The sequence below is a fragment of the Hylobates moloch genome, unplaced genomic scaffold (assembly GCF_009828535.3).
Source record: "Hylobates moloch isolate HMO894 unplaced genomic scaffold, HMol_V3 SCAFFOLD_6, whole genome shotgun sequence".
Lineage (NCBI taxonomy): Eukaryota > Metazoa > Chordata > Mammalia > Primates > Hylobatidae > Hylobates > Hylobates moloch.
In genome coordinates, this window is record NW_026652281.1 from 118,681,486 (window position 1) to 118,825,128 (window position 143,643).

Here is a 143,643-nt window from a genome sequence, read left to right on the forward strand (position 1 = left end):
ATCGACAGAGTCCCTGTCCTTGACGAGGTAGATATTAGAAGGGAAAAGAGTCCCAGGGAAAAGAGTCCCAAGAAAAAGGAATTACACATACAAGGGCAGAGGCAAGAGAGGCCAAGTATATCACAGGAGCATAGAGAGCTCAGAGTGCAAGAGGCAAGAGATGAAAGATGGGCAGGAGATGAAAGACAAGGCAGGAGCAAAAGACAGCCCCAGGCCATGCTAGGGTGTTTGGGGCTTGTCCAGGGCCATGTGTAATGGTCAGATTTGCATGCTTGAAAGGCCACTCTCAAATATTCATTGGCACCATGGCAAATGAAAAGTCACATGTGGGAGTCTCTGTCCCACATTCCCCACTATCAAGCTGATCCGAAGGCAGGAGAGGGTGTATCTAGGCTGCATGTCTGAAAGGCTGAGACTGAGTGTGTCTGTCACTGATTGAATGTGGGAGCGACTGAATATGTGTGCCAGCCTCATGCCTCTTCATGCCATTATTGGTGGTGTTGACCTTATTGAGCATCAATAACAATAGTCCTTCACATGGGCCTGGTGCCTGTGTCCATTTGAGTTTCCTAAGAGATATCTCCAGGAAGCAGAGCCAGGATTCCTACTCCCATTTTACAGATAATGATGCTACTAATAATAGTTGACATATTGAGTGTTTACTGTATGAAGGCTCTGTGTGCATGCTACCTCATGGAACACACACTGCAATCACTCCCATTTTACAGATGAGTCATTTGAGGGCACTTACAAGCTTGCAAGGCACTTACATGCTAGTAAGTAGCAAAACTGGGACTAGAACCCATTTCTCCCTACCTTCTGCCCTTGTCCCAGGAAATCTTAGCCTCTCCTCCCTCCTTTCATCTTTCTCCTTTGAATTGCAAAGCTGCCCAAATAAACAATAGCCTGGTACTGCTGAAACAGCCCCATCTCCTGAGCTCAAATTGTAAACTTTGCCTCTTCATACCCATACCCCTCCACCCCGGCTCAGCCCAGCTTTGAGGGCAGTGCCCCTGAAATCCTGGGCATCTGACACCTGAGTGCTGTAGGCCCCAGCCCACAGCAAGCACTGGCACTCCCCTAAATCTTTCCAGAGCCAAGACCCCTCCCGCCGCCATCTCAGAGCCTCACTTGGTCAGAGCGGCCAGGGGAGGCAGGATCGATGTGCAGAGAACTCAGTAATAATCCCAGCGCAGGCAGCCAGGCTGCTGTATGAAGAAAGATTAAAAACTCATCGGGTTGAGATGAGGAAATAATTCAGCTGCTTGGCCACAGTGGGAACGCCTAGGGCTGCAGGTGCTAGCTGGAGTACATGTGAAGGGGTGGCCGGGACCCAGATGACAGCGGCTTTTGGCCTTGGGAATCTGCACTCCCCCACTTCGTTCCACCCCCAGAGCCACCTTCCTTTGCTGCCTGCCTTGAAGCCAAGGCTGACAAATCCCAGTCCCCCAGGGAGCAGTGAGCGGGAGGCAGGCTGGGGGAAACCGAGAGAGCACAGTTGCTGCCTAGCTCCACACCCTGGTTTATTTCCTCCGCAGCACTGAAATTATTTTGCTCATTTATTTGTTTACTTGTATGCTCTTTCCTCACCTAGACTATAAGCCCCGCGAGGCCAGGAACCTGTTCACCTGTGTACTGCAGTACCTCCAGCCCCCAGCCTACAAGAGGGACTTCTTAAGAACTGTTGAGTAAATGAATGCATGGATTGGAATCCTGGCTCTTGCTGTATGACCTCGCTGTGCTTCCGTTCTCTTAGCTGTAAAATGGGCACAGTAGTGGCTTCCAAAGGAGATCTCAGCCCAGCGCCAGGCTTCTAGGAAGCGCTCAATTGAGGATTTTGTTACACTGACGTCAAAAGAAAATGGAAACCGTGTCTGCCGCGTGAGGCGCCATCAGGGGGCGCCCTTGTGCAAGGCGCTCGGCATGCTGCGCCTTCCGCAGGCTCCCGGGTGAGCGCATCCAAGGCCGCCCCCACTCCCCGCCCCCACCTTTGGGAGGCTTATCTCCTCCCCTCTCCGTCCCGTTCACACGCCCACCCTCACTCCGCGCGCGTCCCCGCTCCGGGGAGCGTCTCCGCAGCCCCGTGCCCACCCTTCCCCACCGCCAGGCCCAGACTCCTTCCGCCCACGCGGCCCCATATGCTGGAAAGAGCCTCCCACTCCCCATCTGTCAAGCCACTTCCTTGTCCCCATTCCCGGCTTCGCCGCTGTCCCCTCCTCCAGGAAGCCGGTCCTGATTGAGGGGCGGAGGACTGCCAGCCTCGCCGGTCAACCGCCCAGTATCCCCGTTCCCCCAACCACAGGGCTTTGGGAAAATGCCTGCTGCCCTGGGCAGATGACCCCCAGTGCTGAGCTCTGAGCCTCGAGTCAGGGTTTGCGAACAGATGCGAGAACTCTCTGTGCGCTTCAGACCTGTGGGGAGACCCTGCCGAGGAGAGGAGTGGGAGGGCCTGCGTGGAAGGACCCCTTGTGTCAGGGCCGGCTGGCTGGGGTTGGGGAGCGGGCTTCGGGGCATTGCCGGCTGTTCGCCTGGGGGACGCAGGGCTTGGGGAGCGCGGTACAGACAAACACAGGCTGCTTTTCTCGCCCGAAAGACCGGTTTCATTTCGCAGATTGATTATTGCTGCGTGCGTGCGTGCGTGCGTGTGTGTGTGTGTGTGTGTGGGCGTTGTTAGTTTTTTAAAAATGTAACTTGCTTGTCTAATGAATGTTTGATTGCACCTACATCCGGAGGGTGTTTTAATGAAAGGTGAAGGCTCCTGGAGGGAAACAAATAAATAAAGGATCGCTACCCATCCCTCGGCACCCGCTCCCCCGGCAACTCTCCATCCACAGCTATCTTCTGAGGCCCATGCCCTCGCGGAAGAATTCTGTTCCTGTTTGAATGTTCCCATGTAAATGATGCTGCTCTCCCAGGGAAATCACACCCTTCAATCGGTCAATCTCAGGGCTTTTATTAAGGGTGTGAAGGGGAGATGAATGGGGAGAGGGAACTCTGGGGGAGCGGAGAGAGGAGCGAGGAGGCCTCCTTTCCCGCCGCAGGCTGGACTGGGTTTTGCTCGCTTGGTGAGTGCACACCCACTCTGCGCCAGGCTTTGTGCTGAGATCCGTGGACACGGAGAAGGCAGGCACAGGGTAATGCCAGTGCTATCAGTTCAATTCGGCAATTATTTGTTCAGCATCCCAGTACCACATTGTGACCCTGGGGGATTCGCTGAACCTCAGAGAGCCTCAGTTTTCTCATCTGTAAAATGGAGACTATAATCATATTTATCTCATTATGTGTTGGGGGGATTAAATGAGAGAGTGCATGGCACACAGTAAGCACTCAGGGAATGCTAGCTGTTATTATCTGTTATTATCTACTATGTAGGTAGTAGTGTGGCTATGGGAAGGCAGAGTGGTGTGGAGCACAGACCTAGGAGATTATTAGAGGGTGGATTTAAAAGTGCATCCCTCTTAGAGGTAGAATGTCTACTTTTAGGCTCTGTCCCATTGATCAGTCAACTGATAATTACTGACTGCCAGCATACCAGCCACTGTTCTTCACTTTGTGGATACAGCTATGAGACAGGTAAATCTGGTCTCTGCACAGAGAGCTCATGTCTAGTAAGGGAGACCTTACTAGGTCCATAAACAGCCTGGCCACAGGGTGGACAGAGCCGTAACAAAACAAGCCCAGGCAACTGTGGGAGCACAGACGAGGGGTACTTCACCCGACTTGGCTTCCCAGAGGAGGGCAATTTAACCAGACAAAGATCGAGGGTGAGGAATGTGTGAGGGATGGGAGGAAAAATATTCTAAGCCCAGGGAATTGCCTGTTGGGAGGGCACAGAGATTAAGAGAGTGAAGTCATGAGTGATTGGAGAACTGAAATTTCCATCTCCCATGATGGTTAAAGAAACAGCTTTGGAATCAAATGCCTGGCTTCAAATTCTGGGTCTGCTATGTGCTAGCTGTGTGACCTTGATCAAATTATTTCATCTCTCTGTGCCTCAGTTTTCTCTTCCATAAAATGGGTCTATTAATAATAAGGGGTTAATAATAATATCCATTTCATTGGATTGTTGTGGAGAATGGATGAGATGGCATTTGTAAAATGCTTAGCCCAGACCTGGCATGAGGTTAACATTCAGTAACTGTTAAATAGTATTATTCTTCACTGTTACTGAAGATAAAGCCATGGTGTGGGGAGGGTGAGAGGTGAGTAGGAGGCTCAGATCATGAAGGACCTTATAATCCATGGTAAGGGGTTTGTACAAACCTAAGAACAATGGGGAATTGATGGAGTGACAAAATCATATTTGCAGTCATCCCTGGCATCCTTCCTGACTCCTTTCTTTCACACCCCACATGCAGTTCATCAGCAAACATTGTCAGCTCTACCTTTGTAACTCATTCAGCATCAAACCACTTCTTACCACTTCCATAGACACTACCCTGGTCCGAGCTATTATCATCTCTTCCCTGTGTTACTGCAATGGCTTCCTAACTAGTCTTCCCACTTCTACCCTTGTACCCTAACTGTTTGTTCTTCACACAGCAGGTAGAGAGGTCCTGTTAAAATGTAAGCCAATTAAAATGATTGTGTCATGCCTCTGCTCAACCCCTCCACTGGTGCAGCATCTCACTCAGGGTCAAAGCCAAAGTCTTTACAATGGCCTATAGACCCTGCAAGGTGTGGCCTTCTGCCAGATCTCTCCCTCTTCTCGTACTCCTCCAGCCTTACTGGTCTCTGTGCACTTTCTCAAACATGAACTTGCCAAGTGCCATCCCACCTCAGGATTTTACACTTGCTGTTCCATCTGCCTGGAATAACTCCAGGCATCAGCAAGCCTCACTCCCTCACTTCTTTCAGATGTCTGCTCAATGAGGGCTTTTCTCCCTACCTTATATAATAACAAGCCTATATCCTGCCACAGTACTCCCTGACTCCCTCCTCTGCATTCTTTCTTTCCATAGCAATGATCACTATCTAATACTATACATTTACTTGACTACTTATTATTGATCCTTCGCCTCCCAATGGAATATAAGCCCCACGAGGGCAATAGTTTTATTCTTTGCTGTACCCCCAGCATCTTGAACAGTGCCTGGCACAGAATAGGCTCTCAATAACTATTTGTTCAGTGAATGAATGTGTATGCATCAGAAAAAGACCACTGTGATGCAATGTTTATTGCAGAGGCCAGGAGGGAGACTTTTGCAATCTTCCAGAGCAGGGATGATGTCATCACATGTGGGCCAAGGTGGTAGAACTGGAGAGGAGTGAGTGGTCTGGAGAGAAATTTCGGTTTCATCTGCAGGGTGGGGGCTGTAAAAGAAAGGAGGAGGTGAAGAATGATAGAGATGCCCAAGTTTTTGGCTTAGACATCTTGGTGGACAGTGGTGCCAATTATTGAGATGGTGAAAGGGGAACAGGCTGAGGTGAGGAGTTATTGATGTGAGCATCTCTGAGCCTTGGTTGCTTTATCTGTGGAATGCCGAAGATGACCTCTGCCCTGCCCACTTTCTGGGGTGGTTATAGAGACAGAGAGAGGTAAAAGAAATGGGATCCCTTTGTATGAGTGCGCGGTGGGTTCCCAGATGTAAAGCAAAATTATTATTATTATTATTACTATTAAAGTCAACTCGGGGAGAACTGACAGAGAGGTAAAATGAGAACTTGCAGCAGAATCTAATCAAATGCCAGCCTGGGTGGAAGCAAATGCCAGGAAGCACGATTTAGTCGATATATGCAGTGGGTGGTCAGGAAGGGGAGAGAACAATGTGACCTAAGCTGTCAGAGGCCATGTGGAGGTGGGAGGGGGTACTCAGCTGGATTCTGGAGTGAGAGAGGGGGAACCAGAGCAAAGGTTGGGGTTTGGTCAGAGGTTCACAAGCAGAGAAGCCACGGGGTAGCTTGGGGATCTGGTGGTAGGCAGAGAACCCTGGGCACAGGATGAATGATGGTCACCACCACAGACTTCCTTTTCCTATCTCCACCTACCAAATGAGAAAACAATGGTAATTCTCAGCTGGTAATTCAATCCGGGAGAATGGGCAGAAACTATCAGAGCATGGCCAGTGGGGATGTGCCTCTGCTGTGTCATCCAGCCAGTTTTGCTCATGCCCATACTTGGTGCTGAGTAGAATGGGAAATACAGAAATTCACTCTCTGATGGTCATCAGGCACCTACTAAGTGCCGAGGAGTCACTGCGAACTTGTAGACTTAGTTCCTGCCCTCTGAGAGTTCAGGGTCGAGTAGGGAGACAAGCATTCAATAAATACTTTGCAGAAGCCATGAGGTAGGTACTGTTATCCTCGTTTTGCAGATGAGAGGCTCACAGATGTTAAGGTCACCCTGCTGGAAAGTGGTAGAACCGAGATTTGAACCAGGTAGTTTGTCTCTAAAACTGTAACCCCTGATGACACTGCCCATGGTCAGAGAGTCTGTGACCCTTGGCTTATACGTGGCAGGGACAGACTTGTACTATTCTGTCACCAGAGCCCTGGAGGGGTCAACAGAAAGAACTTGGGAAACTGGAGGGAACTAAAGGAGCCCCATAGAGTGAAAACAGATCTTAGAGGCCCACTTGCAGACATGGCTATTTATTTTTTTACAAATATTTATTTCATTTCTTCTATATTCCAGGTACTGTGTGAGATAGTGATAGGTAGAAGATTCATTTATTGATTCACTCAACAACTATTGGGCACCTACTATGTGCCAGACACTATGCTAAGCTGTGGGGGTATAAGAGAAACCAAACAGACAAAACCCTTGCCCTCATTGAGCTTATGATCTAATGGGAAGACAGAAAATAAACAAGATAAATAAGTTTAAATATATATGTAGTATGATAGATAGTGATAAGTGCTAAGAAGGATAAAAAAGGAGTTATGTGAAGTTGAAATTTTAGACAAGGTAGCCAAGGAAGGCCTCAGTGACATGAGGTGAGAAGGGCAGGCAAGGCTCAGGGCATGTAAGTCATTGCTGGTCCTTGTAAAAAATACATAGCTTTATATTTTAAAAAATCTAAAATGCTATGGGAGGCCAGCAGAATTTTTCCCTTTTGTTTTTGTGTGCCTGATTTTATGTAGGAGTTCCCTGAGATCAGTGCTCATGGAAGAGGGGCAGGAGGTAGGAATGGGCAGAGGGAGAAGATGAGCACAGGCCTGGCAGTGGCCTTGGCCGGCTGGATGAGGAACTCCAGTGCTGGACGCGCCTCTTCCAGAGCTGTCCTGAGTTGGGCTGATGGCTCATCCTTCATCTCCCCCAACAGTCAGTGCTTCGGTGTAGAGACCCACGCAAGTGACATGACCTTGGATGAGGCAGTTCTTTGCAGCTGATGCAATCCTGGAGGGGCTGAGAGCTGGAGGCTGTTTCCCAACAGCACGCCAGTACCAGTGGCAACAAGCCCTTCTCTGAACAGGGACCTGGGCGGCGTTCATACTGTCCATCCCGTGTATCCAGGCCTTTCTTTTTTGGCCCATAATAGTGTTTATTCAGTGGAAGTTTTTAACCACAAATGATATAATCCGATTCAAATATAATTTTTTAAAACAATCACTCCAGTTTCTGTGTGTGGAGAATAGACTGGAGTGGGGGCAGGGTGAGGTGGAGAGACCAGTTTGAGGCTGAGGCGTGTGGAAGTCCCAACAGGAGCCCCTGGGAAGCAGAGGAAGGACAGGCTCCTTAAGGCTCGGTTGGGCCCTGGGCCTGTGCCCGGTGACCCTTCTCCCACGCCAGAATAGCAAACACAGCGACCAGTCCGCACCTTTAACCTGGGTGCAGTCCCAAGGTCATCCTGCATCTGGAGCCACAGAGGTGCTGGTGGTGGAAGATTAAGTCCCCAGAAGGTCAAGTGAGCTTGTGGCCAGGCATAAGTTCCTTTAGAGTCAGGAACCTCAGCTCTGTGGACCCCTGTTTCCCAGCATCTGCATTTCCCCCTTCTTTCCCCTTTTTTCTTCCCTCTGTTTGGTTGATACATTTCCTTTAAAAAATCTTACCTTATCTCAGCAGAACTGAGAGGAAAGGAGGCGTGCCTGCACCGGTGAAGGCTGGCTGGCACACTGTTTCCCCACTCCCCACCCCATCCCCCGGGCCAAGCATGGGGGTGTTGGGAACCTGTCCCAGCCAAGAGGAGGAGCAGATGGGCAAATCAGGAAAGAGAAGTTAAGGCCACTGAACCTCCTGCCTGGAGTGGACCTGTCCTTCAGGAAAGGGGTTGAGGGATGGGAGGGCTGGAAGTTTCCTTGGGCAGCCATTGGCAAGATGACAGGGTTGATCTGGTTTCTGGTTTCTGCTCAGATGCATGATGCGTAGTCCCTAGCCTGGGAAAGTCCTAGCTAACAGAGAGACCCAGGCATCAACTTTTCTACCCTCACCAAATGGACAAGCAAGCTGCTTGTTTCACCCCCAGTAGTACCAGCCAAAGTCAAAGCTGTGTAGGGTGGAAAAGATCCCTCCAAAGAAACTGGGCCCAGTGCAGGACCTGGTGCATTTGTGAGCTCTTGCACTTGCTGTTTATTCTGGGAACATTTTCCCCAGCTCCTGCATGGCTGGCTTGCTCGCCTTCGTTCACGTATCAGTTCAAATCTCAGGCCCTCTGGCCACTCTGTCTAAAATAGTCCTCCCACTCCCTCCCTATCACCTCACCTGTTTGGTTTTGTCTCCCTAATAAGCACATATCACCATCTGAAATGATATCTTTTAGTGGCTTATTTGTTGTATGCTTCCTCGGGCCAGACTGTAAGCTCTGTGAGGCCAGGCCCCTTGCCTGTCTTGTTCATCTCTGTATCTTCAATGTCTAAAATAGTGCCTGGTAGGCACTTACTACATTGTAAAATGAAGGAATTAAGTGTCATCTTCTCCCTCATCCCTCAAAACGTCAAGGATAAAATCAACCCTGTGAGCATATAAATGGCCATAGAGGGACAGTCCCTCCAAAGAGGTTGGGCACAACCCTAAGATCCCAGGCCCATGAACCCAGAGTGGGAGTGTGTGTGTGCACGCACACGTGTGCGTGTAGTGTGCGTGCATGTTTTGTGTGTATGTGTGTTGTGCATGTTGTGTGTGTTTGTTGATGAGAAGAGAGAAAACCATTCACTCCAAGCTGAGTTTCCTGCTGCACTAAATACAGGGACTCCCAAAGTCTGATCAAAGGCCAGCTTCTTTTAGGGAGCGGGAAAGGAACAGGGGAAGGAGAGAGGGCTTCTGAAAGTGACCGCTAGGGTTCTGCAGGCCTTTGCAAGGCCTTAGGCTGTCAGCTGGGGGTGCCCACCCAAGTATGACCACATCATCCCCACGATTTCCAGACCCTCTGAACCCTGGCTGCCCCTCCTCCCAGAAAAGTGTCAGTGTGAAGAGGGGGAATTTGCTCTATCAAGTGTGACCCAGGGTTGGTGATGAATACCAGAGATGGTAGGATCAGCTAGAATAACATGTCACACGGTGGGCTGCGTTCAGGAATGCTGGATTGGGTAACTGGCAAATTGAAAGGCTGCTTCATACTATAATGGTTAAAGAAAAAGGGAATTATCTCATGCCTTTCTTTTCGTCTATCAAGGTGTCAGCATATGCTAATTACCTGGCAGAGGCTTCAACGAGAAGAGGAAGAACAACTATTATATTTCTGAGGAAAGATTTATCTTGCGTTATTGGCGCCAGTTGGAGAAGGAGGTGGGGGTGGTAGGGGGTCAGAGAGGCAAAGTGAGAACTGTTTTTTGACTTGAATGGAATAGAAAATGCCTTTGAACTGAGGTTTTTCTCCTAAGATTAGAAATAATAAGGCTTGTTGGGAGAGGCTTTGCTCTGAGCCTGTGGGCAGAAGAGGGGGCAGCATGGGTGGAGGACTCTAGCATCCTAGGAGGTTGTGGGGAGGGGTCAGGCTGGGCAGTCGACTGGGCAGGGCACGTAGAACTCCTCCACTCATCCATGGATTGCATTAAGGGGGCTGTATAGGATGGGTGTTCAGAAGCACAGGCTTAGAGTCAGGCAACCCTGGGTTTTGAATCCTGGCCCCACTACCTCCTAGCTGTGGTCTATGGCACATTGCTCCATGTTTCAGAGCCTCAGTTTCCTCATCTGTGGGGAAAATAATACCTACTTTATATTGGTTACTGTCTTAGCTAAATGGGATCATGTGAAAGAGATGTTCAGTGTAGCTCCATAAGCAAGAGCACCGGTGGATATTATTACTCAGCATATGTTTTCTGAACACCTACTGCAGTTCAAGCACTAGGCAAACAGGTTAATAAGTCAGATAGGGCTCTGCCCTCCAGGAACTTATCACAAAATGGAGGGCCTGTATCTCCTTTGGTTCCCTCAGCGATCCCTGAAAGTGAAGAAAAGGGGTACAGGGAATAGGGAAGGGCCCTCAAGCTTTACAGGAGGCTGTGCTTCCCCCATTATAATGATAATAACAGTGAACTGGATGCTTGATACACATGAACTCGAAGTGGAGATTTGGTGGGTAAGTGTTGGAGGCCAAAGGATCACCCCAGGAAGGAGCTTGGAGGTGTCAGAGCTTAAGAGGACTGAGTTTGCAAGAGACAGGTGAGGGGCTGGTCAGGATCCAAGCTGTGGAGACCAACACTGGGGGTCTAGTACCTCCAAGGGGGTCTGTCCTCAGGAATGGAAGGTCCTTGGGCCAGATGAACTGACTCCCATGAGTTGACCCCAATGCCAATGTCAAATTTCAGTTGTCCCAGGCCCCTCCATTCAGGATCAGCAGCTGTGAGCGAGTGAACTGGAGAGGCAGCCTGGCATGGTGGCAAGTGTGCAGCCTACGGTGCAGAGATATTAGTTCAAATCCTATTTCTCATACTTATCAAATGGTGGACTTGGGTCAGTTCCTAACCTCTCTGTGCCTCTGTTAAATACAGATAATGAGCTCTAACTGTAGGGTTGTTGGGCGGACTAAAAACAAGGCATTCGAAGCACCTGGCGCACAGTGGCTGTTCCCAAATGGTAGAGGTGATTACTAAAATTGGCCATCCTTGCCAACTGTGTCTGATTCACTGCTGGCCCCAACCCCTGCGGCCTGGAGAGGCATTTACCGCTCTGGGGATGGCAGAGGAAGGAATGGGGGTGGCACCAGGTGGGTTGTGTGGCAGGCAGAGACTTTGAGCAGGTAATGGCTGTCACAGACCAGCAAATCACAGGTGTCTCGGGAACAACAGGAGTTACGCTCAGACTCCAAAGAACAAACACGCGGCATAAGACATTTTGCCAGAGCAAAGCTGTTTTGATCGTTCCCGGATGTGACATGTATCGCATGAGGAAAGAGAGCCTCTTGCACTGAGGCTGCCTAATTGACAGCCGGCGGCTCCAAGCAGAGTGGCACTGGGCAAGGTGAGGATGAGGGTAGAGCAACCCTCCTCATACTGCTAGCCTCTCCACCACCGCAGGCAAGGCTTCATAGCAGAGGCACTCTTGCCTGTGGGGTGAGGGAGGCTCACTATTCCCAACACCTCCAGATCCAGTCCTGGCCTCCACCTCTCCAGCCCCAGCCTGCATCACTCCTGGAACCCAGGCTCTGTGCCAGTCTAATTGAACTTCAAAACTTTGCCAAATGCGCCAGGCTCTGTCTGGCCTCCAGGCCTTTGCATATGCTGTTCTCTCTGCCTTGGATTCGCCTCCCACCCACCTGGCTAGTAATGGCAAATGCCTACTTAATAACAAAAATAAAAGCAGCTTACATTTATTGAGCACTTACTCTGGGTTAAGTGCTTACCCAATTTTATCTTATTTAATCCTCACAACAACCTACAAGGTAAAAATACTGATAGTTGGCATGCAGTAGATCCCTAGTATTGGCCAGCCACTGTTCCAAGTGCTTTCTTTTTTTTTTTTTGAGACGGAGTCTCGCTCTGTCGCCCAGGCTGGAGTGCAGTGGCGCAATCTCGGCTCACTGCAAGCTCAGCCTCCTGGGTTCATGCCATTCTCCTGCCTCAGCCTCCTGAGTAGCTGGGACTACAGGCGCCCGCCACCACGCCCGGCTAATTTTTTGTATTTTTAGTAGAGATGGCGGTTTCACCGTGTTAGCCAGGGTGGTCTCGATCTCCTGACCTCATGATCCACCCGCCTTGGCCTCCCAAAGTGCTGGGATTACAGGTGTGAGCCACTGCACCCGGCCTCCAAGTGCTTTCTATGTATTAACTCATTTATCTCCCAACCTTATGGGGTTGTTATTATTATTATTATTATTTGAGAGGGAGTTTTGCTCTTGTTGCCCAGGCTGAGTGCAATGGTGCGATCTCGGCTCACCGCAACCTCTGCCTCCCGGGTTCAAGCGATTCTCCTGCCTCAGCCTCCCACGTAGCTGGGATTATAGACACGCGCCACCACGCCGGGCTAATTTTTGTATTTTTAGTAGGACGAGGTTTCACCATGTTGGCCAAGCTGGTCTCAAACTCCTGACCTCAGGTGATCCACCTGCCTTGGCCTCCCAAAGTGCCGGGATTATAGGCATGAGCCATGGCGCCCAGCCTAAGTTGCTATTACTTTGCTTATTTTACACATGAGGAAACTGAGGCACAAAGAGGTCAAGGAACTTGTCCAAGGTCACGAGCTTGAAGTGGCAGAGCCCAGGTTCCAGCTCAGGTTACCTGACTCCAGACCTGGAATTCATAACTGCTGCACCATCTGCCTCTGTATATCCTTTAGAATTCAGCCCAGGGGCCACCTCTCCCCCAGTGGCCTTCTCTTTTCCCTGATTGGGTCAGGAGCTTCCAGCCGTCATCTTGTGAAGTCTGCTTGTCTGTCCCCTAGGCTGGAAATTCCCAACAGCAGGGACTGTCTGCCTGGTTCAGCACTATATCCTCAAAGTCTAGTACAGTGCCTGGCACCTAGCAGGGGCTCCACATAGGCTGAAAGCCTGCAAGAATCCTGCTGGAGCACATTCCCGCCCTAGCTTTTTTTCGATCACAAGGTGTAAAAGATATATACCATCATATGTGGTAACTGGGGTCGAAAAAATTCAATCACATAAAATCTGGGTTTTGATTTTTGTATAGTTAGTGAGAAGCAATGCTTTTTTTAAATTATACTCTAAGTTTTAGGGTACATGTGCACAACATGCAGTTTGTTACATATGTATACATGTGCCATGTTGGTGTGCTGCACCCATTAACTCGTCATTTAACATTAGGTATATCGCCTAATGCTATCCCTCCCCCCACCTGAAGCAATGCTTTTTCATCCATCTGAATTGGCACATAAAGCCAAGACAGTAAGGCATGCTGTACACCACTGACCCTATGCTGAACTGAGGAAATTCCAGATAATCACAGGGCATTCACTTTCTGACACTCCCATTCCCTTCGGAGAAATGGAACTGGCTGTAGGACAGGAGCTCTTTGCAGCCCTTGCTCATGCTGTATTAAATTTGTGTTTCCTGTGGGGAGCATTAGGAAGAGCATTGCCACACCCGCTTTGTGCCCAATCTTGGCCACATGCTCCGAAGGTCAAGGAGCCAACAGAATAGCTGAGAGTCAGAGGGGCCTGGAGAGCATGAGGGGCTCTCGTCTCACTCCACACAGAGTTTCTGTTCTTAAGCCATCATAACACTGTTGCCTGAGCAAACTCTTTCACCACGTGTTTACCTTCCCACTGCCAAGGGTTACTCTTATTGACTAATTCTTTTTGAGATGATGCAGAGATAACAAGCTCTGCCTTGGGAGGGGCTGTGAAAGAAATGAAAGAGATGGACAGCTCAGAGGAGAGTAAGAGTCCCGAGGGCGGGCAGGTCCAGGCAGGCTCCTTGGAGGAGGTGGCATTTGGTCTGGCCTCTGCGCCCTGCTGGCCTTTCCCCTGTGGTTATAGAGAACACAGAAATGCCATGTGAGCCTCAGCCTAGATTTCCCTTTGAGCCAATGACAATTTGGGGAGAGGTTATGACAGCCTCCAGGAGATGAGAAGTGAGTCCTTATCACTGAACCACTACCCCCTTAGGTGTGCAGCCTGCCCAACCCTAGCTGAGAGGTGTGGGAGCCTTACTTTCCTCACCAATAAAATGTAGATAATGATAATACCTTCCTCCCAGGCCTGTGGTGAAGATCAAATGAGAGAATGCAGGGAAAAGCGTCTTATATGCTATAAAAGGCTCTGACAAATGCTCATTATTTCTTCCTATTCTTCTCCTGGAATTCATCGAACACTTTATAGGCCCTGGAGGTATTTTTTTGACTCCATTCTGCATGGCTTTCTCTGGCCCACAATTCTCCTGTCTTCTCCTGCTGTACTTTAAGGGCGGCAGGATAGTGCAGTGGTTAAGGAGGGAAGAGCAGGCTGGCCTGGGTTTGAATCCTGGCTCCTCCTTTTCCTAGAGGAATGCATGACTCAGGGCAAGCCACACCACCTTTCAGAGCTCCCTTGGCTCTCGCCTGTTTATCCTGTTTAAAATGGGTATAAAAATTGAACTTAACTCATAGATTGATGTGAGGACTAAATGAGATATTTTGTGAACAGTTCTTAATACTGTGCCTGCTGAGTGCTTAATAAATGTCTGCTGTGTTGTTTTTTATTCTCTCTGGTAGGTAGAATTCTACCATTTTTGAGTAGTAGGACCACTGAAAAGAGACCTCAGGCACAATTTTTACAGGCTTCCTTGTCTCCACACTCAGGAAGCAGGTAGATCAAGAAGCAGATTAGGTGCTCATTCATGCAGCAAGCGGTTTTTGAGTGCCTACTCTGTGCCAGGTACTCCTAGAGGAATAGGATGATGAAATTACAGTCCCCATCACTGGGGAGCCATGCTGCAGTGGGGAAGATGTTTATTGATTCACTCACTCACTCTCATTCACTCATTCATTCATTCGGTCAATTATCACCCATTTACCAGGGTCTCCACATGCAGGTTCTGTGCTAGGCTCTGAAGCACAGAGCTGGGAACAGGGCAGGGAGCCTACTGCAAAGGTCGGGCTGGAGTCCCTTGAGGCCTCAACCTCTTTCTGGTGTGTCTTCCCACTTCCTGTCACTTGGCCTCAGTCTCTCCATCTGAACATCAAGGGGTCACTTGAGCTGGTCTCCAAGCTCCTGGCCCACACCAACATTCCAGATTTCTCAGCTAGGATGGACAAATGCTGAGTGACACCCCCATCCCTGCTCCCAGCCCACACACTCACTTGAAGCGCGGGCATCGATCGGCTTGGAGCTCATTAGTGGCCGCGCAGCCGTTGCTGCATGTCACAGGCTCTTAAAGTCTCCATTACCAAGGCCCCTTGCTCCTGTGTATTTTTAGCCCGCATCAGGAGGAGACGGCTGGCGTCACCTGCAGTTATACATGTCAGGTTCAGCAGTTTCGACAACTTCTCAGGCCTCTGGGCACCTGGAGGTGGGGGCCCCCAGATCTGCTCCTGGAAGAGAAGCTGGTGGGAGGTGTGAGGGCCAGGGGTGGGACCAGGTGTCCTCTCTCCTGCAATCCCCCAGTCCCTTCTTGTGGGATACTGCCTCCCAGGTATGACAGAGCACAGGGACCCCCACACTTTCCTGGCTATTCTGGGACCTAGGAGGATAAACAGCTCTCTCGATGACACTGGACTGAGAGCAGGTAATGCCAACTTGAGAACAAAACCCAGGCCACTTGGACATCCCCAAGGATCAGCCACCGTCTCTGGCTGCAGACAGGTAGAGCAAAACACACAGAAGCCACCCAGCAGCGTGTTGATATCCAATACTGTGAGAGCAGGTTTCTTCTGCCTGCAGGAGACAGAGCAAGCTCGTGCAGCCAGCCCAGCTTGCAAGAGCCTGTGTTCCTTTGGCATTGATAAGAACTGTAGCTCACAGGCCTCAGAATGTGGGAGAAAGAATGTGTTCCCTGGTGAGAGACACCAGGAAGGATGAGGCAGGCCACAGCTTGCCTGGGAGAGGTAGGAGGTGCAACGTGGAGGGGGATGGGGGGGAATCCTAACGTGGTGAGAGGGGAAGTCCTCAGTCCTGAGATGGAAATGGGGCTGTTCCCATATTGGGAGCACCAAAGCCTGGACTTCCGGGAAGAATAAAAGCCTCAGTCAAGGACATAATTCAAATTTCTCTATTCTCGACAGCCGTATACCCTAAGACTTGCTAATAAAATAATAGTAGTGAACAATTATTAGTCTGTTACTCCGAGCCAGTTACTTAGTGTGCTAAGTGAGGTCCTTATATTTCCTGATCATCTTACCGATTCTTCACCTTAAGGGAGGAACTATTTTATTCTTCTTCTCATCTTATAGATGAGGACAGTGAAGCTCAGAGAGGCTAAGAAACTCACCCAAAGTCACACAGCTGGAAAGTGCGAAACATATGCAGAATTTCAATCTAGAGTCCAGGCTCGTCCTACACCGTGTATGTAGCCTTCAGATGCCAAGGGAAGAAATGAGATAAGTTCTCACTCAACGGTGACATTTTACTGATGTTGCAGCAGGAAGAACATCATTTTGGAAGGTTCTGTGTCTATGCCAGATGTGGTTCTGACAAATCCCTCTTTTCCTCTGGGCCTCAATGAGGAGATAGACTGAGGTGTGGATGGATCAAAACCATATTATACATCTGTTCTGAGCTCCCATCTGAATCTGAAAAAATGTTAAATAATAATAATAATAGCAAACATTCCTGGAATATTTACTGTGTGCCAAGCATATTATATGTGTTGCTTTATTTAATCTTCATACCTCCCCTGTGAAGTATTATCCTTAAACAGATGAGGGAATGAAGTTCAGAAGGGCTGAGCAATCTGCCTAAAGCCACACAGCTAACAACGAGGTGAGGCTGGAATTAGAAATGTGGCTTGCTCTGTCTTAACCACTTCCCTTTTCTGCCTTCTGAGGGTTCAGTCCTGGGACACCTAAATGTTTTGAGAAGGAGGAGCTTCAGGTGTCTTCTGTCAGAGCTGGAGGGAGGCCAGGGGCGGAGCCTATGTGATCTGCTGGAAGCACTCAGTTTTCTGTTATTTAGGTGAGAGTAGCGGCTTCCTTATTTTCAGGCTCAGGACACTGGCCTCCCTTTACACCACCCTATTCCATGCCATCTGTTATTGACACCCCACTTACCTTAAGGTGCTGAGAGCTTCCCAAATACAGAATAGCTCCTGAAGGAGGAGGAGGGGGAGAACCTGCAACACTTTTGCTCCTCCCAGAGGGGCCTGGAGGAGCAATGAGAGCGACACCTGACCCAGGGACCTGGGGGTTTCCGAGCTTTGCCACCATCTATAAATTCAGCAGATACTTACTGTCTGCCTATTCGGTGTCAGGCACCTTTCCAGGGCAGGGCTGCCATACACAGTTGCATGCTGCACAACCTTCTGGAGGTGCCAATCATATCGTAGACACCGTACATGACATGACTGGGTGCTGGGGATGTCATGGTAAGCAAGACCAACCTGGCCCCTGGTCTCACAGAGGATGGAGTCCCACAGAGGCCTCAGTCAGGCAAGGCAGGAATGACCTTACAGTATGGCCAGGGTGGTGATGAGGGAGGAACAGGGGCTGTTGGGACTTGCAGGAAAGGCCCCAAGACTATATTTGTTAAGTCAAAGAAGGCTTCCTGGAAGAAGTGATGTCTCAACTAAGGCCTGAAGGATACATAGAAGCAGCCTGCTTAAGGGGGAGTGTTCCAGGCAGGAGAAGCATGAGCAATTAATTATAATCCAAGGTAATACAGGCTGTAACATCAACATGAACACAGAGCTGTGGAGCCTTTATTCAGTCCATCAGTCATTTACTCATTAAGGAGATGGGGAATAGTTATGCCTGGGAGCTGGAAAAGTTTCACCCAGGAGATAACCCTTGAACTGGGCCTTGAAGGATAAGTAAGGGTTTTCTGGGTTTAGAGGGGCAGAAGAAGGGGGAGAGAAGCATCTGAGGAGACAAAACCACATGAGCAAATGCATGCGGTTGGAGGTTTTAAGCATGTTGCCTGACAAAGCAGAGGTTTAGGATACCTTTCCCAGGCTACCCTTGGTAGCTCTTTGTCTCTCAAACCTAACCTTGATATTTATTATTCACTTTTAACATGACCTCTTCCGTTAATAAGGGTTCAGATAGGAATGTTGGATGTATGCATGCATGAGTGCAGGAATCAGTGGATGAGTGGAAAGATTAATAAATGTATGAATGAGGGAATATATGAAAGAATGAATAATAATACTTAACATTTTATACGTGCTTTCTATGTGTCAGGCATTGTTCTAAGTTTTTTTTATTTATTAAATCATTAAATCCTCACAACCCTAGGAGGTAGGTTTTGTTATTATATGCATTTTACAAATGGGAAAAGTAAGGCATGCAAAGTTAAGTAATGCACACAGTGCCACACAGCTAGGAGGTAGAGTGCGGGGGCAAGGGTTTGAACAGAGGCAGTTTGGCTCCAGAGGATGCTACAGCCTGGGTCCCAGGAACACATGCTAGGAGTTGGGCAGTTCCTCATTTATCCAGATAACTCCTCTCTCAATCCATAATGGTTTCTTGGCTAAGCCTCCTCCAGAAATGTGCTGCTTCCTTGGAGCAGACCTGGGTCCAGGCAGCCAGAGTCTGTCTGGGCACTGCCCTGGCTGGTGGGAACACACAATACCTGCAGCCCTCGCAGGGCAGCTGCAATGTGTTGAGGATGTGTTGCTCCTCCCCAGAAAAGGCTGGGCGAGAAAGTAGGGCCTTTAGCTTGCACAGTGGAGAGCACCCTTGCTCTGGGAGTGCCTCTCCGATCACTGAACAAGAAGCTTGAAGTTTGCCTTTCAGTTGATTGTATTAGCATTTCGGAAGAATCCCCCTTCCTGGGAAGTGTATTAACGATTCACTCTGGCTGGTCTCTCACCCAGGGCAGCCTCTTCGTGAAGTGCCACAGATTTCCTAGAAATCCTCTGAGACATTTTGACATTCTGATTGTCACTGCCAACGTGGGCTGCGAAGGAATTAATTGACACAGATGAAACCCTCAATTTCCAAGGGCTGTGTAATAAAATAAAGGTTATTGTATCATTGCAGATTCCACCACTAATGAAAAAGGGCTAAAGACCATAATGACAATATGGCATGCTTAGTGAGTAGGGACTCACTTTGATTTTCACAGGCAACCATTCTGAACTTTAGGGAATAATAAGGATGATAGTTATTATTTATTGAGAATTTATGATATGTTAGGTACTTTACTACATGATCTATCTATATATTTTGTATTCCAACTCTATGAACGAGATGTTATTTTCATCTCCATTTTACGGGTGAATAAACTGAGGCAGGGAGAGGTACAGTAAACATGGCTACTAAGTTGGAGAGTAGAAATAGACAACCTTATGGCTGAAAGACATTCTATTTTCTTGAGGATGAAGGATGATTGAAATACCTGGGCAGGCAGGGTTAAGATATCGCTAAGCATAAGGAATTCTGGCTGGTAGAGTATTATAAGTGTCTGTACACACTTTCTAGACACTGAGAGAACACCACTGCCTTTCTCTGAGACCGCAGGAATCCCATCCATCCATCTACCCATTCATCCATACAAAAGAGATCCACCCATTCATCATCCACCCACCCATAGATCCATTAATCTGCCCATCAATCCACTCATCCATTTATCTATCATCCACCCATCCATTCATGCATCCATTCAGTTAGTCATATATTCATGTATTCACTTATTTATTCAATTCAGGGATGTCTCTGACTACCCCCTCCTCAGCTTCTGTCATGGAGGTAGGTGCCCCCCTTTCCTATAAATGCCTGCTATGACAGATGTAGCAGGTGGAGGAAAAGCAGCAGGAGAACAAGGTGCTGGGAGATACAGTACCACCTCCATAATTTGTAAAGAGTTCCTTTAACTTTCTCATCCCTAGTCTCCATATATGTAAAATGGGAATAATATTTGCAGGCTGTTGTGAATTTAAAGCAGGCAAATGTGTGATATGTTTTGGAAATATAAAAGTTCTGCATAAATTTATGTCTCTATCATCATTATCATCACTAGTGCAGTCTGTACTCAAATCTATGACTCCCCTAAGTTTGAGAAGTCAGCATCTGTAAAAGGAACAATTTCTGATTTTGTTTTAAAGAAATTCTTTAAAATTTATAAACATGAAATTCAGTAAAATAAAATTACTTTAAATCATGCAATTGTGCAGTTTTATAATACTCAGATCTATTTATTCCATGTTCTCTTGAGGCTACAGGAAGTATTGGAGATTAGGAGTTGGAAAGGGACTTGGTAAAAAGGGATACTTGATCATGAAACATCAGTCCTGTAATTCCTGGCTTAATGGATAGAGCTCTCCAGAATAATATTATATATCAGGAAGACTGTTTAAAGCTTATTTCTTGTTGGTTATAAGAATAGGTGAGGGAAGGCCGGGCGCAGTGGCTCATGCCTGTAATCCCAGCACTTTGGGAGGCCGAGGTGGGCAGATCACAAGGTCAGGAGATCGAGACCATCCTGGAGAACATGGTGAAAGCCCGTCTCTGCTAAAAATACAAAAAAAATAGCCGGGTGTGGTGGTGGGCGCCGTAGTCCCAGCTACTCGGGAGGCTGAGGCAGGAGAATGGCATGAACCCAGGGGGCAGAGCTTGCAGTGAGCAGACATTGTGCCACTGCACTCCAGCCTGGGCGACAGAGCGAGACTCCATCTCAAAAAAAAAAAAAAAAAAAGAATAGGTGAGGGAAGACTGTAAGGAAATATGTGCCTGAAAATCCAGGAAAAGATGTATAATCAGGCTACAAGATGAGCAGGAACTGCTATAAATATAGGCTATATAGACGCAGTGTATCAGTCAGTGTGGGTTACATTATGTTGCAGTAACAAACAGTCCCCAAATCTCTGAGGCCTATGACAAATGTTTACTTCTCCCCTGTATTACATGTCTGTCATGGGTCAGCTGCAGCTCTGCTCCCCTGCTTTCTTGACTCTGGAGTCCAGGCCAGTAGAGGAGCACACTGATTCTTAAAGCTTTCCCTCATATTTTATTGGCCAAAGCAAATCGCATGGCAGGCCTGTCATCAATGGGAAGTATGTTCCACTTTCAGAAAGGGCACCCAAGGGAGGAACAGCAAATATTTTGACCAATAACACAACTTTCCATATACATTGTAACTGAACTAGGTTATTTGAACCTCGGAGTGGCTTAAAGGAAGGACCTTTGGAGGAAGAGGTGGTAGCTCAATTAATTTAACCTCTCTCTGTGTCTGCCTCTTCTCCTCTCACCACCCATTTTCTATGTATTGTGGCTTCTGCTTTTGTGTCCTCTTTTTTTTTTTTTTTTTTTTTTTGAGGTGAGGTCTTACTCTGTTGTCCAGGCTGGGGTGCAGTGGTGTGATCTTAGCTCACTACAATCTCTGCCTCTTGTGCTCAAATGCTCCTCCCTCCTCACCCTCCTGAGTAGCTGGGACTACAGGAATGTGCCATCACACCCAACTAATTTCTTTTTTTTTTTTGGAGGCTAGAGTCTTACTCTGTCACCTAGGCTGGAGTGCAATGGCGTGATCTCGGCTCACTCAACCTCTGCCTTCCATGTTCAAGTGATTCTCCTGCCTCAGTTTCCCAAGTAGCTGGGATTACAGGTGTGAGCTACCACACCTGACTAATTTTTTGTATTTTTAGTAGAGATGGGGTTTTGCGATGTTGGCCAGTCTGGTCTCGAACTCCTGGCCTCACGTGATCTGCCTGCCCTGGCCTCCCAAAGTGCTGGGATTACAGGCATGAACCACCGCACCTGGCCTGCTTTTCCATCTTGAGATTCCCGTTTCCTCATGACTCTGGCTTCCCCTTATGGTCCTTTTGTCCTCTTTCTCCCTTATGACCTTTTATCTTCCGATTTTGCCATTAATTAGCCAGAATTCTTTGGTGTCAATTGCTAGAAACCCAATTCAAAGTAGTTTAAGCAAAAGGGAAAAGAAGAAAATTTTTGGCTCATATATGAAAAATCAAAGGTAGAGCTGGCCCTCAGCATGGCTAGGTCTCTGGGCCTTGATAATATTCTTGCCATCTCTCATCTCTTCTTTCCACTGTGTTAACTCCATCTTTGGGCAGACTTTCCCATCTTGTTGATGGGATGGTTGCTATGGCAGAGGCCCCTGGTTGCCTGACAACAGCTGTTCTCCTTTTCTTCCAATGTGGTAGAATATTTTAGTTGGCAAGATGGCCTTTCTTGCAATTAGTTGTGCTTTAGTTCTAAATTCTGGCTAATCATACATGAGCAAAAATGATGTGTGTAGCTTTTGGGCTGTTCCCCTAAAAGAAATAGTTGTGCTTCCCCTTCCTTTTTATTGCCTTCTGGCTGGCGGAAATGTGGTCATGGTGGTGATAAGTGCCACCCCCTAGAGGGGGCAGAGCAAAAAAATAGAAGGAGCTTTGGATTCTGAGAACTTTTGTGGAGCAGAACTACTATATCTACTTGAGCTTTTATATGAGAAAGAATAAAATTTTAATCTTGCTTTAGCCCTGTTATTTGGGCCTCTTTGTTACAGTAGCTTGATCAATATCTTAATTAATTTACTTCCCCATCCTGAGCCCATCATTGTGGTGAGGGGATAAAATCTACTGACTGGGTCAGGCCTAGGAATTAGGGTCTTATTTCAGAATCTGGGGTGAGACTACCTCACTTAAATCTTAGGTGAAACTATCTCATCTAAACTCTAAGACTGTACCCCAAGGAGTATTGGGGTGCTATCACCAGAAAAACATGTGAAATGAGTGCTAGGCAGGCAAAAACAACACATGTCTATCACACCCTGTCAACTCCTCATTCTTCTTATGCTTGCCTGCTTAGATTCCCTACAAAGACATTAGATTGGCCCAATTCATCTATTTCTGCTCACCAGGCCACAACTTATCTTCAGGTGCCAGGTAATGGCCCAATCAGCTGTGGCTATGGAGATGGGTCACCTGTGGCTACCTGTTTGGTAGCCGTGGTGGACAGAGTAGACAGCATAATTCATGTGTCTTCAGAGCCCTCTGTCCACTTGCTGTGGTGGGTCGGGTTCATGTTGAGGCCTGGGAGTAATTCAGGAAGTGGACTAGTGTTTTAGTCTGTTTAGGCGGCCATAACAAAATGCCATAAGCTGGGTGGCTTATAAACAACAGAAACTTATTCCTCACAATTCTGGAGGCTGGGAAGTCCAAGATCAAGGCACCAACAGATTCAGTGTCTGGTGAGCGTTTACTTTGTGGTTCATAGAATGGTGCCTTGTCACTAGTCCTCACATGGTGGAAGTGGCAAAGCAGCTCTCTAGGGCCTCCTTTTTCATTTCTTGTGTGTGTGCTTTTTTTAAGAGATAGGGTGTATAAGGCCATTATCTCATTGCCATAAAGAAATACCTGAGACTGGGTAATTTATAAAGAGAAGAGTTTAATTGGCTCATGGTTCTGCAGACCTTACAGGAAGCATGATGCTGGCATCTGCTCAGCCTCTGGGAAGGCCTCAGGAAACTTACAATCATGGCAGAAGGTGAAGGAGGAATAGGCACTTCACATGGCCAGAGCAGGAGCAACAGTTGGGTTTGGAAGTGCCACACCCTTTTAAGCAACAGATCTCATGAGAACTCACTCACTGTCATGAGAAGAGTACCAAGGGAATGGTGCTAAACCATTCATGAGAAATCTACCCCTATGCTCCAATCACCTCCCACCAGGTCCTACCTCCAACACTGGGGATTGCAATTCAACATGAAATTTGGGTGGGGACACATCACCAAACCACATAATTCCACCCCTGTCCCTTCCCAAATCTCATATCTTTCTCATGTTTCAAAATACAATCATGCCTTCCCCAAAGTTTTAACTCATTCCACCATTAACTCAAAAGTCCAAAGTCCAAAGTCTCATCTGAGACAAGGCAAGTCCCTTCTACCTATGAGCCTGTAAAATCAAAAACAGTTTAGTTACTTCCAAGACACAATGGAAGTACAAGCATTGAATAAACACTTCCATTTCAAAAGGAAGAAATCAGCCAAAAGAAAGGGGCTACAGGCCCCATGCAAGTCTGAAACCCAGCAGGGCAGTCATTAAATCTTAAAGCTTCAAAATAGTCTCCTTTGACTCCATATCTTACATCCAAGGCATACTGGTGTTAGAAGTGGGCTCCTAAGGTCTTGGGCAGCTCTGCCCCTGTGGCTTTGCAGGGTTCAGCCCCCAAGGCTGCTCTCACAGGCTGGCCTTGAGTACCCGTGGCTTTTCCAGGTGCAGGGTGCAAGCTGTCAGTGGATTTACCATTCTGGGGTTTGGAGGATGGTGGCTCTCTTTTCACAGTTCCATTAGGCAGTGCCCTAGTGGGGACTCTGTGTGTGGGTTCCAATGCCTCATTTCCCCTCCACACTGCTCTAGCAGAAGTTCTCCATGAGGTCCCTGCAGCAAGCTTCTGCCTGGGCACCCAAGCTTTCTCATACATCCTCTGAAATCTAGGTGGAGGTTTCCAAGCCTCAACTCTTGCACTCTGTGCACCTGCAGGCTTAACACCACGTGGAAGCTGCCAAAGCTTAAGGCCTGCACCCTCTGGAGCTGCAGACAAACTGTATTTGGGCCCCTTGGAGCAGAGGTTGGACCTGAGTAGCCAGTGTCCTGAGGCTGTGCAGGGGAGTGGGGTTCCTGAGCCTTGCCCATGAAACCACTCTTCCCTCCTAGACCTCAGGGCCTGTGATGGGACAAGCTGCCAGGAAGGTCTCTGAAATGCCTTCAAGGCCTTTCCCCCATTGTCTTGGCTATTAGCTCTTGGCTTGTGTGTGTTTGTGTGTGTGTGTGTGTATGTGTGTGTGTTTGTGTGTGCTATCTCTCTAGCAAGTGGTTGCTCCACAGCCTCCTTGAATTCCTCTCTCAAAAACAAACAAACAAACCAAAAAAAAAAAAAAAAAAAACCTTTTCTTTCTCTGTCACATGGCCAGGCTGCAAATTTTCCAAACTTTTATGCTCTGCTTCCCTTTTAAATATAAGTTCCAAGTTCAAGTCTTTCCTTTATTCCCACATCTAAGCATAGACTGTTAGAAGCAGCCATGCCACTTGTTGAACACTTTGCTGCTTAGAAATTTCTTTCTTGGCTGGTCGCAGTGGCTTACGCCTATAATCACAGCACTTTGGGAGGCTAAGGTGGGCAGATTACCTGAGGTTGGGAGTTCAAGACCAGCCTGACCAACATGGAGAAACCCCGTCTCTACTAAAAATACAAAATTAGCTGGATGTGGTGGCACATGCCTGTAATCCCAGGTACTTGGGAGGCTGAGGCAAGAGAATTGCTTGAACCTGGGAGGCGGAGGTTTCAGTGAGCCTCACACCATTGCACTCCAGCCTGGGCAGCAAGAGTGAAACTCGGTCTCAAAAAAAACAAAAAAAAAAAAAAAAAGAAAAGGAAGAAAGAAAGAAATTTCTCCAGATACCCTAGGTCATCACGTCCTCTCTCTCTCTCTCTGTCTCTTTTTGAGGCATGGTCTGGCTCTGTTGCCTAGGCTGGAATTCAGTAGTGTGATCCCAGCTCACTATAGCCTCCACCTTCCAGGCTCAGGTGATCCTCCCACCTCAGACTCCTGAGGAGCTGGGACTATAGGCACAAGCCACCATGCCCAGCTAATTTTTTTATTTTTTGTAAAAATCGGGTTTTTTCATGTTGCCCAGGCTGGTCTTGAACTCCTGAGCTCAAGCAATCCACCCACCTCCGCTTCCCAAAACACTGGGATTATAGGCGTGAGCCATCAGGCCCAGCCCCCAGGTCGTCACACTCAAGTTCAAACTTCCACATATCCTTAGGGCATGGACACAGTCCAGCCAAGCTCTTTGCTAAGTCATAACATGCTTGACCTTTGCTCCAGTTCCCAGTAAGTTTCTCATTTCCATCTGAGACCTTGTCAGCTTGGCCTTCATTGTTCATATCACTATCAGCATTTTGGTCACAACCATTTAACCAGTCTCTAAGAAGTTCTAAACTTTCCCTCATCTTCCTGTCTTCTCCTGTAGGGCTCCAAACTCTTCCAACCTCTGCCTGTTACCCAGTTCCAAAGTTACCTCCACATTTTTTTTTTTTTTTTTGAGACAGAGTCTCACTCTGTTGCCCAGGCTGGAATGCAGAGGTGCAATCTCAATTCACTGCAACCTCTTGTGCCTCAGCCTCCCAAGAAGCTGGGACTACAGGCATGCACCACCATGCCCAGCTAATTTTTGTATTTTTAGTAGAGACAGTTTCACCATGTTGGCCAGGCTGGTCTCAATGTACTGACCTCAAGTGAGCTGCCTACTTTGGCCTCCCAAAGTTCTGGGATTCAGGCTGCTTCCACATTTTCAGGTATCTTTGTAGCAATGCCCCACTCCTCAGTACCAATTTTCCGTATTAGGCCATTCTTGCATTGCTGTAAAGAAATACTTGAGACTGATAATTTTTTCTTTTCTTTTCTTTTCTTTTTTTTTTTTTGAGACAGAGTCTCACTCTTGTCACCTAGGCTGGAGTGCAATGGTGTGATTTCGGCTCACTGCAACCTCCACCTCCTGGGTTCAGGCAATTCTCCTGCCTCAGCCTCCCAAGTAGCTGGGATTACAGGTGCCCGCCATCTCACCTGGCTAATTTTTTTTTTTTTTTTTTTTTTGTATTTTTAGTAGAGACGGGGTTTCACCATGTTGGCCAGGCTGGTCTTGAACTCCTGACCTCAGGTGATGAGACTGGATAATTAATAAAGAAAAGAGGTTTAATTGGCTCATGGTTCTGCAGGCTGTACAGGAAGCATGATGCTGGAATTTTCTCAACCTCTAGGGGAGCCTCAGGAAACTTACAGTCATGGCAGAAGGTAAAGGGGGAGCAGGCATATCATATGGCCAGAGCAAAAGCAAGAGAGAAAGAGGCAGGGAGGTGCCAATACACTTTTAAACAACCAGATCTCATGAGAACTCACTATCATGAGAATAGCACCAAGAAGGGGATGGTGCTAAATCATTCATGAGAAATACACCCCCATGATCCAATCAGCTCCTACCAGCCCCCACTTCCAATACTGGTGATTACAATTCAACATGAGATTTGGGGTGGGGACCCATATCCAAACTATATCATGGGGTCTTGCTATGTTGCCCAGGCTGATCTTGAATTCCTGGGCTCAAGCAATCCTCCTGCCTCAGCCTCCCCAAGTGCTGGTATTATAGGTATGAGCCACTGTGCCTGGCCAAGAGGACTCTTTTATAAGGGCACTAATCCACATGATCTAATCACCCCCAAAGGCCCTACTTCTAATACCATCACATTGGTGATTAGGTATTCCACTTATAAATAGACCATATTTAGACCATAGCAACTGGGCTCTCCAGCCATGGAAAATGGATTAGGGAAAATATGAGAACTGGCTAAGGGTATCTGTATGCTCTCAGCCCCAGTCTCCAACAGTTGGTCTCTGCCCATGACCATCTGTGTAAAATGACACAAGGATCCTACCTGGGTCATCTTCACTGTGCCAAAGGCAAGACAAGTTCTTTAAATTTACTGCAAACGCTCATTGGGGATGGACCAGCGTGCTTGTTAACTCCAAACACCAATAAATGCTGATAAATAATGCTATTAAAAATGTGTTATTGCTCTGACACTTTGTTATAACATCTTTCCTCTTACATTTTCCCCATGTAACATTTACTTTAAAAGGCCCCAGCCAAAAGCCGAACACCAATAAAACTGCACCAAGTCTCCCAGAACATCTTCATTCATGAAACAGTCAAAGACTCAGCTTCAGGGAGAAGCCACTGAGATAGTCCACTGTTTTGTAAACTTTGAAAAATCTGTAGCTCCTGTAATTGAGGCCTAACTGCACATTGCATTTGAAATTTTGAAGCTTCAATTGCTTAAAAATATTGTAACTGCTTCTCAAACAGGAAAATTGCATTTAGATTTCCCTCTGTGTTTAACCTCAGACTGGCAAGAGATAGTCTTCAAATTTCCCCAGCAAATGAAAATCACTTTAGGATTGAGATTGCATATGGATAGCTCCTGCCACGAGAAAAAGAAATCTCCAGGAACAAATACAGTCATACCTTCTGTGCTGAGCCCATAACGTGGAGAAATAGATGATCATTTTGTCCTATAATCCACAGCATGAGGGATTTGGGACAGAGACAAGGAAAGACATTCTTGACTATGAGGTTCAGCCACATCTGAACTGTTACTAAGGGAAATTGCAGTGTCCTGCACTCAATTTTCTTAGAGCCAGCCTCCTGTAAAATTGTTCCATTCCTTTGGCACTTTCCATGTCAAAATTCCCATCTTCCCCGTGGAGGCTGTGGTGCTTTCAAACTATCTCTTCTCAGTCAATCTTATAATTCATTCAAACTAAGGTGTGATTGTTTGCATTTTAAAGGGATCCAATGGGAAGAGGGCAGTGCTTTACTCAAAGGAATTAGTCAACATTGGTAAAATTATAGGCAATGACAGACGGTCTATTAGATGGAGTGTTGAACAGTGGTCTACTTATAAGAGTGGTTTTACCTCTGATAAATGCATCCACTTTCCTCCCTCCCTCCCTCCCTCCCTTCCTCCCCCCTACTTCCTCCCCTCCCCCCCTTCCTCCCGCTCTCCCTTCCTTTCATCTATTCAACAAACTTCTCTGGGGTGCCTGCTCTATTCCATTCTTTATATTCAGTGTCGAAGTCTTGGAACAGGAACTTCCCACAACAAAGGGAACTGAGCCCAAGAAATAATAATCATAATCATAGAACTACAATAACCATTCATTGAGTGGGTGCTTACTACATGCTGGGAACTATGCTAGGCGCTTTTTCTGGATAGCATTTAATCTTCACAACAACCCAGTGAGGTAGATAGTATTACTCCCTTTTCACAGACAAGAAAATAGAGGCACCATTTTTGGTCCAAGGTCTCACATATTAAGGTGTGGTACTGGGATATCAACACAGGCAGTCTGATTTCAGAGCTTTCTGTTCCAAGCGAGATTAGCTTAAAATAAGCATATAGGGCAGGCTTTGACGGGGCAAAGTACTTAAGGTGCTCTGGCCTACCTGAGGAGTTGTTTTAAGGGGCCGCAAGAAAAGCCAGCCTCTTGCTGAGTGTATAGGAGGCTCAGGTGAGGGGAGCCCCAGAGGGTCGCCCCACTCTTGCACCCTCTCCCCCACATCATCCCCTCCCACTACTAGCAGACAGCAGAAGCCAGCAGCCTGGCTGCGCCCCAGGCCTGGCTCTGGTCAGGAAGAGGGGATCTTTTGTGAGTTTCTGGCCTGGTCTCCATTAACACCAATTAGTGTTTCTGCCCGCTTGGAGCTGCAGGGCCGACAGGCTTCTGTGATCCTGGTGGCTGGAGGTTCTGGCCTAGAAATGCTCAGGATGTAGGACAGAAGTCAGAGAGTCTGAGGGGAGGGACATTGTCATTGAATGGAGAGGAAATGGGATTTCACAGAGGCTCCCTGGGGCCCAGCAGCCTGGAGGACAGGGCTCTCTGGGGCCAAAGAGGAAGAAGAGAAAAAGACATCTAGGACTGCCTCCACCCCACCCCCGCATATCCCACTGTGTCTTGGCTTGGAAATTGGGGACTGGTTGTTGAGAGAGGAGGAGAAGTTCAAGAGTGGGCTCTGACATTCCTGGGCTTGTGCACCACTCTAGGACGAGTTCTAGGAGCTTGGCTATCTAGAGTTGTGGGTGCCTTACTTCACCTTAAAGCAAGCCCAGAAAATTGGCCTCTGATTCCTCGGTAATCTAGGATTTGTGGCTGGCCATGGGTAAGCTTGAATAAATGGTATCAAGTTAACAGACTGAGTCCTTAGGAAGAGCTGGGAAGGGGACTGCCAGGAAAGCCTTGTCACTCCTTTATGAGGCTGTCTTTGGCCTTCCGGATGGATGAGGGTGAGAGATCCCTGAATCCCTGTGGCCTGGGGAATGGCCCATGTCCACCTGCCCTAGATCTTTCTTGTCTGCGTGTTCCCTTACTTCTCCTCCCTTATCCTCTGGCCCCCTTCATGTTGTCCCCTCCATCTGTCCTTTTTGTCCAGTTGTGGGCTTCTTCTTGTCCTTCCCTCTCCATTGAGCCTACTTGGCTGGCCAGCCCTCCAGCAGGGCTGATCATCCGTTTTCACATTTCCAGTGCTCACTTGGGCTGGACCACTCACCTTGCTCCTGCTTCTTGCAGGACGGCTGTCTCCCGTGTTGTCTGAAGAGCCAATAGCTACAGATGTCCAGGAGCTGGTGAATATCCCCCTTTGCCTGGCTCCAGCTCCACCTGGTTGCCCAGAACTTCTTCAGGGACTCACCCAGGTGCCCCAGGGTTTTCCAGAACCCCATCACTATAGATTCAAGAACATCACTTCACCTTTCAAACACAGAACTTACTGCCTACCTCTCCCCTATTCGCTACTGGGGCCTTTCTGAGCAGTGCATGAAGGGACAGGGAGGTGGTGTCCACAGTAGGAAGGCCCCAGGCCCAAGCCAAATTTTCTCTTTTTGAACCTCTGGCCCCTCTTCTCTTCTTTGCAGTCTCCACTCGCTTCTTGGGAGCTTCTCCAAGTTCCCATGGCAACCACTACTTCCTGGCCCCAAATCCCTAGGACACGGACAATTTCAAGGTCAGACAGAGGCCTGAAGGGTGATAGAGGCCTTATATTGGCTTCCCAGGCCTCAGGCTCAGCCCTTCTCTGTTGCTACAGGATTCCTAAACCTAGATGACAAATGATCATTTCTTTCTGTATTGAAAAAAAGAAACTCACCATCTCCAAAGCCTCTCTTATGAGAGGCAGGTACTGCTGCCCCCGCTTCCTTTCTAAGCCTCTTCTCTCTACTTCTTGGCCTTATCTGATCTTGGGCTAAAGCCCCAGGATACACCCCAGTCAGAAAGAGGCTCAGGCCCAGTCGGTCAGGGCATGCTATGGCCATGAAACAGATACCTCATCAGCTTTCACTACGTTTCCTACTTCCGGTCTCCTGGGCTGTGGGAGGCATGGGAGAGGGGCAGGGGACATTACTGTGCTCTGTGGCAGGACTTGAGAAAGGTGCTTAGATGCCCATATACTAAGGCGTTCTTCTGCAGCCTGGACAAACTGTGAGGTTTTCCTGTCTGCCTTTTGAGTTGACATCCAGGATGTCCTGGGCTCTGACTGCACATCAGCCACTAATATTAATGCAGATGGAATCGGAGCATTTAGACAAATACATAAAGCTCCCATTTCCTGAATAGTTAGTGAGAGTCACTCAAGCATCATAACCTTGATGGAGAGAGCTACAATTATCCCCATTTTACAGATGAGGAAATGCAGGCTCAGAGTGGTTGAGTACTTGCCCAAGAACAAACAGCAAGAACGGCGTGGAGCTGGGATTTGAATCCAAATATCCAGAGCTCCTGCTCTTAAATGTTGCAAAATACTTCATAGGCAGGACTCTCGTCACTTCCCCCAGCTCATCTCAGTGCTTTAGCTGGGCATTGTCACAACTGGGGCTCTGAGGCCAGAGAGCTAGAGTCATCAGAGGCCAGAAGCTCTAAGGCCTTTCTCAAGGGACCTGCTAGTGTCAGGGCTCTGGGGCTGGGAAGGAGCTTTGAGAGGCTTTCTCTCCACCTGATGGCCACCCATACCCACCCTGTCATTGGGGGCTGACAGGAGCTGCTTTGCCAACAAAGGTGTCCCTGAAGCTTTCTGCGAGCTTGTCACATACCTCTCCCAGGCAGGGAGTCACTGGGCTTGACTCTGCCTTTCTAGCAGCTGCTGCTGCCACTCAGGGCTTCCTGGGGAGGAGGAGTCCTGCCAGGGCCCGCCTCATGCTCCCACAGCTTGAGATACAGAGTCAGCATGTTCCTGCCTTCCCCCCAGCCCTTTGAAGCTGGAGTCACTAAGCTTTGTAGAAATAGCTCTCCACACCTAGCAGGAAGAGCCTGGACTACCCGGTGTTGTGACAAGCTGGAGAACCTCCAACTGGCACTGGGGCCGTCTGTCATCTAGAGCTCCCTTCCTTACACAGCTGCTAGCATGGGTTCCTTCCATCAGACTTATCCCATGAACTGGCCCCTGGGCCTTTGCTGTACATGTTGATTTCATGCCTCTCCTTTTCTCTCCCCTTCTCCCCTCTCTCTTCTCTCTGTTTGTCCAAATCCTGCCCACACAGGAAGGCTGAGCTCCACTCTCACCTCCCCCAGGGAGCCTCCCTGGACTACTCCAGCCTACAACAAGAGCTCCTTCCTCTGAGCCTTCACAGCTCACAGAATATAACTAAATTCTATGGTATCTCTCATCATATATTAGTCTTGTTTTTCCAATTAGTCCATCAGTCCCTTGAGGGCAGGAGACCACAGGTGACCCCTTTTTGCCTCTCCCAGTGCACTTAGAGAAGGGTTGGGCTTTCTTGGAACTCATCCATGACTTGTTGGCTAATTGGAATCTGCTGAACTGTATTCAGGGCCTGGCATGTGTGTGTACACTGTATATAGATTTCATGTGTCTGTGTGTACCCTTGATTTACATGTTTGCACACATATGTAAGGTATCTGTGCTCACGCATGTGAATTATGGTTCATGTATGGCACTATGTGAATAAATGGTTTAATTAATTCAACAGGCATTTATTGAGATCCTGTCACAGCTGGGCACTGTGCCAGGTGCTGAGGATATAATGGTGAGTAAGAAATGGACTGCCCTAGCCCCTCAGAGCTGGGAAGAGAGACCATTAAAGAAGTGATAATAATAAGTGAGCTAAGTGCCATGATGGGGGAGCACATGCCAGAGGCCCTGACTTTAACCAGTCTAGGGAGACAGATCAGGGAAGAACTCATGGAGAAAGAAAAGTTGGCTAAGACTTAGTCTGTTGAGGGTTAAATTGTGTCCCACCCCCTCCAAAATATATTCAAGTCCTAACTCCCAGTACCTGTCAATGTGACCTTATATAGAAATAGGGTCTTTGCAGATGTCATCAAGTTAAGATGACGTCATACTGGATTAGTGTGCACCCTAATTGAAAGACTCTGGTGTCCTTCTAAGAAGAGGGAACACAGACACAGACACAGGAAGAATGCTATGTGACCACAGAGGCAAGATTGGGGTGATGTGTATACAAACCAAGGATTGCAGCCACCGGAAGCTCTTGAGGGCGGGAGACCACAGTTGACTGCTTTTTGCCCCTCCTAGTGCACTCAGACAAGGGTAAGAACCTTTCTGGCACTCAGAGAGAGACATTGACATGATTTTCTCTCTGAGCCTCCAGGAAGTAACCAATCCTGCTGACACCTTGATTTCAGACTTCTGGCCTCCAGAAGTGTGAGAGAATAAATTTCTGCTGTTTTAAAGCCACCCAGTCTGTAGTAATTTTTATGGCAACCCCAGGTACCTCATATAGAAGCTTACTAAGAATCCACCATGTGAGGAAAAGAAGGGAAGAATGATTCCATCATAGGGAACAGATTACACAAAGGCGAGGGGGAGTTAGAGGCCATGGCAGAAAGAAATGAAAAGTTTAGTGGGGTTGGAATATTCCCTAGGAGGTGGGAATGGGGGGTTACATTTTAGAGCATGTATGTGTGTCCATATGGTTTGCATGACTGTGATTATATGTATGTGAAGTTTATATATGCATGTGCTTTTCGGAGTTTTGCATGTTTCGGCCTGTTTTTATGATTCATGTGTTTCTGTATGCTCTTGCATGATTTGTGTGTGTGTCCTGACCTGTGAGCATGTGCGCCTTGCATGTCAGTGCATGTATGTGCACAGTCTACAGGTGTGTGCATTGAACCCAAAGAAGTTGGTCTGTGGTTGGTCATAGGAAGATTTGAAGCCAGGCAGAGCCCTGTTTCCTCATCTATGTGGTTGGTGCTCACTGTAAATGGCAAGAACTTGGTCAGACTGTGCAGTGACTCAGGTAGACACCAGGAGCTCAGAGCTCATCTGTCTTGGTTCAAGAAGATCAAAGCAGAGTGCATGATGCCTTGACTGCATTGGTTAGCAAGAGGCATGTGTGGTACAGAACCACTGAGTCCTCATGTTTGACAGCTGGAGGTGGCCTTGGAGATGGTTCTGATTCCTCTTGCACCTCAGCCCAGCCCCACTGGCACTACTCCTGGGGAGTGCCCAAACTCAGTGCATCTTCCCAGAGAACATCTTCTTGGTAGAGCCCCACTCCCTGGGCAAGTTTTACAGTGGAGGGCAGGAATCAGGAAGGACACCCCTGTCCCAGGCCCTCCTGATGGGATGTGCAAAGGGTTGGGTACGTATGCATCTTTTTTTCTGATGAGATCACAGCCAGATAGCCCGTGACCCAAGAAATCTAAGAACCACTTCTCTAGTCTAGGCTGACATTGAGAGTTTGAGTGTGTGCATGATATGTGCAGGTGTGTGCAAGCATGCGGAACTCCCAACCTGTTTTCTCTCTGAGAATATGGTTGGATCAGGATGTCAAGTGCAGCCCCGGGCTCTACCAGCTGCTGTGTGGTCAGATTGCAGGGGCTGTCCTTGACAAGACTGGCAGAACAGACAGAGCCAGTGTTAAGGACAAAAAGGGAGGGGCAGAGGCTGCAGCTTTGTAGGGAGGGCTGGCTTATAACCTGAAGGAGCTCATCGAGATCAGCTCCCTGATCATCCCCATCCCTTATATGGCTCACATTCAGGATGAAGCCTTGGAGGTGGAGCCAGGGTGGATGTGTGGGCAGGGATGGGACCATAGGGTGCACAAGGAGCATTGCGAAGTTCCTGTGTAACAGGAATTGAGGCTGTTCAGGACCTTGGTCAGTACCCCTGGGTTCCCGCAGCACCAGTTTCTCTGCCTGTTTCCAGCCTGCCCTATTGCAATGCCTCTGGCTATGTTGGAGATGTGGAGTACAGTGAACCTACATATAAAATTCAGGATATAGTTGAGGACCTTGTCAGGGCTACAGGAATTTTTGAGAGACTGGATGTGAAGAAGGAGGGTCTCTCACATGGAAGACTCAGTGAGGGGATACTGAGCCCCAAAAGAATGAAAAGAGAGGATCTTCCAGAGGTCAGGGTGGGCGGTGGTGGGGGGGAGGATTGATGTGGGAGCCCTTGGCTTCAGACTCATCCAGTGGGAAGGAAGAGGAAGAGCATCCTCGTGAGGAAGGGGAGGAAGAGTCCCCAGCTCGGATTGCGTTTCTCTTTCCTCTTATCTCAGGCACTGGGATGAGCCAGCCTGGGCCTTACTACCCTTGCCCAACCAAACTCTCTCCCGCTGTGGGCTCCCCAAACATTCCAGGATCAGAGGCTTCCCTGAGGCTATTCTCTGAGACTTGTCCCATGTCCCTTCCTCCTGCTGTCCCACTCCCTTCCTTGTCTGGCACCATCACAGCCCTGCCCTTTGCACCCCTGTCTTAACTGGTAGGACTTTGCTGCTGCCACCCTCTGGCTCCCAGACATGATGGCTCTTTTCCTTCCAAAGAACTTTTTACAAGCAATTAATTAACCTCATCAGATCCTTTCTGTGGGTCCCAGTGCTGGGAGGGAGGCAGGAGAAGTGCTTTGTCCCCTGAGGCCTGTTAAGTGGATATGTGGCTACCTAGGCAGCTGCTGGGAGGATTCTATCTCAGGCAGCCACCTCTTCCTCACTTTGGAGCCAGCAGTGTGGGCCCAGGTCCTGGGAGAAGTGAGGGTCACCCTGTCTGCTCTCAGTCCTGGCTTAGTCTCCAAACTGCCTTCCTTATTGGCTCCCTCCAGCTTCCCTTTTCTCCTAGTTCTCCCCCAGGCAACTTCTGGGATCAAAGGTTGCATGCAAACTACAGGGAAGGATTGCAGGTAAGTGTAAAAGAACATGACCCCAGGTAGCAGTGATAACCTTTCCCCTGCATGCTGGGCCTGCCATTTTGGTGTAGCAAATGGCATGGAAATACAGGGAAATGCATAGCGTCTGCATGCAAATGGGCCCAGACATCCTGGCCACTTCCCTGGCAGCATGCAGCCCCTTGGTGTACCCATGCAGGGGATCTCCGGCGACCCTGAGGAGTGGTTCCTCAAATGCTCGGGCACTGGCAAGGGGAACACTGGGCCTACCTCAGCTGGTCCTGATGCCTGTGGATGAGACCTCTTCCTTCCACTCTGAGATCCCAGCTAGGCCCTGGGGTGTACTTAGTGTGTGACAGCTGGTGAGAGGCTGGGGCTCAGAGGAAAGGCAGAGGGAAGAGAGACAAAGTGGGGCATTGATTGTGCAGCTATAGATATTGGGCTCTGAGCTAGACACACATGTTAACTCACGTTCTTCTGACACCCCAAGAAGTTCTTAAAGAATCTGAGGTTTAATGAAATGCAGCAACTGGCTCAAGATCTCACATTGAGTAACTTGTGAAGCCAGAACTAGACCAAGATTTTTAATATCTGAGCAAAATTAAAATGTAAATCAGATAGTGCCATCCTCTGCCCAAATCACTCTCATGGCTTCCTAGTGCTTTTAGCAAGAAATTCTCTTCCTTTCCATGGCCAGCAAGACCATGCCCCTCTCCTCCACCTCATTTCTCACTCTGCCCCAGCCACTAGGCCTTTTTATGTTCCTCTAGCACATGTGCTCATTCTCTTCTTAAAGCTCTTGCACTTGCTGATCTGCCTGTTTGGAATCCTTTTCCTCCAAATCTTTACAGAATGGCTTATTCTCATTCTTCAGGTCAAACTCCACCTCCCAGAAGGCCTTCCCTGACTGCCCAGGCAATAGCAGCCTCCCTCCTTCCCTCTCTACCCCTTCTTCCCAATTTATTTTCTTCACAGTACTTAACAGCATCCGAAGTTATTTATCTGTTCACTTGTTCATTATCTGTTTTGCCCACTAGAACATGAGCTCCTTCAGGGTACGAATTGTGTCTCTTTGGTTCACCATTGTATTCCCAGGGCCTGGTGCTTAATAAGTGCTCAATAAAAGTTTGATGAATGAATGACTTAGAAAAGCTTCACTAGGCCCCAAGGGGGCAGTGAGAGGAAGGAGGACAGGCTGGGTACAGCAGTCAGCTGCTGGGCTGCAGACCACATTGAGGCCTGATCACTGAGGCTCTGGGGTTCATTGGAGACAGTCCATCTGTCCAGCTGTCATTCTGATCATGAGGTGGCCTGGCCTCCCTTCCAGCACAGGGAACATGTGTGAACACATTTCCTCAGACTTCGAGTGAAGCCAAGTGAAAGGGACAAGGCTGCCTGGTGTTCCTGGACCAGAGATGTATGCCTTTGGGCTCCCTACATGTTCCCAGCCTTTCTTTATTTTGGGTGAGGTTTGCTGTGGCTCTGGAGCCCACCCTGCCTGCCCCCAGGGTTGCAGCAGGCATTGCCTGGCAGGGAGAGACTGCTGCTCAAAGAACCCGATCTTTTGCATTCACTGACATTCTTGGATTTGGCATTTACAACCTCAGGGCTCTATTCCGAGGAGGCCTTTTGCATTTGATGTAAATATTATGGTGATGAGAGGTGACACTGAGAATACCCTGTAGGAAATGTAAATCCACCCCCACCAGGCTGGGAGCCTCTCCCCACTGCTGCTTTGGGTTGTTATTCAGGGGACTGATTCCTTCCAATTCTTGAGTTAACCCAGAAGAGCCCCCTTCACCTGAAGGCAGCAGGGTCTAGGAGTAGTACATTAGTTATTTCTCCAATTTGCAGAGGCACATTCATCCATCAATGTGGGATGCAGTGGCAGGGCCAAATGGCGCTGCAGCCATTCATTAAGGGGAGGGATGTCTCCTACAAGAGGAGGCTTGGGCAGTTAGCTCTGGAGGGGTGGGGTTGGGGGATCAAAGCTAGTAATGGGCACTGTATTCCCAGAAGTCAGCTACTCTCCCAGCTACTTCCTCATTGACTCCCAGTTTCTACTTGTCTCCCAACAGAGTTTAGCCCTGGATCTGTGTGTCTCTCTAAGCACTGGGGACCACTTTCAGCTGCAGTGCCCCTTGGTGCCACAATTTTACTCTCTTCCCAAACTCCTAGAGAAATGATGTTTATAATCCCCACTGGCAATCACCGTGGGGTGCTGGGACTGGAGCAGCTGTGCCGAGATGGTTTGCAGGATCAAGGAAAGAGGTAGCATCTTTACAATAGTATCTCTTTGATACATGTGTGGCTGGGGACAAGTGAATGAATCTCTCTGAGCTTTGGTTTCTATATCCTTCAAATAGGGAAGATAATACCTACGTCATATATGAGGATTACATTGGGTTATGTGGGTGCATGTAAGGGGCCGAACACAGGACTTGACATGCAGTGACTGCTCAAGAAGTAGGGGCAGGTTTTTTGTTGTTGTTGTTGTTGTTGTTTTGTTTTGTTTTGAGATGGAGTCTCGCTGTGTCACCAGGGTGGAGTGCAGTGGTATGATCTCGGCTCACTGCACCTCCTAGGTTCAAGCGATTCTCCTGCCTCAGCCTCCTGAGTAGCTGGGACTACAGGCGTGCACCATCATGCCTAGCTAATTTTTGTATTTTTAGTAGAGATGGGGTTTAACCATGTTGGCCAGGATGGTCTCGATCTCTTGACCTTCTGATCTGCCTGCCTCGGCCTCCCAAAGTGCTGGGATTATAGGCATGAGCCACCGAGCCTGGCTGACATAGGGGCAGTTATTATTAGGTACAGAGGGCTTGTGAGCCATAATGCAGACCAAGGGCCAGATGCTGGCTTGCAAGCCCAGAATTTACAGCTTTTTTCCCTAGCTGTGCCATGAACATAATATCTACAGTGACCAGTCATTCAATCAATATGCATTGACAATTTGGATAATTATTATCATCAGTAAGCTGGTATAGTATAGAGCTCAGATTCTGGAGTCAGAGAAACACAGTTCAACTCTTAGCTTGGCTACTAAATATTGGACTTTTTCTTTCTTTTTTTTTTTTTTTTAGACAGTGTCTCACTCTGTCACTCAGGGTGGAGTGGTAAGCAGCACAATCACAGGTCACTGCAGCCTCGACTTCTCCAGCTCAGGTGATCTTCCTAGCTCAGCCTCCTGAATAGCTAGGACCACAGGCACATGCCACCATACCCAGCTAATTTTTTGTGTTTTTTGTTTTGTTGTTTTGTTTGTGTTTGTGTTTGTTTTTTGTAGAGATGGGGTCTTGCCATGTTGCCCAGTCTGGTTTTGAACTCTTGGACTCAAGCAATCCACCCCCTTCGGTCTCCCAAATTGTTGGGATTTCAGGTGTGAGCTACCATGCTCAGGCACTGGACTTTGTTTAAAGTTTTGATTTCTCCATCTCTAAGAAGGAAGTGATAATAGAACCCATGTCAGATGTTGTGAAGATTAAATGGGATAGTGTTTGGCATATAGTTGGTTCTTCATGAATGTTACAACAAAACATTTTATGAGGCTGGGTGCAGTGGCTCACACCTGTAATCCCAGCACTTTGGGAGGCTGAGGTGGGCAGATCACCTGAGGTCAGGAGTTTGAGATCAGCCTGACCAACATAGTGAAACCCTGTCTGTACTAAAAATACAAATTAGCCGGGCGTGGTAGTGCATGCCCGTAATCCCAGCTACTTGGGAGGCTGAGGCAGGAGAATCACTTGAACCTAGGAGGAGGAGGTAGCAGTGAGCCGAGATCGCACCATTGCACTCCAGCCTGGGCAACAAGAACGAAACTGTGTCTCAAAAACAAACAAACAAAAAACAAAAAAAAATTGTGAGGTGTAACAAGAGATTCTGGATTTGAAATAAAAGATCTGGGTTTGGCCAGGCGCGGTGGCTCACACCTGTAATCCCACCACTTTGGGAGGCCAAGGCAGGCGGATCATGAGGTCAGGAAATTGAGACCATCCTGGCTAACATGGTGAAACCCTGTCTCTACTAAAAATACAAAAAAATTAGCTGGGCGTGGTGGCGGGTGCCTGTAGTCCTGGCTACTGGGGAGGCTGAGACAGGAGAATGGCATGAACCTGGGAGGCGGAGCTTGCAGTGAGCCGAGATCGCGCCACTGCACTCCAGCCTGGGCAACAGAGCAAGACTCCTTCTCAAAAACAAAAGAAAAAAAAAAGGAAAAAAAAGATCTGGGTTCAAACTACTTCCATCACCTATTTATTTACTGTGCCATCTTGGGCAAATCACTTCACCTCTATTTTCCAATCTACAGATAGGGTGCAATGTCACCTAGTTTCAGATTGCCATGAAGAAAACTTAACATTTGGCATGGAGAGGAAGCTCACTATTTATGTAATAAATGAACAAATGAATGAGGTAGAAAGATTTTAGGATCTGGATTCAGAGAACTTGCATTGGCATCCCAGGTTTATTGTTTACTTTCTGTGTGTAATGGAGGACAAGTGACTTCACCTCTCTGAACCTTGGGTCCTCTCAGTATAAAACAGGACTATATCTATCCCCAGTATTATTGTAGAATTAAATTAGACAGTTAATATTAAAATACCTTGTAAACCACAGGGTACTGTGCTCGCTCTAGTTTAATATTACTTTGTGCAGAGCCCTGGGCAAGGAGCTATGAGGGCTCCAAAGATATGCAAAGTCCTTGCTCCTAGCCCTAGAGGAGCTATGATAGACTTGGGGAAGGAAGGCATGAAATGGGGGGCAGAGCTACACAGAGATTTCCACCCATTCATTGATTGCACACATATTTACAGAGTGCCTTCCAAACACTAGGCATGAAAGGTCTCCTGGAGGTGTTAGGTTAGGCCAGATGGAGGGGCCTTGAATGCCAAGGTAAGGCCTTTGGATTGACTGTTCCATCGGTAGAGGTTTCGGAAAGTTCATAGGTCATCTATGCTCCTGTGTTCGCTTGTGAACCAGGCCTCTGGCTTGCTGAGTCACTTCCCTCAGTCACTCTCTGAGGGCCAAATGTGCACAGTCCATTGTAAGGAGAGCATTTAAATTAGCCATTCAGTGAGTGGCCCCTCCTCAAAGGTCAGTGGCCTATCTGGCCACCACAGCTGGCGGCCACAAAAGACCTGCTGAGAATCCTGCCGAGAATCCAATCTAATGGAGCGGTAAAGGCTCAAGCCACTCTTCCTGGGAGGGGGAGGGGGAGTTGCAAGGTGATTTTGCTGCTGTCACAATCTCCCTTTAGACACAGCCTGTCCTCGAGGGCAAAAATAGCAGCTTTAAAGGCAGGAGAGTTTTGTGACATCATCCCCAGGTTCAGCCAGCAAACCTCACTCCAGCCAGTAGATCTTGTTTGCCACTTGGAGATTTACACCAAGGTCCTAAGGGACAACTTTGGTGGCCCTGGGGCTCCTTCCAGCCCCCTGGCCCCAGTTCTGCACCCTGCCTATGAACCAGAGTCCCCACCCCCACCCAACTGTTTACACACCAGGTGAAGAGGAGCGCACTCACTAGTGCACTGTGGCTGGACTCATGCCTACCTCCATCTCCCTAGGGCTGAGTGCTATAGGCCTGCAGGGCCTGCAGCCTCTCTGGGCTAGGAGCACACAGGCTGAGCTGAAGAGGCTGAGGATGGCACCCAGCCTGGAGGCTGAATTGAGGGGAAGACATTCTGCAGTCTCTGGGAGGTGGGAGGGAGGGAGGGTGGTTTGCAGAGAGAATAAAGAAGTTCATGCACAACTCTGGGTGTATGTGTGTACTGCATGTGTGTGTGCCTGTCCTGCAGCAGAAGATGGCAGGCAGGAATGGGGACTCCACAGCCTCCACTGATTAGAGAGGTTTTGAAATTGATAAATTACTTTGTATTGGGGCAAAATGATTTGACTAGGTTTCAAATGTCTCAGAGAAGGGAAGCTTCTCTTGGGCCAAGTATTGATTGCATTTAATAGAGCTGGGACTTTCTCACTTAAAAACAACAAAATAAACATCTAAGAGAAGGCACCAAAACACATATGCTCTCTCTCTCTCTCTCTCTCTTTCTCTCTCTTTCCTTCCTTCTTTCCCTTCTCTCTAAGGACAAGAAGGGATCCAGAGACCCACTCAAGGCTGGGGTGGGGGCGGGGGCAGTGCTGATGTCAGAGCCATGGAGTTCCTTTGGGGCAGATTGATGGTGGGGGCTCAGGAGAACAGGGAGCCTTGGGTTGGTCCCATTCTTCACAGATTGATTTTGCCAAACAGCAACTGTCGGAGCCTTTGATAAATCACTAACCCAGTGATGAATGCCCTGAGGCTGGGTGGGGTAGGGGGAAGGATGCTGGTCTGGGAGGCAGCCCAAGGAGGGAGAGGGGCAAGGATGGAGGGCTGAGGGCAGCAGGAGCCAGCTGAGCAAAAGTGAGTCCTAGAAATCCTGTGAGATACCCCTGGCTAGCTTACCCTGGGCTCATCTCTCAACAGGATTTAACCATAATCATTGACTCAACAGTGCTTCAAATTTCATTTTCAGCCTGTCTCTCGTCTGTCTCTTGCTGTCTGTCTCACTGTCTGCCTCTTTATCTGGCTTCCAAATGGACTCTGATGGTTTCCTCCCAAGAGATGATTCCTTTGGGCCTCTTGGAAAGTGGAAAAGAATGTAGGGAAGGCTGGAAGCAAGTAGGGCCTCGGCAGTGGGAAGTGGGAGGGGAGGGGCGAGGTGACCTCCTGGAATGGAGTGATGAGGCCCAGCAGGGACCTGGACCAGCGGGGCGAGGGAGGGGCTGAGAGAATGCAGATGCAAGCTTGCAGAGCAGATCTTGCCAGAAAGAGGCCAGTTTTTAGGACATCTTATTCTTCATGGAAGGAAAAGTTATGCCATGGGGTTCTCTTATCCATCGAAGTAGTGAGAACAGAGACCTTCCCCAATTGAGCTCACTGAGGAATAAGGGCAGAGGGGGAGAGGGACCAACCCGGAATCACAGAACTGATCTCTCCTCATGGCCAGAGCCTGCCTTGGATGCAGCCCAGTTCATAGACCACAAGTTTGAGTCATCCCTGAGTGACCTTGCACATGTGACTTAGCCTCACTCACCATTTGGTTCCTCATCTATAAAATGGATGTTAGAATAGGGTTACATGAGGTTTATATTAATTAAGATCGTGTGTATAAAGTGCTGAACAGAGGGCCCGGCCCATAGCAAGCACTCAGTAAATATTAGCTGGGAACATTAGTGTTCTCCCTGGTAGCAGCATGGCAGATTCTGAAGTCACAAAAACTCCTCACTCTGCCTGAGAGTAAAGAATTCTACCCAAGTTACTGATCTACAGGCCAAGCCACGTTGATCTTCTGTCCCCACTGTCAGTGCTTATGCACCCTGGGCAGAGGCCTACACTGCCTTTTCGGTAAAGGCAGCTGGCCCCTAGCCCTCCAAATGCCTGCTGGCCGCTGGCAGGTGTCTGCTGGCCCCCCGGTGTCTGCAAACATGAGTGGGGCTTGGTGCTGCTTTACCCGTTGCACACAAGGCGGCTCCCAGGCTCCCTCAGTCCTTGGCCCTGTCCATGGTGCTAACCCACATCCCAGCCCAAGACTCACCCACAGTACGGAACTTCTGACTTCAACCCCTCTTGCCCCCCAACTTTAACATCTCTGAAGATCCCCTCCATCACCAGGAAAGAATTCTGAGCTCACGTTCTGGAATGCTGCCAGGAAGAAGGAAGCGGTGTTAGTATAAAGAATCACACAAAAGGCCGCAGGTAATTATGTCTCTTTTAAGCTGCTAACAGGATTGGCCGTTTGATAAATGGGAGGATTTGAGGCTGTTTTGTCACTGACAAGCTGTTGTAAGATCATATTGAAAGCTGAAGACAGTTTATCTTCATGTGTGTGGTGGAGAGAGGGGAATTCTCCGTGGATTTTACACCCTCTTTAAATTAATGTGATTTCCTAGGCTGGTCCTGTGCACGGGAGTGAGTGATCTTTATGACTCACCCCCTGATTAGATTACCTGGCTCAGTAGCCACCTCCAGCCCCTCTGAGTGCCCTCACCCTCCCAGGCCCCTCCCTGCTCTCATTCTTCCAGCTCCCCTCTGACCTCCCCACTCCCTCCTCTAGCCCTACTCTCAGGTCCAGCTGCTGAGCAAGCCCACAGCTCAATTACTGCTATCTAGCCTGAGAGACAGGGAGATCTAGTTTCTTCAGTTCCTCTGAAGGGAGCAGAAGAGAGGGAGGTAGGGTGGGAAGAAGAGGGAGGTAATGGGAGAGGGAGGGACAGAAGCAGTGGAGGAGAGAAGAAATGAGACAAAGAGGGAGTTGAAACAGAAACAGAGAGCCAAGCTGAGCCAAAGAAAGGAAAGAAGAGAGATAAAAACAGTAGCAAAGAGAGAGGAGAGATTTTTCATTTATTTCCAGAACCTCCCTTAAAACACAGGCACCAAGGTGGCCTCCTTCCTCGAACCCCCAAATTAAGCAGTCCCTTCCAGGCATACTATATCAGATATGATATCTTCCTCATAGCACCTGCCACAATTATCTTGTTTATTTATTTGCTTTTTCAATATTTGTCTTCACTGCCAAATTATAAGACCCATGAGAGTAGAGATCCTGACTGCCAGGTTCTTCCCAGAACCCCAGAACCCAGCACATGGCACATAATGAGTTCTTGGTCCATGTTTGCAGTATGCATGATAAGACAGGGATTTGGAAAGGGATCTGAAGGGGCAGGGCTGGCTTGCCCTCCTAGTAGAGGTCTAGAGGTGAGTGGGAGAATGCAGAGTCCAGGGTTGGATCACCATGGGGAGACACTTCTGGGGAGGGGAATGCTTCAGCAGTTATTTTGGGCAGACTTAGGTATCCTTTAGGACAATGCTTCTTGAAATGTAATCTGTGAACTACATGCATCAGAGTCCTCTGGGAACCTGCATTTTCACAAGCATTTCACAGGATTCTGATGCAGTGGGCCTGAAGCTCACACTTTGAAAAGCACTCTCCTGAGAAATGGGTAAGATAGAGGCTCCTGCCCACAGGGAAACCTCAGCAAAACCAGGGATCTGGCCTCAGTGTGTGTGTGTGTGTGTGTGTGTGTGTGTGTGTGTGTGTGTGTGTGCAAGTGTGTGTGTTAGAGGGGTAGTGGTTGGAATACCTGCAGTGAAATAAGAAAGCTAAAGTCCATTATTTCCAGCCCAGGTGCCACTTCATTTTACACACACACACACACACACACACACACACACACACACACACTTCGGACTACTTGTAGGGGAACTGCCAAGTTCAAAGGAAGGGTTAAACCTGCTGGAAAGACTTTTCCCACCCTACCCAGGACCCTTGAGAGTGAGGAGGACAGCAACAAATGTGAGGAGAAGAGCCCTCCCTGCCCTGTGCCCAGGGGCTTCTGCTGCCCCCACCCATTGAAGTCTTTGCAGCTGGTAAGTCATGCCTCATTTCCCAGGCAAGCTGCACACCCACTCCCAAGCCCCAGGCCAGTCTCCCTTTTCAGGGGATCTCCCCCAGACTTGTCAGCAATGTATGCTACAGGATTGATTGGCTGCTACCGCAGCATATCACCCCCTAATACACACACGCATGTCACAGCCCCATCAGACCGGACATGGGCAGGGCCCCTACCAGATACTTGAATACAGCAGTGGGTGGTCGGGGGTGAAGGCCATATACCTGAGGAGTGGGACAGCCTGGGTATGTCCATGCTGGGCCTCATCCCGGGCCTGAGAATAGGGGGAGGAGTATAGAAGACAAGATCCAACCAGTTTGAAAAGACAGCTCATCTGCACTGCTAGCCAGTAAAATCAAAGCATGTGGATGGAGCTACCACCACCTCCCACTCACTCGAGGCTCCAGTGACTCTGTCCTTACTTCATGCCTCAAACAATCCAAGCCCTCTCTGCCTCAGCAGTATCCTCGCTTATGCCACTCCCTCTGCCTGCAACATTCTTTGACGTTATTCCATCCCTTTTGCCTGGTGACTCCTGCTTCTCTTCCTTGGTGGACCTGTCCAGATCCCAGGGCTCTGTGCCACCGTGGCTCTATATCTTTCGCCATTTGCACCACTCGGCACTCTGGTCATTATATATTCAATGTCTGTCTCCCACTGGACTGTGAGCACCATAATAGGAAGGACCATGCTTGTGTGTCTTGTCCAGTACTGTATCCCTGCCCCGCCCCCTTGCAGTACATGACAAATGGGGAGCACCCAGGTGGGAAGAATCAGACTTAAACAGATTCATTTATTTCAACAAATGGCTCTTGATCGTCTGCTATGTGTCACATATGGTGCTAGATCCTGAGGTTGCAGTCATAGCCAAAAAGGCACTCTCTCTCCTCTCACAGAGGCTACGATCTGGTGGCGAGGTGCATAGTTGCCTGTACAGATAAATGTAAAAGTGCACCTGGGAGAGTGCTATAAAGGAGAGGCTCATGGTGCCAACACTAATATATAAAAGGAGGATTTGGTCAAGTCAGGAAGGTTAGAGGAGGCTTCCTTAGAAGAAGACATTTTTGTGAGAAAGAGAAGTTTGTGTAGAGCAACAGTGGAGGAAAAAGTGTTCTGGAGAGAGAGGGAGCAGTTTGTGCAAAGGCCCTGTGGCAGAAGGGAGCATGGCTTCTGCAAGGAAATGAAAGTCTAGAAGGGCTGAAGTGTGTGGAGTGAGTAAGGAGGCTGGAAACTAGACAGAGACCAAGCCATGCAGGGCCTTGTCAGCTGACAGAGGGAATTTACTGCTTCATCTGAGAGCGAAAGGTTTAAACACTGAATAGTTTAAACAGCAGGGGGCTGAGCATTGGAGGTAGTGATATGATCAGAATTGCATTTTGAAAAGGTCACTTAGGCTTCAGCATGAAGAAGGAAGGGAGGGGGTCTAAAGGAGGCAAAGAGACCAATTAGTGGCATGTTGCAACCACCTAGGCTTGGACTATGAAGGTGGTGTTAGAGACTGAGCGTAGTGGAGTTTTGAGAGAAAGTTTTCAAGCAACACCACAGGTTAGTGGCAAAAGCAGGACTAGTACCCATCCCCAGCCTTTGTCCCTTCCTGAAGCCATTGGCCTCCTTCTGGTATGTCCAGTGGGCCAACATCAGGAGGGGTTCTCAGGCCTCCTCCAGAAGTATCCCCTGCTCTCTGCACACACAGGTGCCCATGTTCTGTACTGTGTTCCCTTTGGGATGCCCCTATGCATCTTCCAAGCTGGAAGGCTCTGGCTGGATACCATCTAGGAGGTGGGTTTCTCTCACAGCCTCGGGTGCTTTGCATTCTGGGAATCGTAGTTCTAGAGCAGGAAGGCTGGGCCTGCTCCTGACTGGGTCTGGCAGGCAGCCTGGTTGCCATGGCAGCAGCTGGGCTGGAGCCACCGAACCATTTCATCCACAGCTCTGCTGGCTCTGAGAGCCTCCCAGCAAGAAAGCTTGGGCTCAGGGGAGGAGGGGGAGGGAGGAGAGGGAGAGAAAAGAAGGGAGGGAGGGGAGGACCTCCTGGGCCTTCCCCAGAGGCCTGGGCTAAGCCTCATCCTGCTCTGGGGCTTGTGGACTGAGTCGGAGAGAAGTCACCAGGTCATCCACAGAGCAGGACTCCTTGACCACTGGGAGTCAGCTCTGCTGCTCTGTTCTTGTCAGTCAGTCAGACCCTGTAGGTTCAGCTCTGTGTATGCAGAAGCCTGCACCAGACACAGAGAAAGGAGGGAGCAGCCTTCATCCCCAGGGGAACTCGGAGCCTGCCTAGAAAGGCAAGAAAAGTCCAAAAGAATGACAGAGCCAGAGAAAGTCTGGTCCATTTCTCCCCACCCCCAAATGTTCCTGGAATCCATTCCCTTTTCTCTGCCCCTTGGCCACCATCCTGGTTCGTTCCATCTCCCCTGGATAAGGCTTTCTAAAACACACCCCTGCTTAAAATTCTTCAATGGCTCCCCTTTGCCCACAACTGGATCCAATCCAAATTCTCTAGTAGGACCATTCATAGCCTTTCAAATATTGGCCTGAGGCTCCCCATCGAGTGTCTCCTCATGCCTCCCCGTCAGCTCCAGCCACACAGAAATCCCCTAGCTCCTCTTTCATACCCCCCACCTTTGCACATGCTCACCTCTGCCTGAAGTGCCCTTCCCTCCCTCTGCCAACCTCGGAGCCGACCAAACACAGTTGAAACACCTCCTCCTCAGCGAAGTCTTCCAAAATCCTCTCCACCAGAGGAAGAATTAATGGCCTGGTGCTGTGAGCTCCCAGAGCACTTTGTACATCCCTCTCAAGCACTTATCACCCATGTTGTGATTGTTGTCTCTGTAGCTGCCTCTCCCCGTCTCTCTCCTGCATCTGAGCTGTCTTTGGGTCTCCAGTGCCCAGCACAATATCTGACACAAGGTAGGTACTCAATAAATGGTGAATGGGATGGAGTTCACTGAAGGAAGGCTGTTTGGGTCTTCATCACTCACTCTCCCTCCCTGTGCACGGCTGCTGTTCCTGGGCCCCTTCTCTCCCCTGCTCCTCCCTTGGGTACCTGCACACCTCAAACACTGCAGCTGATGGGCAGACCTTATCGAGCGGTGCCTTCTATTCTGGGCAGAGTGGTGTGGGGACCTGCACGTGGAGGCTGCAAGCCTCCTCATGTCACTGGGAACTCACATCAAGTCATACCAGGGTCCCTAGAGAGGAGGCACCTGTGCTTTTGATGGAGCGATGATTTATGGATCCAACTCCGAGAGCTGAAGAAACCAATTAGACTTCCCTGCTTCTCTAACTGGAGGCAGGATAATTCTAGGAAAGTCCTTCCTCCAGGGCAGAGGCTCCATCTGCTTGGATCTAATCCCTGAGGTTTGCCCATCCAGCCTTTTACCCACCTTTATCGCCTACTCCCTGGTCAGTAGCTCCAAACATCCTGGCCAGCTTTCCTTGCATTAAATTCCTGCCTCTAACACTTAAAATGTGGGAAGTGAGAGCCAGGTTTCCATTCTCTCCTAAATCTCATTTCCTCATTATAATAATAGGATAAAAGTCTTTGTCTACCTAGGTTGCTCATTCATTTATGAATGTATGTATCATTCATTCATTCACATATTCCCTTCCATGAAGATTTAATAGATATCTACTGTGGGCTAGGTGCTGGATTAATCACTAAGCATGCAGGCATGAACCAGAAAACATGGTACCTATCCTCAGGGAGCAGCTTACAGTCTATGGGGAAGATCAACCTCAACGTGCTTTGAGGTAAAAGTACAGACTATTAAGGACAGGCTTGGCCTGATCTTGAACCTCCATATTTATTTACTCAATAAATATTTACTGTGCACGTATGATATGGCAGGCATGGAAGATAAGGATGGAACCAACTCCTCTCACTCAACTCCTTTTCTCAGCACAGAGACACACACAGCACAGAGAGGACTCCGAACAATCACTGTATACTACAACTGTATAGACAACTGTGGGAGGACAAGAGGAGTGGAGAATGCAGGCTCTGTAGTCAAAAACATGAGGTCCAGACTTCTCAAGGTTTTGGATGATTGCCCAAGATGGAGAGATGGGGTCCTTTGTACTCCATAGCAGTGAAAATGAAAAGATGGAGTCTTGGTAGGATTCACTGGGCTGGGGGAAGAAGTAGCCTTCCCTTGATAGGGTCTAGAGGATGAGGGAGCAAAGGGCTCTCACAGAGAGAGGTGTGAAACAGGAGAAGCACTAGCCACACAGGGCCTGGAGAAGGCAGTCAGTTCCCAGAGCACATGGAGGCTACCATGTCACTGCCTCTACCATTTGGTAGGACCTTTATTTTCTCCATTCTGGAGGTTCAGGAAGAGCTGGTCCAGGTGTCAGTCTAGTATTGTGGTGAGGAGGGCAGAGGCTGGTATGGTGGCTGGCTCAAGCTGTTCTCCTTCCTGCAGCCCCTAATGCTGGGCCCACAGCCCTGAGCTGGCTCCTTAGTCCCTCCCTCCTTCTGCTCCTGTGACTTCTGGGAACCAGGGTCTTGACTCAAGGGGCTCCAGATAGACCGTGGTGGGGAATGGGGAATAGGGTGGATGGGTGGAGGTCCATGACTAATTCTTGATGTTTCCGGAGAAAAAAATAGATGCTGGCTTGCTCTGTGAGTTCTGGGGTCTCAGTTCTCCCATCTCTAAGATGGTGGGATTGGATTAGGCAAACTCTAAGGGTTCTTTGGCTTCTCTTTCTTCTGCAGCTGGGAACAGGGAGATGGTGGAGGGAGGCTCTGCAGAAAAAGGCTGGCTCCACCCCCTGCCAAGGGACCCAAATCCGCATTTGCTGACATTTCTCAGGACGCCCTCAGTGCTGGTGACATTTCAGAGACTTGCTCCCTGGCAGGGCTAGAGGATACAGGGCTGACCCCAAATCCACTGCCACAGGCCCCACCCAAGGACAAGCCTCACATTCCAAATAGCAGCAAGGCACCAACTCTGAGGTTAGTCCGGACTTTGCTAAGGGGCTAGAGCCCATCTTGAAAATGCTGACTGGGACAGGAGCGTAGCAGGTTTGGGCCCAGAGCGTTCCTCACCCCAAGCCTCAGTGTCTGCATCTATCAAATGGAGCCCATTTCCCTGCCTCTTTCAAGGGTAGTCTTGGGATTCCAACTACATAAATGTGAGCAAAGGAAAGTATTTCATAAACAAGTGTGAGGAGCTCTGATGGAGGCATTAGGGCCAGGGCTGGGGTCAGGGGGAGCAGAGCTTGGAAGGATTAATGGGATGCAGAGGCTGGAGGAACCAAGTCATATTCTGGCAAGAGCCATCTGGTGAGTAGAGACCAGCAGAGGGGACCCAGAGAACTCTGTGATGCTCTTGCTGATGCTGACAGATAGTCACAGAGCTGTGGGCAATGTCAGAACCAGCCACATAAGGAGGAGGCTCCAAGCCTTGTTTATTAGCTTCACTCTTCAGCCTTGGGAATGGAAGAGAGGCCAGCTTTAGAGGCCAGGTCAAGGAGACAGTAAAGTGCCTGAGTTTTGGAGTCAGAACTAATCCTGGCTCCATTGATCATGAGCTGTGCAGCCTTAGGCAAGTACTTAACCTCTCTGAGCCTCATTTTTCTCATCTGTAAAAGGGTGGGGGTCTAGTAATAATGTGTACCTTGCATGTTACTTGGGAGAATTCGAGAAGCTAATGTTCGTAAAGCACTTAGCATGGGCTGTCACATAGCAGTTGCTGAGTGGAGTTGCTTCACTGATAAACATATTAGTGGCATCAGCTCTCAACAAGGAGGCAGATTGGGGTTCACCAAGAAGCTTTTCCACCTCTGGTCAGCCTAGTCCATAAGGAGAGGAAATCCCCCTCCCCAGAAGGTTTTCACACATTTAAATGTGCGCCAGACACCTAACGTGCTCCCAACTCAGTATGGTGGGAAAGAGGGAGAAAACTTGATTTCTAGTCTGCGTCCTAATTTGCTGATTGTGTGAGCTTGAATGACTATGTTCCCCAGTCTGAGTCTCAGTTTTTTCATCTTTAAACATGAGAGTAATCAGGCAAGGATTACGTGTTGGTATTAATAACCATTACGTGAATGGCTGATAGGGAAATGGACATTTGCGTGGTGTCAGAGTAACCCACAAACATAATTTACTAGAAGGAAGATGGGGAGGAAATCATAACTATCATCAGCAGGTGTCCATCTGAGCATTTCTCATGGTGGATGAATTTCATGTTCTGCGTCTTCTGATATGGTGCAAAGTGAAGTATATGACATAGCCTCACATGTGTTCTAGCCAAGAATGTTGAACTGGAATTGTTCTAGCCTTTAGATCTAACTCCCTGTTTATAGGAAGCACTGGGATAGTCCCACAACCTCAACAACAGCACAAGGAAGTAACCAGGCAGTTGGAAGGAAGAATATTCTGTGGGAAAACTAACCTGAATATTTCAATGCATTAATGACCAAAAAAACCAGGGGAATGCACCATTTTAAGCAATTTAATACACATAATGATCAGATGCTATCCCTGTATTGGATTCAGACCAACTGTAAAGGACTTCTTGGGGGTCATTTGGGGAAATTTTTATAGGTTCTGGGCATTAAAAGGGATGAAAATTTACTGAAATAGAAAAGGTAGAGATTGTTGGTTAAAAAACAGATCATAAAGCAGTATGTATAATTCAATCACATTTTGGTAAAAAGATACTTGTATGTAAGAAAAATATCTGGAGGGAGATGCATTAGTTGTTAATGGTGGTAGGAATATGATGTTTTTATTCTTATATTTTTGCTTTCTGTACTTTTAAAATTTTGCACAATTCATATTTATTACTTCTGTAATAATAAAATGCTATTTAATAAATAAAATGGGAATAATAACTGTGTACATTGTCGGGCTGTAATGATGCAGTGAGATAATGCCGTGAAGAACAAGGTCTGGCATAAGCACATGCTCAATAGTTAGGTGCTGCTAAGATGTTTATGCTGTTCCACCCCCAGCCACCATTAGACAGAGCAGGCTTATTAGAGATATTCTCTCTGTCCCCAGGTTCTGGCACAGAGCAGGGCTCTACTGATTTTTTCTGAAGAAATTATTTCCATTGGTCCAGCATTTGTTGGACATCAAGGGAAGCATGATGGAAATTGTGGCCTTGTGCTCACATAGGTGTAGGTCCCCAGAGCCCCCTCCACCCCCTCCCATGAAACTAGAGTGTGCCCTCAGCTAGGTCCTTGCAATAAGCAGGAGGTGACCCTCTGCTAGTGAAGTAAAGCTGTAGTGATCTGAGCCAAAGGGAACAACCAGGTGTTCCCCCTCCCCAGACCATACTCACCCAACTATTTTTGCCATTGGCCTCCAAAAGCATCCACCTTCTTGTCTACCCTAAATTCTGGGACTGGGCTAGGGGCTGGAGGTTGAGTCTGAGGCTATTCCACAAATATGGACTGGGATTAAGGCTAGCCGTACCATTGGAAGGAGTTCTTAGTCTGAGTGTAGCTTCCCAGATAAAGACTCAAAATTGGGACCAAGCTGCAGTCTGTCCACTTCCAGGGCCTGAGGATTTAGTCTAGGTCCGAGGCTAGCCCCCTGTTGAGAACTGATTTAAGACTTGAGGTGTGCCTTGGTCGATCAGAAGCTTGCTCTTGGCTGAAAGCTGAAGCTAAGTCTGGTCCTTGATAAAGGCGAGGTTGCCCCTGACTAGGGGACAAGGGCTGGGCTATTTCATTCTCTGTCAAGGGCTGGGAGCTGGCTCTGTAGTCAGAGAAGGAGCCTGGGAGGGGACGATCGGGAGAGGGGATGGCAGAGCGGGGCGCTGGAAAGGGGCTCTCCATGGAGAAACAGAGGCGCCTTCCGTGGCTCCAGCTCTGGCTTCGGCGTCGGCAGCACCCGGTAGGGGTGAGGACGGGAGAGGAACATCCCGCCCGGGGCGGGAGGGGGGAAGCGAGAGAGGCCACGGGTGTGTGTGTGTTCTGGGGGCCCTCGGCACTGCAGAAAAGCGGTGCGGAGGGAGAGAGATGGGCGCCGAGGAGAGGCTTCCGAGGGGGTCCCCGCGGCTGGAGAGAGGCCCTGGGTGTGTGGATAGCGCCCCATTACCCCCAGCTCCACCCCTCCGAGCCAGCGGGCTCCCCGCTCATTAGGCCGACATCTCCTCCTTAATAAAAAATACATGAATAAATAAATAATAACAGCCACAACCGAGCAGGAAACCGCTTGCCACTCTTCTGTTTCCCTAGCTCCTTCCTTCCAGTGCGGCCCCGGGGGGCTCCCGGGCTGGCTGGGCCAGTAAAGGCCTTCCTCTCTCCCGCCCCGCAGTGCCGCAGGCATCCCGCGACTGGAAGGGGACCGGGCTGGGGCGGGCACCGCTCTTAGGGAGACTGAGCAGGCCCTTTGCGACCCAGACGTGCTCTCAGAGGGGCGTGGGACGACAGAAATCTGGAAAGGAGTCTTTTCTCTCGACCTTCGAGGAGGAAGAAGCAACAGCTGAGCCTTTAGGTCCGGGGCTTTGGGTGGTCCCCAAACACACAGACCCCAAATCAGGGAGAGGCCGGACACGGCGTGAGAGAAGGAAATGGAAAGTGGGACGTCTAGAGGGTTTCAGGGGCAAACGGGAGCGAGGAGATGGCATTTGCATAGAGTGAGGAAACCAAGTACTTGGGAAGATCACCTTTCTTAAAAGGAACAACAAAATCACTCTTTCTTCCTCCTGGCAGTCTCGCGTTGGTCTCTTTATCCCTGTGTGTCTTGCACACACTCTCTGTCTCTCTCCAATGCCTTCCCTTTCACTATCATCTCCTTTCTTACTCGGGTCAGAATGCCTCCGAGATGTGTGCCAGGAGCCACCTCTTGTTCAAGGTTGAGAAGTAATTCTGCCCCGGGACTCTGGTTCAGGACCATGGAGAGCATCCTATAAGGGAGCGGTCCTCTCCCAAAATAAAACAAGAATCTTGGATCGCCTGTGGAGAGTAAGGGAGCAGGTGAAGTAGAAGTAGGGAGGGGGAGGGGATGGCAAAAGAGAAGGTTATGGGCCAAGGTCATTCCCAGCCTGGTCCTCCTAGAATGCATGTCTCTGAAGTAGGACTCAGAATTTTTGCTGCCAGGGACCAAAGGCCTTGGTTCCTCCATACCCCCAGCCCCAGCCTCAACCACCACCACCACAGGGTGGGGAAGGAGAGGAGCAGCCTGTCCTTGGAGTGTGTGGTTCTGGAGCACAGCCCATGCCAGGAAGCTCTGGGAATCTTTCTGTGTAGAGTGCAAAGCTAAACACATGCACAGATCCTGGCACAGAGAACCGTGTGACCCTCGAGCAGATGTTGGGGAGGCTGTGTGGGGTATGTTGGGTGTTACAACGCCACGGGTGATGGGGTGCTCAAGGGTAGGGAGAGTAAGAGACAGGAACCAGAGTTCTGTTAGGCTAGTTCATTCTGGCAGCTGCAGGCTAGGAGTGGGGGTCAGCAGGGCCTTCCCTGGCCCCAGCTCTAAACTAATGGCACCCAGGAGTCTCCTCTTCCCTCTAGCAGCTCCCTCTGGATGGAACAAGGAGCCAGATTTCAGGAGCAGTCCAGATGTTCAGGGGAAATGCAGAGAAGTGGAGCAGATGGGACCTGGGATTCCTGTGGGGGCTGGGGAAGGAGGGCGGCAGCTGGAGAATGTGCTGGGGCATGTACTAGAGCTAAGGCTGGCTCCAGCATGTGCCACAGCATGTGCCATAGTGTGTGCGTAAGACATGGGGCTTGGTCAGAGAGCAGTCTAGGTCAGGCAGCCCTGGGTGCTTTCCTGGTACCAGCTACTAAGATCTGTCCTGAGCTGCCTCTAGCTGTGGCAAGGCCTGAGGGGTATACTCTCCGTGCCAGGTGCTGTGCTGGGATACAGAAGTGAGCAAGATAGACCTTGACCCTGCTCTAGGAGAGTTCAGCCTTTCCCCTCAATGCGGGGCTCTGACTTTGGCCCAGGGAACCCATGTTTCCACCTTGAGGCCAGAGTGGCCACTCCTTTAGAGCTGGAGAAGAAAAGCCTGCCTTCCTTGCCCAGAGGCCTGAGTGAGATGGCCCACACTGTCCCTTCATTTTCTACCCCAGGAGACCAGTTCACCTTCCCACCCAGTGCCTCAATCTCTGGCCATGTCATCCCTGCTGTTTCTTGAAATTTCTGTAGTTCTCGGGAAGCTGTGGGACAAGGCAAAGGGGTCTGGACACTAATGCCAGGATGAATCTAGAACTGATATTGCTCCTGCCTTCCCCATGAACTCAAGAACCCTAGGGCTTTTGTGATCCACCCCTACTTTGCTGTATCTGGCTGTGGCCAGCTCATCATCATCACGCCAGCCTGGGAGGATGGTCATGAGCTCCACTTGGTAGAAGAACAAACCGAGGTGCAGAGAAGTAAAATCACGGGTTGAAGGCACACCTCTTCAACAGAGCCTGTTTGAAGTTTGCATGGCTCTGTTTTTCCTCAACTCCTCCTCTAGGCAATATGGTCATTCTGGCCCTGCACACCAGCCAGTTGTGTAGCACCCTGTACTAGTAAGTACCTTTTCCTCTCTGGGCCTCCATTTCCCTATCTGTAAAACAAAAGGGTCTAAATAGGATTATCTTGAAGAGCTCTTCCCGTTTTGCTGTGCTGTAGCATCGAAACCACCCTCTGTACTGGGACAGGGGGCAATGGGGGTAGACTGCATGCTCATGGCCCCCTAACTGAGGCAAGGCACTGACCAATCTACCACTTCTGCCAGATCTGTGGGGCACCCTAGAATGTCAAAATGCTTGGCTGGGGTGGGGGGTGTGGAGGATGGTCCTCTGTAGGCTGCAGTGCTAGGGTTGGAGTGGGGCTGAGGGAGCCCAGGCCCTGAGCCCAAGCTCTGCCTGCTGGGGAGGGAGAGCAGAGGGAGGTCTGGGGTGGAGAGTGGGGATAGCTGGGCAGGCCAGAGCCATGTGGGCAGAGCCAGGCGGGCAGAGCAGAATGAGGCTCAAAGCTCCAGGGCTTTACAAATGGATTTTGCTGAAATGGAAATTTCCACCCATCCCTGAAATGAGCCTGGCAGTAAGGCCAGGTTTGGTGGGGGCTGTGGCAGCTGGGGACGTGGACAGGGACAAAAGCCAAACTGTCAAAGCCTCTCAGGCCTATCCACCCCTCTCCATGCCACCCAGCCCCCTCCTTCACCTCCTCCCCTGCTCAGGTCCTCCAGGCCCTCAGGGACCTGCTCATTCCTCCACACCTTTTTCTACCCTTCTCACTTTCTCCCTAGCCACTCCGTGCACTCTTACACCCCCTCCACACCTAGCACCCCCACCGCATACTCACTCTGGCTGCCTTTCACCCTGCATACCCCTCCCGCCTCCCCCTCCACCTCTCCTTCACATACCCCACACACCTGACACTTCCCTCCCCTCCTACTTTATCCTCACCCTGCCCTTTGACCCCTCACCTGCTCTGTGAACTCCTCCATCCTATACACTCTACCTTTTATACCTGTTCACATGCCTGACACTTCCCCACTCCTGTTCACCCCTCACGTCTCACACCTCCCCCACACTTCATGTGCCCCCCTCACATCACTCTTTGGAATCCTCTCCTGCCCCTGACACTCCCGCACCCCCTACCACTCCCCTTGCACCCCTGCACGTACCACACCCCTCTCCCATCCCTAACCCCCTTCTCACCTCCTTACAGCCTTCCACCATAATTCTAGGCCAAATATCTCCTGGGGAAGAGCAGTGCTGTAGGGTCAGAATCGTAGCTCAACGCCTCCTGGCTGGGTGAGCCAGGAGGTCCCCTAATTTCACTGCAACTGTTTCCTCATCTGTAAAATGGCGTTGACAACTGCTCCTGCCTCTTGGGATTGCTGTGTGGACTGAGTGGGCCAATGCTTGTAAATCCCTTTGCCTGGCACACAGGAGTGTTGATCGTGTTTATTGCCATTTAGTAATTCATTGATACTTTGGGGAAAGAGGTCAGAGGTGAACTTGATAGCACAGGGCCAGAGTCACAGGATAAGAGCTAACTAGGCTGCTGGGAAAGGTAGTCAGCAACCCAGCCTACAAATGGTGAGTTGACAAAGGTGAGTCGACAAACGTGTGGCACTCTCCCTCCCCACCTCCCACCCCCAGATGGACTGAACCTGAGACACTCCAAGGAGCCTGGACAGCCTTTCCTCCCTAGGTTGCTGCCGGCTATTGCCACTGGAGGGCAACACACTATCTCCCATGGGCAGTGGGGTGTGGAGTGCCGGGAAGGGAGCTGCCTTCCATCACCCAACAGGCTTTTCTAGGAGCTGGAGCAGAGAAGAGGACAGGGCGCAGGCTGGGACTGGGAAGTCCCTGGAGGGCTCTCACTGGCTCCCTGCTGAGTGGGAGCAAATAGGGAGAATGTCAGTGGAGGACAGAGTGCAGGAGCCAAACGGGGTCGGCAAGAGAGGTGTGGGGCTCGACTTGCTGTGGATTCCTTCCAGGGACTTCTGGTACTCAAGGCCTGTGTGGGAGTCGGGGACTGACCTGGGCCCTCAGGAAATTGTGATCCCCGGAGACATTGGGATCCCCAGGACTGTGGGGAATGGGCTCCTTTGGCCCAGTGTGGAAGGCAGAGAGGAAGGCAAGGCAGGAGTAAGTGGGGAAGACCCTGAAGGCTGAATGAAGGGGGGCACAGGTCGGAGACCTAGTGGCAGGACCCAGCGTAAGCAAGGGGAATCAAGAGGCTTATCTGGCTAGGACCTGGGCAGTGCAGGGGCATGTGTGGCCAGGCTCCAGCTCTCTCCCCTAGGGCAGGGCCCAAGGAGCACAGTCACATGCCCTCATCCTCTAATTACATGTTGACTTATTACCCATTATTAATTAAACAGGAGCGCTGAGCTGCTCCAGGCTTCCTCCTGCCCCAGTCCCAAGTGCTGGGCACCAATCTCAGAGCCTGGGCTGAGCTGAGCCAATGGTAGAAAGAAAGAGAGGTGGGGGTGTGGACTTGCGGGGGATTGCCCCCACTGTCGGTGAAAGGGCAGTCACTGAGTGCTCACTCCAAGAAGTAGCCCTGGGTCTGGGGCCTGGAAGGAAGAGAAATGGATGGGTAGAGGAAGGGGAGCTTCCTAAGGATGGGGCAAGGGAGAGGGACGGAGAGCCCGATGGACGTGGGGAGCTGAGGAATGTGTGGAGAGTTGGCAAGGTCTGGAGGTTTGACAGGCCAGGGGTGGGCAGGTTAGGGGTGGGTGACTGCTGGACCAGGGGTGGACTATGTCTCTAGTAACTGCTGCAAGGTGCAGAGCATGTGCCTGTGACCAAGGGGCTGCCTGTGAGTGAGGCTGAGCGTCTGCCTGTGGCTCTGCACTTGCGGGCTTGTTCCTCTGAAACTGGGTCTTTGTCGCTGTCTTGAACACCCAGCGCTGCGGGGGAGGGGAGGAAGCACCGGGGGATTGAATTACCTTTCAAATCTAAAGCCTGAATTCCTCCAGGCCCGGCAGGTGGGCGTGTGCACACATTCCCGAGAGCATTGTGGGATGTTGGCTGTCACTAGGGAGCCACGAGGTTTCCTTTCCACGGGCAAGGAAAAAGAGAAGCCTGTGACCCTGGAGAGGAGGAGGGAGCCAGGGAGGGAGAGAATATCTGACTTGGCTCCAGCCTGCAGCCCCTCAGACAGGACTAGGGAGGCCTTGGTTAGAATCCTGACACTGCTACGATCTAGCCACACGTGATGCTGGCATATGACAACCTCCCTGGTTTTCTCATCTAAAAAGAGGATAATAATAGTGATAACAGCCGGCATGAACCAGCCTTTGTGCCAGGCACTGTGCTAAGAATTTTCTTTCTTTTTTTCTTTGTCTTTTTCTTTTTTTTTTGAGACAGGGTCTGGTGCTGTTGCCCAGGCTGGAGTGTAGTGGCAAGATCAAGGCTCACTGCAGCTTAGACCTCCCTGACTCAGGTGATCCTCCCATCTCAGCACACCCCCTACCTCACCAGTAGCTGGGACTACAGGCACCATGGGTTTTGCCATGTTGCCCAGGCTGGTCTCGAACTCCTGGGCTCAAGTGGTCTGCCTGTCTCAATCTCCCAAAGTGCAGAGATTAAGGGCGTGAGCCACCACGTTCAGCCCAGGCACTTTATTTCTTTACGTCTTCATACAACTCTATAAGATAGGTATTCTTAACCTCCCCATTTTGAAGACGAGAAACCAGGCTCAGAGAGGTAAGTGATTTTCCTGTGTCTCACACAGCTGGTAAGTGGGAAGGCTGAGACTCTGTCTGACCCCAGAGCCTTGCCCTGAATATCCTATGTTACCCATATATCAGAGGACAGGGGATATATGAGGAGTAAATGAGATAATGCACATAATGAAGTATTTAGAGCCGGGCATGGTGGCTCACACCTGCAATCCCAGCAACTTGGGAGGCCGAGGCGGGCAAATCACCTGAGGTCGGGAGTTCGAGACCAGCCTGACTAGCATGGAGAAACCCCGTCTCTACTAGAAATACAAAATTAACTAGGTGTTGTGGCACATGCCTGTAATCGCAGCTACTCGGGAGGCTGAGGCAGGAGAATCGCTTGAACCCGGGAGGTGATGGTTGCAGTGAGGCGAGATCACACCATTGCACTCCAGCCTGGGCAACAAGAGCGAAACTCCATCTCAGAAAAATATGTATTTAGCCTAATGCCTTGCACACAGTGAGTGCTCAAGAAATATCCTGTTAATGTTTTTATTATTTATTTATCTGTACCGGTGCTCAGATGTTTCATTTTATGGCTGCTCAGGTGGCAGGGGGCTGAGGAGGGGATGGAGAGGCTGGTTGTGGGCGTGAAAGAGGGGAAGTTAGCTGCAGGGAGGCTGTGGGACAGGGGGCCGGTGGGCTGAGATGGGAGTTGGAGCCTGCATGCAGAAAGCAGGGGAGGGTGAGGCGAGCAGAGTGGAGGAAACAGAAGTGAGTGACTATGTATTTACTTAAAGACTTTGCTCCGGTGAGCGCCTCATTGGCCAGACATCTGGTTTCTCTGGGCATCCCCAGGGAATGGAAGTCAGACAGTATTACTTCAGCAGCTCTGATGCCATCTACCTCAGGCTGGCTTGTACTCATGGGGCTCAGGATGCTCCCCTGCAGAGTAGGGACCAAGAGCTACAGGCCTGGTCTAGAGCTCACGGGGAGGAAGTGGGAGTCCCTTCTGGCAGCCAGTTGGTCACTCTCCTCTCACCTGCTCTGAGCTAGAAGCAACGGGGTTTGACCCCTGCACACACTCCTCCTCCCCCTCCTGACCTTTCCTCCTAAATATGGTGGTGGGTGATGGCCAGGAGCTGAGGAGGGCACTGAGGAAATCCTCCTCCATGCCGTTCCCCTCCGTAGTCACTTGGAGAAGAGGCCTGATGGAGAGGGGCCCACCAGGCGGCTGCCCGGGGCACTCATCTCTAAGGGGCACTAAAGCTTCACTGGTCACCTAATGAGTTGGAGAAAAGAGTATTTACCAGGCACAAGCCGCTGTGGGGGTGGAGGGTGTTGGCAGGAACACTTCTGTAAGCTGCTAGGTACAGAGGTGAGATCCCCAGGGGCCATCGGGCTACAATTGTTCATTAAACTCCCTTCCCTTCTGAGGGGGCGGGTCCTGGAGAACCAAAGACTTTTGGTGAAGCTCAGTAGGGCCAGAAAAGTTAGGGCCAGCAGTGAACTGTTCAGCAGATGGAGGAGAGGCTGAGGGCTGTGAGCAGGCCCCCTTCTCTGCACAGTCTCCGCGCAGCTTCTCTTCCAAATAAATATTGAACAAATATTGAAAGAGTGTTGGTTTGAAGAGGCACCAAATTATTAGCCTGCCCTTGGCTCTAATTTCCCAGTCCAACTCCGTTGCAAAAGTACCATAATGATAGCTTTAATGATTCCCTTCCTGTCTTGGTTCATGCCTGCATCTCATTCATTCATTTATTCATTCTTTCATTCACTCACTTAACAAAGGTTTCCAAGCACCTACTACGTGCCAGGCACTGTTCCAGGCACTAGCGATAAACAACAAACTGCTTCTTCTCTCCTACTTTTCACCACCTCCTGTGTGATTGAACCAGTAAGGGTTTAGAGTCTTGTGTGCTTAGATTGGATTGGGTGGGGGTGAATCAGAAGTCTGGAGCTCGGCTTCTGCCCCAGGAAGAAACCATTCCCTTGGGTGACAAGGAGCCATGGTAAAGGTACCATTTTTGTGCCTGTCCACAGCTTAGCCCCACCTCCCCAGCTTTTCTTGCCCTCAGGACCTGGTGTAGTCTTATAAATTCACTGTGTCCGGGAAAGTGTGTGTGTGTGTGTGTGTGTGTGTGTGTGTGTGTGTTTTGATCTCAAGGAGGGTCTTTGCAGAGAGGCTGCATTCTCCCTAAGCATAGCTCTGAACTGGGCAGCTGGGTGTGGGGAGCTGGGTAGAGGGGAACGGCGGATGATTCTAGACTCCTCCCTCACACCTGTTGTACACCCCACCTGAGCCTCTCTGATGGGTAGGGTTGCCTACAGGAACCCAGCACCCAAACAGGAGACCAGGGGTTTCTCTCAATTACCTGGAGAGAAGACCTGCAGGAAGCCAAGAAGTAGGAGGGACCCTGGGACTTGACAGTCATATTCCCTGAGAAGTGCAAGATACAAGACATCCTTAGAGCACATACTCTCTCTTGCCCACTACTACCACCCTAGGGCTCCACTCAGCTGCCTGGACTTCTGCACCTAATTCCAGTACTGAAAGGTATGAAGAGGTCCAGTCCTGACAGCCTTGTCCCACCCATCCTACATGGCTTGAAGGGAGAGGGAGAGGAAACCCGTGAAGCCACTTTTGGGAAAGTGGCAGATCCCCTGCCCTAACCCTGGATCCTGGGCAATGGCTGCTGCCACAGAGGCAGGCTGTGAGGCAGGGGCGTATATGGGGAGAACTGGGGGCTGGGTCTCACATGCTCAGAAAGAGGGGGCCTATGTCTGCACAGGCATCCCCCCTACACTGTCTGACAGAACGAGATGCGTCCTTGCCGTCTCTATTTTTAGTCAGAACTGGAAGGAAAGGAAGTTCGAGGGCCAAGCCACCAGCCCCAGCTCCCGCTGCCAGCACCCACGCCACGTGGTGCGGGGGCGCTGGAGGAGCCCCGAGTCCCAGCTCCTCGGGGAGGCAGGCATGGCTCCCCTCCTACCTGCCAGCAAGGCTTGGGCCTGATGAATCTCCAAGCAAGGGGACATGCTCTGGGTTGGGGGCTGGGGAGGGAGTGCTGCCTCCTTTCCCTGCTCAAACACAGGGCTCTGCAGTAGGTCTTGCTGGCAAAGAAGGAGAAGGGAAAGGAGGAAGACCCAGTTTGGTCTCCCAAAAATAGGACTTTGGTAGCTCTGAGGTGCTTTCTTTTGTAGGTTCTTTGAATGGAACCCTGGCTTCTTCCTTCAACATTTAAACATCTTGACCTCTATTACCAGTGTTTGGGGCTGGCTCTTCCTCAATAGGAGGCTTGTATGAGACAAGAGCCAAAAGACTCTCCTCCACCCATCCTTCTGTAGAGCTAGAGGAAGAGAGGGAGAAGTTTTTCAGTGTCCTCACTTGCCCAGGCAAGAGAAGGACTCCTTGGCTGAAACCCCACAGCTGCTACAGTCATTACTTGTGGGTCAGAGAAAGGCCGTCCAGGTGGCAGTAGAGTATAGCGGTTAGAGCTTGGACTTCGCAGTCTGCAGACAGACCTGGGTCCAAATCCTGACTCCTCCACCTGCTAGCTGTGTGACATTGAGAAAATGGCTAAACCTCTCTGAAACTCTGTAAAATGGGGATAATTATGGTACCTACCTCATAGGATTGCAAGGATTAATTTAGAGCAAGTGAGAAAATGCACACAGTATGTGCTCAACTGTTTATGAAATTTTAAAAGCAGATTCGCTGCAGTCCTGGGTCGGAACCCCACTGTGTGGCTGATCTCTGGCCTATGTTTCCGAATTCATAGCTTTCAACAGAATCTTCAAGGGATCTAGGTACTCCAGACAGTTAAGAACCACTATTGACTAGTCTGGAAGTCAGGAGATGTGGGTGTTAGATCTTTTTTTTTTTTTTTTTTGAGATGGAGTCTCGCTCTGTCTCCCAGGCTGGAGTGCAGTGGTGCAATCTCGGCTCACTGCAAGCTCCGCCTCCCGGGTTCACGCCATTCTCCTGCCTCAGCCTCTCCGAGTAGCTGGGACTACAGGCGCCTGCCACCACGCCCGGCTAATTTTTTGTATTTTTTAGTAGAGACGGGGTTTCACCGTGGTCTCGATCTCCTGACCTCGTGATCCGCCCGCCTCGGCCTCCCAAAGTGCTGGGATTACAAGCGTGAGCCACCGCGCCCGGCAAGGTGTTAGATCTTGTCTGCCTCTCACTCCTTGGGCAGGAAGAAACCTCCTCAGTTTTTCTAGCTGTTCCATGAGGGAGTTAGACCAACTGAGATCTATGGACCAGGTGGGGCATTATCAGACTCTGTGGAGTCTGATGAGCAGTGATGGAGAGAGTAACCAGAAATGGGGCTTGGAGGGCAGGTTCCAAGAAAGTGGGAGAGGGCTCCATCTCACCCTTCCCAGGAGCCAGTTTGGTCCATCAGCCAACATGTCAGCCAGCCAGCAGACAGAAACTGAGCTGCATCCCTCCACAAACCCGGGAGGCTGTTGCCATGGCAACTTCATATTTATCCACTTTAGCTCCTAATTAAGGGGAAAAGCATATAACATATTGGATGTCAAGGAGGCTTTGTGAGCCTCAATTTAGCGGCCGTGCCTGGATGTCAAACTCAAGCGTGATTGCTGTTAATCACCTCCCAAATTACCAAGACAGGTCACAAAGGGAAAGGTCCCCAGCAGTGGGGGCAGCTGAGCCCAGAGGAGATGAGGTGGTGGTAGGGGCAGAAAGGGAGACTTTGTTCCACAACATGACCTGGGGGTGCTGCTGGATGGATGCTGGCTTTGTGGGTGTCTGATTATGAGGTCTGTGGGAACAGTGGCTAGATCTGTTCTCACTGAGATCAGGGATCTCCACCCCAGAATCTCACAAACCAAGGCCCTTGGTCTGTAAAAATGGACTGATCAACTGATGAGCAAAGCGGCAAGTAAGGACCACGGGGTGGCCTCTGATGTCAGAAGAAAGATTGACAGATGACCAGGGCTGGTAAATTCAGGCTGACGTGGTATCTGGATGGATGGATGGATGAATGCCACATGGCAGATGGCAGATGGAGATCCACTCAGGAGAGACTGGCTGGATGGCTGGATTCACATGTTCATCTCTCATCTCCCAAGCAAGTGCCTGGCCTCTCTACCCCTATTTGGGACCCAGGGCATTCTCAGATGCCAGTTAGGTCAGCCCCTGCTGTAGTTTTTCTTGCCTGCCAGTACAGGAGTGGCCCAAAGCCATGCTCCTTGGGAGAAACTTTGGCAGGTTTCTGGGGATGTGGGAGGCAGGAAGTAGAGACTGATAGAGTAAGGTTAGGAGCTGGGGGCACAGAGGGGAGGACATCAGCAGTACAGGTAAGAGCATGAGTTATGGGGTCAGGCAGGCCTAGGGTAGAGTTTCATCTTGACTATTTACAGCTGTGTGGCTTTGATCACGTCACCTCACCTCTCTGCTTCTGTTTTCCCATCTGTCAAGCAGGGATGATGATAATTCATACCTCATAGGGCTTTGTGAGGACTTAGCAAGATGGTAAATGTAAGGCACTTGGCACGGTGCCCAGCACATGGAGAGCCCTCAAGACAGGTAGGCCTGGAAAGGAGGAGCAGGAACTTGGTGACTGTGGGCTGGGCCTGGAGGAAAGTCAAGGAGCATTTTCTCCGTGTTCCCTTTCGGTCAGGACTCCAAGAGAAAGAACTCACAGAGGGAACCTTGATGGGAGGCCAGCTGAGAGGGCATAGAAACAACTGGAACTCACTGGGCCTGTGTGGGCTATTTCTCAGCCTAAGAGAGGACCATAGGGAAGGAGGCCCTTGTACTCAAAGTCCTGCTGTCCGATCCAGAAGGGTCCTCAATGGTGCCGCAACCTGGGAGATCATTAGAACTACCTGGATGATTCCATAAGCTCTACTCTCTGGGGTTACCCCAGACTCCCTGAATGAGAATCTCAGGAGTGGGGCTTGGGATATTGGTTTTGAAATCCTCCCAGGATGGTCTGATAATCAGCTGGGTCTGGGACTTACTGGTCAAAACCAGAGGCCCCTGTGCATCAGCACTGGGAAGAGCTGGCAGGAGGTGTGGACAAGCACCCTTCCAACACAGTTTTTATATATGGTATCGGGGTTCTGCTTAAAAATTTGCATTTGAACATTAAAAAAATCTACAGCTAAAAAGTTTGAAAAACACCAATTATGATAATGGTAATAACAATAATTACAGCTAACATTTATTTGTTGTTTACTGTGAGCCAGCCACTATGCTAAGTGCTTCACATGGGTCATCTCTTTGAATCCTCTCAGTAGCTGTGGAGGTGGGTCGATTTGTTTATATAGAAGAGGAAACTGAGGTTCAGAGAGGTATGTCAAAGGTCACACCTTGTTAGTGGTAGATTCAGGATTCTGGGCTTCTGATTTCAGGCTGGGCCCTCTTCTTATTCTACGAGAGTCCCAAAGAGGTAAAGTGACTTTTCCAAGGTCACGAAGCAAGTTAGAGGCAAAGGAGGGATGAGAACCCAGGAGTTCTACCCATCCTCCTGCTCTCCAACCTCACCCTGAAGATGCATTGGGCAGAGAAAAGTTAAGGACAGGCTGATCTGAGGGAAAGCATCTCAGCTCCATCCCTCTGCTATAGGCAGAGTCCTGGAAACAGCGGGTGGAGTGGAAGGCGCTTGGAAGTTTCCTGACTTGGAGGGACAAGGAGAAGCTCAGGACATGGTGACCATGGCCATGGCAGCCCTGCTGGCCTGGTAGGAGGAGTTGCTGTGGCCTGGTTTCCACAGATGTGGGCTGCAGCCGTCCTGTTGAATGGGAGGCTATTAAGGGAAAATGCTTTGCAAGGAGCTGAGCAGCTGGGAGAGGAGATCATCAGAACTCTGAAAGGGGAAGTTTGTCCTGTCAGGCTCTGGCAAGCACTTGCTCCCTGGTCTGTGTCAAGGAGACTGGCTGGTCAAGAGGCCAAGGGGAGCTACCCCAAGAACCATTCCCTCCACTGCCTTCCTGTCCCTGGTCCCCACCCCCACACCTGTGTTGCCCCATATCCAGGGTGGCCTGGGGGTTAAGAGCACAGGCTCTGGGGACTGAAACCAGGGCCACATTCTGTAGGTGTGAAGCATGTTACTGAAACTCTCAATGCATTAGTCTCATCATTTGCAAAACGGAATAAGAGTATCTCCTTGTAATGCTGTTATGAAGATTGAGCGAGAAAATGGAGTTCATGCCTCAGTGGACTGGTTACTGTAGATATTATCTCCAGCTGAGGAATCACCCTTCCTGGTTTCTTTCCATCTCAGGCCCTCCCAGGGTGCAAATTCCTCTCCTGGGTCTCACCTTCTCTCCTTCTTTTCCCCAACAACCAGGCAGGGGCTCAGGACAGGTCTCCTTGTGGAGGTTGCGTGTGGAGAGGAGGAAAAGTATCAGCAAGACTATCCCAGCAGGGAGAGCTCCCACGAAGGAGAACAAACTCTAGCCTACATGGTGCATCATTGCCTATGGCTCCACTTCGACTCAGGACACTCACCACGCAAAGCTTGCATGTCTTCTCCAACCCAGGCCTTTGCCGGGGCTGTTTTCCTCTGCCTGAGACACTCTTTCTCCCTTTGGCCTGGCTACCTTTGCCCAGCTAACTCCTATTTGTCCTCCAGATGTTAGCTTATACAAGCCCACTTCCGGGAAGCCATTCCTTAGACCAGGGTGTCCTCCTGTGTGCCCCTCACCCTAGCACTGATAAAGCACCCAGCCCCCTTCACATTAGGCCATGAGTATCATGAAAGTAGGCACCTTGACCTGTTTACTTATCCCCCAGCCATAGCACAGAGCCTGGATTAGAATAATCAATCTATAAATATTTGTTGGATATTGAATGAGTGAATGAAGTGAATGAGTGAATGTGTGAATGGGTGAATGAAGGAATGACTGGGTTCCCTGGCCCAGGGTGGGACAGGGGACAGGAGAATGTCTGGTAGGATGAAGAGAAAGCAAAGTGGGTGCTTCCGACAAGACCGTAAAGACATCAAGTTTAGGGCCTTCTCCAGGACAATGACCAAACTGACCCCCTCTTGGGACGCTGTCTTGAAGTTAGGCTACCAATGTCTGTAGCCACATCATGATCATAAGTTAATGTTTACTGAGGACCTACTGTGTGTCAGCCACTATGCTCAGCACTCCCACACACACACTGATTGTGTGTTACCTCACTGAATTCTTAAAGCAGCTCTTTGAGACAGGTACCATAATTATCTTCACTTTACGGAACAGAAAACTGAGGTTCAGAGAAGTCAAGATGCCTTGTCCAAGGCCCATCCAGCTAGCAAATGATAGGGCTGGAGGTATGGTTAGTGGTCAGGCATGTTTGCTTGTTTCTAGAGCTATGCCTCTTAGCCACCAGGCCATCTTGCCTTCCTTGTAGGATGGAGCGGAAGTCACCATTCCTCCCTCCCAGGAAGTGGAAGTTGCTGGGAAACAAAGCTGGAGAAAGTTGAGACCATTCAGTTAGCTTTTGGTGAGCAACCATGGTGCACTGGGCCCGGCAGGAAACGCAGAGTTGGCGGCCAGCCCAGCCATCCAGCTCCCTATCTGAGCAGACAGACCGACCCCAGGAAGAGGGGCGGGTGATGACAGTGGACTGGTGGGGTGCCAGCCCATGCGGTGGTGATGGTTGGTGTTCGTCACTGGGTGGCTCGAGGGTGGACGGTGGTGGGCCCAGGAACGGGGCATGGTACACAAAGCTGTTCTCGGTGGGGCTGCTTGGATGGCTGTACACGCTGGAGGCTTCACCACTCGGCATGTGCCGAGCCCAGACATGGCTCTTTGGCACTCAAGTCACTAACAGAGATGACTCCTTTTCCCATCGCCGCAGAGAACGTTTTCCTGCTTTTTAGGCTCAGCAGAGCATCCTAACTTGCTCATTCTCACCCAACAGCTGTAGGATCCCAAGCTTTCAGAGTGTCCTCTCCTGACAACTGTAAGCACCATCCTTTCAGCAGAGCGCAGAGCCCCTTAGTCTGTGGGAGACCCTGGGGGCTGCTTTCCCTGATTGTCCACCGGGCTGGAAGCAGGCTGCCCATTAGGCTCGGGCTTTGGTCTTGTAGAAATTACCCAGTGAGGTGTGAGGAACAGCGATGATGGGGCGGCCCAGCCAAGTGCTAATTTCTTGCCATTCTTCAGGAGAAGCATGGCTTCTTAGCTCGGGCCCAGCAGCTGGTGTCATTGGGTCCGGTGGCTGGGAGCTGAACATAGCAGGAAGAGCCCAGACTCCTAGACTTAGAGCTGGGGCCTTGAGCACTCAAAAAGTGGGGGGCACCATCCTGAAGTTCCCATGGCTTGGTGGCTTGGCTTAAGATGGCAGTCCTCTAACCCTCAATCAACCTTGTCTAGGTGCCATGGGGCCAAGCCAGGGGCTAGATGTAGTGCCAGGGCAAGTGATTGGTATCAGTTGCAGTTAGGAGGTAAAATTGTTGTTGGAGAAGGGGTTGGGTCAGGTGAGAAATAAGGACTGGGAAGGAAGTTGGGGGTGGACTTCCCTCTGAGATGGATATTACAGTAAGAACTAGAGTTGAAGTCTGGGATGAGTGATGGATTGGTTAAGATTAGATTGGGGTTGGGGTTGGGGTTGGAAATGATATTAGGATTCTAATTGCTCTTAGAGTTTGATTTGGAGCACTTTGGCTTGATTTTGGTATGAAGGGTGGGATTAGGGTTGAAACTGTAGTTGGATGAGGCTTGGATTTAGAGATGAGGAGAGGGTCAATAGGGTTGTGGCTGATTGTAGGTTTGCTGTTGGTATGAGGCTTGGTGTCAGAGTGAGGTTATATTTGGCTCAGAGTTAGACTTGGAAGTGATTGTGAAATGAGGAGAAGCAAGTTTTCTCTTCATCTACTGGGGTGTGCACCTCCTGAGCAGGTGGAAAACCCAAAGGGAGAATACTGGGGCCTTCTCAAAAGTTAGCTGCCATCTACCTATCACCTGTCTCATCCATTTACCTCCACCTTCCAACCCTTACTCCCATCTCCCCTGACTTCCTTCTCTTGCTCTTGGGCAAAGCCAAGGCTCAAATGCTGTCTCCTTACTGATCGCAGCAGACGTGACTGTCTGCGGCCCGTACCATACCCTTTTCCAGGCAGTTGCTTATTGCAGAGTCCTCCAGGCTGGAAAGTGAAGCTGAAAACAAGGCATTCTGGGTAGATCTGCATCAGCCAGGCCCTCATCCTAGGGGTGAGTGGGGACTTGGAGTGCCCCCCCCACAACTCTTTCCTAGCCCTCGCCAGGGCCCTGACCTCTCTCCTCCTTTCTGCAGAGGCCCCAGCCCCTGCATGCCCCCTCTCGCTTCTCAGGGTGACAACCTGACATCCTCCAGCACTCAGCGCTGGGGTCAGGCTTTTAAAGCTGTCACTGGGGAGACTGTGGCCCCTCTCCCCGTCACTCCCCTGCCCCGTGTCCCTTCATGCAGAAACACACATCAGGGCATGAAGCAGAGGACATGGATGGCACAGTGATGCCTTTTAAATGCAGGCAATTAGTGGCTAAATAAACTATAGAACGAGCATCTCTGCCTGTTTCTGGCAGGGACTCACTAAAGACTGCCAGAGTTAGGGACCTTGGAAACTGATGGGGGAACAGAAGAGAGTGGTTCCAGTCCCCTGGTGTGGAGTCTCTTGCTGGGATAAGGTTGTAGAGAAGAAAGGCTTGCAGACTTAATAAACCTCTTAACCTCATTGAGGGATGTCTTAGTCTGTTTCAGCTGCTATAACAAAATATCACAAAATAGGGAGCTTATAAACAATAAAAATTGATTTCTCATAGTTCTGGAGGCTGGAAAGTCCAAGATCAAAGAGCCAGCAGATTTGGTGTCTGGTGAGGGCCCACTTCTCCTAGACAGTGCCTTTTTGCTGTGTCTTCATATGGCAGAAGGAGTGAAGGAGCTCTCTAGGATCTATTTTATTAGGATACTAATTCCACTCACGAGGGTTCTCACTTCCTGACCTAATCCCCTTCCAAAGGCTCCACCTTGGAGGTTAGGATTTCAGTGTATGAATTTGGAGGAGACAAACATTCAGTCCATTGCAAGGGAGCACAGGGGGTCTTCGGGGAGAGTCCTGCAGAATAGTGAGAAGCAGAGGATAGTGGCTTTAGAACATGACAGGCCTGGGTTTGTACTCTGGCTTTGCCACTTACCAGCTGTGTGACTTGGGCAGGTAGCTTACCCTTTCCAAGCCTCAGTTTCCTGGTCTGTAAAATGAGGTAATAGTTGTACCAATCTCTTAGCAATGTTGTTAGATTTAAATCAGGTACTAAATGCTCCATACCCCTCAAAAAAAAGACCTTCCAGAAGTGAGTAAGGCTGGGGCATGAAATAGTTGAAGATATTGCTGAGAGGTCCTGGCATGGATGAGAACTCAGGTCATGGCAGCTAAGCAGACCTACTCCTGGGCCAGGGGCTCTTTCCGTGCTGAAGCCCCCTCTCAGGTGTTCCAGGAAGAAACAGGTGGTTAGACTGTGGCTATTAGAGCATGAAAGAGAAAGAACTTAGACCTAGTGATTCTGGTAGTAAGTTCCCTACTCGGTCCTCCTCCCCGGCACCCTCCTACTGGAATGCCATGCACAGATAACCACCTTGGATGACTTAATGTCCCGGAGCCTCAGTTTCCCCTGTATGCCTTTAACAAAAGCATGTATCTTGACTCCAGAGAGCCCTTAACAAACACACCAGCTGGTAACACCCTCACAGACCTCAGGCACCTTGCTTCTTGGTTAACCTGTTGGTCTCCCCATACTGCTCCCATGCTGAGTAGGACCCTCTCTAGGGTGCTTCTCAGGGGTTGTGGCAGGAGTCATGAGGCAGATCAGCAGACTGCAGGTTGGGGAACAGAAGAGGCCAGGAGCTGGGAGGCCAGTCACTTGGCTTTTGCTCCCACATGGTCCCCCATCTTGAGCTCCAGCTCAGTGCTTTTCTTTAAATAAAAGGAATGACGTCATCCTTGTGCTTAGCTGCTGAGCTAGAGGGAGGTGATCTGAGATACTGTGGAGGGGAAGCAAGAGGAGCTGGGGCTGGGGGTGGGGAAGCCATGGGACAGATGAAGGACAGATACCAAGTCCCCTCTGGGGATACCTTTGTGTGTGTGCATGTGTGTGTCTCCTGGGGTCCACCCATGTGTATGTGTTGGTGAATGGGCAAACTGCAGACTCACAAAATGTTAATGCTTAGATGAGACTTCACGGTACTGCCAGAAAAAAGGCTCATAGGTAACATGGTGGAGTCAGATCTAGACAAGGTTCTTCATGTTTCTGAGTCTCAGTTTTTGCATCTGAGGGGGTAACAATGATTTAGCCTTGCAAGCATTTTGTGAAAGGACTGGAAGAAAGAATGGCTGTAAGTACCTATTACATAGCAGGTTCTCAAATAAATGGTGCTATTAGGAATATGGGCAGAAGCAATGCTGGGTAGCAAAAGAACACCGGCTAGCGTCAGGAGTCCCGCTCTGGGATCAGCCCAACCCTTCCCGGCCCGAGTCCTGGGCCCAGGCTCTGCCAGATCAGGGAGTGCATGGTCCTCCCCAGTAATTTCAGTTCACCTGCCAGCAGCTCCCCTCTGAGTCCTGGGAGCTGCCTCTGCTCTCCTGCTCCAGGCACAGCCCTGGACGTCCTGCAGAAGCCTTGGGTTCTGTTTTTCCCTGAGCTTCTCGGAGGCCTGTCTTCAGGATCTGCTGAGGCTCCTGACGGCTCCTTCCCATCTGAGCTCTCGATCCTTCTCAGGGTCCCTTTTCTTCTCCCTCCCCCAGGCTCACAAATGCCTCCTCTTCCTTTTGCTCATCTCTGCTTCTTTTCCTCTGGGTTCCCTCCCTGCAAGTGTTTGCTTTTTCCCTCAGTTACTCTCCCTTTCTCTTTTCCTATTTCTGTCTCTCCTTGTCCATCTCTGATCTCTGTCTTAATTCAGCCTCCATCCCTGCCTCTCTCCTTCCCTGTTTCCCTGTCACGCCTTGCTCTGTCCTGTCCCTGTCTCTGATAGGAGCTCTCTCGCTGCCTCTGTCTGCCAGCCCTGTGTATTTCTCCATCTCACACATGTTCTGCTCCCTAAAATGTGAGTCCCAAGCCTTGAACAAAGGCCCGAGGGGCCAGGGCTGGGCTAGCTCTCGGGCAGGGGAGGGCCCCTACCCCCACCCCCACCCCTACCCCTCTTCCTCACCCATGTGGGGTGCAGTCCTGGCTTTCTGTGCTTCCTGAGCACGGGTGTGTGTGGGCCGAGGGCAGAAGGCCCAGCTTGCCTGTCATCTGGAGAGACGTGTGTGCAAAATGTTAGTTCTATGGCTCTGATTCAGCTCCGGGGCGGCTCACAGAGGGGGGTGATGGGGACCCGGAAAAGGGAACTAGCTGGGCTGAAGTTGGAGTCCTGGGACTTTGGCAGAGGACTTGGGGATGCCTGGAGAGGACCCTGGGTGGGATAATGGAGGGGTTAGGTGGAGGTCGTAGCACCTTGGGATGCAATCGGATGGGATGAAAGTGAAGGAGGTTCAGTGAAAAGGGCCTGGAGGGGAGAAGGGGCATTTGGTGTGATGAAGGGGATACTGGCTGGAGTGACGGGACATTGCATGAGGTTTGTTCAAGGGATGGTGAATGTGGATGAAGGGGATGGGTCAGAAGGAGGCATTAAAGGAGGCGAAGAAACCTGGATGTGGTGAAAGGCCACTGGGTGGGCTCCTTGGATCTCCATCTACCTGCTCCTCACCTGTCTCCCTGGCTGCGCCTAATGGCAGGCCTCTGCTCCCAGTACTTACTTTGCTGCTTCTAGCCCTCACTTCTCAGTCCTGAGGCTTCCCCATCTCTCCTTTCCCTGTGCAGTTTTGAGTTGCCAGAGGTCCTCCCTATTTAGGACATTCCCCTTAGCGATCCCCTTATCACTGTGGTCTGGCCCTGCAGGTGGTTCTGTGTTTCAGGGTTGACCCTGTAGAACTGTCTGTCTGCCTGGTCCAGAAAGAAGAGCCCAAGTTCCCCCTTGCCCTGGTCTGGCTGATCAGCAGTTCTCACCTGAGGAGGAGCTGATGGTAGCTCCTGAACCTGGGTCTGTGAGCAGGGTGTTCTGCTGGTGACCATCAGAACAGGGATGGAGCCTCCAACAGTCATTAAGGCTGGCTGATGACTTCACAGGGAGTCCCAGTAAGTGCCAGGGGCCAGTGTGTGTCCAGGCCACAGATGGCACATAGTCACCTGGAGGCCAAACTCACCTGCTGCTTCCCCTCCCCAGGACCCTGCAGCCTATGTCTGTATCCACCGGGTCCTGAAGAGGACCACTATGACCCTTTGGTTTTGGGGGAGAGGAGAGCAATTTCAAATAAATGATAACAATAATATAGGTAAAAGCTTTCACTCATTGATTGCTCACTCTGCTAGGCTATGAGAAAGCTGGACATTTTTAACTCAAAATCTCCCCAACCATCTGAGGTGGACATTGTTTTTATACCCACATCACAGAAAAGAAAAAGGCTCATAGGTCCCCTTCATCACACCCAATGCCCCCTTCTCTCCTTCACAGAGAAGAAAACTGAGGCTCAAAGAGGTCAAGTCACGTGCCTGGATTCATAACAGGGCCCATTTTCCCCCACAGCTTGCACTTTTAGCCCCTAGGCAGCCCCTACAGTCAGTCTCCTGTGGTGGGACCCTGGGAGGTGTGAGTGGGGCAGGGATGGGTCCCAAACATTCCAGGGAGACGCTCATTCCAGGCTACAGCTTTGGGAGGGCTGGGTGCCTGTAGCTCCTCCCCCAAGGCATGGGACCACCTCCAGGGCACAAGAAGCACGACCAGTCCCACAGGGCCTGAAGATCCCCCACTGCCTCCATCAACACCCTCAGGAAGCCATTGTTTGCACTTGTAGCCAATGGAGGGCAGGTGACCTAAATGTAGGCCACTTTTCTAGGCTGTAGGTAGAAACCCGGGGTGAGAGTGAGGGGCTATCCAGGGTCCATTCCTGCTTTATCAGCCTTGCCCTACAAGTTGCGGGACCCCTGCCAGCCTGTGGAAGTGCACCAAGACCCTCCCCACGTGTCTCCGTGTGGGTGCGCTGGGCTGCTGTGTTCCTGAGGCACCGGTGGGTGCGTGACGATGGCAGCTCCCACCCAGCAGAGCCGCGAACAGAAGGGGAGAGCTGCCGGCAGCTTTAAATAGCTCCTCACTGTATCTCACTTGCTGAAGTCCCATCCCCCACTCCAATACTGGCTGTCCCAGGGAGGGGCTGTGAGCCCCAGAAATGAGGCCAAGACAGAGGGGCTCAGCCCCCAACTCAGAAACACCTGCCAAACAACACCTGCTCAGCACTATGCCTGAGGCACAGCCCACTTTTTTCCTCGGGGGCAGGCGGATCCAGGAAATCTCTTAGGGATTGTGGGTTGTCAGGAGACAGATTTCCCTGGGCCTGCATCTTGGCTGGAAAGATGTAGCAGGCAGGTTTGTATTCAAGCCTTCCCCTAAAGGGGACACACTGGCCACCTTGCAAGCCCAGGTACGGCCCTAGCTGTTCTGACACTGAGAAGCAGCTCACTACCTGCTGCCCCCAAGAGCAGTCAGTGGCAGCCCCCTTGGTCATCAGCTCACCTCCTCACCCTGGCCTGCATCTCTATGCACAGTCCTTCCACGATCTGACCCCGCACATTCATTTCTCATCACTCTCCCCAAGCTACTTACCTCACTCGAGGTCCTTCTTGCTGTTTCTCAAACATGTCCAGCTCATTCCCACCTAAGGACCTTTGCACTTGCCATTCCCTCTGCCTGGAATGCTCTTCTGTGGCTTTCCCCATGGTTGGAGCAAGAGCCACACTGTGATTTGTGTGGGTCCTAGGCACTTGCCTTTGTGGGTCCCTTCTTTCATGAAAATATATACAAATTGGCCGGGCGCGGTGGCTCACGCTTGTAATCCCAGCACTTTGGGAGGCCAAGGCGGGTGAATCACAAGGTCAGGAGATCGAGACCACGGTGAAACCCCGTCTCTACTAAAAATACAAAAAATTAGCCGGGCGTGGTGGCGGGCGCCTGTAGTCCCAGCTACTCGGAGAGGCTGAGGCAGGAGAATGGCGTGAACCCGGGAGGCAGAGCTTGCAGTGAGCCGAGATTGCGCCACTGCACTCCAGCCTGGGCGACAGAGCGAGACTCCGTCTCAAAAAAAAAAAAAAAAAAAAAAAAAAAAGAAAATATATACAAATTATATTTTAGCACTGCATTGGTATAAGCATGGTTATGTTAAAGAAACTATTTTGGCCGGGTGCGGTGGCTCACGCCTGTAATCCTAGCACTTTGGGAGGCTGAGGCTGGCAGATTACCTGAGCTCAGGAGTTCAAGACCAGCCTGGGCAACGTGGCAAAACCCCATCTCTACTAAAAATACAAAAAATTAGCTGGGTGTGGAGGTGTGTGCCTATAATCTTAGCTACTCAGGAAGCCAAGGCACGAGAATTGCTGGAATCCAGGAGATGGTGGTTACAGTGAGCCGAGATCACGCCATTGTACTCCAGCCTGGGTGACAGAACGAGACTCTCAAAAAATAAAAGAAAGACAGAAACTATTTTAACCTATAGTTTCTTTAACCTAAAAGTTCATTGTTTTCTTCTGATTTTAAAAGAAATTAAAATATTTTGAGGGCCCCTAAAAGTATTGTGGGCACCGTGCTACTGTCCTTAATGGAGAAGTTGGCCCTGGTTGGATCCTTCTCATAATTTAGGCCTCAGTTTAAATGTCACCTACTCCAGGGTTCCCCAACCCCCAGGCCACGGACTGGTACCGCCTGAGCTCTGCCTCCTGTCAGAGAATGCTTTAGATTCTCATAGGACCGTGAACGCTATTGTGAACTGCGCATGCAAGGGATGTAGGTTGCGTACTCCTTATGATAATCTAATGCCTAATGATCTGAGGTGGAACAGTTTCATCCTGAAACCCTCACCACCACCCCGACCCCCACCCTGGGTCCATGGAAAAATGGCCTTCCACGAAACTGGTCCCTGGTGCCAAAAATGTTGGAGACCACTGACCTATTCCAAAAGGCCTTCCTTGAAGCCCGCATTTAAAATATCTCCTGGCCGAGCATGGTGGCTCGTGCCTGTAATCCCAGCACTTGGAAGGCCAAGGCAGGAAGACCACTTGAGCCCCGGAGCTCGAGATCAGCCTAGACAACATAGTGAGACCCCATCCCTACAAAATATTCTTTAAAAAATAGCTGGGCATGGTGGCTTGCTCCTGTAGTCCCAGCTACAGGCTGAGGTGGGAGGATCACTTGACCCATGAGTTTGAGGCTGTAGTGAGCTACGATTCCCACCTCTGCACTCCAGCCCTAGTCTGGGCAACAGAGTGAGACCCTTTCTCAGAGATAAAATATATCCCATATCCACTTGCTGGCCTGTTACCCCAATTTAGTTCCTTCACAGAATTTACACCATCTGACAATAACTTATTTATCTGTTTATTTGTTCCATGTCCCCTGTAACTAGAATGTAAGCTCTATGAGGGCAGGGACTTTGTCTTTCCACTGCTGAATAACCTGTGCCACCAGCAACAAGGTCTATAAAATTGGTGAAAGAATAGCCTGAATTGCTTGACCAGAATATAGAGTCCCTCCTCTCAGCCACTCTAACATCTGTGCTCTTCCTTATTGGGCCCCCTCAGACTTTACTAGGGTGGAAGGAAGAAGGGAATTCATGCACAGGCCTCAGACACAATCCACTTGTCCTCTCAGAACCTCAGTTTCTTCATCTGGAAAATGGGAATAGTGCTGACCCATTCTGAGAATGCAACAAGACAGCATACGTAAAGCAAAAGACCAGCCCACCGAGAGGGTGCAGTAAATTCAGGTTTCTTTTCCCCCTTCTCACTGTCCACCTCAGAGCTTGTTCTTGGCTAAGGCAAAGGAACCTCAAGACCTTGAGTCCCAAATACCTCGAAACATAGTAGGTGCTCAATAAACATTTGCTGGTTGCTGGTTGACCACGTCCCTCCTTCCCCTTCCAGCAAAATCTTAAACAGAAGCCCAATGGAAATTCACAACATTGTCTCCTCTTGCTCTCTTTCTACAAATATTTACAGAGCCCCTACTATATAACAGGCACCATGCTGGGCTCTGTGGAATCAATAATAAGTAGAAAGAATATATGGTCTCTGTCCTTCCTAGAGCTGGGTCCCATAGTCTGGTCTAGACAGATATTAATCAAATAACCACTTCCATGGAACTATAATTGTGCTAAACACATCACAGAAGAGGCTCACCTGGCTGTGAGAACACATGATGGGAGAATTTGACCAGACCAGAAAGGTTGGGGACAGTGTCCCTGAAGAAACAATGACTGATCTGAGGTCTCTAAACAAGTTGGAGTTCATTAGGCAAGGAGCCTAACTGGGCAGTAGGAGCATTCCAGGCAGTGGGAACAGTATGTGCAAATGCCCTGTGGCCAAAGCTATGCTAGATAATGAGATGGACTGGAGGAAGACATAGGTGGCCATGTGATGTAAGATGGGCTGTAATGGTGGGCAGTGGCTGCACTGGGTAGGACTTTGTAAGCCACACTGTCATTTTCTCTTTGTCTGCAGGTTCCTCAAAGGATTTTAAGTCATATGATTAGGTTTGTATTTTGAAAAAATTATTACTCTGGCTGCCTACAAAATAAAGATTTATAATTTATTTATAGATTTATAATTTATAACAAAAAGATTCCACAGTCCTGCTAGAAGAGGAATGGCAAATATATGCCATACTTGTCACAATTCCCTATTCTCATGCCCAGAGCAGACAGCGCTAATCAATTACAGCAGAGGTTCTCAAAGTGTGGTCCTCAGACCAGCAGCATCAGCATCACCTGAGAATTTCTCAGGAATGCAAATCATCAGACTTCACACCAGACCCCTTGAATGGGAAACTCTACGGGTGAAAGCCAGCAATCTGTGGCTTAACAAGTCCTCCAGGTGATTCTGATGCACATTGGAGTTTGAGAAGCACTGAACTGTTGTATAACACTTTCCTATGAAGCCCCGTGCAGCATCAAAAACCTCAACACAGCACTCTAGGCCATCACTACTAATAGAGGCTACTTACACAGAGTGCTGGCCTGGGGCTCCTCAGAGAGGGCTGCACAGACCTAGGTCTGGAATTTGAGAAGCTAAGACCCTGACAAAGACCTAAATTTGGGCAAACAGCCAAGTGTGCCAGGAAAGAGAGCACTGGACCGAGTCTGGAGGTCTGGCCTCAAGCCCCTGCTCAGCCCCTGCTCAGTGGCAGCACAACCTTAGGAGCCTCTTCTCCTTTCCGGGTCTCAGTTTCTCAATCTGTGCATTGAAGAAAATTTCTCTGCGCAGCGGCCCATTCTGCAGCCTCCAAGCCAGGGTGAAGCAGATGCACGTGCAGTCCCCGGGGAAAACCCACATAAATCTGCCTTCCCACAGGGCCCAGGAGTGGAGCAGGGAGCGCGGCAGTAACAGAGATGTTGCCCAGAGCTTGCAAGAGGCACACATGACTCAGCCCTGCAAGGAGGCATCTATCACCCTGGGCAGCCAGCGAGGTGGCAGGAGAACCACGGGAGGGACAGTGTGGGAGTGAGGGAGTGAGGGAAGGAGGAGGCGGGGCTCTTAGCCCCGTTTGCTCTACCACTTTCCCAGATCTGGGACCCATTAACAGACAAGAGGACTCTAAGCACAGAGACAGGGGAAACCTAAGATAAAGAGTGGGATGAGGGGCAAGGAGTCCAATTCTATGAAACCATGCAGGATGCAAAAAATGTGGCCCTGAACTACTTACAAATCCTGAGATTTGTAAGTAGTTCCTCAGATTACTTGTGAAGTTCAAGCCCATGCCCCTTCCCTCAGGTTAGCCTAGGGTGGGAGAGGCCCCCGTGACCCCTCCTCCCTAAGCAGGGAGCCCCCACTCCCTAGTGACTTCCCTCTAGCCAGCTTCCCTATAGACTCCCCTGGGATCGCACAAATCCTGAGACTACTCACAAGAATGCCTCCTCCACATCCACACTCATCTGGCTTCGTCTCAGCTCACATGTCGCAGCCCAAATGTCACTTTACCAGAAAGGCCTTCCCTGATGAGCCATCTATCCCCCACCCGCCCATGACCTTTTCATTGTCCTCATAGCTCAGATCACTCTTTGGAATCCCCCATTGATTTGATTCCTAGCCTATGGTCATCTCCAGCATCCTCCTGGGATGGAAGCTCCCTGAGGGCAGGGGCCTGCCTGTTGTATTCTATCACCTGCCCGTAGAACAGCATTTGACACAGAGTGGGTGCTCCACGGAGCTCCCACTTACCATGTGCCAAGAACTATTTGAGATGGTTCGCATACATTATTTTATCACGTCCCAACAATCTTGGAAATAGAAGGTATGATTATTTATCATTTTTCAGCTGGAAACACTAAAGACAGAAAGATAAGTGATTTGCTAAAGGTCACACAACCAGGAAGTGGTAGAGTCCCTGTTTGGGCCTAAACCTGTCTGACCTCAAAGCTCAGAAAATTTGGAATGTAGGAGCAAAGGGGCTATTAGAAACCTTGCAGAGGGCCGAGGGGGTAGTGTTGACCCAAACCTCCCAAGTTACTGCTAAGGAAGCATCAGCCCAGAACCAGGAGGTCCCTTCTAAAGCTGTTGTTACTTAATTTAGGATTTCTAAAGGGAAGTCCTGCTTTACACAGCTGCTGTCCAACTTCTGGAATGTGTTACCCCCAAGGGGTCTTCACAAGCTGAAAATAGAATGGAGTTCAGAAAGGGTTGCACAAAATTAATGGATGACAGGTCCCCAGTGGTAATTAAAGGAAGCGAGAGATGCTGGGGGTTTGGGCCTAGACGTTTGAGGTCAGCATCATGCTGGGGACTGCCATGGTCTCCCCCAAATGGGTCCCAGGTGCCCCAGCAGAGTGAGCCAAGCCGCAGGCTGGGAAGCAGGGGGGAGGTGAATGATGTCAACGTCCCTGCCCACTCTCTGGCAGGATTTGGCCGCCTGGCTGCTTCCTCCTCCCATCCCCAGGCCCAGCTGGGCTGTCAGGGGTTGCTGACTCACTCACCTGGTCAAGATGGCCAATTTGCACATGTTCTCAATATTTTCTTTGCTTTTTTTTTTAAAATAAAATGCTATTTTTGCAAAGTCTTCATAACTTCCTAATTATTCACACTCCTTCCACTTTTTTGTCTTGTTAAATACAAAACTCAATAATCAGCTCACTTCTCTCAGATTACTTGTGAAGTTCAAGCCCATGCCCCTTCCCTCAGGTTAGCCTGAGGAGAGGCTAGGCCCGCATGAGGAGAGGCCCCCATGACCCCTCCCCCCTAAGCATGGAGCCCCCACTCCCTAGTGACTTCCCTCCAGCCAGCTTCCCTACAGACTCCCCTGAGATCGCACTGCATTATTTGGCTGTCCTGGCATCCCCACCTCTCCTTATCTTCCCCTCTCCATCCAGAGCTTCTCCCTCTGTGCTGTCTTCACCCACCCCTCCCTTCTCCCTCCCTTCCTTCCTTCTATCAGTCTATCCACCCTCCTGTGGCCTCCCCCTCTACCTAACCAAATTATTCATCCTCCTCCTCCACCGGCCCCCTCCTTCACCAGACTCCTTTCCTCCCCTATCCTTTACCCTCCCCTCCCCTCCCCAACGCAGCACCTTCACACCCGGGAGCTACCCTCAGAGCCTCAAGGGTCTCTCTCACCCTACCCACCTCCTCCTGAAATATCATCCACAGGCCTCAGTGATGCTGTACTGCTGGCTGCTCCAGCAGGTGGGTGCTGCGGTTCTCTCCGCTGATAATTCATTCCCCCTAGCCCTACATAATCCTCCTTAAATTAGTTAATCCCTGAAAACCCACTTCTTCAAGCCCAAGAGCAGCAAGGAGGAGTGTGACGGGTCCCTAGGACTATAAATCCCTAGAGTACTGGGGCCAGGATGCGGTCCCTCTTTCAGCCACGCTGGAGTGTCAGGGATGAAACTAGCAGCTCCCCGCAGATCCTGCTGACAGGCCAACTTTATGGAAGCCTTGGCAGGGACAGCAGCCCCCTCTTATCCCAGGTAGGGGAGTCTTGTGGCCACCAAGGGATAGGTGGCTATGATGGGGGAGTTGCTGCTGGACCTGAGCCCCTTCTTCCAAATAACAGGCACCCCTGGGCTCTCTGGTGGGGGCCTGATTTCTGCCTGGGCTTTTGCTGCTGCAGTTTCCAAATGCTCAGACACCCACATGTGTGTCCACGTGGCCATGTTCACATGGCACATGCATCCACCTCACACATCTCTACACACTGTATACATCAGAACAGGGCTCTTCAAATTTGGGTGCACCAGAATCACCTAGAAAGCCTATTTGAGTGCTGAGCCCCACTTCTTGGGTTTCTGATTCAGTAGGTTGGGGAGGGGCCTGAAAATGTGCATTTCAAGCACATCAAGTGCTGCTGATGCTGCTGGCCCGAGTACTACACTCTGAGAACCACTGCTCTAGAGATGCCCACATGTGCATACACACAAGAGTACACGTTCATGCACAGAAGGTTTTGCAAAATGAGGAGTGAAGCTACTAGTAAGAACTGAAGCTGTGAGCTCAGTTTGGGGATTACTCAGCCTAAGAACACAAACTCGCAATATCATTTTCTCTCTCGTTCTCTGATTCTTGCTACCTCTCCACGGTCTCTGTATTTCTGTGTATCTCTTTCTCGGTCCCCCCCGCTGCCCAACTCCCTGCAGCCTCCAGGTGTCCTCCCAGCCCCTTTGCACACATGAGCTCATCCATCTCCATCACCCAGCAAGTGAGTGGCAGGCAGGTGAGAGAGGAAGAATACAGAAGAACAGGCTCAGCTCCCCGCGAACAGGGAGCTCGCTCACCATGAGAACACAGCCAATTATTCCCCCTGTTCTGGGGGATAATCATTAATGCCACAGGACATTCTAAACAAATGATTAAATCATTACTGGGGAAGACTCAGCAAGCCTGTGCCACCATTAAGCCTCTCTTGTACTGTTGGTTTTCAGAGAGCTTACCTGGGAAGTGGGGAAGAAAGGGGCAGATGGGCATCATCACAGCCCTGCAGCATCACCAGCAGCCAGTCTGCCAGGGGCCAGCCCTAGAACCACCTTCCCCTTTCTGAGCTGCACACCCAGCAACTGTCTGAGAGCCCCTCTTGCCCTACCCATGATGAAGACTCTGTTCCTGCAGCCCTTCATGATCTCATGCCTCCTGAGGAATCCATTTATTCAGCTGACAAATATTTACTGAGCACCTACTATGTGCGAGGCCATAGTCAAGGGACTGGGGATAAAATGGAGAACAAGACAGATGAGGTCCCTGTCCTTGTGGAGCTCACAGTCTAGTGGGGAAGGCAGATCATAAAAAAGTAAATAAGAAAACAATTAACAAATGTGGCAAGTGCTCGGGAGGAAACAAACAGGAGACTCAGTGTTTTCAGTGCAGTGTATACTTAGAGGATCTCGGAGTCCCCCTACACTCTAACAGCCTGGCAGTCTATACCCATCTCTTGGGCCTACAGATCATGTTTTATATGAACATCTGCAATGTCTGAGCATCCCTCTTCTTATCCTGAATCCCCAATATGCTATCTTTGGAAAGATAACAAATATCTATCTATAACAGCCACTGTTTTTTAGCACTTACTATGTGCCAGGCATCGCACAAAGCAATTTATGGTCATTACATCATTTCATCTGCAGAACAATAATAACATTATGAGGTGAGTGTTTTTTAATCCCCATTTTACAGATGAGGAAATGGAGACCTGGAACATTTGAGCCATTTGGCCAGGTCATACAACGGGCAACTGAGGGTTCAACTGATGTCTGAGTCCTGAGCTGGGGCATTTCACCCCCTACCTTGTCTTAACTCCCAAGAGAAACATGACAGGGCTGTGTGGGCTTCTCACGATCTATTTCAGGGCTAAGAGGTGCAGCTGGGTCCCTGTAGAGATGGGGCTGCATTAGAGTTGCCCAGCCACGGCTGGTTACTGGCTACTAAAATATAGTAAGTCCAAGTCTCCAAAATGCAGCCCAGAGAGGAAAGCAACTTGATATGGCCAGGGCAGGGTCCCACTCACTTGGGGACCCTAGGCCTGTCCCCTTTAACTTCCACGGCCTGTGGTTCTCTGTAAAACCCAGAGAGACCATCAGCCCTACCTCCTGGCTGCCCCTCAGGACCCTGTAGCCTCCAGAGGGCTCCTCTAAGTGTCCCCACATGCCCTCCACCTTCTGCCCCTGTGGCCAGGCCACACTCCCTAGGGCCAGTGGGGCAGCCTGAGGCAGACAAGACCGGAGCCTGGGTCTGCGGTGACTAATCGGCTGGTGCTTGGGAGGCCATGGTGAATTATTCACACAGATTCTGTGAATTATTCACGTTGTTATTATTTATTTTTCAGATGCGCCTGCAGCAGAGCCTCCAGGCCCATGTTCAAAGGATGACATAACTCCTGACTCCTGATCGCCTTTGTCTGTGGAAAAGGAGTCAGGCCTCTCTCCAGTCTCACCTGGGAGTCCCAGGGAGCAGGCTGAGGGCAGGGGGCTGCTGCCTTGGGGCAGCCTCCTGCAGGGCCCCAATCCTAACACCAATTAAGAAGTAATAGTCACCACTTACTGAGTCTTCGCTGTACCCCAGCACTGTGCTCCCCATAGACAGGCTCGAGTGAAGGTCACAACTACCCTGTGAACAATACTGCCAACCCCATTTTACAGATGCTGGGACTGAGGCTCAGAGATGCCGTGGCCCTTGTTCAGGGCCGCCAGTTAATAAGTGGGACTCAGGCCCAGGTCAGTGGACCCTAAAGCCAACAGCAGCCACATTGCATGTGTCAGTCAACGTTGCACCTGACAAAGTCCTACGGAATCCCTTTGCTGCCCCAACTTGCCCACCCCCAACTGCAAATCATGCTGAGGGCAGGCCACACCCAGCGCCGCCAATGCTGTCAGAGGAGCCAGCTCCCTATCTCCATGGCGACAGGATTCTCAGCAGCCAGAGCCGAGCTGGATCTGCCTCTGAGGAGTGGAGGTGGCCTTTGCCCATGGAGCCCCCCAGGTGTCTCAGGCTCTTAGCAAGTGTGATTCAGGGCTCCCCTAGGCACCCCACAGCTTCACAGAGCTCCCCCGCCTTTCCCCAGACATACACAGAGCCCCACTCCTCCCTCACAGAGCTCTGATGGAAGAAGCCATCCCCAGCCTCCGTTCTGCGCTCCTCCCCATGGCTCACCTGCTGTCTAACCTCCATCCCTCTGGCTGCAGCCTCGTCTCCTCGCAGAATCTTCCTTCCTCTGCCCCCATAGCTGCCATCTGGAGGAGACAAGAGGGACATGTGGGCTCAGCCCTGGGAAGGCCCTAAGGGCCCCTTATCAAGGTGACCACAGTCTCATAGAGACACCTTCCTGTCCTGGGAGGGTGCCTTTGTCTTCCTGCCACCACATTCATTCATTCATTCATTCAATAAATGCCTACTGGGTGCCCTTATTCAATAAATACCTACTATGTGTGCCAGGCATTGTTCCAAGGGCTAGGGAAGTGGACAGCAGCAGCAGGGCTACCTTGTTAGGGCCCCTCTCACCCCATAGTATCCTGGGCCTGCCTCCCAGGACCTGTCTATCCTAGCATAAGCAAAATCACAGACAAACTGGATTTGAGCCTGACTCTTCCAGTCCCTGACTCTGGGTGACCTTGAGCTAGCAACTCCTCCTCTCTGCCTTTCCCCTTTTTAAAATAAGGGAGTGAAACCAGAATCTGCTTTCTAAGCCCCCGCCAGCCCTGCTTTTCTCAGGTGTCAGTAACTCAATAACTGGAACAACATAATCATTTCCATCCTACAGCTGTGAAAGTCAGAGCATTGCACGTGCTTCATCTCAGGTGGACTTAATAACTGTCCCTCTCTTCCCGGCTCTGTGCATTTTAAAGAGGAGTCTGGGGATGTCTCTGCTGCTAATGGTGGATTTCAGTTGCCAGAGAGGAAAGAAAACAAACATTTGCAGAATGTTTGTGCTTTCCTTGCAAATGTTCTTTATTAATCTTTGCAGAGGTAGAGTCCGCTATCCCCGTTTTACAGACAAGGAAACTGGGATTCAGGCCACACAGCCAGTAAGTAACAGCGCTGGGATTTGAACCCAGGCCCGAGACAGCACATGCTCTTGCTGCTGTACCTGGCCGACTGAGCTGGGCCCTGGGGACGGAGTGTGGCTTCCTCTTCCAAAGCCTGTGTTGGAGCTGGAGGGAGGGCAACTAGGTCAGCACCTTTTCCAGGGAGTTGGGTGCCATTGATTTGATTTCCACCTTCTCCACCAACCAACAAGGGGACACCTTGGACCCAGTTTGCTGAGATCCAGGGCCTAGGAAGTCCAGGTTTATATTTACCCCAAAGCAGCCACCTCGGCAGGGTTGAGACTGGATTTCCTCTTTATCTCAAAGCACCTGGACTAATTCCAGGTGGGCAGGCAGGTGGGGAGAGACCTTGGAATCTGGAATGCAGGGGCGGGGCCATCTCGTGCCCTTGCGGCACCCATACTCCTGGCCCAGTCAATGACCTTGCAGGCTGGATACCAGCCTGGGCCTTTCCCCAGTGGTCCTAGGGCAGAGTTCTCCAAGTGTAGGTCTTAGATCACGAGCATCTGAATGGGGAGTGGGGGAGGGGGGCTGCTAATATAACCAGGTCTAATTTGCGTATTCCTCTAGACCTCCAGAACTGGGCATGGAGAGATCCTGCTCAATATGGCTTCCCCCATTCTGAGCTTCCCCTAAGCTCAGAAACTGCTGAGCTAACTGCAGAGTCCAGGCTCTGGGACACTCCTGAGTTTGAGCCACTGACTAGTTAGGCAGCCTCGGACCAGGCGTTCACCTCTCTGACCTCAGTTTCCTCATCTGTAAAATATGGATGATTTCTGTACCCTCCTCACAGGGTTGTTATGAGGATCATGCTGGACAATGTAGATAAAATGCTGAAGACACTATAGATAAAGGCCAGTTCAAATTACCATCATCCCTCCCCACTCATTCCATTCCCTTCCAAGCTGATGACCTGGGCCTGGGGCTGCAGTTCTGGGAATACTGAACTTGTCCAGCAGGTTCTTGGCTTTCAGAGCTGCCGCAGGCAGCATATCTGGTTAATCTCTAAACAAAACTTACCCTCCAACCACAGTCAGGTGTACCTGTTGGTCTCTCTCAAGGCTCCAGGTGAAAGCCAGCTCTCCAGACCTTTATCTTGGATAGAATGGAGTGGTATGGCCCTTGCTGGACCCAAGGTCAGATGTAGGGGTCAGAGAGGCCTGCCTCATGGTCTCGGGGACAGAAGATCTTGGGCCAGGCTTGTGATCTGAGACCTGAGAAGTGGCATGGCTGCTGGGGCAGCTACCATTTAGGAAGAACCTGAGTCCCAGGCAGCTTACATCCCCTATCACAGTTCCTCTCACCCCTGGCTGGGGTAAATACTGTTATTGGTTCTGTCTACCAATGACAAACCCAAGGCTCAGTCTTCTGCCTAAAGTCATTGAGCTGGTAAGTGGAAAAGCTGAGATCTGAACCCAGATCTGCATGATTCCAAGGTTCCTGTTAGTGCCCAGTATGTGACACCACCTCCCTAAAGCATCATCATGATCATTGAGCACTTGGTGAGGGCCAGGTTCTGAGCTAAGCGCTCTATATGCTTTTTTCTCATTTAACCTCCACAGCCGCCTCTAAGATAGATACTATTATTATTGTTCCCATCTTACAGGGAGGGAAATCGCCAGGCAGAAAGGCTAAGGACCGAAAGTAACTTAGCTTGGCTCTTTCACTATTACATCCGGGGTCTGGGGAAAGTAACTTTCCCAATTATTAATCTTCCATGATGGTGCTTTACCTCCAAGTACCCCTCTGCCTCACCCATGTCTGCAACCCTTCCTTCTTTTGGGGGGTCTCCTTACCCCACCCATGCTCCCATTCTGGCTCCTCTGAACCTGAGTGCAGGATTGCGGATGTAGGCCCCACTCCCACCTCCAAACAACGAACTGCCCTTCCCACTGCCTCCAGGCCCACTGGGAAGCTGCCCCTAATTGCATCTCAGGCTGGGAGGCTATTAGCCTGTGATTGCATCCCCAGTGCCTGCCTTGCCCCCTGGGTCTTCACTGTCAGCTTCCACAGGGGTTTGAGATGATGTCAACAACCCCCAATCCCAGGGCCTGGCCAGCTCTGCTCCCCAACACCCCCACCATCCAGTTCTAGGTGGGCTCCTCCAGGGAGCTGGGCCTCTTCACTGTGGGCCAGCCAAGAACATGGGCCTGAGGAGGGTGCCCAGCCATGAATCACAGCACACGCATGTCTGCACACACATCACAGGCCCTGCTGCTGCCGGGATCCTCACACTGAACCTCTCCCCACTGCAACCCCTCTATACCTCCTGCCAGCTGCCTCCCCTCCACCATGGGAGGACAAGGGTCTGGGAGTTAGGACTCCTGGGTTCTTTTCCCGGCTCAGATACTCCCTCTGTATGACCTTGGCCGAGTCCCTTCCACTGTCTGGGCCTCAAAACTAGAGGATTCTTCCAGGCGTGGGGGCTCGTGCCTATAGTCCTAACTATTTGGGAGGCAGAGGCAGGAGGATCGCTTGAGTCTAGGAGTTCGAGGCAAGCCTGGGCAACACAGTGAGACTCTCTCTTTAAAAAAAGAAAAAGTGAGGGAGATTGGGATTCGTTTCAGTTTTCTCTATGCTTCTACTAGCAGAAAAGAAAGATTACCATTGGGTAATTCCTGGGGTTTCCTTCCACCAATATCTAATGAGTCCTAGGCACCATGCCAGGCATTGAGGATTCTAGCAAGGCAAGTTCTTGCCCTGACAGTTACAACACAGAAGGCTCAGGGCTAGGATGGAGGAAGCACAGGCAATGGCGGTAGGGGTTGGGGGTGCCAGCAGTGGCCCTGGGGTACCTACCCAAAGGAGAAACGTTATCTAGCTTGGAGGTATAGTCTGAGAAAGCTTTCTAGTTTCTGAGACCTAAAGGATGAGGAAGAATTAGCCATATAAACAAGGATAAGGTGTGGGGCTGGACATGGAGAATGTTCTAAGCAGAAGGAACAGGACTGAGAAGGAGCCTGGAGGCTTTGGTGTCAAGAGCAGAGGCTGGAGGGTGGACAGAGGCTGGCTTGAGAGCTTGGACTTTATTCTGAGGTCATTGAAGAACTATAGAAAGATTTTAGGTAGGAGGGTGATAGGGCTGCCGTTTGGAGGGAGGATTGGGACCCAGAGAGGAGAGGGAGAGAGACCTTCAGGGAGGCTACCAACCATCTGTCTTACCTCCCCCAAGTGTGGGAACAGTCCCTCCTGTCTGTCTGTGTTAGAAGGGGAGGCCAGGCTTTGCTTCCTCTCCTTTCCCTCTACACCCCCACACTTCCCTCTCCTAAAGCTTACACACACAGACACTCTCATACACATGTGCGTGCATACACACATGACCTGCTGCAGATCCTCTGGAGGGGAAAGGGCAGAGGTGGCTTTGGGGAGGTGACACAGCCATCTGCCCCAAGGGAGCTAGAAGAGAAGGGGTCTGGAGGTTTGATACCCAACTGAAGCTCCACTAGGGAGAGCACACTCCCTGCCACTTGGCGCAGTGACACCTTTCCCTTCTCCCCTCTCCCCTAAAGGGTTAATCCCATCCTGAGCCACGGAAACTGGAGCTGGGAGTTTCACCACCTTATCACCACCAGAGAGCCTCCAAGATCCTCCTTCCCCTCCTCTCTCCTACTTCTCCCACCTCTTTTTTCTCCTAGGTGCTCTCTAACTCCCTGCCTCCCTTCTACCAGGGCTCATCAGAGCCTGAAACATGCTGTGTGTGCATCTGTGTATGGATGTATGGGTTAGGGGGTGTGGTGTGTGCAAGAAGCACAAAAAGGTGCCCACCAGCCACCATCAGGAGGTGTGCCAGAGGGCTGTGCAAGGCTGAAAGGGATATCAGGAGGATTCAGAGATTAGAGAATTAAACATCCTGCTACAGCCTCCCTTGAGCCTGGAATCCTTGTGGCTCCAGCTGCATAGAGAGCTCAGCTGGGCCAAGCCGGAGTTGCAGGGGATTCCTGGGCTCCTTCTCTTTACCCTGCCTCCTGCTCCCCAAGGCTCCCTCAAGCCCTTTCCCAGACAGGGACCTGGGCCACAAGACGCCTCTGCCCCAGGGTCCAGATGTGCAAACCTCCCCTCAACCCCTGTGCCTCTTCCAGGTACCCTCCAGGGGTGGAGTGCTCAAGCCAGACTCTTCAGCCAGCAATCATCAGAATTCCAGCCCTGGCCACAATCACTCCTGGAAGGCACATGTCCATTTTTCTCCATCTCTGTAGCCCAGGCCCATCAACCTCCTCACTCTCCAGCCTCACCCCTCTCCCTTCCAGTCCCTGCACTGAAACCAGGCAGATGTTTCTATAAGAACACCCATGTCACTGCTCTCCTCAGTGTCCTACAGTGGCTCCACACTGCCCTCAGAATGAAAGCCAAACTCCTCCGCTCTGGCCTCAGCTCCCATTGCACAAGGTCCTCGGGTCCCTGCCTGCTCTCCCCTCCAGGCCTGGGCGCTGACGGTCTCCACTCTCAGAGTCTCCATCACTCATTATCTCCAGGCAAATCTCTCTCTGTTCCTCAGGTCTCAATTCAGAAGTCAGCTCCTGTTGGAAGCCTCTGACCACCACTGAGGCACCCCCTTTATGGGTGTGGGTTGTCATGGCCCCCAGCACTTAGCCTGCCATAGCACTGACCACACTGTGCTGTAAATAAATGCCCGTTGAACATATTCAGCCCCCACACCACTATATCAATAAAAACTCAATCATGTATTCCAAGTGTATGAAGAAAGGAATGAGGTAGGGGAGAGGCGGGGTGGCAGTACCGTGCTGCAGACTTCAAGTGCCAAAGACACTACTGCATCTATAATAGTTGCAGCTATTATTGATTGTGTGCCAAGTCCACACCAGCCACTCTGCTAAGCATGATCTCTTTTCATTCCCCCAGCAACCTTGAGAGAGAGGCATGATTGCTATCATTCCCATTTTATAGATAAGGAAACTGAGGCTCAGAAAGATTAATTTACCCAAGGTTATACAGCCAGAAGGAGGTCCAGGCTAGATCTTCCTAAAGGCTGGGGTAGGGGCTTTAAGGTGGGTAAAATGCAGCCCACTGAAAAGGCCATGTATCACCTCTAGATCTTCAGCAGGCCTGGAGAAGAAATCACTAGAGTACCCCATCTTCCCCTCATACCAGGAGAAGTTCTACTTCTCTAGCCATCTGGTATGACGTTCCTGAGGACCTAGGGGAAAAGTGTATGACCCCACCCTGGAACCTTCCAGGAGGTGTAAGAGAAGCAAGTCCCTCGTGACATACTTGTTCCCACTAGTGTCTCTTTCAGAAGCAGGATTCTGAGAAGTCCGGAGTGCGTCCCCTCATCATCAGGGCAGGAGGTAAGGTGCTGAATTTAATAGCAAAGCAAATTTTGCTGGAGAGGAAATGAGATTTCTTTGTCAAGGTGAGTGTGTCTGGGAGAGCCAGGGACAGGGTGGAGTTGGGGGATGGGGGCACTTTGGAGGGGCTGCAGAAGGGGAGTGTGGATCTGGAATTATTAGAATGTTGATTATGTCCTCTTGATTGTTAATGAAATTCTTCACCTTGGGTTTCTGGACCAGGGGGAAAGCTCCCAGAGCTCATTTTGCGGCTGATGAGAGCAAGAGAGAGGGCAGGAGGGGGCAGAAGACTCTCGGCTTAGGGAGAAATTAAATTCCTCCTAAACAAATGGAACTGGACAAGTCTGACCATCACCATGTGAAGGCAGAGCCCTAGGCTGACCTGAAGTCCCCTGTGGAAATGGGATGGAGACCCCTGGCTGGTTAGGGAGTGGCCCAGAGGCTTGACTCAGGCAGCAGAGTGCAGCTCCAATAATAATAGCTGACATTACTGAGCACCTTCCGTGTAGCCAGAGCAAACGAATGTGCATGTATTATCTCATTTAATCCTCCCAACAACCCTTGCAGATAGGTAGTATGATCATTCCCATTCTGCAGATGACAACACTGAGGCACAGAGGGGACTGAAGCTTGTCCAAGCTCCTACAGCTGGAAAGTGGAGGTGCCAGTCTTTCAGCCCAGGCAGCCTGCACCAGCACCTATCCTTCGAGATTTGAAAGATGCTCCAGCTCTCTGACTTTCTTTTCTTTCTTTTTTTTTTAAGACAGTATTTCTCTTGCTCTGTCTCCCGGGCTGAAATGCAGTGATGTGACTGTGGCTCACTGCAGCCTCAAAATCCTGGGCTCAAGCAATCTTCTCACTCATCTTCCAGAGTAGCAGGGACTATAGGTGTGTGCTACCATACCTGGCTAATTTTTTTATTTTTAATAAGTCAGGGTCTTGCCATGTTGCCCAGGCTGACCTCTAACTCCTGGCCTCAAGCGATCCTCCCACCTCAGCCTCCCAAAGGGCTGGGATTACAGGCACGAGCCACTAGACCCAGCCTCTCCCACTTTCTTCACTACCTCCCTGAGCCTCAACGGCGTCATCTATAACATGGGGCCAGTAATCGTTGTCAACATGAAGAGCTGTTGTTAGGAGCCAATGAAATAAAAATAAATTTAAAACAACTTAGTACAGAAATAGCATTCCCTTTGAAGCCTTGCTCTCTGCCTCCCAAAATGGGAAGTATCCCTTCTTATCTGGCTGGTTGAGCATCTATGACACAGAGGTGCTGTTCTAGGCACTGGGAATAGAACAGTGAACAAAATGGACAAAAATCCCTGCCCTTGTGGAACTTACAATTAGTGGGAGACAGACCATAAACAAGACAAACAAGTACATTATAATCTATATTAGAGAAGGTAAATACAATAGAACAAAACGAGGCAACAGGGGAGGGGTTGGAGTGCTGATGGGAAGGGCTGCAGTTCAAACAGGGCGGTCTGAGTTGGTCTCACCAAGAAAGTGACTTGAAGGAAGCAAAGGAGCAACAAATATTCGGGGGAACAGCACTGCTCAGGAAGAGGAAACGGCAGTGCAAAAGTTCTGAGGTAGGACTGCACTGTTCGTGTTACAGGAACAGTAAAGAGGCCAGAGTAGCTGTGTTAGCAAAGGTAGCATAGTAGGAATTGGAGTCACAAATCCCGGAGGAAGTGCAGCTAGTGTAGGGTCTTGTTAGTCTTTGTAAGGACTTTTAGCTTTTATCTGAATGAGACAAGAATCTATCAGAGAGTTTTAGGCATGATCTGATTGATGTTTTAAAGGTATTGCTGGGACAGTGGTATTGAGACTAGACTATAGGGGGCCAAGGGCAGAAGCAGAGAGGAGAGTTAGGAAGCTATTGCAAAAACCCAGGTGAGAGTAGGTGGCAGCTTAGTTCAGGGAGGTAGTGACGGAGGCGATGCTGAGAGGTCTGATTCTGGATGTACTGCAAAAGGGAAAGCCCCCAGGATGAGCTGATCATCAAAAGTGAGGAATGGGAGAAAGAAGGAATCACTGCGGATGACTCTGAGGATTTTACCCTTTCCACCTCTCAATTCCTGAAGACCCATCCCTTCCTTTTAAAATCCAGCTCTGGCCAGGCATGGTGGCTCACACCTGTAATCCCAGCCCTTTGGAAGGCCAAGGCGGGCAGATCACGAGGTCAAGAGATCGAGACCATCCTGGCCAACATGGTGAAACCCCATCTTTACTAAAAATACAAAAATTAGCAGGGTGTGGTGGTGTGCACCTGTAGTCCCAGCTACTCAGGAGGCTGGGGCAGGAGAATCACTTGAAGCTGGGAGGTGGAGTTTGCAATAGCCGAGGTTGAGCCATCGCATTCCAGCCTGGCCACACAGCAAGGCTCCGTCTCGAAAAAGAAAAAAAAAAGAAAAATTCCAGCCCTCTCTCTCAGGGCTCTATTGGAGATCCACTGCTTTCATCCCTCTCTCTTTCCATTGTCCGGGCATTTGCCTTACAAAGCCCAGGGCAGAGGACCCTGGTCAAACAATTTGACCCAGGGTATAAATCTGCCTCATGGACTTCTGGGGCTCCCCCAGTCCTTACCCTGGCTCAGAAGGTCCCATCGCAGTCTGCCATCCACCTCAGCAGCCCCTCAAGGTCCCTTGCTCCTCCTGACTGCAGTACCCCTTTTCTCGCTCCCTGGAACTGGCTCTGCTCTTCTGTCTCACCCAGCTGCCCATCATGCTGCCCTCAGATCTCAGTGGGAGCATCACCACCCCTGGGAAACCTTCCCTGACCTGCTATTCTGGAGGAAGCCCCTGATTCCAGGCTCTCAAGCCCTAAGCCTCTACCACAGGGTTGCATGTCTCTTTCCTTGTGTGATTATTTGATGAAAGCCTGTCTCCCCACGTGACTATAACCTCCATAAAGGCAGGGCCCACCTGTATCGCTAGAAGCAGACAATTCACCAAAAGAGACATTCAGTGGATCTGACATGGATCCTTAGGCTTTTGGTAAATTAACTTTCATTCACCTAAAGCCTCCAGCTGCTAGATAAATGTCTGGCACATAGCAGGTACTTCGCATATATTTATTGAAGGAATGAATCAGAGTTCTCTAAGATCTTGGGCATGTGACAAACTTCCTGAGCCTCAGTTTCCCCAGGTGTAAGGATGGGAATAAGAATACCTATTTCATAAGTCATTGTGAGAATTAAAAAACCTACGGCATGAACAATGCCTCACACTAGTAGATGCTCAATAATTGTTCCAATGAATGTTCAGACAATTACCACCTTACAACTCCCCTGTGCTTCCCCTCCCCTCCGCCACTCCCTCCCATCCCTCCTTCCATTCCCCAGCCTCCTCCCCTCCCCACCCTTCCCCTCCTAAGGACTCCCACATGTGGAATCACCAAAGCCTCTGAACGTTCCCCTTCTCCCCCAAGATCCCCCAATGCGCCACTGGTTACATATTGATCCTGTTTAACTTTCCCAATGGATGATAAACATGAAATTAAAATGACTTCCTGGAATATTAATGTAGTAAATGGCCCTATTAAAAGAAAGAAAATACAGCTGAGAAAATTCGCTTTGATGTAGCGTTTCTGCAGGAGGCTCATTTATCTGCAGCTCAGACTCTCAAAATGAGATTCTGAAGGTTTCTCTGATGTCTCTTATTTTTCCCTCACCCAGAATTTAAACAGAAAATAGAATCACAAGCTAGTGTCATAAAACGTGGGCCTTTTCCCTTCTCCACCAAAAAGCAAATGAAAACAGGGCCAGGTGTATGTCAGTCTCTGCAAACATGGGGCTGAGGACTCACCTGCTCCTCCCAATCTCCTCTGTATCTTGTTCACTGGGGCCTGGTCCAGGCTGCCAGGCCAGCTGCCTAGATTCAGCAGGGGTTCCCAGAAGCCTGTGCTGCTACTGCTGCTGCTGAAGTTAGGAAAGGTGCCTCAGAGCTGGGTGCAGTGGCTCACGTCTGTAATCCCAACACTTTGGGAGGCTGAGACAGGTGGATTATCTGAGGTCAGGAGTTCGAGACCAGCCTGGCCAACGTGGTGAAACCCTGTCTCTACTAAAAATACAAAAAAAAAAAAAAAAAAAAAAAAGCTGGGCGTGGTGGCAGGTGCCTGTAATCCCAGCTACTCAAGAGTCTGAGGCAGGAGAATCGCTTGAACCTGGGAGGTAGAGGTTGTAGTGAGCCGAGATTGTGCCACCGCACTCCAGCCTGGGTGACAGAGCAAGACACTGTCTCAAATAAATACAAATTTTAAAATAAAATTTAAAAAAGGAAAGGTGACTCAGGACCCCAGGAGGCTGTGCCCCAATGTGGGTAAATACTGTAGGTTTGGTGGACTTGAAATCTCGGTTCTCTCACTTGTTAGCTATATATTCCTAAAGTACTGCACCTCTCTGGGCCTTGGTTTTCTCATCTGTAAAATGGGGATATGAGTGCCTCGCTCACAAAGCAGTTAAGAAAAGTAAATGAGATCATATAGCTTGCATGTGTCAGGTGCTCAGTATTGTAATCATTTGTTACCATTATTACAAAAGATAACTCATGTTGTTACTATAATCATTCAGGCCTAAGCTGAGATGTCACTTCCTCCAAGAAGTTTTTCTGACCCCTAGGCTGGGTCATGTGCTGCCTCTGGGTGACCATAGCCCTGAGCTTCTCCCATCCCGGGCTGGTGACTTCCCTGCCTCTTCCAGCAGCCTGCTTATTCCATGAAGACTGGCCTGGGTCTTGCTCATAATCGTGTCTCAACAACACATGGCAGAATTTGAATGTCTTGGAGTCAGAGCCAAAGTGCTCTGGGTGATATCCTATCCCCACCTGGCATGGTCGTGACCTAGGGTCCTTCCATGCAGCCATAAGAGCTCCAAATGCCCAGCTTGGCAACAGCTGTCCATCCACCTTCCGCAGCCCTCAGGTCCCTTGTCTGCACCTTCCCTAGGTCTCACCTTGATTCTGTTATGCCCATTCCTTCCTCCCCAGGCTCAGAGAGGTAGCAGACACAGCATTCAGATAAGGTCCTCTGGGATTAACTCTTCCTTTCTTTCCCCCTTCTCTCATCTGACTTCCAGCTTCCCCCTCTCCACAGCAACTTTTGCTGACATCCTCAGTCTCCCTCACCTGGGTTTGGCCCTGTGGGCAGGTAGAGGGGTACTGCATGCCTATTGCCTGGGCTGACTCTCCTGGGTGCCGCTGGATAAGCCTAAGGTGGGCCCACAACTTCCCTAGCCACATTCCTGTTACCTGCAATTCAGGCTCTTTTTGCCCTTCTCCACTGCCAGAAGGGGCTCAGGACCTTTTCTGCTCCTCCTAGGCAGCCAGGACCCTGCCATAGTGCTCCTGAACCACTCACAGTCCAGCCCCAGCCTCGTGCGTGTGCACACACAGAGTCGCACTCAGATCCGCAGTCACAGGATCTCTGTTCTCCACAGCCAAAGGCAAGAAAGAAGAGGACCCCCTGTGGACGAGGGGCAAGGGCAGAAGGCTTTGGAAGATCAGCTTGCCTCCTGGGGGCACTGTCCCCTAGAAACCCCTCCCCAGCCAGCCCATGGCCCCCCAGCAGGAAAAGAAGAAGCTGGAGCAGAGGGGTTAATTTGAGGAAAAGCAGCAGCTGCTTGAAACATGGAGGGTAGGCCCAAGGCAAGAGCTGCTCCTGCTGAGGTAATGATTGTGAGAGATGCCAGAGCTGGGGCCACCCGCAAGCCCCCCAAACACCCTCACCGTCAGGCAAGTTATCTGCCTGGACACCCCCCACCCACACACACACACACACACACACACACACACACACACACACACACATAAAGAAGCATCATAACCATCTGGGCATAAGACGCAGTCCCTTCCACACAATTACACAAGTGCTGCACTCCCTCTCCGTGTTTGAGGATAAAACTCTTTTTTTTTTTTTTGAGATGGAGTATCACTCTTGTGGCTCAGGCTGGAGTGCAGTGGCGCAATCTCAGCTCTCATTGCAACTTCTGCCTCCCGGGTTCAAGCAATTCTCCTGCCTCGGCCTCCTGAATAGCTGGGATTACAGGCGCCTGCCACCATGCCCGGCTAATTTTTGTACTCAGTAGAGACGGGGTTTCGCCATGTAGGCCAGGCTGGTCTCAAACTCCTGACCTCAGATTATCCACCCGCCTCAGCCTCTGGAAGTGCTGGGATTACAGGCGCGAGCCACTGCACCCGGCCTGAGGATAAAACTCCTTGGAGATTTCAGACATGCGAGCTGCAGGCAGCCCTGGAACTCAGAAGCCCGAAAACACACACACACACACACATATGGCTACACCTTTTTCCAGTCTCTGTATCACGATGTCAGTCTCTGTTCAGTGCGCCAAGGTGACCCCCATCACTGTACAAGGGCAGAGGACTCCTCCCCGTGAAAGTGAGAGTTGGGGGCTGGCTGCCTTTAGACCTGCTGGCGTCTCTTTACTCCTGGAAAATACACGTTACATAACATCACACACAAACACAACCAGGTCCCACATTACCTATGACTTGTATATAGCCCTGTGAGCAGCTCTGCAGTTGGCATAATGTTAGGTTTTTGTAGGCATTTAATTAAGCATTTGTGACTTGTATTTCTTCATGTGAGTTCTGGTTGTATTTGAGGTCATTGAAAATTGTCAGCAGAACCCTTAAAAGCCTTTAGGGCTTGGGTCTTGGGTTTATGATGAGTGATGGATAACAGGGCCCTAGTGAAATGGGTGGTTGGGGGAATGTTGCCACTGGGAGCCCAAGTCCGCTTTGGTGACAGCAAGCATGGATAAGCCGGGGGCTCACGGGCAAGACACCTTCTGAGGTCCTAACTCGATGGCCACCAGTTACCATCTCTCTTGGAGCCAGAGAGAAATCAAAGTGAGCTGCGGGCCCAGCAGCCCCTACACTGAGACGCAGACTCTACCTGCACGATATTGACCCAAAGACCACACCTGAACACTGTGTGCAGGCACCAACACACAAATACAAGTCCCAGCACACACACTCTGATATGCACATCCTCAATGCCTGGACACATATCCCAACTAATAGCCATTACCCCAACACCTAGGCACACACCTGGACACACTCCCCAGCAGACCAGCTCACCCCACATCCCCCAACACAGAGATCCACATAGAGTGGCACAGAGGTACCCCTTGGTCAAAGCTACAGATGGACACCCATTCCGTCACTTGTGTCCACACTTCAAGACATACCAGGCGTATAATTGCAGATACCCACATTTGAACACCCTCCCTCCTGCTGCTTCTCACACCCACCCACACATGCTCCCTGCCCTGTCATGGGGAGACAGAGCATCTCAGCCCCAAAGAGCCCAAGGGTCCTGATTAACAGGAAATTCTATGAATGCCAATTAGAGCAAAGTTTACTGAACAAATTGTTTGCGGTTGTGCCCCGGAACCATCATGAATTTTAATCTTGCATTGATTTGCACTGATGTGAGGTTTGCAGATGGCAGGGCCTTTGGTGCCTCCTGCCCCTCCCACCCATATGGGAGGAGTCATCACCCAGCCTCAGATGAAGGAGCTCTGGGGGCAGCCTTCAGCCTCTACTAGTCCACAGGCCAGCACCACCAGCCCAATTGGGAGACTCAAGATGCCCAGGAGATGGGCAAGAGTTTTGGAAACATACGTTATGAAGAAGACCCTACGTTTTCTTTCTTTCTTTCTTTTTTTGACATGGAGTCTCATTCTGTGGCCCAGGCTGGAGTGCAGTGGCGTGATCTCGGCTCACTGCAACCTCTGCAACCTCTACCTCCTGGTTCAAGCAATTCTCCTGCATCAGCCTCCCAAGTAGCTGGGACTACAGGTGCGCATCACCATGCTTGGCTAATTTTTGTATTTTTAGTAGAGACGGGGGTTTCACTATGTTGGCCAGGCTGATCTCAAACTCCTGACCTCAAGTGATCCCCCTGCCTCAGCCTCCCAAAGTGCTGGGATTACAGGTGTGAGTCATCATGCCCCACCAGACCCGACATTTTCAAGAACACCAGTAATCTGGGGAAACGGCTGGACGCCTGGAGCCTCTTGCTTTGGACACAAAAGCAAGATCACAATGTGGCAGAGATACATAGAGTCAGGCGCAGATGTTGTAATAGTTCTACTACTGCCTCAACCAACATAACTGCCAGTATGTTTATAATCGCAGTCCAAAGGACCTCTTCCAAAATTAATTTGTCTTCCTCTCCCTTCCACCAAACCCTTTTCTCAAACCCTTCCGTAGTTTCCTGTTACTTAAAAAAAATCCAGCTGGGCATGGTGGCGCACACCTGTAATCCTAGCACTTTGGGAGGTCGAGGCGGGCAGATCACCTGAGGTCAGGAGTTCAAGACCAGCCTGGCCAACATGGCGAAACCTCATCTTTACTAAAAATACAAAAATTAGCCGGGTGCGGTGGTGCGTGCCTGTAATCCCAGCTACTCGGGAGGCTGAGGTAGGAGAATCGCTTGAGCCTGGGAGGCAGAGGTTGCAGTGAGCCAAGATCACACCACTGCACTCCAGCCTGGGCCACAGAGTGAGGCTCCATCTCAAAAATAAATAAATAAATAAAAATTAAAAATCCCTGCCTGATCTTCACCCCACCCCCAATCGTCTCACCCACACCTCCTCCTCTCACTCCTGCCCCTCTTATCCAGCCACTGTCAGCCCCTGGTAGGAGCCGTGATTCCTTCAAGCCTCAGGGTTCTTGCACATTCTATTCCTGTCTGGAAGAGTTTACCTAGTTAACTCGTACTCATCCTTCAGGCCTCAGTTCGAGTGTCACATCCTCAGGGAAGCTTTCTTGACCCCCTACCTAGATCAACACTCCCTGCCATGAAATGCTCTCATGGCCCTCTCATCATTAGAGAATCAACTCTATGAGGGCAGGAACTGTATCTGGCTTTGTTCACCACTGTATCCCCGGTACTTAGCATAGAGCCTGGCATATAGTAGGTGCTCTATATTAATTAGCTTTTGCCACAGTAATGCTGTATAAAAACCACCTAGAAAGTCAGGGTCATACAGCAATCAATAAGTATTGTTTCCTGCAGGTTGACTGGATTTTGGTTGATCTAAACTGGGCTCAGCTCTGCTTGGTTCTAACCTGTGAACTGGGTGCAGGTCTGCCCCCCCATCTCTCATCCTTGTCGAACTAGCAGCTACCTGAGGCATGTTCTATAAAAGACAGGAATGCAAAAGAGCATGCCCGACTATGCCAGCTCCCCCTTGGCCAAAGAAAGTGCTGATGCCCTGGCAAGGGCATGGAAGTGGTGGAAGCAGTGAAGAATTAGGACCAGTTGAATCTATCATATGCCCAATAAATATCTGCGGTGTAGAATTGAATACTAGCTCTGTGCTAGGCATTGTACTAAGCACTTTACATGCACTAATTCATTTAATCCTCAAGTCAACCCTCTAAGTATTATTAACCCAATTTTTAAAAAGTAGTTTAATTGAAAAAATAAAATCTTCACAAAGTAAACAACTCAAATAGTACCAGCTATACTCAATGAAGAGTAACTCTTCTTCCTACTCCAACCCCAGCCCTACTCCACAAAGAAGCAGTGTTTCCGTTGTTTTGTGGAGTTTCTGATATAGTCTGTGATATGCAAGCCCCCCACGACCCCCGCCACATAGAGATAACCCTTTTTAATCATTTGGTTTGCTTCATACTATATTAAAACGGTTCTGCATCTTGGTTTCATTTTGTTTTCAAAGAATAATATATATTGGAGCTTCTTCCTTATCAATCAAATTGATCTACATTATTTTTCACTTATTTCCATTTTACAGATGAGGAAACTGAGGCTTAGAGAAGTTAAGAGACCTATACCAGGTATTGCAGCTCAAAAGAGTCAGGGCTGAGATTGAAGTTTACATCTTCCTGACTTCAGAGCCTGTGTTCATAGTCACTCTGTTCTACTGACATGGCTGGGGGACCCACAGGGTCCCCAGCATGGGCAGAGCAGACCTAGACAAAAATGTCTGAGCTCCAGCTGGGGGTTCTCTCTGGGATGAGAGATAGCAGTGGGAGCTCTCATGGTGCTGGGTCCACCCAGGGTCTGCTGGAACCACCACCAGCGCTGGGAAGTGCCTTGGCCCCGGCCTTTGCTCTCAGACCACCCACCCTTCTTGGTGCCCCAGCACTAGCTCTAGTGATATGAATGAATAAATGATAATGAATCAATGATATCAGCTCCACAGTATCTTAGAGGGCTGGATGTTTTGGAATTTCTTAATTATTTTTAAAAAGATATATTGGCCGGGCGCGGTGGCTCACGCTTGTAATCCCAGCACTTTGGGAGGCCGAGGCAGGCGGATCACGAGGTCAGGAGATTGAGACCACGGTGAAACCCGGTCTCTACTAAAAATACAAAAAAAAAAATTAGCCGGGTGTGGTGGCGGGCGCCTGTAGTCCCAGCTACTCGGAGAGGCTGAGGCAGGAGAATGGCGTGAACCCGGGAGGCGGAGCTTGCAGTGAGCCGAGATTGCGCCACTGCACTCCAGCCTGGGCGACAGAGCGAGACTCTGTCTCAAAAAAAAAAATAAAATAAAATAAAAAAAAATAAATAAAAAGATATATTAATAATAGCTCCCCCAATGCGACAAGCCTCATCTTCCCCTCTACTCCCTTGTGGAAGAGGAAAATGTCTTAGGCAGGAAACCTGCCCTCATCCCTAGCTGTCTTTAACTTAGTTTATGCCTTTGGGCAAGCCACTTGCCCCTATTTGTGAAAGGGAATCATAATTCAGAGAAAAGCAGAGATGGCCTACTAAAACTGCAACCGTGTGGCAGAGTGTCTGGTGTAGATGCTGACTTGGAGGTATGGTAAGGGTGCTCTGATCCTTGTGCCTGGACTGAGACTCACAGGGAATCCACAGGAACAAGCCAGAATTCAGCCTCCTTCCGTGGAGCTGGCAGCTGTGCGATGGGGGACAGTGCAGTATGGTGGCTCATAGTCTGCCTCTGCCTCTGCCTCTTACTAACTCTGGGGCCTGGGGCTCTGCTAATAATAGTTACAATCTATTGTACTCTTAATATGTTCCAGATGTAGGCAGCCCTGCCTTGTTTAATTCTCCTGACAATTCTATGGAATAGAAATTATCTCCAATTTACACAAACCGAATTTCAAAGAGGCTTAAGTGACTTTCTCAAGGCCAAGGGGAAGGGAAGCAAAATACTTTGAGTCTCAGTTTCCCCGTCCATAAAGTAGGTACAATAATGCCCATCTCTCACAGTTGTGGTGGGGATTCACTGAACTAATGTAAGCAAATTAAACTGGCATAGCCACAGACACATAGTAGGTGCTCAGTCAAAGGAATTCCCTTCCCCCTCTTCTTGGAGATGGAGATTGTGTTGGGACAGTACATTGGAATCATCTGGGGAGCTTCAGAAAGGACTGATGCGGGGTCCTAGCTTCAGAGACCCTGATTTAAGTGGTCTGGGTGCAGCCTAGGCATCAGCATTCTTAAAACTCACTGAGTGATTCTAATGCTTAACCAACATTGAGAATCACTGTATTCTAGACCCTGACTGAGTGGAAGGTAGAAATTATGTGAGGCTCACCACTCTGTAAGCTCCTGAAATAGCCTGCTCACTGGTCTTGTGACTTCTACTCCTATCCCCCTCCCCATTCCATTCTTCATTCAAAAACCAGGGGGATCATGGAAAAACCCAAATCATTCCCCTTCAGTAACTTCCCATTGCACTTAAGAGTAAAAAAAAAAAAAAAAAGTTTTACCTTCTTCCAAGGCCCTAGACGGCCCACACCCTGCTGACCCTGCCCATTGGTCTCTGTATCACTGTCCCTTCTGCCCTCCCTCCCTCTTCAATCTGTGGCTGGACAGTTCCCATCTGACCTTTATTTTTTATTTATTTATTTATTTTTGAGGTGGAGTCTGGCTGTCACCCAGACTGGAGTGTAGTGGCTCAATCTGGACTTACTGCAACCTCCGCCTCCCAGGTTCAAGCAATTCTGACTCAGTCTCCTGAGTAGCTGGGATTACAGGTGCACACCATGCCTGGCTAATTTTCGTATTTTTAGTAGAGATGAGGTTTCCCCATGTGGGCCAGGCTTCTCTCAAACTCCTGACCTCAGGTGATCCACCTGCCTCAGCCTCCCAAAGTGCTGGGATTACAGTCGTGAGCCACCGGGGTGGCCCCCATCTGGCCTTTAGATCTTAACCTTCCACAGGGAGGTTTTCCCTGGCCAGCCCTCTAGGGTTGGTCCCCTCAGTTTTGCTCTCCCAGATACTGTTAAATACATGATGAAATAAAGCACATTTAATGTTTTTTTCATATTATTATTATTATTATTATTATTATTATTATTATTATTATTATTATTATTATTGAGATGGAGTTTTGCTCTGTCGCCTAGGCTGGAGTGCAATGGCACGATCTCAGCTCACTGCAACCTCTGCCTCCCAGGTTTAAGTGATTCTCCTGCCTCAGCCTCCCAAGTAGCTGGGACTACAGGCGGGCACCACCATGCTTAGCTAATTTTTTTTGTATTTTTAGTAGAGGCGGAGTTTTGCCACGTTGGCCAGGCTGGTCTCAAACTCAAACTCCTGACCTCAGGTGATCAATCCACCTGCCTCAGCCTCCCAAAGTGCTGAGATTCCAAACATGAGCCACCACACCTGGCCTTAAAGTTATTTCATTTGTACATTTGCCTATTCAAGGTCTGTCTCCGTTACTAGACTCTAAGCTCTGTGAGGGCAGGGTTCATGTCTGTTTTTGCTCATCGTTGTACTCCAGTGGCTAGCATAGGGTCTGACACAGAGTCAGTGCTTAATAAATATTTGTTGAATGAATGCCTAAGTGATAATGAATGAATGATACCAGCTCCACAGCATCTTGGAGAACTGAACGTTTTGGAATTTCTTAATTATTTTTTAGAAATATGTATTAATAATAGTTCCCATCTAGTGAGTACTTACTGCATCTCATTTCCATAGAATGAGAGAACTACAAGGGCCTCCTTGTCTTGCATTCTCTCTCCACCCTCCACAGCTCCTCTGTCTTCTCTCCAGCTCACTGTTCTTCCTCTGCAATCTGCCTTTCAGACTCCAGTCTATAGAACCACCTTTACCTCCTAATGTCCTCCCTTGGGCCCCTCAGCAAGGCCCCCGACACTGGCCAAAGCAGAGGGGGAACCACAGGCCTTTTCTAGAGGCTGGGCTCATGATGCAACTCTAGCACCAGGCATAGCTGCAGGGGAAGACAGGGCAGTGGAAAAGGCAGTGAAGAGAATTAGGATAACAGCCATGATCTGGTGATCCTGGTGCAGGGACAGAATGAAGAATAGATGCCTCAGAGGCCATCATGCCAGGTCTTCAACCCTGCCTCATCCTTCCCACCTGAATCCCCAGCCTGCTAATTTCCCCTGAATCTTACCAGGGCTGTCCTAGCCCTTGAGGGAGGACAGGTGTTTGGAAGAAACCCTACTGCCAGCATCTATATTCTCTTCTTCTCATCTTCAGCTTCATGGTTGGCTGTGCCAGGCACTGCGCCAAGCACTTTATACACATCCTCTCAGTTCATCCTTACAGCATCCTGAGGTCATCATGATCATTATTCTTGAAAAGACAAGGAAACTGAGGGTCCGAGTGGTTGTGTCATTTGCTCAAGGTCACCATGTTTGTCTGATCTCAGAGACCAGCTCTTAACCATAATGCCATACTTGGTTCCCAAAAGGCTACTGCCTAGAACCATCAAAATCCCTAATCCCAAAAGGACAGCCTCAAATAAGGCGGTGTCTTGCACACCTTCTTCTCAAGAAAATAATGGCAATGCAGTCGAGCCCTTCTGTCACGTTGATAGTAGCTTTCCCTTCACGCTTAGTAAAGGTGCTGCAATTACTATGGGCACCTCTGGCAAGAGGAAATTTTAAGGAAGACAGAATCATAGGATGTCAGGCTAGCAGAGACCTAATGCCATACCTCTCAGCTCACAGGTGAAAAAAAAAAAGGAGGCCCACAGAGGCTTCCCACACCCACCTCAGAGCAACCACCTAAATTTGCAATTTGAGTTCTCTTGATATTTCTGCCCATGTTCTCATGCCTGAGCTGGGTCCTTTGCAACCAGCCTAGTTGCTGCTTTGGTAGATTTCCATTTTGAATTTCAGCTCTCCTACCCGCAAGCCCCTGGGAGCCTCCTGCTTCCTCTCATTTCTTGTGTCTTTAAAGAAAACTCTCCTTGCCTGAGCTCCCTCCCACTGGATTTTGTCCTTTGGAGCTGGGTCTGTCTCCCTCCCTTCCTCTCTTCCTTCCTCCTTTCTTCTCTTCCTTCCTCCCTTCCTCTCTCTCTCTCCTCCCAGCAAGGCATCTCCCTCTTCCTTATTCAGCAGGAGCCACGGGAGGCCTCAAGCCCCAAGTGTCCGCAGCCCAAACGTGGCCACAAGCCCATCCTCCCTGGTCGGGGCGAGGAAGGTGGGCACCCTTTGGCTGCACTGCAGTGCCTCTAACTGCGGCTTCTCCCCCTCTCTCAGGGTTGCTGGAAGATTATTAGATAATTTTCAAATTTGTAAAGCGCCTTAAGCTCCTCGGAGGAAAGGTGGTATATGAGTGTAATAACAATAACAATCCTATCTGTCAGAGCCATTGAGAAAATGAATCTTGTTATCCTCAGGAACCAGCCGGAGGAACTTCAGCAAGAAACAGGAAAATAAAGCACAGAGCACAGCCTCCTGACCAATCAGCAGAGGGGAAAGTGCCCACCAAGGGTGGAGGTAGCATTCGAGCCCCGCTCCCCGCCAGCCCAGTGCTAGTGAGAAGGGGCTCTCAGAAAGTCACCCAAATTGCCTCTGACGCTTCACCAATTAAAATGACTTTAGGACAAGTTGAAATCAACTTAGGGAGTGAAGCTTTCTGATTTCTGAGACTCTCCCAAGGCAGTGGGGAAGGCAAGTGTCTGAGCAGGTTGTCACTCACTCAGGAGTAATGATGGGAAAATCCATCCCGGTAACGTGATTGAGTTTGGTGAATTAGTAAGGATGTTTACACTGTGTGCTGCAAGTTGCAGTGGGGCTGGCAGGGGTTTTGACACATGTGGCAGCTTCACTCCTAATGAGGTTCTTGGACTCCACACTTAGTCCAGCTGGACTTCAAGTCGGGCTGGGTCTTACCCTTCAGGCGAGTGGCTAAGGGCAGAGGTGGGCTCTGCAGGCAGACAGGACTGGGTTTAAGTTCTGACTCTGGTCACCACCAGCCCTGTGACCTTGGGCAAAGCTCTGTGCTTCTCCAAGCCTCAGTTTCCCCGGGTATACAATCTGCATTATGATAGCACAATTCATAATGCTGGCTGCTATAATGAGAAACATGAAATGAGCTATCTTTTTATTTTTTGTTCACCTCCACAGGCCAGCATGGCCACGGAGATAAAGGAAAGCCAGGTTTATCTCTTCTCCCCTGGAGTATCTGTTCCCCTAAGAGCCAAGAAGAGACAAGGAAGGTGGGAACCTGTGGAAAACATAACCACAGTTCTAGTCCTGATGATGCTTCTGCCTGGCTGTGTGATCTCAAACAAGCCATTTAACCTCTCTGAGCCTTGTTTTCCTCATCTGTAAAATGGGATAAGCATGCAGCTTCTCTGTGGGTATCTGAACAGAACTTCTAAACTTCTGAGCAGACATTTGTTGGTATGCAAGGCGATGAGTGGCCACTGGGAGAAAGTTTAGAGAGGGAGAATGAGAACAGGTTGCTCTTTCTGGTGACCATGGCTCCCTGATGGGGGAAGAGGATTTAAGAACTGACAGGGAGATTGTACAACCTGAGGGAAAGAGGCAAGAGTGGGAGAGACCCCTGGAATTTATCAACTGGGTTTGCTGGGAACTCACCAGAGGAAATTACAGAGGACTACAGCATGAAAGACTGAAGTCAGACTGGAAACAGACTTCCAGGCAATCAGGCAACAACAAGCCTAGTCCTTCCTGATATCTTTAGCTGTACCTGAGTAAAACCTCCCCCAGGAAGGGAGGCACAGCCTGACTGTGCTGGAAGGAAGGCAGAAGGATGGTCAGGGAGCCCCTGAAGATGCTTCCGCAGGACCAGAGAAGGAGGGAGCGGAGGCACAGCAGTCCCTCCCCGAGGCTTTCTTTGAGCCTCATCCTCTGGAGGCCTTGTCGGAACCTACGGTGACCCTGAAGCAGGGGCCATGTCCTCACAGACATGCCCAGGTCAGTACTGGGCCACAGCTCTATTATTTAAGTGTTTCATAAAAGAGCAAACCTCCGGGGCTGGAAGAATGACCGGGATCCTGACTCTTCCTGCACAGGAAATGCAGTAGCTGTGTCCAAGCCCTGGCTTGACCTGCAGAGGACTCACCAGCCCTGGCAGAAGTTTCTCAGCCTGAGAGGGTCCTGCTGTGGCTGAGATGATGACACCTGGGCCCAGACTGGGTCCCTCCCCTCCACACAGAGCCAGGACCCACCCGTCCCTATACCCACTGCTTGTGGACTCTGCAGCGATTTTATTGTAATTTCCTCGTTGTTGCAGTTAATAGCATTAGTTTGTTAATTACTGTATATTTTAAAAGTAAGACGAAAGGGAATTCCCACTGGAGACTTGTTCTTGGCTGAAACAATGTGATATGAGGGAAGGAAGAGTGTTCACGGGTAATGAGCTTGCCCTGCTGCTTTCTGTTCCCTTGACAGTGCCTGGGGCGAGAGATGGGGCTGCCAAGGTGGGAGGCAGGGCCCCCCGCCCACAGAGCCCAAGCCCATCCCTGGAGGGAGTCCCCTGTAGCACCCCACTTAACCCCAAAACCTCTGTCCGGTTCTCCTACCCCCAGCCCTGCACTAGAGGGAGGCTTCAAGCCTCTGAGGAGGAGGGGTCTGCCTGAGGAGCCCTGGGACCGAGGGAACTAGACCAGAGTGAAATAAGACACAAAGAAACCTGGCCTGTGACAAGGAGCATTGATTGAGTAGGATGGAATTTTTATTAGGAAACAGCTGGAATTTGGGGAGAGGCTGCTACGTTTAAATTCAGCCTGAGACTGCAGCCCTAGAGGGGAAATGGGAGTTGGGTGGGGGGGGGGGGCAGGCACAGGTCTTGGCAGAGGCAGGAGCAGCAGCTTGTGGTTGTGCACAGAGATCTGGCTGAGGGGGACAAGCAGGGCCTGCCATTGAGCCCTGACGCTGCTGTCAGGGCTGTGGGCTGGGTCAGCTCAGAGGAAGGGTGCCTTTGGTAACTCATCCAACTGAAGGGGGTTGGTGTGTGCTCCTAAAGCCCTGCATGTTCAAGTTGCCCCCATTCTCCCCACCCAGAGCCATAAGGGAATGGAGGCTGGGGCTGAGCCCCAGGACTCAGGAGGAGTTGGGGGCAGAGGCCAGAGAAGAGCAGATAGGGAGAGAGAGGGAGGAAGGGAGAGAGACTTAAGACAGAGAAGGATGGAGGACTGAGAGAAGTTCATACAATCTACAGGAGCTGATTAAAATCCTGGAGGAAAATGTGATGGAAAGACTTTCTATCTTTCTATTGAGACATTTAACCTAAAAGAAATGAGTTAAATAATTTATACAGAGAACAAGTGAAATTTGCTTTGATCAAATTAAAAAATATGACTCTGGAAATAAAGTGTTCGCCACGTCCTTTCCAGGCAGCAGAAAGAGCTGCCGAGAAACAAAATGACAAAGACATAAAAATAACTAACCCTAACCCGGCGGATATTAGCACCATATTTTTTGGGAGATTACACGGCATCACTGTAGGCCAAGCAGAGAAATCCTCTCTAAGCACCAACAGGAGAGGTTTTGCTCATTGAGGAAGCCCCATAAAAGCCAAAAAATGGATAAAATTTTCCTTTGCAAAAGTGATCCGACTTCACCCAGGGGTTGGCCCAGAAGCCACAAGGGATCAAGTTAAATTTCCCATTTGTGCATTTCAAAAAAAGAAGAAAGCCACTCAGCTCCCCTCCCCAATTCTGTGTTTCTTGAAGATTATTCCTCTCCCATTTACCCTACACACACACAAACACACACACACACCTGCCCTTTCTAAAAAAAATCCAGCCAACGCCTCATTCCATAAAAGTAAGTGTTCCGTTTCATCTCCTCTTAGGAAACATCACAGACAAGCTCCAAAACTCATGAGCTATAAGCATAAATGCCAGCGACTTAACCTCTTGGAACCTCAGTTTGCTACTCTTTAAAATGGGGCTAGCATCCACTGCACAGAGTCATGGTGAAGATTAAAAGAGATTAATAGAACCTGGCAGATGGAATATTCAGTAAGTGTTATGAACACTATCTTCCTCCTCGACCTAAAGAAACATCCAGCAAGTATAAACCGAAATGCCAGAGATCCCTACCCCAGCTCTACCCCCACCTGGAAAGCCCATGGTGGGAAACCATTAGTCCAATCCTGAAGAACATGTTTTAGCTTCACGGGCAGCAGTCTCTCTGACTTTGGGGGCCCACTTGACTAAAAAAAACCACTTCTGTTTCCAAATAGCTGGGGAGAACATCCACAGATTAAAAGCAAGGGCTTCAGAGTCAGTACCAGGTTCAAATTCTGACTTCACCACTTACTTAGCTGTGTGACCATGGCCAAGTTAACTTAATCACTCCAAGTGTTACTTCATCTGCAAAATGGAATAATAATGGAACAACTCTTATGGGATTGAACAAGATAAGGGATGTAAACAGGGTACCTACTGTGTAGTAAAAGTTCAATAAATGACAACGGATATTATTTATTGCAATGACCTTGGGAGAGACATTCAAGGTCAGTGTGATTTTTCTTCTCAAACCTTCAGTAATGGTTTCTGATCCCCAGATGGGAGGAGGGCCTAGCTGGCCTCTGTTCCGGCTGCATCACAGGAAGAACTGTGGTCAGCATTGGAGCCACCTTTACTGGTTCTCTGACACACCCCGGTGTCACTGAGCAGGGGAACTAGGATGAAGGAAGGGCTCAGCCCACTGACACATGAGGCCTGGAGGAAGGATGGGGAAGGTTAGCTTGAGACCGAAGTTGTCATCACGAAGCTGGAATGGCAGCCTTCAGATTTCCAAAGGTCTGGCATTTGTCAAAGGACGGCTGAAAGTGAATATGAACTCCTACTGAAGAAGCTCTCTTTGCAGTAATATAAGCTCTCTTTGCCTATGGAGGCAGTGAGCTCCCTGTCCCTGGGAGTATGCAAATAGAGCCTGAGGGCAATACAGAAGGGTTTTGAGCATCTACTGAGGATTGCACTAGGTGCTCTCTGTGTGGCTCTCAGAGTCTGCCAAGAGGGCTCCGAAACTATTCAGCCTGTTTAGTCTCAGGTTTTCTGCTTCTGCCTTTCTTCTCTGTGTTCCTCTTTCTTTTCCTTCTCTATGGAATTATCTTCCTTCTCCCCATCCCATCCCTCTGAGGACCCCTGAAAAAAGCAAAGACCATATGGAGATAGAGTCTGTGCATATTGCAGGCTTGTTTGGTTGAATGGTGTGAAGATGAAGGAGAGTCAGGTGATGGAGAGGCAGGTGATGTATGTACGTCTGTGTGTGAGAGAGAGAGAGAGAAAGGGGGAGATTGGAAAAGGAGGAAGAAGAAACAGAGAAAACAGGGAGATACAAAGAGAGGAAGAAGCAAGATAGAGAAGAACAGTTAAACAGAAAAAGGGGAAAAAATCAGAGAAAAATGCTGAGGAAGAAAAACAAAAATGAGAGGCGATTGAGGGAGGGAGAGCACAGCTAAGGTGGAGAGTGGCGGTAGCCCCGCACCTGCAGCTGTCGGTGCAGCTGGGTGGTGGGTGGGCCCAGAGCACACGCGTGTGCATACACAAGTCGAGCCGCTGAGCCACTGTCAGTGCAAGCATGTCAGCCCTGGGATGGGGATGAGCCAGCTTTTATCTCTTCCGGCTGTGCAGGATTTACAAGCTTTTGAAACGCAGGATTAATAAGAAGAGGCCGGTGTTTTAATCTATAATGGAACAGAAAGTATCATTATTGTTAAATAATGCACAGCCTGTCGTTTATTAAGAATTAATGGTTTATCGAGTGCTCAGGTTGCTGCAGCCGCCTCTGCCCTTCCAGGCCTGGGCTCCTAGCCACCGGCCTGGCCCGACTGGCCACGAGCAGGCTGGAAGGGCAGCAGCCAGCTGGTCGGCCTGGGATAGAGAGGCTCTGGCTCTGGTTCAGAGGCTTGGCCTCTCTCAGTGGTCCTCCCTTGCTCAGGCTGGGGGTGGGAAGGGCTAGAGTGGAGGGAGAAGTTATGGGGTGTGAACCCCACCTCATTCCTTCAGCCTGGATCCATCAACCCCTTCTGAGGAGACAAAAAAAAAAAAAAAAAAGCACCCTCACTGCATGGGACCTACCCATTCTCCTTCTTTTTCTAAGCCTATAAAGTCTAGTTTCCCCCTCTCACGTTGAGTCCTCTGGATGTGGTGACAACACAGATGCAGGGAGACAGGAGTCCTTTCTTTCTCCTTCTCCCCTCTGGGTCCTGGAGTGATGGATCACACGCTTCCCAGAAGGAGAAACAGAAGAACCTGCAAAGGCACCCTGGAGAGAAGGGAACCACATTTCCTGAGAACTTTCTCTGTGCCAGTTGTTACATAGATATCATCTCACTGTAATCTGTATCATCACCCTAGGTGGTACTATTGTCTCCATTTTATAGACGGAAAAACTGAGGCTTGGGGAAATTAAATCATCTGCATAAGGCCACAACACAGACGGCAGAACTGGACTATACTATTTTATTTCAAAGCCCTTTCCACTCCGCACCTTGGGGCACCTGCTCTGGGCTTCCCTGTTGTCTCAAAATGAATGACCTCAGGGACAGCATTTGAGAATTCCTAAGGGTCTCTGCATCTGTCATATGGAACTGCAACTACAATGATGCACCAAGCAACAGCAGACCTAGCATCTCCACCAGCCAGGAAAACAGTCATGGATGGCAATCCAGGAGCCTGCCACTCCACTCAGCACCATAACCAGGCTCCATTCTTGGGCTCTTGTGACACAGAACTCCCTGCCCTCCCCAATCACCAGTCTGCATGGTTTGGGTCTTCAGCCAGAAATACTCAGGTCCAGACACAGAAGCTGACCATATGTCCACTGTACCTGAGGCAAGAATCAGAGCTGTGTGACTTTGGGGAAGTTACTCAACCTCTCTGTCAAATAGTAATAGTGCCTGCCTCAAAGGATTATTGAAAGTACTAAATGAGGTCATCCCTGAAGGAGTTTGGCACAGACTCCACTGTGCGCACTCAGTGTTGATATTGAGGAAGAGGTGTGGCATTGATTCCAGCAGGGAAGTTCTCCCGCTACAGCCCAGCATTTCCCACCTCATTCATTCCACAAACATGTGTGAGCATGGACTATGTGACAAGCACACACTTCCTGAGCACTTGTGCTGGGCATAGAGGTGAGCTAGTCAGAGGCTGTGCCTATCTCCCAGACACTCTCTCCCTCATCGCACCCTTCTTAACCACCCTCTCTCTCTCCCACGCCATCCTTCTTCATCTCACTCAATCTTAGCTCCCATCCCAATTTCTCATCTCCACCTTCTTCCTGCATCCCATGCCCCTCTCCACCTTGCACCTTCCACCAGCCCCCTCCCTCTCTGCATCCCAGCCTCTTCTCCACGCGCAGGTCTCTACCTTCCATTTCCTCCAACTCATCCCTTCCTCCCCCTGGCCTCATTCCCACCTCCTTCCTCATTCCCCTTTTCATTTCTCCATCCCCAACCTGGACTCCACTCCCACCCATCCCCATCTCACCCCAGTCTCCCGCCCGATTCCCATTCTAGTCTTTCCCTGACATTTTTCTTCTTTACCCCATCTCCATCTCTCCCCTTACCCAGCCCCAGCCCCAGAACTCCAACCCTTCTGATTAGAGGAGCCCAGTGGAACCCATGGGGGAGGGGACACTGCCCCCAGAGGCCACTATGGGAAGGTGCATTCCAGGAGACGAACCCCAAGTCCCCGAGAGCTGGTGCAGCCCCAGAACCTGCAGTTGGCAGAGTCGGGGAGGGCGGAGACTGGGCAGCAAGCAAGCTCCTCGCTCCCTGCCCCCATCCGTCCCCCTCTCCTCCGGGCAGGCCACCACGCTGGGACCTCGGCCCACAGCCCGGCTCCTCACGCGGCTCCTGTTTTATTAACCTGACTGTCGCTGCTCTCGCCACTGAATAGGGCCTGTCGCGGGGGCTAAGGGGGTGGGGGGGCCTGGGCTTTGCCGGAGATCACCATGGAAACGGCAGCCTCGGCCAATCAGTGGACAGGCAGCACCGAGTGCAGCAGGCAGCTCGGTCTCCGAAGCCTTGTGCAGCCGCAGGCTGACTCCTGCCTGACAGGCCTTCCACAGCCCTTGCGGTGGGAGAGGATAAGAGCGGGGACAAGACCCTAGGAGAGGGGGCAGAGGCGCAGGAGTGGTGGGTAGTATGAGGCCAGGGGACACTGAGGGTTGGACTAGAAGATGGGAAGAGACTGAGGAAGGGGATCAGAGACTCCTGGGGTGGGGTTTTGGAGGAGCCCGAGGCAGGGGGCTGCATTTCTCCCCAGCTGCGGTTCTCTGCCTAAGCCAAGGTTTCTATTGGCATTCTCCGCACTATTCTCAGCACTATTGACATTTCGGACCAGGTGCTTCTTTGTTGTGCGGGCTGACCTGTGCACCTTAGGTTGTTTAGTTGCATCCCTGGCCTCTACCCACTAGAAGCTAGCAGCATCCCCCCACCCCCAGTTGTGAGAACCAATGTCCCCAGACATTGCCAAATGTCCCGTGGGGGGCAAAACCACCCCTGGGTGAGAGCTACTGGTCCAGGCACTCATAGGGCAGTGGTCACTGTTTATGAAATGTGCTCTCTCTGAGCTGGCTTCTCTAGGGGAAGAAGGAAGGAGGAAGAAGAAGATGAACAGGAGTGGGAGTGAAAGAGAAAGGAAGAGGAGGAGGAGCAGGAGGAGGGAGCCCAAGGCAGGGTTCCAGGTGGGTGGGAGAACCTCTGGAAATAGGGATGTAGGAGAGAGACGCCCCAGGGGGGAGACATAGGGCCGCCATTTTGTGCTGCAAGAATTAAATGAAGTAAGGTTCCTAAATGCCTTTCCTCCTGGAGTTCCTTCTACCTGCTACAGCCCTTACCAACCCTGCTATAGAAATATTGTCTTTCCTTCAGGCCCATATCAGGCACCACATCCAAGAAGCCCTCCCTGATCATCTCAACACATTTAATTTTCTTTTTTTTTTTTTTTTTTTTTTTGAGATGGAGTCTCACCCTGTCACCAGGCTGGAGTGCAGTGGTGCAGGCTTGGCTCACTGCAACCTCTGCCTCCTGGGTTCAAGTGATTCTCCCACCTCAGCCTCCCCAAGTAGCTGGGATTACAGGCACCCACCATCATGCCCGGCTAATTTTTGTATTTTTAGTTGAGGCAGGGTTTCACCATGTTGGCCAGGCTGGTCTCAAACTTCTGACCTCAGGTGATAATGCCCACCTCGGCCTCCCAAAGTGCTGGGATTACAGGCGTGAGCCACCACGCCCAGCCCTCCTTCTTCTTCTTCTTCTTTTTTTTTTTTTTTTTGACAAGGTCTCACTCCATCACCCTGGCTGGAGTGCAGAGGCATGATCATGGCCTACTGCAGCCTCGACCTCCTGGGCTCAAGCAATCCTCCCACCTCAGCCTCCCGAGCAGCTGGGACCATACGCATGTGCCATCATGCCCAGCTAATTTTTAATTTTTTTTTTTTGTAGAGACAGGATCGCTCTATGTCACCCAGGCTGGTCTTGAATTCCTGGGCTCAAACAATCCTCCTGCCTTGGCCTCCCAAAGTTCTAGGAGGTGTGAGCCACCATGCCCAGCCCAGATTGAATTTTTATTTTCTCCAGGACTGCTCATCACTTTGCTTCTACCTCCATGCTAGTACTCAGCACCTTGGTTCACCTACTAACAATAGTTCCCTTTAGTGAGGGTTTCCTGTGTGCCAAATGCTGCAGCAAAGGCTTTAAGCATGCTTTCTCATTTAATCCTCCTCACAGCTCCCTGCATCTCCAGTACTATTATCATTTTACAGATAAGGAAACTGAGACACTAAGTAACTTGCACAAGGTCACTCACCCAGTTAGAAATAGTAAAGTGAGGATTCAAGCCCAGGTTTTCCTGACTTCGGTGAATGTGTTTTAAGCCTCTGTTAGTGTCCATCTCCCCCATTAGATTCAAAATCGCTGGCAATGCCTGGCACAGTGCTGGCGAGTAGTAGGCACCTGAGAGCTGTTTTGAATTGGCTGGTGGTCTCTGGAAAGGTCTGCCTGGGCAGCTGAGAAGGCGGGACTGAATTGGCAGCGCCAGGGTGTTGAGTGCCCTCTAAAGGCCCTCAGGTTTTGCTGGGGCCTGGATGAGCTGGGCCAACCTCATGAAAGGCAAATGCCACTGAGGCTACATCTCAGCCACGCTGCCTCACTGGGCCACCTTGGGTCTCTGGACTGACCTGTCCCTCAACCCCCTGGATGCTGGGCCATGGCCCCCCCCTAGTGGTCAGAAGGTCATGGTGGCAGTGGTGTGGGGTGGGAGTGAGGGCAGCTGGAGATCTCACAAACAGCTCAGTGGGCTTCCTTCCCTCTGAGCCCTATTCCTAGGTTCCAAGCTCTCTGAGGATTGAAGCCAGATGCCTCAGGAAACTGTCATTGTGGAGCCTGGCCCCTAACCGAGGCCTAGAGGATGAAGCAAACCCCCTCTTTCCCCATAACTCCCCTCCACCCAGTAAGAGCCCCTTTCCCTCCTGCCCCATTTGAAATGAAGGGGGTAGTGTTGGCAGACAACTTCCATCACAGCCCGCCTCCCCCCAGGGTTGATTCCACCCGCATCCCTGCCTTACATTCCACAGAAAAGGGTTTGAGGCTGAGGGGTGTCTGCCAGGAAGCATCGCCTGATGCTGCTTCCCACCCAGGTTAAGGTTTTGATCTGGAATCCAGGAGCTGGAGTCCCAGGGGGCTTACATCAGAGCTGCTTCCCCACCCCAGACACACATACACCACCCGCCTCCCCCAGGAACCTGCAACACACGCACCTCAGCTTTGAAGACAGGGCTCCTGACAGGCTGCCGTTCCCATGGCAACCCCATCCCAGGCTGCCCTACCCAGCACTTCCTTCCACCCCCCTTCCTCCACCCTGAACTCACATCACCTTCATTCATAGAACAAGAGCTGCTTCACATTGGCAAAGTGGACACCCCTTCCCCCAGTTCTCTCCCTTTTTTTCTTCCTCTTCTCATTCAATGGAGAACCCAAAACCAGAAAGAGAGAAATGGATGGAAAGAGTAGGACTAAGGTGGATGAGGGGTAGGACAGGAATAAGAAGGAGCCATGGCTCAGTGCCTTCTGCCAACCTGTGGACCCCCCAGCCCCAAGGCTCCAGTGTCTATTCTCATTCCCAGATCTGTCTCAGTTCATGGATCTGTGCCTCTCCCAGCTGTATCTCTGTGGAGATCCAAGACCTAGCCAGGCTGTCTGATGGCCTTATGGCTCCAAGCACAGCAGGGCCAGGTCCCAGCCTCCAGGCCCAGGTCTCCAGCCACCAGCCAAACTGTAGCTCAGAGGCCAGGTGCAACAACTGGGCTCTGGAACTCAGCCCAGGAGTACTGAGGCTGCTCCTGTCCCTAACTCTGGTGCCCCTCCAGCACAAGACACTACCTTGCAGAGGTCACTGGGGAGTGAGGGGACTCTAATTTACAGTAGGATTGTGGGAAGGGCTAGAGGGGAGTCTCAGACTCCAGCCCTGGTTAAACAGTGCAACTTCTCCTGCTGGGAGAAGGAAACTTGGCTTTTGGACCATTGGCAGGTGCTGTTGGAAAGTCAGGACAGGCATCAATCCCATCTCTGCAGGAGGCACTGAGCAATGGTCAGCAACTCAGCTTCAGAATCAACCAGCCTGGATTTGAATTATCATGCCCTAATTTATTCACTGTGTGATGCCTACCTTCTCCAAGACTTGCTTTCCATATATGAAAAATGGAGATATTAATTATATATAGGTATATGACCAATATTTATAAGCTCTACCACCCTTCCAGAGACAGTGCTTGAGATGTAATATCTCATTTAATCCTCATAACAGCCCAGTGAGGTAGATATTATTATTATTATATCTAGTTTATCCTACAGAGAGGAAACTGAGGCTCAGAGATGTTAAGGTGGTTAAGGTGACCAAGCTATGGGACTTTTTTTTTTTTAACAGACAGGGTCTTGCTATGTTGCCCAGGCTGTTCTCGAACTCCTGGGCTCAATCAATCCTCCCACCTCAGCCTCCCAAGAAGCTGGGACTACAGGTGTGCAGTACCACTGTGCCTGGCTAGGAGCAGAACTTTTAATCCCAGGCTCTATAAGAGAATGTATGCAGCTGCTAACTAACCAGTAAGTGGAGATTTTCTTATTAGTGAGGTTCTAGGCCCTACATTGGCCTCATCTCTCATTTCCCTCACTCTGGGGATATACAGCTTCCACTGGCAACCAAGATTGTGAACTTACTGGATGAGAGTCAGGAAGGAGCCCAGGCTTGGTGAGATTGAGGATGTGGTACGGAGGGGACCTAATTTTGTGGCTGTGAGAGACCATCTCTAGCTGGCCCTTCAATTGTGGAAATAGAGCAAGAGGGTGAGGCCTCCGGGAGGCAGTGGTTTGTCCAAGGTTACCTGGTGAACAGACAGCTTCACTCCTCCTCAGCCCCCCAACCCAACCCTTTGGACAACACATCAAGGTCAGAAGCCTCTGAGGATTAGAATCTCTGGAGAAGGGTGGAGAGGTGTAGGGGGGAAGCAATATTTCTACTAAAGGGAGCTGTCCTAGAGCTCAAACCCACACAACCATACTTGGAATCCTCACCTCCCTTAAGGCTCACCCCCAGCCCCTCCAGCTTCCATCCACCCCTTCCCTGAGCAGCCCCGCCCCTCGAAGAACCTCGGAACACTGGGGCCTAACCATCTCCCCCCACTCCCCATCTTGAGTGAATGTGCCGAACAAACAGCATTGTTCCCCACACAATGGACACAAAGAACTTGGGAATTCACAGAATGGTCCTGAATTTCTGCTTCCTTCCCCTCCAAGCCCTAGAGAGATCCATTGTCTGTAAACTCCACTTAAAATATGTACCATAGCTCCAGCTGGGGAGCCACTTAAGACGTGCGGAAGCTCCTCCTCCCACCCCCACCCGCCGCTTTCCCTCCTTCCCAGCCCTTTCAGAGCTAGGCAGAAAGGAGGGGGAGCAGCAGCCACTTAGAGTCCCTGATGGAGTCTGAAGCTGGGAACGACCCTGTCCACCCCCAAGTTCCTTAAGTCAGACGCTTATCTCACTGGGTCAGACCCAGCACCACTCAGCACCTGGGGCTCCCATTTTTACAGCTGAGTTGGGATTGAAGGACCTGGTCAGCTGGTGGACTACTAATCACAGAACCCTGATGCTTACATGAAGACTCCCTGGGGCACCTCCCTCTATTCTCCTGTCTGCTTACAGACCCCCAAGGACAGGGAACTCACTACCTCCTAAGGCACCTGTTCTACCCCTGAAACTTCTCATTCTTATAATACCTTCCTTAGAAGGAACCCCACCCACTTCTCCTTAACAACCCACTTCTTCACCTCCCTGCTCCTATGTTAACGTGGTCTTCCTCTGCAATGTGACAGCCTCGTGGAATTTGAAGGCTGCCAGTATATTCCCCTGAGGGAATATATTGAATATTTTGAATATACTGAATATATTGAATATATTGAACATAGAATGCATTTGAAGGCTGTCAATATATTCCCTTGTATACAGGGGATACAGATAAGTTATACAGACAAGATAACCAGCCCTCAGGCTGAGAATGTGACTCATGCCTGTAATCCCAGCACTTTGGGGGGCCAAGGCAGGTGGATCACTTGAGGCCAGGAGTTCAAGGCCAACCTGTCCAACATGGTGAGACTCTGTCTCTACTAAAAATACAAAAATTAGCTTTGTCCTGGTGGTGGGCACCTCTAGTCCCAGCTACTCTGGAGGCTGAAACACAAGAATCGTTTGAACCTGGGAGGCAGAAGTTCCAGCGAGCCAAGATCGGGCCACTGTACTTCAGCCTGGGCAACAGAGTGAGTACGTCTCAAAAAACAAACAAAAAAACCTCATATAACCAGCTTTCTCAGAGGGTTGTAATTCTGGTGGGAAGTCAGATACTAATATCAGATAAGATAATGCATAATTACTAAGTAAGATAAGAAGTTGACTATAGGAACTTGGTAATATGAAAGCATCTAACAAAGGAAACTGATCTAGTGTGGAAGGTAGAAGGGTGACCTACCGCAGGCTTCCTGAGAGCTAAAGAAAGTAGGATTTGGCCAGGCACAGTGGCTCACGCCTGTAATCCCAACACTTTGGGAGGCTGAGGTGGGTGGATCACCTGAGGTCACGGGTTCAAGACCACCCTGGCCAACATGGTGAAACCTCATCTCTGCTAAAATACAAAAGTTAGCCGGGCGTGGTGGCACATGCCTGTAGTCCCAGCTACTCAAGAGGCTGAGGCAGGAGAATCACTTGAACCTGGGAGGTGGAGATTGTAGTGAACAGAGATTGTGCCACTGGACTCCAGCCTGGGTGACAGAGTGAGACTCCATCTCAAAAAAAAAAAAAAAAAAAAAGGCCAGGCACGGTGGCTCACGCCTGTAATCCCAGCACTTTGGGAGGCCAATGTGGGCAGATCACCTGAGGTCGGGAGTTTGAGACCAGCCTGACCAACATGGAGAAACCACATCTCTACTAAAAATGCAAAATTAGCCGAGTGTGGTGGCGCATGCCTGTAGTCCCAGCTACTCAGGAGTCTGAGGCAGGAGAATTCCTTGAACCTGGGAGGCAGAGGTTGCGGTGAGCCGAGATCATGCCATTGCACTCCAGCCTGGGCAAGAAGAGAAGAGAGGAGAGAAGAGAGAGGGGAGGGGAGGGGAGGAGAGGGGAGAGGAGAAGAGAGGGAAGGAAAAAGAGAAAGAAAGAAAGAGAAGGAAGGAAGGAAAGAAGGAAAGAAAGGAAGAGAAAGAAAGAAAAGAAAAGAAAAGAAAAAAGAAAAGAAAGAAAAGAGGATTTAACTCCCGAAAGAGGGGAGGAAACAGTATGCAGGGTGATGGGATCAGACTGTGCAAAGATCCTGTGGCAGGAGGGAGCCCGTCTTATTCAAGGACCTGAAGAAGCCAATGGGATTGGAGGCCAGTGGGTGGGGTTGTAAGACTGTAGGTCTCAGTGAGGAGGTTGACATGATTCTAACAGCAATGGAAAGATACAAATGTGTACGTGCAATAAAAGCTGATTGACATTTGCCTCAGAATGACACAGATCCCTAGAGTCACTGGCCCAAAGCAATTCTTCCGAGCTTTTGCACTTGCTGTGCCCTCTGCCTGGAATGCTCTGTTTCCAGATTTTTTCTGAGGCTGATTTGTTCTCATAATTTAGGTCTTGACCCAAACCACTTGTCCTAAAGGAGCTCCCTCTACATGCACTGTTGCTCTCTATCCCTTTATCTTGTTTTATTATTTTTACAGCACTTTCACAATCTAAAACTAAATTGTTAATTTCTTTGCTTGTTTACTGTTACTCTTTCCACTCGCTAGAAAAAAAGCTCAGTATAGGCAAGAATTTTGCCTTAGCGACTACCACATTCTAGCTTCGGCATTGTGCTAGCCCACAGTAGGGCCTCAATAAATAATAAATGAACAAATGAATGAATTACTGAATACACACCAAGATAAAAGGGCCAGTATTTACCCACAAACATACACATATAAATGTATGGCTATTCATGGGCAAGTGCATGAGTACCCACGGTGACTCAGAGACCTCCCTTACCCACAAGGACCACCTCTCAAGGGGCCTCTTAGGCAATCCAGAGCCTGTACAGTTCATTGCCCTAGTCTAGCTAATCAATATACACCTCCTCTGGCTGGATGAGGACCTGCACAAGCAGACATGTCTCAGGTCAGCCATTGGTTAATTAAAGACGAGGGTGGAATTTAAAGTGCCCTATGGAGGGGCAGTGAAAACAGATAGATCCATGTGGCCTGGACACAGTAAAACCCCTTACAGGCTCCATTTATTTCCCACCTCTTAGCTCCCCTCTCCTCCTGGGGCCCCAGCCCATCTTCCACTGCTCCTCATTTCCCACTCTACTGGAAGTGGCTGAACCAGGCATTGTGTGGGACGCAGGACAAATAGATTAGAATTTAGTGGGATTTTACAGGGTTTGGGAATTTGACTAGGTGGGCAACATTTTAAACAAGCATTTATTGTCTTAACAAGCACCTACAAAGTGCAAAGCTTGGCTAGGGACTGCCAGATTCATTACGTAATAGCTGATTCAGGGGAGACTGTGAAAAATGATTTAGTCGGAAACCCTAAAGGTGGAATCCCTGTGTTCCCAAGGTACATGTCAGAGTGGGACACAGTTAATTCCCAGTTGGGGAGCTCTGGGATAGCTTACTAGAGTATCATTCTAAATAACTACCACTTTAATAGAGCACTTACTGTGTAAGCACGTTTTACATGTGACCTTTCTGATTTAATCCTCACTCTAAGCCTCTGGGTATGTGTGATTGCTATTATTATCCCATTTACAGATGGGGAGACTAAGGCTCAGGGCAACTAAGCGAGTTGCCCAAATTTTCCACAGCTATTAAGTGGCAGAGCAGATTTTCAAGCTCAAGAGGAGACACCAGAGTCCCTGCTCTGGGACCCCACCACAACGATGGCCATAGCTGTGCCAAGACACAAAGGTAGGACTTAGGTGGGAAGATAGGAGAAGTCCATTCTAGGAAGAGGACACAGTTTGAGAAAAAGCTGATAGGCAATGGTGCCAGGTGTTTTTCTGTGTGTGTATGGTTATTTGTTTGTTTGTTTGTTTGAGACTGAGTTTCGCTCTGTGGCCCAGGCTAGAGTGCAGTGGTGGGATCTCAGCTCACTGCAACTTCCGCCTCCCGGGTTCAAACGATTCTCCTGCCTCGGCCTCCTGAGTAGCTGGGATTACAGGCATATGCCACTATGCCCAGCTAATTTTTTGTATTTTTAATAGAGTCAAGGTTTCACCATGTTGGCCAGACTGGTCTCCAACTCTTGACCTCAAGTGATCCGTCCACCTCGGCCTCCCAACGTGCTGGGATTACAGGCATGAGCCACCACGCCCAGCCTAGATGTTTTTTAAAACTCTCTGGTAGCAGGTCGGGTGTGGTGGCTCACGCCTGTAATCCCAGCACGTTGGGAGGCTGAGGCAGCCGAATCACCTGAGGTCGAGAGTTTGAGACCAGCCTGGCCAACATGGAGAAACCCCGTCCCTACTAAAAATACAAAATTAGCCAGGCGTGGTGGCGCATGCCTGTAATCCCAGCTACTCGTGAGGCTGAGGCAGGACAATCATTTGAACCCGGGAGGCGGAGGTTGTGGTGAGCAGAGATTGTGCCATTGAACTCTAGCCTGGGCAACAAGAGCGAAATTTCGTCAAAAAAAAAAAAAAAAAAAAAATCTCTGGTAGCCTGAGGTCCTAGGAGATTTAAAACAACAACAACAAAAATAACAAAAACAAACAAACAAAAACAACTATTGCTGACTTTTTCCTGTATCTGGTCTTTAAGATATTAGCCCCAGGATGGATTCCTTGCCCTGGGTGTGTCTTTCTCTAGTTCCCAAACAGAATTTTATCCAAGGGTGGATGGTAGGGGGTGAGGGTGCAGTATTTTTGGTGAATTGGTCTTCCTACCCTGGCTGGGATGGGGGCCACTTGGGGCCACTTTCCAGGCCCAGCTGGTCCTCTGCCCATCTGCATCCCTGCCTCCTGACTCATTTCATTGCAACCAATAGAGTCTTAGCATGCAAATTTAATGAATAGGCAAAGAAATGATTGGCTCATTTTCCCTGATGTAATAATGCCACTATTCAAGTAACTCCTATGAACCCTACCCCCCCCCCCCCAGTTCAGGGCATTTGATCATGTTCTGGCAAGAATCCCCAACTCCTGTTTTCCCTTTTTTTCCCCATTCTGAGTTAGTGAATCACTTCAAAATGACCGACTCATCTCTCCAAGGGGTGGGATGTCTGGAGGGCCAGGAAGCCACCCTTAGGACTGAACCACTGCCGTCCTTCTGGGAGGCCCCTTATGCCTCTGCAGACTATGGGTAGCATCAAATCCAGGATAACAGAGCCCATTTACTAAGACATTTTGCGAGAATCCATGTCCAAAGCCTTCCTGAAACCAAACCCCAGCATATCGGCTGTTCCTTTCAGCCCCTAATTTAGTAATTCTATTGAGAAAAAGAGATTGTGGGTTTTTTTATTTGGTGTGATTTATTCTTTATCATATAAATAATAATAATTTACACAAAGCTCATCCCCAAACAGAAGAGAATCTGTACATAAAAATAAACAAAAATTAAACTGAGCTGGGCCTGGTGCCCAGAAAACCAGCCAATTCCAAACACAACCAGGAGGAAAAAATTCTCCAGGTCCTGGGAGCTCTGGGGCCTTGGCTGGAATTCTGGGTGGAGACTCTGGTCCGGGAAGCCATTGCCCTCTTTCCTGCAGATCCTGTGCCGGATGATGGCACCTCTGGCAGCCAACACTCATGGACAACCAACCAGCAAGCTCATTGGGTTGGGAGGTGGGTGGGATTTATGCTTAAGGGAAGAATCAGTTTTAAAACTCCTGGGCAGTGTTGCTTGCTTCTGGCTTCCAGGGGCTGTGAGAAATACTGTGGCTGGGGAGATGGGTGTTGGCCACCACTCAAAGGGGTGGAAGCTGCCTATGGCTCCATCTTCCTCCTGTAGCTCCTTAGAGGCATGAGTTGGACAGAGTACCCACTGGTCTTCTGTTCCCTTGGAGCTCTAGCCCCCTCTCTGGAGGCTCGTTATTTCTTATAGATATTGAAAGATGACAACAATCTTCTTGGCCATTGATTAATTTCCCTCAGCAGGCACTCTTTGGCTGTTTGAAACTTCTCCTTCACCACCTCCATCTTATTGCAGAAAAATCTCTTAAGAAGAAGACTGCCTTCCACATTCTGGTTTCGTACCTTTACTTACAAAGGGAGGAGTATATGTGGCTTAAACTGCTGTTTGGTTTGACTGTAAGCCCCATCCTCCCATCCCAAGGCAGGGGTTAGATCTGCATTGATCTATAGGTACACAGTCATTTGCAATTAGAGACTTTATAAATGGTGAAGTTGATCATGATAGTGAACGCGATAAGGCTAAGATGGTGATGGAGAAGATAAAAGGAAAAGGGATTTTGATAGTAGTGCTGAGCCTGCCCTTGTGTCTGGGGTGATTATCTGGCTTAGCCTGAAATGAGAAATTGTGAAGGTGGTGGTGAAAGCTAAGGACAGGAGAAGAGGAAAGTGAAGGTAAATGTGTCCAGGTACAGGTGAAGCTTCCAGAGAAGAGAGATAGCACAGCCCAGTGGTTAGGAGTCTATATTCTGGGGCAGGACATTCTGGTTTCAAATTCTAGCTTGACCGCATACTAGCTTAGGGAAGTATTTAACCTCTCTGAGCCTCAGCCTCCCCAGCTGTAAAATGGGAATCATAATAGTACCTGCCTCAGGGTGGCTCATGGTAAGTGCTGTGTGAGCACGTGCAACCTAAGGTATAGGTGGGGTTACAGTTACAGCCAGAGGAAGGGCCACAAAGCACAGCAAGCAGCACTGGGAAGATTCAGGAGATCTCGATCAGGCCCCATCACAGTCCTGTGTGACTTTCCCCATCTGGGCCTCAGTCAAAGGAGGCCCTTTGTCTTGTCAAAGGAGAGTTGAAGTAAATAATACTCAGCCCTCAGAAAGTCCCCTTGGGCAGCAAAGCTCTGTATGCATGACTCGTAATTGTCCTGCGGGAACATCCAGGCCCAGATAAGACTCTACAAGTCTATAAGTCCAGATGTAGACTCAGCAGGCATGCTCGTGTCCGGGGTCAAACCGGGGGAGTTGCTGAGCCCATTGAAACAGCCTCCTTTTAGGGGTAATAGAAAGATGAGAGGTGAGTTCTTGCCTGGGAGAGGAGGCTCCAGCTGTCCCTCTCTCCAAGGAAGCTGCTGGGCTCCAAAGTACAGCCTGATGGGGTGGAGCCACCAATCCTGATTGTACTGTGACTATAGCCATGTTGGCATCTGCTCCCCAGTTTGGGTACATGAGGGGTTTCACTACCAGAACCAGCCTTTTCCAGTTTTGCCCCTTGTTTGCATTCTTGAGTTTTTTCCTACCCCCTAGGGTTAAAGGACAGGAGGGATAGAAAGGGCACTCATGCCCTGTGCCAAATTAAATCTTTATAGACCCCCTTCTCTAGGCCTTGTCTAAGGATGTCAGAGCCCTCTAAAGTCCCCCAAGCCAACAGGAGGCTATCAGAGGCTGCAGAGCAGGAATTGGCCACAGGATGATTTCCCTTTATTCTGCCCTAAAGGAAACCCAGCTTCAGGTTCATTGCTTCCTGAAAATCAGGGGTGAAGAAGGGAGTTTGGCCTTCAGTACCCAGGGGCCTTCATCAGTCCCTCACCTCTTCTCCTGACAAGCCCTTCAGCCACTCTTCCACCTGAAGGAGGGAGAAGAGCCCTGCCATGTCCTGAATTCCAATCCTGGGAACTGTCACTCACATGGTCTCTGGTCCCAGCCTGAATTTAATGCAAGAGCGGAGGCCTGCCTGGTCCCAATCAACCTAGGCACGGGGGATCATGGGCTATGTGTGTGCATTTGGTTGGTGCTTAGAAGATATAATACAAATATTAGCAATCCACTTGAACTCTTACTCTATCAGGCTTTACGCTAGATGTTCCACATGCATCACTTTACTGAATCCTTATTTCAGAGTAGGAAACAGGCTCAGAGAAGTTAGGTCACTTGTTCAAGGTCACACAGTTAGAAAGCTTCAGAGTCTAGATTTGTGGACCTCTCTGATTCCAAAGGCTGTGCTCTTATTCACTGAGCTTTGCAACATGTACCTGGATGAATATGAGGTCTCCTGCCTGACACTCAGTTTACTAACAATGTGTGCTGAGGATAGTGTAGTGGGCCAAGGGGGGCCACCCTCAGGCCTCAGATCCACCTGCGCACCCATGATCTCCTGTCTACCTAAGACTGTCCAGGGATACTCCCAGAAAAGCTGGAACAGAGCCCAGAGCCATCCCAATGCCTCAAGGAGGCGGCCAAGTCTTTGCTAAGTCTGCAAATCCTCATCTACAGGCCCCCCATGAGCTCATTTTGAGAACCCCCCCAATACCTCTCCCCAACCTCTGCTCCCTCCATCAAAGTGACCCTCCAACCCCTCTTTCTTTTCTCTCCTACCTCCAAAGCATTCCCTGCAGCACCCCCAGGTTCCCTTCTTCCTGAAGCCCAGACCTGTAGGGTTAGACTGGTCCAGCCTGCAAATCTCCCAGTTGAGCTTCTTTTTGGGGTCACAGCTTCAGAAGCGTCTCTGCATCTTGCCTGTACTTTGGTAAATCGTATGAAAAACCTGAGTCTCTTCGCTTCTCTGGAACCCCCTCCTCCCTGTAACTTCTCTCTGCTCACCAGCTGCACAATGCAGTCAGAGGGAAGGGGGTGGACTGGCAGAAACCAGCTTGTTTCTGAGGCTGGAAAACAGAACTGTAGGAAATTAACAGGCTGAGAAATGTCTGCTCGGCTCCGCGTTTGTTTTGCACCCTCAGTCTTTCTCTCTGCAGCTCTCTCCTCCTGCCCCTGCCCCTGCCCCTCTCCCACTCCCTGCCGCTCAGCGTGGGCACCTGGGGCTTGGCGGCTGTGTGTCTGGGCCTTGCAGGAAGGTGCATCTTGGTGTGTGTGTGGGAGTGTGTTCTGTGTGTGTGTGTTTCTCTGTGTGTGTTTAGGGATGGCAGACCTGCCCCTCCTTCAGAGGCAGCTTAGCCAGAAACGCCAGCGGCAGAGACAACTGTGCGGGTGGGGATGCTGAGCGCAGGGCCGGCAGAGCCCGCGGGCAGGCAGAGAAGCACCACACAAGAAATTGATTCCATTAAAAAGTAATCTTAAATTTAATAAAAGTTATGATTTGATTATAGCCACAGAACCTACAGGCAAGAGGGAAGGGGGGTGGATTCTAGTGATGGATAAACAGAAAGAAGAAAAAAAAAAAGAGGGGGGAGGGGAGGAGAGAGAGATGCTTAGGTTTGGATGGATGAGAGGATGGAAAGACCTGGGGGTGGGGAACGAGACCATTTTCTCTCCCTCGGATGGAAGAAAAAAGCCTGTGGCTGGATTCCAAAGAGGAAGCAAGAGTGAGGAGATTCAAGGAGCTCTCGGGAGATGGAGCTGTTGGAGGGGGCTGGGGACATGGAGGCACGGCCTGGGAGAGGCGGATGTGCAGGAGGGACGGTCTGGAGCCCTGGGAGGGCAGGTAAGGAATGCAAAGCACCCATTCAGCAGTCAGACAGGCAGTCCTGGGTTTCCACTCCAGGTCAACCTCTTCCTAGCAGTGTAACTTGACCTCTCAGACCTTCATCCTTTTCATTTGCCAAATGGAGCCAGGGGGATAGTGCCTACCTAGCAAGCTGGTCGTGAGAATGAATGAAATTGTGCAGGTGCAGCTCCTGGGTGCCCAGTAAAGGACAGCTCCCTTCCTGACCCTCCCCGGATGGAGGTCATCACCCCAACACTGCCCCCTCCTGTTTATTTGCAAGCACTGGCCAATCCCACTCCTTTCTTTTATTCTTTTTGCAGTGGAGGGGACTGAGTGGCCATCATCTCCAATCTCAATCTGGAGGCTGGTTCTCCTGGGTAGTCGCCTACTTTGTCCTTTGCCCACCTGTCTAGAGCATGAAGAGGGCATGGGCAAGGCACTCTAGAGCCCACTTCCACTGTGAGCTAAGGGACCATCTAGGGGACACATTCCCTTGCCTAATCTGCCACCCCCCACCCTGCTTTTTCTCTCCTCCTCAGCCTAGAATCATGTGTAAACACAGGGCTGAAACTCTCCTAACCCCTGAGAAGTGTCCCTTGGGTGAGACTGCCCAGGTACAGCCCCTTGGCCACCATAATCAGGTCCTGTTGGGTAGAACATTGGCTTTCAGGCAAGTCTCCTGTTGTTCCTTCCAATGAGCCTGGGCCCTATCTCTAGGCCGGCTGGGAGGGAGCTAGGTCCTGCAGGGTCAGCATCAGAACTGGTGAGTGGGGCCTGGGCAGGAAGCCAGGACATCACTGTGAGATGCTATGTGAGGCGAGAGCCAGAAAATCTCAGCTACCCCAGAGTCCAGGGACTGAGAACCAGGAAAAATCGTCACAGCAACAGGAGTCTCCTGGGGAAGCAAGAAATCATTCTGAGGATAACACAGCCAGTTCTACTCAGTCATCTCCTCCTACCTGGGCTGCTTTTAGCAAAGTACCTCCACCTGAATTCACTCTTGCCTCGTGGCATGTTAAAGGCACCTGCTGGCTGGAGACAGTGAGGAAGACAGGACAGGTGGTATTAGCATCTTCATTTTACTGATGAAGAAACCGAGGTCAGAAAGGGAAAGCTACTGTCCCCAGGCCACACAGCATGTAATATATGGAGGTGGAACTGAAAGCAAGCATTTAGACTCTGGATAAAGGTGCCACAGCCTACCCTACTGAGTGTCACTCATCATGGCTACATGTGCTGGAGGCCTTGTCACCACTGCTGTCACCATGCTGCTCAGCTCCCCCTTTTTTTTTTGCCAATATCACCACCTCGGGCCCCATCACAGTGGCTGCTGGGCTCACACACATGTCCTCTTCCAGGAAGGGCAGCCCAGTCTGGGATTCTCATGTCTCGTGTGGTTTCCAGAAGAAAGAAACTATAGGCCTGAAGGTGGGGCAGTGGCCTAGAGACAGTGGAGCACACTGACCTGCAGCTAAGAGGCTCTTGGCATTGCTGAGGGTCTGGCTGGGACTATGGATGCAATCTGGCCACTACCTCCAAAGGATTTCCAGACCTCTCGCCCTGAACCAAGACAGGGAGATGGATAGGCCATCCTGGGTGGGGACCTCCGGTGGGGCACCCTGCTGCTTCCCTCACACTTATGCTGTGTGTCCAAGACAGAAATGCCACCCTGCTGCCTGTCTGTCTGATGTCTGTTTTCTGGTTCTATTCTCTGCGAAGAGACCAGTCTAGCCACTCTCTGTGTAAAAGCCAGCCACCCTCCTCTTGTTGAGGAGGATTCTCTTTCTTTTTTTTTTTTTTTTTTTTTGAGACGGAGTCTCGCTCTGTCGCCCCGGCTGGAGTGCAGTGGTGCGATCACGGCTCACTGCAAGCTCCGCCTCCCAGGCTCATGCCATTCTCCTGCCTCAGCCTCCCAAGTAGCTGGGACTACAGGCGCCTGCCACCACATCCAGCTAATTTTTTTGTATTTTGTAGTAGAGACAGGGTTTCACCTTGTTAGCCAGGATGGTCTCGATCTCCTGACCTCATGATCCGCCCGCCTCGGCCTCCCAAAGTGCTGGGATTACAGGCGTGAGCCACCACGCCCAGCCGAGGAGGATTCTCTTTCTCCTCTTCTGCAGAGACTGAGGCATGGAGGGCAGTGTCTGGGGTGAAGGGATCATTTAGGAAGAGGTTCTCCAGTGAGGTCTGATCTCCGTCGGCACCCTAGGCTGTGTTCTCAAAAGCAGATCCTTACAACTTTACTTGAAATGGTCCTTACCTCTAAGAGTTGCCTTTAGAGGTGACCTTTAGAAGGAGCCACCGTGGAGTCCTGACTTCTGTGTGACATTCATTAATAAATCACCTTCCCCAGCCACTCCCCAGAGCTTGTCTTCCATGATGGATGCAGGAAAGGGTTCAGTCAGAGAATGGAAACTAACATGGGCCAAGAGCCTACTTCGTACCAGGCCCATGCTAGAGGCTTGACCTACAAGATGCTATTTGATCCTTGCAACAGCTTTGTGAGGCAGCTCTTACAATCTCCACTGGGCAGTTAAGGAAACAGAAAATCAGAGAGGTTAAGTGACTTAACCAAGGTCACACAGGAAAAAGGTGGCAGAACTGGGATTTGAACCCAAATACATCTGAATGGAAAGTCCATGCTCTTTCTACCCGGGGTGGCTTTCATCACTGGTTCAGCCCTAGGGATGGAGGGCTCCTTCACAGAAAAAAGTTATCCACTTCAACTTGGCAGTATTTTTCAAAATGAAAAATTCATACATATTTTGAGCCAGCAATCTCTCTTCTAGGAATAAATCCTCAAGAAACACTCATACGTGTGCACAAAGTATATTAGATGTTCTTATTTGCAAAGCAAAATATCAGAAACAAACTAAATGTCCATCAGTAAGGGACTGGATAAATAAACTGAATGACTATGTAGCTGTGAGAAAGGAGGAGCGCTGGGTGCGGTGGCTCATGCCTGTAATCCCAACAGTTTGGGACCTGAGGTCAGGAGTTTGAGACCATCCTGGCCAACATGGAGAAACCCTGTCTCTACTAAAAACACAAAATTAGCAGGGCATGGTGGCACACGCCTGTAATCCCAGCTACTTGGGAGGCTGAGCCAGGAGGATTGCTTGAGCCCAGGAGTTCAAGAACAGCCTGGGCAACATAGGGAAACCTCATCTCTACAATTAAAAAAGAAATTGGTCGGGCGTGGTGCCTCATACCTATAATCCCAGCACTCTGGTAGGCCAAGGCGGGTGGATCACTTGAGGCCAGTAGTTTGAGACCAGCCTGGCCAACACAGCAAAACCCTGTCTCAACTAAAAGTACAAAAGTTAGCCAGAGGTGGCCGGGTGTGGTGACTCACACCTGTAATCCCAGCAATTTGGGAGGCCGAGGCAGGCAGATCACTTGAGGTCAGGAGTTCCAGACCAGCCTGGCCAACATGGTGAAACCCCATCTCTACTAAAAATACAAAAATTAGTAGGGTGTGGTGGTGTGCACCTGTAATCCCAGCTACTTGGGAGGTTGAGGCAGAATAATTGCTTGAACCTGGGAGGCGGAGGTTGCAGTGAGCCGAGATGGCGCCACTGCATCCAGCCTGGGCGACAGAGCCAAACTCCATCAAAAAACAAAAAAAAAAAAAAAGGAAGGAAGGAAGGAAGGAAGGAAGGAATGAATTAGCAAGCCATGGTGGCAGGTAACTGCAGTCCTAGCTACTCTGGAGGCTGAAGTGGGAGAATTGCTTGAGTCCAGGAGTTCGAGGCTTCAGTGAACCATGATCGCACTACTGCACTCCAGCCTGGGTGACAGAGCGACACCCTGTCTATAGATAGATAGATAGGTAGATAGACAGATAAAGATTGGTCTTGGAGCAAGGATTACATGATGAGTTGTTAGTAGGGACATTGGTTGCAACTGATTGCTGACTGTTCAGATAAACTCCAATGACCTTGTCTTCCTCCCCACCCCAAGTAGACCCACACCCTGTGCAGACTGGAAGCTCAGATGGACTACTGTCATTACACAGACAGACAGCCTATGTAGCAGCAAAAAAGCTTTCATGAAACCTCAGACTGGCCCATCTGGAAAATCATCTTTGGCTGTGTGTTCTTTCCAATAAGTTCTGTTATGCCTGCTTCACTGTTAAATGTCAGTTCAGTGATCCTAAACGACCACCCCACCCCCATGCACACCTGCTTTCCCATCAGACTCAGTCCTCATCCCTGTAGTTGTGTCTCTCTCTAGGTTGTCTTTCTCTCCCTCTGTTTCTCCTCTCTTTTTTTTTTTTTTTTTTTTTTTTTTGAGACAGAGTCTTACTCTGTTGCCCAGGCTGGAGTGCAGTGGCGCGATTATCGGCTCACTGCAACCTCTGCCTCCTGGGTTCAAGCAATTCTCCTGCCTTGGCCTCCTAAGTAGCTGGTACTACAGGCATGCACCACAACGCCTGGCTAATTATTTTGTATTTTTAAAGTAGAGATGGGGTTTCACCATGTTGGCCAGCCTGGTCTTGAACTCCTGACCTCAGGTGATCCACCCACCTCGGCCTCCCAAAGTGCTGGGATTACAGGCGTGAGCCATCGCACCCAGCCTCTCTCCCTCTGTTTCTCTAAGTGGACTTAGAGTCTCTTAGATGCAAATGACAGAAATACAACTCAAACTGGCTTAAGCTTTTTTGCTCACATAACTGAAAAGCACAGGAATAGACTTCAGGCATAGCTGAATCCAGGCGCTCAGACGTTATCACCTGGCATCTGCCTCACTCCAGCTTTTGGGTCTCTCTCCATTGTGTTAGCTTTACTCTCTGATAGCCACTTTCCAAGCAGTTTAAGAAGCTCCAGTCTTACACTGACCAGTGTGGCAAACCTGACAGAAAGAACCCACTCATCTTTCAATAGTTCAGCAAAAGATCCACTACTAATATTATTGGATTAACTTTTTTTTTTTTTTTTTGAGAAGGAGTCTCGCTCTGTTGCCCAGGCTGGAGTGCAGTGGCGCGATCTCGGCTCACCACAACCTCCATCTCCTGGGTTCAAGCAATTCTCCTGCCTCAGCCTCCCGAGTAGCTGGGATTACAGGCATCCGCCACCATGCCCACCTAATTTTTCTATTCTTAATAGAGATGGGGTTTCACTATATTGGTTAGGCTGGTCTCGAACTCCTAACCTTGTGATTCACCCGCCTCGGCCTCCCAAAGTGCTGGAATTACAGGCATGAGCCACCGCGCCCAGCCAAATTAACTTTTAATGAGTCACCGTGTCCTGGAGATGGAAGACACAGATTGACCAGGTCCAGTTACGTGCCCACCTTGGGATCCTGGGGTAAGATCAGGTTAGGTCACAGAGACAAGGAAGGAAGATGGGAGACTTGACTGTCTGACCATGACACTGACATTGGGGAGTTCTTCACCTTCTAGATCTCAGTTAGGTCTTGTGAAAAACTGGGTGTGGTATCCAGCTCTGATTCTCTGCTGTTGGGACACTTGCAACCCAGTTTCTTTTCATAGCGTTAGGCAGATGATCTGAATTAAAGCAGCTTCCAGATCTTTCTGTCACCGCCACTCTCACTACTCCCCTATTTCAACTCCCAGTGGAGACTCTGTGGTATAGAGGGGTGAGGGAGGAAGAAAAAAGAAAGTAAGAGATGGGATGGGAAAGAAAGAGAAGGGAAGAACAACAGAGACAAAAGCTCTGGAGCAAACCTCCAAGGCTGCACTGGTCCTGGGCCACCTCAGCCCCCACCTCCATCCCACCTACTGGCCCACATCCTCCACCTGTGAGTGGTGCATTGTGGCTTAGCTGTTCCAGACCCCTGGCTGGGCTGGGCTCCAAGCTCTGCTGCTTTGTCAGGGTATCATTATCCCCATTCTGCAGCTCTTGTCACCTGGAGGCTCCTTCTTCTTCTCTGGCCCACACACCAACACACAGGTGCCTCCTGCCTTTCAGCTCCTCCTACCTGCCACCTTCTTTCAGGGCCCTTTCCATTGCCACATAGTCAGTGGCTCTGCCCCTAAGGGTGCCATCCCAGCCCAGGACCATTTTCCCTCCTCTTCTCTTCCTCACTGAGTTCTCCACCCTTTGTCTAGAGACAGCCAAAGCCTCTGCTCTAAGGGGTTTCCTTTTTCTCCCTGGGAGGAAAAAGGTGAAAAAGGTATCCAGGGTGCTGGGCAGATCCAGATAACTGATCACTCCGTGAGAACCAAGCACCCACCCGTGTCTGGTCTGCAATGCATCCACATTCTTCTCCACAGCTCAGAGTGGGAGCTCCTTTTCTAGTTATCCCACACTCAGGGCTTCTGAAACTCACCACTCTCCCTGAGTCCCTTGTCAATATCTAGTTTTGCAAATTCCACCTGGGTTTCAGGAGATCGCAAAAGCTTTGAGATCTGCCTGCAACTCGCTGTGAAAACCTTGGACAAGTCCCTTCCCTGCAGACTCCTGGGTTGTACTACAGTGAAGAGGTTGAATTAGATCAAGGAGGTAAATCCTAACACACATGCCACCATTTCTCATCCAATGCCCATGGCAGACACTGCTAATCAACTACGGCACTCTCTTTTCAGGATGCATTCCAGGAAGCTGCTACTCATCATTCAACATTAGCTCATGACATCTTTGCCACTCCTGGACTAGCTCATCTCTGAAGGCCCTTCTCTCACTGACAGCAAGGATTCTGTGGCCTGGTTGAATCAATATTACTTCTCCCTAGTTCCCACTTTTCCCTCCAGCTCATTCTTTTGATCATCCCCATCCCTCCCTCTCTCTCATCTTGCCTTGTTTCCAAGTCTCTGCCGCTGAGTCCATGTAAACCCTAGATGATGTCTGGGTCTCCAAGGTTCTGTTTACTGTCACTCAACTTCAGGCTCTCTGAAGGTTACATTTTCCAGGCAGCCACACTTACACATGTTGGGCGGTTCCGTGGCATTGGCTCAGGGGAGGGAGGCAGTGATCGAGACACCAGAGACAGTCAGAGGAGGAGCAGGAGGAATAAGACCAAAGTAATATTAAGAAAGAGATAACAGGATAGACAGACAGTGGGGCTAGAGTTAAATTTATGTATCAAGGCCATCCTGGTAAGAACAGGGAGCAGGAGTTTTAATGGAATTTATCCTGGACCCCCAAGGTCACAGTGGGAGGGAGGATCAGGGAGGACCTAAAAGCAAAGGACAAAGGGAGCATATAAATTAGTAGCTCAACTGACAAACATGAAAGAGGTGAAGGGATTCTTTGGTGGGGGAAACTACCAGGAGTTGCCATAATGAGATGGACTTAACCGTGCTTCACGAGTGTAAAAGCATCCACTAGTTATTGATCAGAAGAGTTTGGTAGAGTCAGGTGGGTGCTGGCTAGCAGCCAATTAGAGGCTTAAAGCAAAGCCCAACCCAGGTTGCAGGACATGTCTTATCTCCTCAGAACTGCCTGGAGCAGTTTTAGAGTTTCAGGAAATGCTACCAACTTTATCAGATGGGCATGCGCACTAGTGGGGCATGCACAAGGGCCAACCAGCCAAGAGCAGAATGACCACAAGAAAGCCCATGTGGCCGTGCACGGTGGCTCATGCCTGTAATCCTAGCACTTTGGGAGGCTGAGGCAGGAGGATTGCTTGAGTCCAGGAGTTCAAGACCAGCCTGGGCAATATAGCAAGATTCTGTCTTGCTACAAAAATTTTAAAAATTAGCTGGGTGTGGTGGCGCATGCCTGTGGTCCCAGCTATTTGGGAGCCTGAGGCAGGAAGATCTCTTGAGCCTGGGGCGGGGCGGGGCGGGGTGGGGCGGGGGGTCAAGGCTACAGTGAGTTATGGTGGTGTCACTGCACTCCAGCCTGAGCAACAGAGCAAGACCCTGTCTCAAAAAAAAAAAAAAGCAAGAAAAGGAAGAAAGAGAAGAAAGAAAGAGAAAGAAAGAAAGAAAGAAAGAAAGAAAGAAAGAAAGAAAGAAAGAAAAAGAAAGAAAGAAAGAAAGAAAAGAAAGAAAGAAAAGAAAGAAAAATAAGGAGGAGGGAGGGAAGGAGGAAGGGAGGGAGGGAGGAAAGAAGGAAGGAAGGAAGGAAGGAAGGAAGGAAGGAAGGAAGGAAGGAAGGAAGGAAAGAAGGAAGGAAGGGAGGGAGGGAAAAAAGAAAGCCCTACATGCTATAGGTCTGGGTTCAAATCCTGGCTCATCTACTTACTGAGACTTTGGTCTCAGTTTTCTCCTCTGTAAAGTGAAGACAAGCATCACCTAACTCATAAAGTTGTTGAGTATTAAATAAGAATGCATGAGGCCAGGCACAGTGGCTCACACCTGTAATCCCAGCACTTTGGGAGGCCGAGGCAGGTGGATCTGAGGTCGGCAGTTCGAGACCAGCCTGACCAACATGGAGAAACCCCGTCTCTACTAAAAATACAAAATTAGCCAGGTGTGGTGGTGCATGCCTGTAATCCCAGCTACTCGGGAGGCTGAGGCAGGAGAATCACTTGAACCCTTGAACCCGGAAGGTGGAGGTTGCAGTGAGCTGAGATTGTGCCATTGCACTCCAGCCTGGGTGACAGAGTGAGACTCCATCTCAAAAAAAAAAAAAAAAAAAAAAAAGAATGCATGTAAAGGGCTTGGCACAGTGTGTCATGCTTGTGGTTGATAATAAATGGTAGCTGGTAATGTTAGCATTTTAGCATTATTATTATCATGGGCAACATGTCTAAGGAGTCCCTTGAGTGACCCCTACTACACTCAACATATATACATATACTTTAATGGTGGGATCCTCTAGGCACACCACCTAATTTGCATATGATAAATTTTGTCTAAACCAAAAAAGGCTGTAATTCAAAATATATGCTCTTGAGCGGGATTGCTCACGTATAGGAAGAGCTGGACAGCTCCTGTGGGCCTAAGAGGAGGAGCTGATTCTTCCCTAGCATGCAAAAGCCAGATGTGGGGGAACAGCAGAAGTGCTGGGCTGACAAAGGCTCAGAAGAGACCCAAAGATGCTGACAAGAGGGGCAGGTTCTAGTCAGTTCTTTGTCTCCTTGACAATGCTGTGGGTGGGGCCCTGCCCAGGCTGCCTGCCCTGCCCAGCACCCCTTCCCTCCTCCCTGAGAAGGAAATGGAAGAAAATGGGACTTCTGCTGTCTGGAAGGCTGCATGGCTGGGGTTAGCAAGGGCCAGTCAGGCCTGTAGGCTGGCAGTCAGGATGCCAGTCAGCTGGGGATGAGGAGCTAGGGATGAGGCTGACGGGGCAACTTCCCAGAGACCCTACAGCTGGCCGCTGCTGCCTTCCTGAGGCTCTGCAGTGGGGTGTGGAAGGAGCCAGGGATCGTCTGACCCCATATGTCATGCCCGCTGACTCTTCCATGTGGCATAGAAAGAAATCTCAGCTTCCCAGTAGACTTCTATCCCCAGGACATGAGTGGTGCCCACCTGAGCCTGAGACCACAGTTGCTTTTCAGATGTCTCTCAGCAGGGTTCCAGATCATCATGCCCTGGCACAGTCACAGAGGTTACGGGGAAAAGGCTGTGGAGTCAGGCAGACCTGAGTTCAAGTCTCAGCTTTGCTATTTACTGGTGTGACCTAGGGCCAGCTCTGTGAGTGATCCGGGCCTCAGTTTCCTTACCCAGAAGTTAGGGATGATAAAAGGAAGTTCCTGACAGGACCAAGTGAGAATGATGCATGTGAAGTATTTGGCCCAGGTCTGGCGCATAGTAAGTGCTTGAAAAATGTTAGCCATAATTCTTCTAATTAATTATTACTATAGTTCGTGAGGTCCCCAAATGTACTATGATTGGGCAGTTACACAAATTCCAGCCAGGAAGTCCATATGGCCCAGTATGGGAATGACTGTCTCCAAAGTCCAGGGTGATTTGATCCTGGTATTTCTGTCACGCTGAGAACGTGACCCAGGTCGGGGCTGGAGTCCCTTCAGACTACTGGAGAGCCTCCCTTTCCGTGGAAACCCATGGGGAATCTTAGATGATACAGCTCCTGGATTCCCTTTGCCCTCAGGTCTGGCCAGGGTGCGGAAGGAGGCAATGGGGATGGGGAATATATGCCTCTGAACAGCTGTGCCCGAAGTGGCCCGCTTCCACATCCCTGGGAACAGGACGCCCTCCAAGGGATAGGGCCCAAAGCTGCCTGGATTTCCAAAGATTTTGGTCCAGACTCTAGATGGTCAGGGCTGGTGGCTGGGGGAAGCAGCCCCCACTTCTCTGAGCCATTGCTGAGAAAGTAGGAGGGAACAATGGCTTATGGTGACAGACAGGAGGCCAACGAGGAGACCTCAGACTCTTTTGCTAGGGACCTTAGTTCAAGAGCTCTACCTGGCAGTATTCTCCTCCCCCTGCCTTATTTCTCCTCAGGAACAAACTGTGTTCCTGTGTTTACCTGGGGCGGTGAGCTGGGTCTGGGTATTTCTCTGTATGTGGGCCCTTCCTTGTCCTCCACCCAACGGATGCCTGGGCTGGATTGTATATTTCCGGAGTTGCCTACTTGAATCACAGGCTTTTATTTTTAGAAGATTACAAATGCGGGGGCTGGAAAAGGGAACTGAGGGCCTGGAGCTGGGGTGGGGGAAGAAGTTCAGGGTCTGAATATGGTGCATATGGGACAGGAGTGGGGTAGGCACTAATAAGGAATAAGTGAGATGGTGGGAAAAAACGAGGTGAGGAAGTTGGGAGGGGTCCCACTCTCCCAGTGCCCCAGCGCCCTGTGCGGGATCAGACTTTCCTCGGGCTGGGGAGGGCCTCTGGAGGGGGATGGGTCAAGGGCCACCTCTCCGGCATGTAGCTGGGTCCCCAGAGAGGCTGAGGAGCCTGGGAAAGAGATGAGAAAATCGCTCCCCTTCCCCCTCCCCCAGGCCTTTGGGACTGGGAGAGAAGCTTCCTGTGCAGACAACTTCTCCATCCCCTGGGCTAGGACGTCTTAACCCTTCTAGTGCTGGTATCACAGAAACAGAGAGCAATACAGATGTGCACACACATTCTTGCAGAATGGCCCAAATGCTACATCCCACACAGGTGTAGGCCTTCCTCTTGTTCTGCCGTGGTCAACGTGCACCTCCCAGCTCCTGACCCCAAAGCCCCAGATTACCCAAAGCAGCAAGAATTCAGTGGATTCTCCTACCAGAGCACAGATTGAGGAAAATGGAGACCCTTCATCTGGGCATGGGTGGCACAGCATCTCTTCCTTCACTATTGGGTAGTGAGAAGACATCAGACAGAACTTAGAGCTTGTAGAGTTAGGAAGTCCCCATCCTGCCATTAATAGGGAGCTCCAGGCTGACAGGAAAGGAGCCTTAAAGCCAGGAGAACTGGTTTGCATTTCTGTCTCTGTGTGTGACCTTGAGAAGTTACTTAACTTTCTTGACTTTAGGTGCAGCTTCTGAAAAACACGAGGAAATCAAACCAGAGATGGTCTGGTGCCGTAACAGGCAAAGAAAGGATATCGTTCTTTGGCTTTTCATTGCCTGGAATCCCCTGACCAAGGCAGCCCCAAGTCCCCAAACACCGAATTTCAGGGCTTTCCTCTCCATCTGCTCCATAAAGGCAAGAAGCCATTTGCTTTCTCCACCCCTGAATGACCATGCCCAGCATGGTATCTTGCACACAATTGGCTTCCAATAAGCTTGTGATAAGCAACTAAATAGATACATGACCCACCTTGACTTCGGGATGGGATTTTTTTTTTTTTCTTTTTCCATTGTATTCTCAACAGTACTAGACTAGAAGTTAGAAAGACCTGGCCCAAGGCTGGGCGCTGTGGCTCATGCCTGTAATCCCAGCACTTTGGGAGGCCGAGGCGGGTGGATCACAAGGTCAAGAGATCGAGACGATCCTGGCCAACATGGCGAAACCCCATCTCTACTAAAAATATAAAAATTAGTTGGGCATGGTGGTGCACACCTGTAGTCCCAGCTACTCAGGAGGCTGAGGCAGGAGAATCGCTTGAACCCGGGAGGCGGAGGTTGCAGTGAGCCGAGATCGCAGCACTGCACTCCAGCCTGGGCGACAGAATGAAACTCCATCTCAAAAGAAAGAAAGAAAGAAAGAAAGACCCAGCCTTGGGTTCATACTGTCTGTTACTTACCACTTGTGAGGCTTGGGACAAGTCACATTGCCTCTCCAAGCCTCAATTTCATTTATGTCAAATGGACGTTAGAAAGAAAGCATCTACTTTGGCCGGGCGCGGTGGCTCAAGCCTGTAATCCCAGCACTTTGGGAGGCCGAGGCGGGCGGATCACGAGGTCAGGAGATCGAGACCATCCTGGCTAACACGGTGAAACCCCGTCTCTACTAAAAATACAAAAACTTTAGCCGGGCATGTTGGCGGGCGCCTGTAGTCCCAGCTACTCGGGAGGCTGAGGCAGGAGAATGGCGTTAACCTGGGAGGCGGAGCTTGCAGTGAGCCGAGATGCGCCACTGCACTCCAGCCTGGGGGACAGAGCAAGACTCCGTCTCAAAAAAAAAAAAAAAAAAAAAAGAAAGCATCTACTTTATGGGCCTGTCATCAGCATAAATCCAAAAAGCCTTTGAAAACTCTAAGGTGATATACCAAAGCAAGTAGGATTGTTATTGGTAATACTGGTAGTCCTAGACTTAATTTCAGGGGTGGTCTGAAGTGTGGCACTTTTGAGCCTGAGGCAGCAGCTTGACAGATATATGATCTTGAGCAAGTTTCTAAACCGCTCTAAGCCTCAGTTATCTCATCTACAAAATGGGGATTCTAATAGTACCTGATAGTACATATAAATGGTTTGCACCATGCCTGGCGCAGCAAACTCCATAAATAGTGGCTATTGTTATCCTCCCCTCCCCCATTAACTCCTCCAGCAGCTTTGCCCCCACCTTCCCACCTCGAGGTGGTTGTTGAATCCATACCTTTCTTGCACAATGACAGATATTCCCAGCTTTCTACTTTGGCCTAATTTGGATGAAAATATATCTCCCAGAAGCTGCCTGCCTCCCAGCCCTGGAAGGAGACAGAGTAGGAGTGAGGGTTGCTCAGGGGAGGCCAGAGGCTGAGGGGCTGTGAATTGACTGTGTGTGTGGTGGGGTACGAGGATCAGAGGCTGACCCAGCACCCCCACCAGCCACCCCAGATCCAGACTGCTCAGCCTGCCAGGCGGGGCATATTGATGCTGGTAGCTGCTTATCAGGTTAGAGTGGAGCCACTGTCTCTGGCTGTCTCTGCACATTACCCGACCCATCCGTCCTGCTCTCCTGCATGCCCTGCCTGCCCCCAGCTCTGCCTGCGCTAACTAGTTAATTGGATCTTGGCTAACTTGGTTATGGGCCAAGTCAGCCAACTCTTCTGCCTCCAGAAGCAGGGTGGAGGAGAGGCAGAGCCGCTGTGCATGTGTGCATGAGCATGTATGTCTGTGTGCTGGAGCCTGTCTTTGGGCTGGATCTTGGTCCCTAAGGTGAGCCCAGAGCACCCTGCCCCACTGTGACAGGTGGAAGGTACTGAGTCACACGACCTGATTCCAAAGCCCAGCCATACCACTAACATAGTCTGTATGACTGGGGTGGGAAGCTGAGCCTCAGCTTCCTCCTCTGTAAAATGGGGCTTATAAAATGTACCACCCTGGGTGTACATTTTATCAAGAGAAATAGAACATTCACTTCAGTGCCTGGCACTTAGTAGGCACTCTGGGAATTACAACCAATCATCATCATCTTTAGTCACATTGGGTTCCTGCCATCCTCCCCAATCCTGGGGGGTTTGTAGGAAACATCTCAGGGTTGGGGGTAGGAGAAGCTTTCATTCACTGTCCTTTGCAGGTGTTTCCTCTGAGGCTCAACTCCAATCTCCTCAATTGTTCCTTATGCAAATGTTATGCTAATGATCACATCAGCGCTTCCCCAAGCCCAGCGCCGGGAAGGTGACGTGGAGCTGACTCCCCAGCTTTCACTTTGGCCAAGTCCCTCGCCTTCCTCCCCAAAAGAGGAGCAAATGCTAGTCCTCTGACAACACCAGTTCTCAGGGCAGAGAGAGAGAGACCTCGATGGAGAGAGAAACAAAGAAAGGCCCCAGTCTTTGTAGGAGACATGCAGCCTCGTCATCACCATAATCATCAACATCAAAAAGGCCTTTGGAAACTTCAGATTCTTCCCCGCCTTGTGCGGACTACTATACAATTATAGAGGCCCAGCCCCCCCACCCTGAGGAGCTGGAGCTGGGGCTGGAGGTGGGGAGGAGCTGGAGAGGGAGAGGGAGAATGAGAGCTAGAATTTCTTGTTTTCTTTTTTTTTTTTTTTTTCTGAGATGGAGTCTCTCTCTGTCACCCAGGCTGGAGTGCAGTGGTGCGATCTTGGCTCACTGCAACCTGTACCTCCTGGGTTCAAGTGATACTCCTGCCTCAGCCTCCCGAGTAGCTGGGACTACAGGTGCCTGCCACCACGCCCAGCTAAATTTTGTCTTTTTAGTAGAGATGGGGTTTCATCATGTTGGCCAGGCTGGTCTCCAACTCCTGACCTCAGGTGATCCACCTGCCTCGGCCTTCCAAAGTGCTGGGATTATAGGCATGAGCTACCACGCCTGGCCAAGAGCTAGAGTTTCTAACTGGCAAGTGATTTTCCTTAAGGTCAGGGGCCATGCCCAGCATCGCCCCTCCCCAACGCTCAAGCTCCAGGAGGATGGAGGTCCTCCAATAAAGTGTAGAGATCAAAACTGAGGAAGTGATCCCAGCAGTTCTTGTCCCGCCATGCTTTCACTTTCTTACCAGCTATGTGACTTCATCTCTTTGTCTTGTTTCCCCAACTGTAAGATGGGCATAATAATTCCCACTTTTTAAGGTTTACTATGAGAATTAAATAAGTAAAATCTTGTAGGCCTCCAGGAAAGTCGATCATAACTGGGGAATAGAGTGACAGCAAAGGAAAAGCAAATGCCCATCCCTGTTCTGTGGCCCACATTAGCTGCGTGGTCAGATATAACCTGTCCCACTTTGCACCTGGCAACTTGATGTGGGATCAGTTTTCTGAACCAAGGCAAATAATAAAATCAAATGGTGTGTGCCCTCCCAACTAGGTGGGTTTGAGATTGGGGTCTCCGCTGAACATATAACCTGCCCTCTGGGTTAATGTTGGACAAGATTTATAGTTGGACTTTAGTCTTCCGACACTATCCTCTAAATGGTATAAAAATAGAGATGGAGTTGGGGGAGGTGCCCAAAGATGACACTGTAGGCACAAGTACAGCAGCAGGGCAGGGGTGCCGATGAGGCCAATGTGGAACCAGACTCTTCCCTACGGGGAAACCTCCTGCTGACACTGCCAAGTTTCTCTCTCTCTCTGTGTGTGTGTTGTGGTTTTGTTTTGTTTTGTTTTTCTGAAATGCCCAGGCCTGTAGGCAGCTCTCTCCTTATCCCTCCAGTCTCTGTAGAGAGGAGCTCCAGCACTGGAAGCCTACTCCAGGGCAGACCCAGCCCTCCAGGCATAGTAGGTGCTCAATAAATACAAATTGGATGGACTAGGGAGATAGCCCTGAGGACACTGCCAAATAAATAACAAATTGTGCAAGCAGCAGGCCGCTGTAATTAGACCAAGGAGGACAGTCAGTTATTAATATCAGACACGTGGCAGGGTTAATAGCCATTGAGGGTGGGTATAATGAAGAAAGTCATTTTCTGCACCCTCAGGGACTTCCCTTGTGATGGCCTTCTAAAGAGGGCTGAACAGCACCAAGTGCCCTCGCTGCCTCTGGATCCTGCTGCCCTCCACGTGCCTTGGTGCCCCACAACTAGGGCTCTGGTCCCTCCCATGTCCCCCTCCCTCCTACAACCCCTCAGCCCCTTATCTGCCCAGCCATTATGATGCCTATCAGTATGAAGCCCAGATCAGAGTTCTTTATACTCCAGCCTTATCTCCCCTGTGGGATTCTAAACTCCCCAAGGGCAGGATTTATCCTGTGCCCATTACTATATCCCCAGTTGTGGGAGCAGGGCCCCTGTCCTGTAAGGTCTGCTTAATAAATGCTTGTTAAAATGGAGAATTCCAGTGGGGAGGACAGGGAGCATTAGGGAGAGAGTGGGAAAAAGAAAAGGAGGTTAGCTCGAAGAAGGGAGAGAGAGAGGAGGGAAGGGGGAAGGAGGGAAGAGAAGGAACAAAGAAAGGAAAGAAGGGAGGGAGGAAAGGGGTAAGGGAGAAAGAGAGGAAGGGAAAATAGCAAGGCTATATTGTGTGTATTCATGGGATTGGGAACAGAAGCCTCGCTGTCCTCGGTGCTTAGAGTCTATTTGCTCTAAGCACCCCTCGGTACTTACAATCTATTTGGAAAGATAAGGTGGCAGGTAAAGAGCCCTGCCCCTGCCCTGCTGCCCTGCATCTGCTGGGGCTGGCTGGTGTGTCCCTGGCCCGTACCTGCTCTCTGCCCTTCAGCCCAGGTTCCCCTTGGCAACTCGCCTCTGAGGAGGTACTCCTGGGAGCCTTCCAGGGGGTGGGGGCCGGGCAAGAACCCAAGCCAAGCCAGGGAGCATGGCCAGGAAGGAGTCAGCAAAGCAGATGCCGCCCCTCTCCTGCTGTCTTGATTAGAGAAATTGAGATGTTAATAATATTCTGAGATGCAAGGTGCTAATTAAAGTTAATTACTGTTTCCTTGTGAAGTAACCTCTCCTGGTGTTTACCAGGAACAAGGCTGCCAGCCGCTCCCCTGGCTCGTGCCAATCATGATGCCCGCTGTTTGGTGTACCCCCGCACTCTCACAGGTGCCCTCGGCTGCCCCAGACCAGCCTGGCCCAGTCCAGGCAGGCACCAGGATCTGAAGTTCCCAAGCTCTGCCTCTTGGCATGGCACCAGACCAGTCCTGCCAGGAAGCATGGGGACACATGGGCATGAGTGACTCCTGGGGCCTGGGAACAGGACTAGTGGCCTCAGCAGCTGGCACCCCTGTCCTGTGCCGCCTCCCCTCCTACAGAGTCTTGGACTGT